At 40.0% G+C, this 144,179-nt stretch overlaps 1 protein-coding gene across 2 annotated transcripts; it reads left to right on the top strand.

The window, feature by feature from the left end:
* Positions 1-23,912: 23,912 nt before the first annotated feature.
* On the top strand, positions 23,913-143,938 carry FSHR (follicle stimulating hormone receptor). 2 transcript variants are annotated; one of them, XM_036435267.1, is made up of 10 exons: positions 23,913-24,154; positions 78,103-78,174; positions 106,900-106,974; positions 109,443-109,517; positions 125,213-125,284; positions 126,443-126,520; positions 129,622-129,690; positions 129,802-129,876; positions 137,580-137,765; positions 142,141-143,938. In XM_036435267.1, exons 1-10 carry the CDS (start codon positions 24,003-24,005, stop codon positions 143,372-143,374), a joined length of 2,088 nt encoding a protein of 695 aa, XP_036291160.1. In that variant the 5' UTR covers positions 23,913-24,002; the 3' UTR covers positions 143,375-143,938. The 2 variants fall into 2 exon arrangements, with proteins under 2 accessions (XP_036291160.1, XP_036291161.1); XM_036435268.1 differs by lacking the exon at positions 126,443-126,520.
* Positions 143,939-144,179: the final 241 nt, after the last annotated feature.

Raw genomic sequence — 144,179 nt, 5'->3', positions numbered from 1 at the left:
GCCCTGCCTCTGCGTTCATGGACTAGGAAAAGTGTGAGCTGCCCTTTGTCTCTCCTGCCTCGGTGGGTATCATTGCCTGTAGCAGGAGAAAATGAAATGGAGACAATTAGAACTGAGAGACGGATATGCAAGGGAAAAAGCATGTCACTGTCAACTCCTTATTTGTTCTCGATTGACTCAGAGCTGCCCTTGGGCCCTTAGCTGTCTGCGTATTTCTGTGAACCTATTCACTTAAATAGGATAGGAAGACCCTTATAGTATAAGCCAGCTTGTGTTCAGTTTCTGTATATATAGAGAGAAATTACTAAAATACAAACAAACAAATAAAACAAAACAAACAAACAAAAAAACCACACAGAAGTTAGTCATTAGAACTGGAGCATTACAAATATTAGGCCCCGGAATTCAGAACTACTTGATTTTAGGTAGAGTGTGGTTGATAAGATTGCTTTCATCTGCCCTAGAAAACAGAATTATTATTATATAATCTCATAGCAAATGGTTAAGTGATCTCTCATAAGCTCTTGGGTCACAGACCAATTGTACATACCAAGGGGGCCTTTAGGGACTAGGAGGAGTAATGTGGTGAGAGTGGAGGGTGCTGGCTTCCTCTTATGGTTACCAAGGGGTTCTATTAAAGAGTAATGCCTTAGTACCAGTAACATGACTAAAACTATAAAAGGACTCAGGTTTGGTGTTTAATTTTTTTTTTCAATAAACCCTTTTCATCTGTTATCAGCATCCTTTTTGATCCTGTCCAAGCCTCATCTCCTGCACATAACTCAGAATCCTAAATCTATGGCAGGTCAATGAAGGAGCTCTGGCCATGTGATTTTCCCACAAAAGAAACCACAAAAAGCAAGATATACATTCAGAACAGTAAGTGAGTGCCCACTATGTGAATTTGACATGCCTTTGGGGAGTAAAGATTGTTTGACCACATTGAGATCACGGTAGATCACCAGGAAAACCAGCCACTGGGTTTCCTTTTATAGGAATCATATTTTCACTCTTTTCTGAAATCAAATCAGGCCAAAGGAAACTATGATGAATTGTGAACTCTTGGACATATACCAAAGTTACAAAATCACCTTGTGACCAGGGTGAAACCTTTTTAATTGTTGAATCAAGTTCCTTTGGGGGTTAATATTCAAATCTCCCTATTACACATTTTCTATTTCTTTGTGTTCTTAGAATAGCATTACTGCAATTCAACTCTAATTATCAAATGAATCTCTAAATTTACTGTTTCATTCATCTATTCATTTGTTCATCTGTTAGTTGACCAAATATTAATTGAATTCATGCTATGCAGCAAGTGGCGGGTCAGGTAATACCAGAGCAGAATACATCTGAGATTGAGAAAATGATTACAGATTGTGTGTTGTAACCAAGTGACTATGTGATCCTGGGTCAGTCATGAAAATGTTCAACATCTCAAGTTCTTTATATGGAAAATGGGATTAAAAAACGCATCTCACAATTACAAGATTGTCCACGCGCATAAAATGAAATCAATATGTACAAGTCTATGTTAACATAAATGAAGGATTACACAAATAAATTAAGGGAAATGAGCAAATCAGAAAAATTCCAAAAATAAATGTAGAAGAAATTAGAAAAATAAAAGTGTCACTGGATAGATAAATGCTACAGGCAAGAACCACAGAAAATTGCAAACAAAAGACAAACAAACAAACAAAAAACAGTGGGTAAAACTTTGAGGAACAAGATATTTTCATAGCCTCAAAATATCTTCCTAAAATATATACAAGTATGGCAATGTAGCCATAGCCAGGGCTTCTGTTGGCACCTCCTACCGGTGAAGTCAAAGTGCTAACACATCATCATAAAAGTGCTGGGCTCCAGCTGGCCTCCCACTTTGTGTCTCCACAGCACCCTGTTCCAGCTTTTCTCTCCTTCCAGACAGACAAGTTCCTGCCTCGGGTCAGCAAGAACCATCCCAGAAAACTCCCCAGGGGTGGCCAAGGAATTAGCCTATAATTGGTCCTAGACAAATAATCCCTCTCAGGTGACTGACATAAACCATAAACAAATTAAAAACTGCTCCAGTAGGAAGTATCCTCAATTCACATCACACAGGATTTCTACAGAAAACTACCCTCTAAAATGGGCTCAAATTTCCATCGAATAAATATTACTAATCTACCATGAATGATCAGCAAAAGTAGCAGAATCCAATCATCTCAAAACTTTAAATAACTGAGTTATCAAATATATACTAAAAATAAGAATTTTCAAATAATTATAGGAATACAATAAAAAACAAAAATGTGAGAAAAGAGTAAGGCAAATTTGAATAAAATCTGAATTAAATAAAAGTTGAAATGCAATGATAAAAATTAAAATTGCCCCAACATAAGAAATTTTTACAATTTCTCTGCTAAGTTCAATATCTAATTATAATATTATTTGCCTTAGTGTTACATCTCTTTTATCTGCTATCTCTATGGTCTTCAAAGTTGTAAAATATTTTACTACCTTTGATTAGGAACACTGGAACTCATCTTCCTTGCTCTGGAAACTTGGGAGCCTCCCAGGTGAAATTCTGTATAAGGACAGTGAGGAGGGACCAAAGAAAGAGGCAGCCACTGCGGACTGACAGGTGGCAGACCAAAGACACAAGGGGACTTACTGACGAGGCTTGTCTTGGGTGTTTACAAGACCTGTAGACCTCTGCCCCTACCTGCCAGAATCTTGAAAGTTTATGTAGATGCCTTAAATGGGCTCAGTCAAGTGTATGTCCAGATGGTCTCAACAACGCATTGTTCCCTCAAGACCGTGCCCCTGAAAGAGCTCTTAGCATATGAATGGCAGGTGAAACATACATGGACAAGGGAGGAGATGAGTGGCCTTCAAGTGCCTGGATCCAGCTCACAGGTCAACCAGGGGTCATGTCCTTTCAGAGAGCTCAGTAAATAAATCAGAGTGCAGTTTTCTAATGCCGTGTTAATAGCTAGCCTAAGGTAAAGTGTCTTTGTTTGTTTTTCTTGGCAGGTGTTTTCTAATGATTCTAGCTTTACCTTGAATACCTGCTGTTGAAGATAAGTCTCCAACAACAGAGACGGGGTTTGTGGCTTCAACAGTTGCCTCCATCCATGGACATATGTTCCAAGGAATCTCTGGCCACTTTTTCTAGTCTATGGGCTGTTTTCATTAGTGATAAATAGCCAGATTGATCGTGATGACCTTCTGGTCAGTATTGGCCTCATCCTAATCACCTCATCAAGCTGGACCCAAGACTGAAAGGATGTGATGACCAGTGGTGACCTGAGGAAGTGCTTACTCAAAACCCCACAACTCCATGAAATCTTCTAATAGTAAGAAAGCAAGAGGACAAAAAAGATAAACTTTAGAATAGCTATTTATGGAGCAATAAAATTTGGATTTTGCAACTACCTTTGGATGCTCTTGGTGCTCTCCTTGCCGCAGGGACTCAGCCACACACAGGTGAGTTGCAACGAAGTAGCAAACACAGCTTAACCTGGGGAGAGAAAGCAATCATCTCTGTTGATTTCCCAGAGCATTTGGCTGCTGTACCATTATAGTAGAGTAAGGTCTCATAAATCAATAAAAGTTGTAAGGGTCATCACTTAGTAACTCTGGGTGCTACATCCCACCCCAGGCAGAGGATTTTTTCCTCCAGCTCTGGGACTCTGTCTCTTCTGTACCTTCATTCGCTGCTCTTTTCACTTGTACAGATCCCAGTCAATCTCAACTCCTGCACAGTGCACAGAGCTGGAGGAAAAGATCCTAAAACATGTTGGTTACAAAAATCTAAAAATGCTAGCCATTATAGTTTCAAAGGCCTTTTATAAATTAATGAGTAAAGCAAGAGTAAAGTAAATAGATTCCTCTAAGTTCAGAAGAAATGGGAATAGGAGTCTGGGAAAATAAGCCAGCACTGTAGCTGTCACATACCCAAGGCATGTCTAGGGATCCATTTGGGCTGGAATATTGTCAAGATGAAAGGGAAGAATAACTAAGCTTGTGCATACCCCAGGCAGCACCCTGGGCCTTCACAATCTCCCTGCACAAAGAAGGGCTCAAGAGCAGGTATGTATGGTAGATCACAAAAAAAATAAAAATAAAATCCCTCAGTAGAGACAAAAAATAAGGATGTATCATGCTCTTTGCTCTAGATCTTCTGAGATATATCTGGGTTTGGATCTGAATTTATACTTTCTTTTTTCAACCTGAGAATTTAATTTAAAGTATGCATGGGGCCCTGGCCTATTTGGCTCAGTGGATAGAGCAACTGGCCTGTAGACCAAAGGGTCCCGGTTTCCATTCCTATCAAGGACACGTGCCTCAGTTCCAGGCTCCTCCCTGCCCTGGTTAGGGCGTTTGCAGGAAGCAACCCAAGGATGTGGTTCTCTCACATCAATGTTTCTCTTTGTCTTTCCCTCTCTCTTCCACTCTCTCTAAAAATCAATGGAAAAATATCGTCAGGGGAAGATTTTAAAAAATAATTAAAAAAATAAAGTAAAATAAACATGGTTCTGTAGTACTGCCCATGGATGCCTGAGGAATCAAAGGGCATCCCTCAGGAGATACACATCTCAGCATGGGCCACTTACACTCTTAAAGAAATACAAATAAAAGAAACCACACACACACACACACACACACACACACACACACACACACAGATTTCATTTACAAAATGAAAATAGGAAAATTGCAGGAGACTACCCAAAATGAACAAACTGGTTTGATAAAGGTTCAGATAAAACTTTTAGAATTGAAAAATATGATCAGTGTATGTGTGTGTGTGTGGGGGGGGGGGGGGGAAATGCAATAGAAGGTTTAAACATCTGAAGAGACACATTTATAGTATAGAGGGACCAAGTAACTGGAAGATAGACAATGGATGAAACTGTACAGAATAAAGGAAAAAGACAGATTGAAACTAGGAAAGAGAGGTTAGGAACATGGGGAGTGGAGCAACAAACATCTAAGTACTGTGGCAGAAGGAAATAAAAGAGAAAATGGGGAGTGGATAATATTCAGAGAGATAATGCCCTAGGGTTTCTCGGAATCTATGAAAAACATTTATCAGACCCAGGAAGTCGTTAAACCCCAAGAAGAGTAATATTAAAAAATGCCATTCTAAGGTACAGTGCAATCACATTATACCAAAGATAAAGAGAAACTCTTAAGTAAAAATAGAGAAATGGTAAACTATAGATAGACAAAGAGTAATATTTAGATTAACTTCTAATTTTTTGATGTAGAGAAAAAAAAGCAGAACGTTAAGAAATACTACCTTCAAAAACATTCAAATTTGTATCCTATTAAGAAGTATATCTGGAGAACAAGAATGAAATAAAAATATATTCCTGTAAACAAAAAATGAAAGTCTGCCACCTAAAGACCTATACCAAAGCTTATAAAGGATATTATTAAAGACAAAAGAAAAAGGACCCTAAGGATGAAAAGAGAGTAAAGAAAATGCTAGGCAAGTGGATTAAACTGAACAAACAACTCCTGTACAAAATTAGAATAATTAATAATATAAATATTATTTTTAAGTAATAAAAGTAATTCGTGAGATTAAAAACAAATAGGATATTAAAAAGCTAAGAATATCATGGAAATTTGGAGCTTGTTGTTCACAATTAAAACATTCATCCACTTGACAATGTTTGGTGAGCATTTACTATAAACAGGAACTATTTGATCCACTATCTTTATTAAAGTGAGCAAAATAAAAAAAAAATTTTTTCCTGTAATATTTGCATGTTAGTATAGAAAATCAGGCAATGAGCAAAATAAATAAATAAATGAATTCTATGGATAAAATAGAAGGAGAATGAAAGATAGAGTGCTGAATGGCCTTTCTATCCTCATATCTACCATTACAGTCCACATATTCTTTCTGTATTCTTTCTTATGATAAATAAAAAATTATTCTAGGGTTTTTATATTTTTAAAGGAGAGTAAAACTCTATTAAATATAAACAAGTGTGTGAAGTATGAAGGTTAAAATTTCAAAACTAAAAAATAGAAATAATGTACTTATATATCTTCCAAATATATATGAGGAGGGGTGATAATAAAATGAGGGACAAAAAACTCAAACAATTCAAAAGAAACCAAAAAAGGAGAAAAATCTGAAATACAGAAATGCAGTAAGATAAATAAAAGCTTAAAAATAAGATTAAAATGTTTCAGATTTTATAGTAAATGAAAATTAACTGAACTCTATGCGTAAATTGCATGAATTGCCAGGTTGAATTACAAAAATCAAACAATATATGCCCTTTAGGTGTAACAAGCCTCAGCCATAAAGACAGAAAAATATAGAGGATAAAATGATAAAATAAACATATTAGGCATATATTAGTCAAAGATTTCTAGTATCTAATGTATCTATGTCATACTAATCAAAATAGGCTTTCCCACAAATATATATATATTACATATATAAATATATAGTATATTTTATATAAACATTTATGTGTATGTATAAATATATTCACATATGTGTATATGTACAACATATATATATATATATTATATATGTATATGTATTTGTACTTATATATTAAGAGACTAATATTTATAAAACCAGAGTTGAAGATCACACCATAATGGAAAAATGTTTTCGTTTTCCTGGGTGATGTAATAATTCTCAGTTTGTATTGCCCTAAATATACCCCAAAATATGTAGAACCAAAAGGAAAATAAGTATTTCAGTTCAACATGAAACCAATATAAAATGTTAGCTAAAGATTTTACATTTTTGTACTGAATCTTTAAAACCTAGTGTAAGTTTTATACTTCTGGCATATATCAATTAGACTGCTCAGAGACTGGAACACTATGCAGCAATAAAAATGAAGGAAAAGCAGCCACACACAATTAAAATGAATCTCAGAAGCAAATGCTGAATGACAAAAACAACTTTCACAGGAATATATGCAGTATAATATCACTTTCATACAACTCAAGAGGAAGCAAAAGTAAACATTATGTTTAGGGATACATACACATGTGGTAACTGTTAGGGTCGCTGAAGGAGGAACACACAAGGCCAAAAGGGGTAAATAATTAGCAAAAGGGAGTGTTGGTTGTGAAGTTGTCTAAAGGTCAGTTCCCAGGAGAGGGGATATCAGTTCAATTGTTTGATCAGACCTAACAGTAACATTATGGAGAAAATAAAGACAAAGACAGTGGTTACCTCTGAGGGAAAATAGAAAAATGAAATCAGGAAAATTCAGAGAAGCTTTAAGGATTTATAGGTAATATTTCATTCTTCGTGGTGTTTTCATGGGTGATTATGTTAGTATTCTGATTTATAGCACATATTTATTATATTGTATGTATTAAATTATTCGTATTAAAATGAGAAAACAATAAAGAGGTTGTTTTGGAAAACACCAGATCGCTTTGCCTATGGCCATTTCCCTCTTTCCCTTCACAAGCTTGCAACATGGCTCTGTAGCTATGGAAAAGGAGAGAATGGCCAGATTTAACACATACAAGTTGCAGTTAAAAAATAAATATGTATCAAGTGTCAAGCACTGCACTAAATACTTTATAGTACCCAATATCTCATTTAATCGTTACAAAAACAACTATGTTGGCAATTGTCTGGTCTCCATTGCACACAGGAGGAAATAAGAAAGATTACAGATGAAATAATCTGCCCAAGATCGTATGGTTAAGTGGCCAAGCTAGGATTAGACCTCAAGTCTGATGAATATCAGAGCTGAGCTCTAATACCTGATGTTAGGAAAGCCTGCAACAGCTGAAGTCAGGAGCAAGGAGGACATTAACCTAGACTCTAGGTCACAAATAAACACCTGCCAATTAAGAAATAATTAATTACGTACTAATTTGGAGCGTTCTCTATATTGGGTGCTGCCTTTGCTTCATGTCTTATTTTTATCATGCAGCTGGATAGTTATTCTCTTTTGCAAATGGAGGAACTAGAAGATGGCAGTGCTGGAATGCAAATTTAAATTGAGGGTGCTTCCCAAGTCTTTATAAATGCTAAAGGGATGCAGGTAGATGGTCCATATCTTGTCAATAGCATATGCAGCTGGGCTGACACTACTGGTGAGATATTACCTTTCCACTTGGGATCATGAAGGCCTTTAAATGTAAATGATGACATTTACATGGATCCCAAGTATGTGTGTAAACCACATCCTTGAGTGGTGCATGCCTGAGGCAAAAACAGGATGATCTCCTGTTCCTTTATTGAGGTGGGAGAGATGGGAAGGGAAATCAAATCAACAAGATGGCCAGGAAGGAAGGTGGGCAATGATTCTAGAGATGCTGTCCACTTAATGAAAATGAAGGCAGAGGCAACGCATTGGGTGTTTTAGGCAGTTTCACTTTCTTAAAAGTATACTTTGAAGCCTGATGCTATATATAGTGAATTATTCATGTTCTCTAGGATCACAGAAAGGCTTTGAGATGTTCTAGGAAAAAGAAGAAGGGGTGGGGTGGGGGGAAGCTGTCCAGAGGGGTTTGGGAAGAAAGGAGTGTGTGTACTACATGTTAATGCAACTCTAACCAGGTGTCTGGATCAGCAAATCTCTCTGCAAATCACGTGACAAGGAATCAGACAGGCTTGCTGTGGGAGTTCAACCAGCTTTGCAAATGGTTTTTTAAAAATGATCACACAGTGAACATTCTGTGTGGTCTGCAAGGCTGAAACAGCCTGCCTTTTTTCTTCTCCTCCATTATCCTGACAGGTTTTTATCTCCTTTCTCTCCAGTTCAGCATTACCCACTGGTGTCCAACCCCTGCCCCCCATGGAGGGGCAGTAGTTTGAGATATCTGAGCCAAATCTGAAAAACTTGTGATCCAACAACTACAGGGGGGAAGCTACAGTTGAGGAAACCCCACTGCACAATCTGATCAGGATTTCTGTTAGTTCTTTGACTCATAGAGATATTTCAACAAACCTGCAGGCACAAAAGGGAGAGAACAAGAAAGATCATTTACAGTAGAAAATCCTCTCACCAGCCCACTCCTTCTATTATCTTAATTTGCTAGTTAAAATTAATAAAGGAAGGTGAGCAAAGGGAGGCCAGACATCATAAGCATGGTCTATCTGGGCAGCTTCCCCAGGGAGCTACAACTTCACACACCCCAGGGAATCACCCATTCACTCCCTGCAGATCACTGAGGGAAAGGATTGAACAGAGGAGGAGATGGGCACATGCTCAATGCAGTTGGGTGATGGGGGAAAGATGCTTGTCTATCAGCCTAGCCTAGGAAACAATGGATTGGCTAGGGGGTGGACCCCATCAGAGGCATGCAAGATCTTGGAAAGTTAAAAACCCCAGACTAAGAGTTCCCTCTCTCTAGCACCTGTTTGCTCTTCTGCTCTCTTGCACTTGTCCTCTTGTTCTGTCTGACTTTGTGACCAGCACAAACCTGTGTACTCACCTGTTTTCTCTCCATGGCTATGTGGCTTTAAGCAGCCACATGGCCAATGGCCTTGCAGTCCCCATACCCAATGGACTGCTGCTGGGAACACAAGCCAAGGTAGTCGGATGCTGAACTGGATTGTGCTTTAATATGGAGCAGGAACTATGGTCAGTGGCCTTTATTCTAGCCCTGATGAAGACAACATTGGACTTCTTCCATGACAAGAGGACAGGGATGAGACTTTGAGGGGAACCGCCTTAATTTTACATCATCAATAAAGCTTTCCACAAACCCCAATCCTCCCAGGAAATCTTTTCATCACGCACCTCAAGAATTCCACTTCCACCTGTAACACTTCAACAGGTTTCTCATATGGGGAGCAAGAGAAACCCACAGTGGTCCCAGGCAACACAATAGATAAGGCTGGAATGTCCCTTGAATGGTCACAATAGACATAATCTAAGAAAAATCAAAAGCCAATATCAGAAAAACTAAAAACATCTCAGTCAGATGCAAGGTGTGACTGAGAACACAAGTCAGGCAGCCTTGCTGTGCAAGTCAAGAAGGTTCTAGAAGCAATGTTCAGACAACAGGAACTGCTATAGGGTGGCTAGAGGGATGGAACCTCTCACCAGATTGACAGCCTTGGCTACTTCCAGAGATGGTGGTAATACCTGGCTACTATTTTAGTGAAACTTCCCTCGGGGAGATCCTGAGGCTTTTCTAGCCCAGCCATCCTTAAAAGATGGTGCTCCCAGCACCAGCAATGACTCCCAGTGCTGCCCCTACAGCAACTCGGATCTCCTTGATAGACCCTACCATCTCTTGAGTTCTTTGAACTATAGGTTTGTTTGTTTTTTAAATAATGATCATGATCATGATAATGCTGATGATCATATTAATGATGGTAGTGATGATGGCAATAATGGTTTTTACTAAGCATTTACTATGTTCCAGATACCATATACTAAGAAGCTATTATTTCTTTTTTTTTAAGTAGCTTCATTCCTTTTTTAAAAAAATATATTTTTATTGATTTTTTACAGAGAGGAGGAGAGAGGGATAGAGAGCTAGAAATGTTGATGAGAGAGAAACATTGAACAGCTGCCTCTTGCACACCCCCTACTGGGGATGTGCCTGCAACCAATTTACATGCCCTTGACCGGAATCGAACCTGGGACCTTTCAGTCCACAGACCGACGCTCTACCACTGAGCCAAACCAGTTTCAGCAGAAGCCATTATTTCATTTATTCCTCATAATAACACCACAATGAAAGTATTATAATCACAGCCCTTTTAGCAAATCAGGAAAATAAAGCATACTTTGCTTAAATAACATGCTCTAGTTTATATTTTTTAAATCCCAGAGCTCATATTTGAACTTGGAGTTTCTCTGATTTTGAACTCTAAGCTCTCAATCCTGTAAAACAAACAATGTCTTCCAAATTTGAGTGATGCACAAACTTCTTTAAAGGAAAAAATAATCTTGTGAACCTCACCTCCAGTATTTACTTAAATCACTTTTATTATAATGTTATAAAGTGCAAAAAAAATAAAACTAGCTATAAACTCCTCCTAAAATTATGAAACTGAAATCAAACATATATTAAAAACATTTACTAACTACAGCATAAGACCAATAAAATTAGAATCAAAACACAAGATGAAGGATGTTATTCTGCTGAAGTAGATTGTCAGTGTGGGTTTTACTAAGAGAAAAATGAAACTGACGTAGGTTCTGTATTTAGTAATTTTTTGAAATACATTTTGGCTTCAGTAATTCAGATATTGCCTGTTAGCATAAGTATGTTATTAATTATTTCAAAGCTTTGCTTGCTGGTTCACAATAAATAGACTTCGCATGTTTCCAGAATGCTGCCAACAAACAATCTTCAAGTGTCAATTTTAATTGTCATTTGATAATTGTGTAATGCTGTCTTGTTTACTTGAAAAGCAGGTTATGATTGCGGCATTATTAAATTTTTCATTAAATAACCCTGATTGCCAGAGGCAGCTCTCATTTCATATGCTTGGCCATGCCTGCCGTGAATAAGGAGTGACTGGCTTGTTCAAAGACGGGTTCTACGTTGTCGGTGCAATTTGGGAGTGCCTGGCGGGGAGCATATTGTTTTGAGTCTGATATGCATACAGGCTACGGGCCCTTTCGCCCTCTGATTGCTCAGGTCTCCCATTATGTTTCTTCCTCTAATACTTTCATTAATGCATTGCTCCCTGAAGTCATTTGATCTTCCCTTAGTAAAATTAAATTTATAAAAACAAGTGCAAATGTCCACATGTTCTTAGGACGACAACCTCAAAATGATTCAGAACATGCCTGTTGATTTATCAAATTACACTGCAATGCAATGCAAACTTAAAAATCCTTTTATGAGACATTTGGGCTGTTGAAAATTTGCCCATGGGATTCAATTTGGGAAATAGGAGCCATGGCTACTGATTTCCCAATGCCTAGCATGTAGGGAGTGAACAGCTCTTTCAAGGATTCTCTGCTATTAGAAAAACTAGGTCCTAGAGTCATCTGTCAAATACATGCAGAGGCCAAAACAGGTTTGGCTTAGTGGATAGAGCATTGGTCTGCAGACTGAAGGATCCCAGGTTCGATTCCGGTTAAGGGCATGTACCTTGGTTGCGGGCACATCCCTGGTGGGGAGCGTTCAGGAGGCAGCTGGTTGATGTTTCTCTCTCATAGATATTTCTAGCTCTCTACCCCTCTCCCTTCCTCTCTGTAAAAAATCAATAAAATATATTTAAAAAAAAATACATGCGGAGGCTTCAGGCTCAGGCTCCTTCTACTGGACCTTAACCCATGCTGCACATTCCAGTTTCTTCTTCTTTTTGTTAATCCTAACCCAAGATTATTTTTCCACTGCTTTTAGATAGAGTGGAAGGGATCTGGGGGAGAGAGAGAGGAAAAGAGAGAGAAACATTGATGTAAGAGAGACACATGGATCAAGCCTGCAACCAATTGAACCCAAGACCCTTCAGTGCGCAGGCCAATGCTCTACACACTGAGCCAAAGGGGCCAGGGCTCCAGTCCCTATATGCCCTGCCCACACACAGAGAGACTGCTGTTTCCACCACTGATGTAAGGAAAGTATCAGCCCTGAGTCCTAGATAGACTTTTTCATTTTACCTTATAAGAAGACAATCTTGATCACTCTTTTTGAATGGATGAGGAAATTATAGCATTAAAAACTGACTTGTCCAATAACACTCAGAGAAGGAGTTATAGATCCAGAATGTGAACCCCATGCTTCCTGGCTCCTGGTTCATCCTGTTCTCATTAAAACACACTGCATCATCTGAGAACCAGATCTACCCACTTAGTAGCTGCAGGGGTTTCTATGTTATTACTATGACTGGAGAGGAAGTAAAGAGTATGAGAACAAAGGGAAAATTCAAGCAAGAGCCCTTTTGCACATAATACTAGAACCTCTTATTCAGTGAACAGAACTCCAACAACAATACTGATGATGATGCTAAATTTTAGATTTACTTCTCTGGCCATTGCCATGTATCCTATATGCCATTCGTTTGAAAAGCAACCATTAAGGACTTTTTTTTTTTTAAGTCACAGGACTCTAAAATTCATTTGTTAATTTAAAAAATACTTATGTAATAATATATCAATGAAGACAAACTTTAAATGTTTTGATTTTATTTTAATGAAAAAATAGCTATTTGGGAATTGCTAGATAATTTAGAAATAGACTTTCTTGGTTTGGGAGATATTGACAACTCTCAGAAAATACTGATTTCCTCACATATGTGAATGCAGATGGTGCAGGCTGAAGTTCACATATTTTTAGCTGGCTAAATTGGGTCCATTCATTGTAAGCCACACTGGGCCCTTAAAGATTTAGATAACTGGCCTAAAGTAGGATTAATAATTAATGCTCCTCAAATGGCATTATTTAAATTAGAATACTCCAAAGTTGGGGAAATATATTGCTGACTATTTCAAATGCCTTTTCTAGAGTTCCCTTGAAACCCTTGAAACCGATGGGTGTTTGCATTTGAGAGGGGATAAAACCTGCTCCAGACTCAGGAACTAGAGCCTGAGGGGAAGGGGGGAGTCCTAGGAGTGACCACTACTTATGATCCTGCATATTAAACTTGGGGCTGTCCCTACATTAGTCCACCAGCATTCTGTAATGAGCCTGCCTTAGCAGTGCTTTTAAAGACCTAATGGAGGAGAGTCATTCTTAACAGAGGAGCCAGAATCCAGGAGAAGTAAATCAGAAGGTAACTCGGTGATGTGGCATTTGGGGACAGCAATGATTTGGAACTGAATTGGTGGGCAAAGTAACAAGTAACTACCAAGATTCATTTGAGGAACGTGTAAGCATTTATTGGGGACTGACCCTCTTGGAAAATAAACTTGGGAGAAAGATTGGCTTTCCTAACACTTGGGTCATGAAACAATTAGGATTTTGAACTCCACAGCTGTATTTATCATTTGTATCAGGCACAATACCTGGAATTGAAGATACAAAGGCCAACAGAAGATGGCCTCTGCCTTCCAAATTCTAGTGGGTGGTCATTCTAGTGGGTGTGTATGTTGTGAGGATGAGGGGATGATAAGCAAGTTGGGAAAATTGCCTTTTAACAGTAGGGGGTTCAAGTATGAGTAGCCATTTTCAGGTTTATAACTTGTCATAAGAAGAAAACACTTGGTGCTTCAAAATGTTCCTCCTCTGTAACCAGCCATTAGCTAACTTAGATCAAAGGACAATGACTCAGCAGAAGCCACTTAGTCACAGGCCTCTGGGAGGTCAGATTGCTCCCTGGGAACTGTGGTTAAGCCCAGTCTTTATAAAGTAAATGAATGACTATAACAAGAGAGAAATAAATTAACACATGTTAAAACATCCGAAGAGTGCAAATGAAAAAATGAATCTCTGTGAACTGAATGCCAAAAAGGAGCAGAGAGAGTATCTCATAACCAACTTCATCTCCTACTAAGGAAGAGGAAGGCTGTACTCTGAATTTCAGCCACTGTGTTCTTTCCCATCTACATGGCAAGGCAGCTTTAGCTTCTTCCTTGAGTCCCCGGGCCGATGGCTGCAGCCAGGATTTCTACACAGAGATTGATGGAAAGCCACTCAATGCATTATGTCTCATGAAGAAAGATGACAGTTCACTCAGACAGTTTTCAAATCGAAAAACGTGATTTCTGACTGAAGAGGCAAAACCCAAGCAAGTGTCAGATTTGGAAAAAGCTATTTCTCTTCCACCTCTCTCTTGACATTGTCCAAGTATTGACAAGTTATTGAAAGGTTTAAAATGACTCACCGCATGTAACAGTCAGAACTGACTTCTCTTGAGGTGGCTTCTGAGACCTTGATCAGCACACTTTCTCTTACGTTTGAATGGTCTCTGTGAATAGGAGAAATTTGCTGATCTCTCAGGCTAAGACTGCTTGCTTCCCTTAACTGTAGAAGTTCAACATATACACAATACAATTTTCTGAGGAGTTTGGTGTGCAGCAGAATTTCATTAATTAGTTTGTGTGTGTCATGAAATGAAAAAGGTTGAAAATCAATGATTCCCAAAATAATGAACTCCTCCCAGCTGCCAGCTGCTGTGGGCTAGTTTTATTCCCTCATTCTCAAACAGGAGGCTGTGGTATTAGGCCAGCAGTGATGTGAAACTGCACAATAAAAGAGTAATTTCTTTGCATATACTCTTATTAAAGATATTTTATAAAACTTGCCAGTAAATCAAACAGCAATATTGTAAAAATATCAAAATACAAATTTTGCATGGATTTATAATATAAAATAAGACACTCCAAAGTAATGTTTTTACTGGGGATCTCTCTGGAAAATCCCCTCTCTCCGCCCCTGCTCCCCTCCCACCACCCACCATCTGCCCAGTAAATGTAGTTTGATAGAAATCATTGAGGAACAATTGGCCTCAGAGAAAGAATCACTTTTCTTTATTTTTTATATATATATATTTTATTGATTTTTTTACAGAGAGGAAGGGAGAGAGATAGAGAGCCAGAAACGTCGATGAGAGAGAAACATAGACCAGCTGCTTCTTGCACACCCTCCACCGGGGATGTGCCCGCAACCAAGGTACATGCCCTTGACCTTGACCGGAATCGAACCCGGGACCCTTCTGTCCGCAGACCGACGCTCTACCACTGAGCCAAACCGGTTTCGGCCATCACTTTTCATTTTTGGCATTCATGATGAACATCACTCATGTTTTAAACAAAGGGAATCTTTCTCTCATCGTTGGGAAGACTTAGGCCTTAGAAGCCACTATCTAAACTGATACTGTCAAGTTAATCCAAGAAGCATTTTTATGTTTCTATATTTCTAGACATAAAACAAAACATCGTGTCATTTGATCAATGATGCTGTCATGAATGAACATCCATGTGTCAGCACAAAGACAAAGGGATTGAAAAGAGGAGTGGCCCGGGTTGGAAGTCCAGTGTCACACTGGAAGGTGTTCCTGGATCTTTTGGCTTCAAGGCATCTAGACTGTGCTCCCTCTCTTCCTTCCTCCTTTCTCCCTCCACCCCCACCTTCTTCCCCACTCCTCATCTATTCTTTTGGAGCCTCAGACTCGCTATATGTGATATTTTTTAGATTACTGCAATGCCTTTGGTTAAATTACCTTAAATTAAAAGAAACTCCAATGTTTTCTATTATGGGCCAATTTATAAATTTGAGGTAAAAGTGTTAAAAGATCTTCAAGAATAAGTTCTCTACTTCTTATAAGTTAGGACAGTCCAAATCCACTAACTTTGGCAATAAGCAAGAGGTTTCCACATAACAATGTCAGTCTGACTTGGGAAATCAGAAGTGCCTTGGCTCCTTATGGGGATGAATTCAGGTTGGGGTACTGAGCTGCCCAAATGCACACCCCAAATCAGATAGGAGCTAACCTTTGCTGCAGAGGATGACATTCATTTCCACTTGGCTTCTCCCTGTCCTGCAGATGTTCTCATCTTATTTCCATGTTAAAGATATCCCTTCATTCCACATTGGTAGGGTGGTCATAAGACTCTGATGCCCAGGACAGTGCTGGCATAATTACTAACAGAGTCTCCTTTTATTCATAAGTATCCTAATTTACCTGATACATTACATGTTTTCTTTTAAAACTTACTGCAAAAACTAACATTAAAGCTAAACTATTTCCAGCTAAGTCAGAGCCACAAAAATTAAGAAGACCTAAAGCACATGGAGGCAGGCTCTTTGGCCACAGTAAGATTGGGGTGACTCAGCAGGACCATTCAGCAGAAACAAATAAGGAACCATCACCTCCGGGGTCACAGAGACAACAGAGGGAGGGACTCTCTCTCCTCAGGCGGCCACTTCCTGTGGGTCCCCTCTCCTGGCTGCCCAGTGTTCCATGGCAGAGCTGCTCCTGCATAAAGGGGTGCTGGCTTTGGAGCCCTGGCACTTGTATTTTAATACTGGGCTTATCAGCTATGTGACCTGGGCTGATTCACTCAGCCTCTCTAAGCCTCCGTTTTTCCATCCACAAAAGGAGGATAATCAGAGTTGCCTTGCAGCATTGGTATAGGGATCAGAGATTAGGTAAGTAAAGCACTTAAGTTGGGCTCTAGTAAAAAGTGAGCACAAGATAGATGGAAGCTGTTTTCTTAGCCTGAATTGGAATTAGGGACAATATAGGAGATGGCTCTCCATATCTTATGCAGGGGCCTCTCTTTGGATAGACCTTCCTCCCGTGAATCCTAGGTGCCAGCAAATTCCTTGAGGACAGTCTTCATTTTATACCTCAGTTTGCCCACAGCAACCAGTATTTCAGTGCAGGGCACAAAGCTGTCCTTCAATTCATTGCTGAGCAGTTAATCAAATGCCCCCCAAGCCCAGTGCACACTGCTGGCTGGGCCTGTGGCTCATCCCCTGGCCCTACAAGGCATCAAGGCACCAGGGTTACCCCAGCATCCACAGGGAAGGGGACGCCTTGTGAGGCAAAGGCACGAGGCCCTACATGGAGTCAAAATAAATTTTTCTTTGAAAGCTTTGAAATTTCACTGCTTCTCTTTTCTTTAACTATTTCATAAATAATGGAATGTTGGCATTACTTTTCCTCATTCCAGAGGAAAATAGAAAATAGACCTTGCATTTTCAGTTTCCAGTGCTGCATTGCTGGCAACTGAAACTCATGCTTTTCATAAACAGATACCCCACCCCAAGGTGCTATTTGTTTTGAATATGTGTATATACTGCATCTGTATACATATTTTACATATATATACATATTTAAAGTATGTATACTGTTGAGAGGTATAGTGGGTGTAAGAACCAGATAAGCCAGAAAAATGCCAAATCTACTTTAATTTTACTGCTATGGAGACTTGGCTTAAAGCAAATGTTTCCTCAAGAAGAACTATAGCATATATAGCTTGTAATTAACTATAATGCAATAAATTAATTCTCACTTATATTCCTATGAGGTAAAGAATGTCATATGCAGTAGTTATGTTCTTATAACGAAATATTTAAGCTCCTCAAGGCAAGGGGCAGTTTCCTAGACTTTGGTACTCACCAACTCCTGGAGCTAAACGTTTTGTTTGATATCAGGTATTGGTTCATATAATACTAGCTTTACTATAAGGAATCCTGAGAACATTCATTCGCCTTGAATTTCTATAAAACTTCCCAGGATCAAACCACCACCCCACTTCCCCCAGCCCCTGCCTTCATATCAGTGCATTCCAGGGGCTGGGGGAAGTGGGGTGGTGGGGTTGGGGCTGGTGGAAGTGGGGTTTGATCCGTCTCAATCTCCTTATTCTGAAACCTGGAAATGTTGGGCAACAACAGGGACCCAGTGACTCAGATGTGATTTGGACTCTTTTGTTTTTAAAGAGCTTGAGACTTTCTGTGTCTCTCTCTGAGAAATTTCATTAGTGTGAGAATTTCAAAAGCCACTTTTATTTGCTCAGAAGCATCACCCAATTGCCCATCAAGCTTACAAAAATGCCTTCTCTTCACCTAACATTCTTCAAAGTAACATTTTTGTTGATATAATTTGGCTGTGGACTTCATAAAGCGGTCAAGGACAAGGCAGGGAGGGTATATCATGTCTCTGCCCATACGGGTCAGCCTTGAACTTCACAAGTCCTGAGTGGGAGAAAGGGTCTAAGAGGAAAGATAGGGTCAGTGAATGGACCGGTGACCAATGGTTTATGGTAACTGGCTCAGGCATGGCCAGTGGCAGGCAGTTTTGAACAATCATGTCCACATATCAGTTCACCACATAAACAAATTGGAAAACTGTCATTAAAATGAGTCACTCTTCTGGGGATGAGCAGTTTACTTTTTCCTTTCACAAGACCAATGAGAAGGATATCACGTTTGTACCAGTCTCTCATGTGCTTTCACACGTGCATCTTATTCTGACTTCACAAGAGCCTTGTAAGCTAACTGCGTGAATTCACATTTTAGAGAAGCAGAAACTGACATTCAGATGATTAAAAATCTCCTGAGCTGCCACAGTAGTGACAAAGCTATGACTAGAGCCCAGGTCTCCCAATCCCAGCATACCTCTCCTTCCTTTGCTGGCCTGCGGAATAGGTAATGCAGACCATCAGCTGGGTGGTGTCTTGAAGGACGCTCCTCTGAACCACGTCCCAATCACTCTGGATACCATCATGTGCTCTCAACCTCCACTGCCAGTGCCCAATAAACTTACACTAATTCTCACTTATATTCCTATTAAGTGAGAATTAATGTAATTAATTCTCATCGGGTCAAGCACTCACCACTGGCTTCCAACCTGAGTGCTAGTGCAGGGTCACCTGGTGGAGGTGTTTAGCTCGTACACATCCCAGCCCAAGAGGGTTCATTAATATTATGGCCAAAATGACTCTCCTGTCTCAATATGCAAAGAGTGTGCTATAGCCCTAACCGGTTTGGTTCAGTGGATAGAGCACTGGCCTGCAGACTGAAAGGTCCCAGGTTTGATTCCCGTCAAAGGCATGTACCTTGGTTGCAGGCACATCTCCAGTAGGAGGTGTGCAGGAGGCAGCTGATTGATGTTTCTCTCTCATCGATGTTTCCAACTCTGTATACCTCGCCTTTCCTCTCTGTAAAAATCAATAAAATATATATTTTTAAAAAGTGTGCTATGGTCCATCAGGCCACATATAACAGGTTGTGGAGCTGGTGTGCTAGGCTCAAACGTAATGCCCCATCTAAGTTCCCCCTAGTAATTATATGATAGGACAACAAAATATCAATAAATAAAGCCTACCATAAAAGTAAACATAACAGGAACTATAATAAGTATTATAATTAGTATTTTATGAGTGCTTGACCACGTGAGGGTAAGTTTATTGGGCACTGGCAGTGGAAGCTAAGAGCACATGACAGCACTCAGAGTGATAGGGACGTTTTCCAAAGGAGCATCCTTCAAGACACCACCCAGCTGATGGTCTGCATTACCTATTCCTCAGGCCAGCAAAGGAAGGAATTGAGAGGATTCCAGAATGCTATTTGAAATGAAAAATTATCATATTTTACTAAAAAATTCAGAAGCTAGATTTTTATGCTCTTTTCATACCATAAGGAATTTTTATTCCTGCCATAAGTCTTACAGTATACTACATTAAGGTCTATAATATTTTAGCAAGGGTACATTAGATTCACATGAACAGCTGAAATTACATCATGATAATGTATAAAGAGAGAAAAAGAATGTGTTTTTAAAAATAAATATAAGGGTACAAAATATGAATTTATGAATGGAGAATATATATCTTTGGCCATTTTATAACATCACTAGAGGCCTGATGCACAAAATTCATGCAAGGGGCTCAGCTCTCATAGGCTCGGTGGCTTGCCTTGGCCCCCACACCCCTGGCTTTGTCCAGAAGGTCATTTGGCTGTCTGGTCTAATTAGCATATTATGCTTTTATGATTATAGATAGTTTTAAAAAGACCAGCCTACACTGCTTTTCCTCCTAGGTTAGCAACATGCTCAGTTAATAATGGAACACACTACTAAAGGCCGAAAATGAATCTTTAGCATTATCATTGTCAGCATCTCTATTAGTTGGCCTAACTTGTACTTTGGAAAACAACAAGAAAAACAGGATTAAAAATACCTAGCAATGACAATGATGTCCTCTCTAAATGCTTATGCACCTGTAGTAAATGTTGGAAAAGTGGCTGCAATAATTTAGACCTATGTGAGCACACCTCATAGCCATGTGCTATTGAGTTCCTCTCATCAAGAGAGGAACTCTTGATGCTATAGCAAGTAGCCACATCTATATTTTAAAAATCTTTAATAATAAAATCCTACAAGCAGTGTCTGTGTCCCCAGCCCTTGAGTCTGATCCAGACTTGTGACTTGGTGTGACCAACAGATTCCAATAGAAGTTATAGTGTACCAATTCTCAGCCTCTTGGAAGGCCACCATGTGAACAACACCAAACTAGCCTCCTGAGGGATGAGTGATTATGTGGCACAGATCTAGCTCATCCCAGCTGAAGCCATCTCAGACCAGCACATTCCAACTGACCCAATAACTGACCAACTACTCAACTGAACCTAGATCTAACTGCTAACCCTGACAATCCTGAATAAAATAACTGGTTGTTTTAAGACTAACATTCTGGGTTGGTTATAAAGTGTCAGAACCTAACTGACTCAACATATGAGAGGAACAATCATCTTCTAGTCTTTAAACTTAGTTTCCTTTTGTCAAAAGAGTCTCCAATACAATGTTTCTACCTCACTCCATTTTACAGTCCTGCTTGTAGGATTTTATAAATAACTAGATTTTTTACTAGAGGCCCAATGCATGTAACTCACACAAGAGTAGGCCTTCCTTCTTCCAGCTGCCGGCACCAGCTTCCCTCTGGCACCTGGGACCTGGGCTTCCCTGTAGCTCCAGCTTCATCTGGAAGGACATCTGGTCTAATTGGCATATTATACTTTTATTATTAAAGATTTTTAAAATATAGATGTGGCTACTTGCTATAGCATTAGGAAAGCTTTTTGACCAGCCAACAAACACAAGGGTGTCTTTCCCACTGACCCCAGGGGCCCTATTTTTACATGACTGCCCTAAAAGGAAAATTAGCTTGCAAAATAATTTTTCACATTTATTTATAAGCGATTTCAAGTATCTGACCTGTGACAAGTCTTCCATAATGAAGAGCTGTACACAGTCGTGTGAGACCGTCAGAGTCCCTGAGATAAAAGTTTCCTGAAGAAACTGCACTCACCCTCCAGGGCTGCAAATACATGCTCCTACCCTGTCTTGAGGTCTGAGAAACAAACTTTAACTTATGAAATCAGGAAGATAAAAGGGAACTTGAACTCCTAAAATATATGTTCCCAAGAAAATTTCTAAGTCAGCAATCATACTAAGCATCACATGGTATTTGCATTATTCTTTTTTATTAATCTCTAGGAAATCTACAGGGAAGTCTGAGCAATGGCCTCATAAGAAAGCTCTTCATGAAATAGAATGAAGAAAAAAAGGTAAAGGAAGCTAGCAACAGGATCAAAAGGATGATGCTCAGGTGGAAGATACACAGAGGATAAAACAGATCTGTAGTCACACAATTTTTCAGGACTGAACACTCAGCAGTAAGGTGTCTAATTCAGGTTTATCACCACGAATCTCGTGGAAAGTAGTTAAAGTCTCATTTTCCACACCTGATTCCCTTTTATATCAGAGAAAGGTTTTTCCCTTCTGTATCCAATCCCAGTGCCAAACAGTTGCCACAATTGGTCTGCCCAATTCTCTGATTATGGTGTGAGTAGCCATTTCTCTGCCCTGCAGAAGTTTGCAACTCCAGATAACTGCTTCTGAGAGCACCCATATATGTTTACAGCCCATGCAGTGTCTGTCTGGCCAGACTCTCACAAAGCTCCTAGAACTCATAGTGGAATGAAACAACCCACAATGACATTTCAGGCTTCAGCCCTTGAGCTAAAGAAGCCCATGTTGGAGATTGTTCTAAAGTGAAGCTCCAGATAAACTGGAGAACTTGAAAAGCTCTATCAGATAGGAAATAGTGGAAGGAGTTGGACATTACCAAATGAGATGATGATTCAAGAGGTACAAATCAGCCAGTGGTTGGTCCAGCTCCTACCAACTCCCAAGTGCAGACTGGTAAATGTGTAGGAATTTTACAAGCTGGTTGACATTTTACAAGCATGGGTAGTTTGGTATATACTATGACAGGAGAATGTACGCCATGGAAATGGAAAAATGCTACAAATAACAACTTTTTCTGGAAAGATGATTATTAAACCTTTATCAGCATATTACAGACAATAGCTATCCTCAATTATTTTAAGGATTAACTTTAGAGAGATTATATTGGGTCATCAGCAATGCTTTGCAAAGCTTTCCAACAGAGTTCACAAAGGCAACTTTACCCTAAAATTTACTTTCTCCTGTTTTCCCTTTATTGATAATTTAATTAATTCATGATATGTCATTATTCCTGGGTAAGGTAGGGGAGAGGGAAAGAGAAGAATTGATATATGCATAGATAGCAGTTTCTTATAGCTCAATTTTATGCAACTAATTACCTAAGTATAATGCTGAAATTTATTTTAGCAAGTAACAGATTATAGGCAGGGTCTTAGAGAATATTCTGCCTTTCAATCTTCATAGATTCTGGAGTTGAAAGTAACAAGCCATTTTCCTGAGTGTTGCCAAACATTCCTCAGATCTTTCATTGTCAAGGAGATCGTGAATACCAACAAAAGATCTGGGATTGTCATCCACAGGGAACATTTAAAACTAAGTTAAAAGCACAGATTAAGTAAATTCATTTGTGTCAACCCTTCCAGAAGGCAGTGTGTAAAGATGTCAGAAAGAATATGCAATAGGTGTGGACTGCCAGCATTTACCAAATCTCCACTAAAAACAGCCCATTCCTTAGGTCCCTTAGTCAACTACCTCTGGGGATAACCCTCTCAAAAGTGCCTCCCACCTAGTGAGATTGGATTGGGCACACTAGCAGCTTGTCTTCTGAGCAGCGCCATCTAGGCTCATTATTTACAGCAGGAAAGAGGACCAGTGACTACCACAGAAGTTCTGGTGTTATATCAAGTGGGTTGGAGTAAGACATCCATGCCAAGACTAGAACAAGCCCCCAATGTTCACTGACTGACACTCTTAATGCATTGTAGGTTTGTCTCTTTGTGGAGAAAGTCATCATGTCACTCGGTTGAGAAAAGAAGGGTGACCAGCAGGGAGGGATACTTCTACAGTGAAATACTGAAGACTATGCCAGACATGCACCAAAGTTCTACTTCTTATATTCTTTGGATCAGGGTATAAGAAACCCAATTAAAAAGAATGAGGGAGTAGCTTATTTTGCTCCCAAAACACTGGGGCACACAGGACTTTTGCTATTCTCCTCGAGTGACAAAAAAAAAAAAAAAAAAAAAAAAAAAAAAAAAAAAAAAAAAAAAAAAAAGCATCCCTTGGGTCATGTGACTCTGGAGGAAGATCTCATAAGGGCGCTGAGTGGAGCCTCTGAAATCTGTGGAGATTTTTCTCTGCAAAAGCAGGAGGAAAGCAGGTGGATGGATAAATAAGCATGGCCTTGCTCCGTGTCTACTTGCTGGCCTTCCTAAGCTTGGGCTCAGGATGTCATCATCGGATCTGTCACTGCTCTAACAGGGTTTTTCTCTGCCAAGACAGCGAGGTGACAGAGATTCCCTCCGACCTCCCCAGGAATGCCATTGAACTGTGAGTATCAGAGACTGCGGGGAATGCCACTGCAGGCATTTGTGTACTGGGTGCTGGTGTTATTTTTACATTAGGCTGATAACTGTTGAGCTGAAATATTTCTGAATGCTTGAATAAAACAAACTCCCCCATCTCAACACTCGTGCCCTGTGTCTCTCCCAAGGATTTTGGTGAGCGTTGGTCATGATGTTTGTCTGGGAAGTGTCATGCAGAAACCTGAATGTCTTTTCAATGTATTTGCTCTTGAGTTACACATTCTCTTTGGTGAAAAAGTAAAAGTAAGAAAAAGTAGAAACTTAGAAGACCTAGGAATTAGAGGCAGAAAGACAGCTTTGATTTAAGTGGTATGTACAATGTGAGTCTCCTGAGGACACTGAATTCAAGAATACAGGGTCATTGTTGCTTTGGAAGCAGGAGCAAATAATTCTCCAACTGAGATTGTGCTTCCTGGGAAGAGAGAGGGATGGAGAAGACAAGGGAAGGGGTGTGAAGAAAGGAGGAGAGAAGAGAAAAATGAATTGGGAGAGGGAAAGAGAAAGACAGGATAATCTTTCATACAGGTGAAAATATATGATTCTCAACTTTGGATTTTTACTGAACTATTTTAAAAGAAAGTAGACAGACAACATTGGACAAGAACTTCAATATAATGTAACTCTATCTCTTTATTTTGCAAATGAGATAGATATCTGGGGTCTGAAGAGTCAAGAGAAATGTTCAAACTCTCACAATGAGTTGAGGCAGAGCCAAAACTAGACATCAAGCTTTTTGATTCACATTCTATTGCTGTTTTCTCCCCCAAAATCTTATGTCTGTCTATATTAGAAAAAGATTACTACTTCCTCTAAGAATTGGCAACTTGTCTCAGAGATTATAGCTATCCTTGTTGTTTTTAGTGCAAGGATTTTAAACAGAAGCCACTATTCTGGAAGCCTGTTTCAAATCTGGTCCCCTTTAAAGCTATGGATGACTCTTGCTTTATTGCAGAAGGTGGTCATCTCTTCAGTTCACTCAAATGCATCGCTGTTGTATTTCAGAGTTTCACTCAGTGACAAATGGTTGCAGACTTGGTTGGTCCTGCAGCTACTTTTTCCCTTGACAGCCCAAGTCCTCAGTTCCTATCCAGAGAAAGTGGCAGCACAGAGAAAATAGCTGGTCTGCTCTGTGTTTTGGCTACACTGCTTCAGATGAGACAGTTATTCCTGATTATGGCAAAGTCAGTCTGGTTTGTTAGGTAATTATAAACGTGGGAGGTGGCCCATGTAAGAAGTCACTTGCTTCTATGACTTTGAACAATTAGTTAACCCCCTTTGAGCCTTGGTTTGTCACTTCTAAATCCAACCTGCTTGATTGGATTGTTGTAAGCACTAAAAATTAACACCCCCCTCCCCCACACACACACACAAATACATATCCATTTCCATGCCTGTCTCTTCTCCACTTCTTCCTTTTTTTTCTCTCTGTAGGTCAAATAGTGACAACCAGTTTATAGAGCAGAGAGCCCCTAATGAGGTTTAATTTGGAGTGCTGCTTCTCTATCCAAAACTCCTTTTTTCACTACACTATCTGCTTTCTGATATCTATTTACAAGAAGAAAATAATTAAAAATAGGGATAAAAAAGAGAAAACAAAAATAACAAAAATAAAAAATAAAACAAAACAAAGAGAATAACTTTTTTTTAAAATTCTACATTAAAAACAGAAAGGTAAGAATGCAGGGTAGGAGGAAAAGGAAAGAACAAAATTCATCCCCAAACACCAAATCTCAGGGAGTGTGTGTGTATGAGTTAGTGTGAGAGGAGCAGAGAAAAGATCTTTTTAAAAAGTCATACTAAGATATAAATGAGTAACTAACTACATGTCTCTGTCCAAGAGCTTGTAACTGAGGAAAGAGATTGTAAAAGAGGATGTGTCCAACAGAACAGCAGAAACAAATTTCACACTCTTGACAAAGGCTAACCCATGGTCAACCCCTTACTTAGGGGTACATAACAGTGCCCAAAGTTGCTAAAACTAGGAAGGTGAAGAGAGTGCTTGCCTGTTATTGTCATTTTCCCCACCTGAGTGATGAGTGTGGTTGTTTGAAAGCTTTGAGGACTAAAGTGGTTCTCCCAGATACCACATCTTGAGAAGATTCTTTCCTCTGCACATTCATTAGTAGAGCATGAGTTGAACCATTCTGGAGTTCAGATTTGCAATCTTCTCAGCAAGATGTATTGAGGAATAGAAGATAAATGATACTTTGGGAGTTAGACACACAAAAAAAGAAAGAAAATTATTTGGGGGTATTTTTCAGATCAGTTTGTTAATCTGATAAAGAGCATATCAAATGCCAAGTGAACTAAAACTCAGATGTTGTGTTAAAATGAAAGAGCAATTATTTTTGCTTCCTTAAAAGGACTAGATCAGGGTTATCTGAAACATTGCTAGAAGGAAGATGAAGTGGCTTGCTCAACTAAGTATTTCTAATTCACCTTGCAGTCTTCCAGGTTTGAGTATTGACTTTTATGATGATCACATCAGGTAAAGGTTGGTGGGATTCCACCATGGCAATTGCTTGATCCATCAACATGTCAAAGCTTGATTGTAAGTCAGGTTTACTGGGGAAAACCCCTCTTAATTTTACCACGTATATTTTCATCCTATCAGATCCATCCACCTTGCAGTGGTGTCATGTTATATACCTGCCAGGTATTGCTAAAGATTTCTAATACACTACACTACAATCTACACATACTGATATCAACAGCAAAAGCACACAAAAGTACCATCAACAGGCAGATGGATTCATTTACTGAGGGGCCCTTACTGTTTGCTTCCTGCTTTACACATACTATTTCATTAAAACTTTGTAATAGAATGGCAAGTTTGGTATTATTGCTCCATTATTCTTTTGAATTTTGACCAGAAGTCTACAATTTTTTTTTCCCCATAAAAAGTCAGAGAGTCAGATAAATATTTTAGATTTTATGAGCCAGTCTCTGGCACAACTACTCAGCTCTTCCATAGTTGTAGGCAAGCTGCCTCAGACAAAATGTAAATGAATTAGCATGGCCATGCTGCAACAAAACCTTATTTATAGACATTGAAATTTGAATTTTGTATGATTTTCACAAGTCACGAAGTATCATTATTTTTTTATTTATTTCAATCATGTGAAAAACATCCTTAGCTGATGAGCCTTAGAAAAGCAGGGAGCAGGCTATATTTGGCCCGAGGCTGATTTGGACCATATGTGAGAGTGGTTAAATATGACTAGCTTAAGTAGGGTTTCAGCAGCCTGAGATAACATGGCACCACAAAGAAAGTACTAACCTAGATGAGCAGCATTAGTAATAGAGGGAGTCCTAAGGTGATATTCACAGGTGGGCCTTTTATTGGTTCTGACAAGTCAGAGATGATAGAGTGTAGCATCTAGAATCCCTTAGAAAGAGTTCACACCCAGGCTATGCTATTTTTTGCTCTATCAAGTGGGCTCTTGGCTCTACAATGGAAATTATGTCTTCCAACAGAGTTGCTATGGGGATTAAGTGAAACCATATATGTACACATGTAATACCTTAATCAATAAAAAATAAAAAAATAAATTTTAAAAAAGAAACCAGGTAAAATGCCTAGCACAATGCCTCTCAGGTGGTGGTGGTGGTGGTGGTGGTGGTGGTGGCTGCTGTTGTCAACTGTAAAATAAGTAGGAAAAAAACACCACAGAGAGTATTCATGATAGAATGAGTCAATAGATATGGAAATGCTTTGAAAAATTTATGTAAAGATCTTCATAACTCCGAGATAGTTTATAGTCTTCCACTTTACTTAAAAATACCCTTATTCTTCTCCTAGTGGTTGGAACACTTATTTTGTGTGCATTTCTTTCTAAGAAATGTTTTCCTTCAGGCTTTCAATAGCTTTCAAAAATTCAGGGAGCAGGTTTCATTCTGACCATAGTCAAAGGAATTTTGATGTCTGACTTATTCGAGAAACTTCACCTGGAGGCAGTCAATGAACCTAGAAAGGACCCTTTGATCTTGCTTTATTCTTCCTAGAGGTAGAATTCCTAAGAATGTGAAAACCTATTCAAAATCTGAAATTTTAACTCTAAGTGACACTGTGGATACAGCTAACCTTCTATTTATCAGGGTTCAATGACCACAATACTAAGAGGACAAAAGGGTCCACTGATGGTCATTCTTGGCATAGGGAAACCTGAATTGAGGTTATATTGTAAACTGTCTGTATTGACAGCTCTCTTCACAGCGAATTCCTATCTCACTACAATCTCAACTGACCAGCACTTCTAATTACCTCAATTATATTTTGCCACTTCTATTTTCTTCCAATTCCCTAGTCCTTATCTTGGGGTCTTGATTTAGATCATTCTTAATAGCCTGTTACCACAGAGTATTGTTTAGTGAGGAGCGTTAAAGTGTGCCTAGTTTATCCTGGCTGGTGTGGCTCAGTGATTGAGCATATACCTATGAACCAGGAGGTCATAGTGGGATTCCTGGTCAGGGAACATACCTGGGTTGTGGGCTTAATCCTCAGTAGTGAGTATACAGGAGGCACCTGATCAGTGATTCTCTCTCATCATTCAAGTTTTTACCTCTCTCTCCCTCTCTCTTCCTCTGAAATTATATATATATATATATATATATATATATATATATATATATATATATATTTAACAGTGTGCCTAGTTTCATCTTTCTGTAGTAGGTCCTTAGTTCTTTAGGATGTATTAGTGTTGTGTACCTACTAGGAAGCCTTTTCTATGCCAATAAATTCTGTGATGTCCAAGAGGGAAAAAGAATTTTTGATGCTTGTTTCATTGCGGAATCCTTTTCTCTAAAAGCATCTTTACCTAAGGATGAATATTCTGCAGAACATACTTTAGGAAAGGCTGATTCATTTGGGATCTATTCAACCCCAGCCACTGGAGCAAACTCCCTGCAAATTCAGAATTGTAGCCACGCCTCCTAGCTCCTAAGTCAGTGCTCAGTAGCAGAGAGTGATGGACTCTTGGCTGGGTTTTATTGTTTTGTGCTGGAGTAGTAGCTGTGCTCTGCTCTCCTGAAGGAGCTAGCTCTGAAATACAGATAACCATGATGGAACTAGGTGTTCTGAGTTGATGAAAGGGATGATAAGACAATGGATTACAAACCTGCTAAAACCACCCTAACAATCTCATTTGTTGACTAGTGATGGCTTAAATCTCATTATGCAGTTTCACTTTCCTGATTGCCCATATTGAATCACTTTTACAAACTCCCTTCATATTTCTAGGTATGATTCATTACCACCATCTTTTCTGGGATCCTGGACATCTAAAGCCTTGATTGTATGATAACTTCCTGTTTTATCTTCTTTCTTCCTAACTATCTCTTCTCAAACCCACCTGCTCACCGTCATCCATCTCTCTCCATAAAATACCACTGATGCCATGTTATGATTCTGAAGCTCAAAATCTTTCAATGGCTCACCTTTTTTACTTTACCTCTCACCATTCTCACAGGAGCCAACTATTCTGCGAGACTGATACATACTTGTTCTCAAGCCCACTTTTGCATTTCTCCTCCCTATGTCTTTATGTATGCCTGCTACTTACACTATCCTTGATTTCTTCTTTTCCTCTTGAAATTCAACCTACTTACTAGCATCATAGTCTTACTCAAAGGTTTCCTCTTTCATGAAGTCTTCCCTGACCACTTCCATCTTTATTTAATCTGTGTTGTTCATTGCACAATCTTGCTTTGCACATAACTTTTCATGTGTGTCTTGTTTTCTCAACAGCAGTAAACATTTCCTTTGTACTCCTTATGGTGCCTGGTTCAATGCAGTGTATTCTTCGTGGCCCTCAATTACATGTAGAACAAATGATATAATAAATAAGGGGAAATTACATCTGTTTATTTGCTCTGCTCCTCAGTACTGATGAAAACAATATTATAAGAGACTAAAGGCCTGGTGCACAAATTTGTGCACCAGCGGGGTCCCTCAGCTTGATCTGCACCCTCTTGCAATCCAAGACTCCTTGGGGGGGGGTTGTGTTGGATTGCTGGTTTTGGCATGATCCCCACAGGCCAGGCCAAGGGACCCCACCAGTGCATGAATCCATGCACCAGGCCTTTAGTACGCATATAAGATCTTTGGTTAAACTCTTCCCATCCTCCTACCTCCTCCCTTCCCTCTGATATTCATCAGTCTGTTCCATGTTTCCATGCCTGTGCGTTAGTGTCTGTCCTCTGGTGGTCAGTGTGCACCAAAGCTGCCAGTCGAACAGTTGAATGGCCACTTAGGCTTTCATATATATAGAAGATGATTATTGCTCTCCCTGTGATACACTACTATAGGATTTGATAGTTGCCTTGCTTTTTTGTGTGTTTGTCTTAAGAAAGTGACTAATATGTTGATGATCCATTATTTATTTAGAAAGAGAGATACATAGACTTGAAACAAGGTTCCTAATTTAAAAAGTTGAATATTCTATATTCTAGGCATATCACTCAGTTATCTCGACTTCATAGTATCTGCCCCTACCTACTTACAAAGAATATTAAAAGGACAGATGAAATTGCCAAAATGAAGTCACCGTAAACCAGGCAGAAATTTTCAAAGAAATATAATTTTTTTTTCAATTAAGGTCAGATTCCAGACCCTGGATGTTAGTTTTCCTGCGCTCCCTATATGTGCTTTGAATATTGTAATTCTGTTTGGATATCAAAAACAAACACCTCATTGTGCAGGTTGCCCTGGATGCCTGTGTCTGGAGACTCCCACTGCCTTGTTTAGATATGTCTCTGAAAGAAACAAATAGCACTGTTTTCATGTTAATGCTGAAATAAGCCTTCCTCTCAAAACAAAACCCTGCATCTACTTTTGTGAGAAATTATATGTCTATGTCCAACATTTTGAAGCTAATTTGGCTGGGGGTACGGGAGGCTTATATTCACTATAGAGGAATCAGAAAACTGACTCAAGTAATAGCTCAAGGATGCAGTACCTTGAAATGGAAAGGGAGAAATTATATTTCAGGGACAGAATGCTTTAAAAGAGAAGGTGAACTTTTACCCTGAAAATTGGCTAAGAGCTATAATTTACAGAGTCATTATCAGAAATTGAAGAGTAGGGACTTGATAGCTCAGAAGGGCACTTGCTTGGTGATGATAAAATCCCCTGGTTTACCTAAAGGTGAGTGCTGTCTTTCCTCACCCCAGTCCTCTACCAAAGAAGCCTAAGCTTCAAAAGCAGGACATCTTGGCCACAAGTGGAAACTTATTTAATTTTTTAAAAACATATTGCAGTGACAATGGTTAATAAAATTATATAGCTTTCAGGAGTACAATTCCACAATACATCATCTGTATACTGTGTTGTGTGTTCATCACCCCAAGTTAAGTCTCCTTTCATCACCATCTATCCCCCCTTTACCCTCTTTTACCTCCCCTCATGCCCATTTCCCTCTGGTAATCACCATACTGTTATATGTGTCTATAAGTTCTGTTTTGTGTTTTGCTTAATCCCTTCACTTTTTTCAGCTCCCCAAACTCCTTCCTCTTTGACAGTTGCCAGTCTGTTCTCTGCATCTATGAATCTGTTTCTAATTTGTTTGTTAGTTTATTTTGTTCATTAGTTTCCACATATGAATGGTATCATATGGTACTTGTCTTTCTCTGACTGATTTATTTCACTTAGCATAACTGATTATCCTTCTCCAAAGTCACTGTGTTATCTAGTCACTGTGGATGATTGGATTTAACTTTTTTTTAAGCTGCTAGACTTAGATTCTCCAGTTTAGCTTTATTTAGACTAGATTCTAGCTTATACATCCTACAAGGTCAGTTAGGAAGAAGAGTACATAATTATTTTTAATTGCTTAGGATCTAATTATAAAGAGATTTGGATGTTTGTTCTGAATCTGACCTCTCCCTGAAGTATCTTAGAGAATGTTTTGTGTCTCTGACCTGAACATGCCATTTCCTTGTTCTTTCATATGGAATATGTCAACTGCTCCAAAAATTTTCAAGGGGTGTACAAAAAATATTTGAATAAAGCAACCAGACTCTTGCCATAAACTTGAACTCAGTTATATTTTTAGTCTTAGAAGAGACTTGAATCCACCTTTTCTTATTCCTTCTCCCAGACCTGCTTCAGCAAGAGCCAACATAGCCATCACAGATTCCTGTGTCAGAAATAGTGGAAAATGAACCAATTATTTGTATCTCCTTAATGCCAGGCTTGATGGAAACCTCTAAGAAACATGGACCCAAAAAGTTCAGCTAAATTTCAACGAAACAAAAAGATCAATTGAGGACATGAAACAGAAAATCCATCAGAAGATAGGTGAAAAGTTGACGTACAATGATGCTCAGTTCTCCTTCAATTCTACAATGCTTTGATTTCACAAACATCTTTAGGCACCAAACTTCTCAGAATTAATAGGCTTTTCTAAACCGCAGAGTCCTGGAATTGGGGGTGGGGGTATGTAATGCCTAAACTACTGTGAATTCAGATGTGAGTTTTGGCAAAGGGGGCTGGTGAGAAGGGTTCTCTTCTTCTTAATAGACAGTTCTGTTAAGTAAAGGGTTTTAGAATTTGACTTTGAAACTAAATAAACAAAAGCTGATGGGAGCCCATGGCGTGTTGCATTCAAAATCCTCCTGGAATAAGAAGGGAATAAAAAAGAAAGGCCTCTTATATGGAAGGACCACAGCCTTGAGCACTAGCTTTTTAGCTGTGGCTCCAATTTAAAATATTCTGTTCCTTCTAAGAAAGTCTACTAACTCATCCATCAGAAGATAGGATTAAATCCCTAGAAGATAGGATTGCCTCCACTTATGCTCTCTTCATCATCTCATGGTAACAGTTCCCAATTGGTTTCTGTCCATTCTTCCCACCCCCTCCCTCTTAGCCTGTTTCCCCTCTCCCCAGCTCCTTCTCTGAGCTCTTGTCTAATTGCTCTGTGGGCTCCATTGCCCAGATTTAGGACAAAGGTTCCAGATTTGGCATTAAGGTTCTCTACATTTTGGCCTCAAATGAACTCTCCTGTCCTCTCTCATCTCCCATTCTTTCAACCCTTTGCTCTATGCACAATTTTCTATTCCCCAGCTCCCTGATATATCTTATATCCCCCTACCCCAATACTATTATTTTCTCCAACCTGAAATGCATTCTCTCACTCCCAACATTGTTGTTTTTTGAGGCCAGATTAAAGCCACTCATTTTTATGATGTTTCTTTCAACAGCAAATATTTATTGATTATATTTGTACAAGGCACTATACTGGGCATTTGGGAGAGAAGAATCAATAGGAGAGTCACAGTGCCTGCTCTCACAAAGTTGCAAAAAAAATAATAATAATAACATCACACAGGTAATGATGACAATATTTTTCCTCACCGTTACCCACAAGAATCAAAATCCTGCCTCAGAACCTAGAAAAGTTGTTATTAGTACCACTCATTTGATAAGCAATTGCAAGTTGCTTTGTGCATTCTGAAATCATAGTCTGAGCATTGAAAGACATGTATGCCTAGTGAAAGAAGACGCAGGCCTGCTTGATGCCAGAAGAAAGCTCATGAGAAGACAGGTGTCCTACCAAGATCTGACCTTATGCCAACGATTGATTTCAGGAGCTGCATAGGGGCACTTCGAGAAGACCCCACTCTTTTAAAGGTCAGGAAATCCCTGCTTTATTTTTTTTTAATGAGAACTCCAAGCTGAAATAAAACAGAATGATGAGTGAACATCAGCAAATTTAAAAAAGTTCTAAACTGCCAGGTGTCCAAGTATTTAAGTTTGACTAGGAATTTTCAAACTATAATAATACAGACTGGTGGAAGCACCAAAGAAGGAAACTTCGGCTGTTGCTGTTGCTTAGCCAGTCTCATAATTTTTCCTAAAGTCCTTGTGCTCATGAATATTATGATGTGGATTTTGCAGAGGGAGAGCAAAGGGTGTTTACATGTCAATGGATTGTGTATGCCAGTTTCCCCCCAGAGCAGCTGAGGTCATCCCTGGCATCTGGTAATCACATCATTAGCCTTAAAAAACCTAAATATCTCTTCTGAAGAGGACATGGTTTAACATGTCTACTTTGACATAAAGAAGACACTAATAAGGAAATTAGTGCATGCTCTTGAACTCCTCAGTAATTTTCCTCTCTTACAAATTTCAAACTATTGTATTTTTGTATGGCTATGTTTATAATTTAAAAATGAATTGAGTGCAAATGAATGGTCACTCTCCATCATCAGATCTCAGCCTGAGCAAGTATCAACAGACAGACCCTAAGTCTCGCCATATTCCCACCAAGACTAATTTCTGTTCAGGACACAAAAGGAAGAAATCTTCATTTCATTGGTATTTGTTTTGTGGGCAAGCAGTGTAACATTTCAAAAAGTATATATACAGGGCTAGAGGAAGATGGGGGTGGGGCAGGGGGGAGGGGCAGCAGAAAATGCAATCAAAACACTCTTTAAATTAAAAATTAAAAATTTTAAAGGCAAGGGGAGGAAGTATAAGAATTATGGGGAGCAACAAAGAGGTCATCTGGAACCCTGCATATAAGAGCAAAATTGCTTATCAGGGCCCTGATTGTGAAAATCTGAGTTCCTTCAATAAGCACAGACAGTCTTGGATTGGCATCTGATTCCCCCAAACAAATACTAGACAAAAGAGGAAAGAGAACAAACAGTTATACTAACAAGATAGGATAATTACAAAGTAGCTCAGGTAAAATTCAAGAGAAAGAAAAACAAAAACAGCAACAGAAAGAAATGGCCTGGCCTTAGAATTGGGGAATTGCTCTATCTGTGCATAGATCTTCCCTCTGGGCTGGTCAAATTCCCTGGAAAAAGATTCTTCCAAACTCCTACCATATATGGAGGGAATGCTTAACTGCCAGCATTCTGGTGAGTGGGATAAAGAGGTGGGGGGAGGTCTCAGCACACAGCAGTCATAAGTGGTCCCTGGCACCCTCTAGTCTGAAAACTCTCTATTCCGCTTTCTTTAAATAAGAAACATTTGGTGTTTTGCTCAGGTGAAGAGGAGCATGTGCCTGACTGCTCTGAATGGGATTTATGTCTGCTTTTCCTTCTTTTTTTTTTTTTTAATATAGTTTTATTTATTTCAGAGAGGAAGGGAGGAGAGAGATAGAAACATAATGATGAGAGAATCATTGATTGGCTGCCTCCTGCACACCCCCTCTGTCCCCTCCATGATAGTAGCATTTCCACTGCTCCAACCTAAGACCCTTTTCTCCCTTAAACTTACAGCAATTTGAGCATTTTTATGTTGTTTTCCTATTTATTTCCCCTGCTAAAAGCTAGAATTGAAGTTTTATGACAGCATGGATTCTAGTGTGTAAAATAGTCCCTTACACAAAGTAAATTGCTCAATACATACATGAATTGAATGAATGAATGAATGAAAGGAAGAGCCTTTCAAGCAAATAGGAACTAGAAGATTGAATGTAACAAATATCTGTTAAATCCTACTATATCACCATGCTTTATGCTTCTCACAGTATTTTGCCCAATTGTCTTACACTGTAGCTATTATTTTTCCAATTTTAAGAAATAAGAAAAATGAAATCCAAAGAACTAGCCCACACAGTATCAGAATTGAAACTGAATTCCCTGATGTGCCTGATTAAAAAATCCTAGTATTATGAGGGGCATCGCTTTCTAAGTTATATAAATGTCTAACCACTATGCTGCATACCTGAAACGAATATAATATTAAATGCCAACTGTAATTAAAAATTAAGGAAAACCATTTTAAAAGCCTAATGTGGTTTGTTTGTTTGTTTGTTTTTTGTTTGTTTGTTTTATTAACTGTGAAAAAAAGGAAAGAGAATCTCCCTGTCCTCTGAACTCCTAAAGATCTAAGCTCTTTATGTGAGATTAAATATTCACAATGCTACAGTCACCCACAGTACAAAACATACATGATCTTGTCTCTCAGATACAGTAGTCTTTCTGAGGGGTAGCACTGCTCAGCAGGATTGGGCACCCAATAACTACTCAACAAGGAGGACAGAGACAGACCGAAAGATAGAAAATGTGTGAGTGGGATCATGAATAAATAGAAGGAGGGCTGAAAAGTGTCAACGGCCACTTCCAATGCTAAACTGAAAATAACCAGGTGCTGCCTAATAATCCAAAAGGGAATTTGAGTGATAAGTGCGCCTGTGGAGGAGGCAGTTGGAAGGGCTGGTTCCAACTTTCTGTTGTCCTTCACATTTCCGATGACGATGGTTCCCCAGTCATACTTCGCTCTCAGGATGCTGAGTAGTGGATCTTCTGCAGGTGCAGAGGCTTAGCAGCAGTGACTACCATGAGAACATGGAGCACTTGATGGAGGCATGAGATCTCTGTAGATCCTCCCTAAATGACTGTCATACAATTAGATGAACCCTGATGACGTTTCAAAAGCTCAACAGAGTTTTGTGTTCTTTTAAATTGACCTAATATGAACTCACAGCCTCTTTGCCAAGATTTCTTTCTAGATTTGGGGAGTTGTACCTTTGTTTTCTCATTTTGTATATGATTTAAAGTCTGGACCAAGGCTACTCTAACTAGTTCACAACTTCCTATGTGATATGATTGGGCCCTTTGCCCCCAAATATGGCCCCTGTTATTTGTCACAATAGCACCACTAATAAATTAAACCATGAAGCTTTAAAGATTTCCCTTATTTCAAGACTTTTTAGTTGCAACATGTATAAAACCCTCTTGGAGGATAAATATCTTAAGCTCTTGAAGTCTAGTCCTTTGACATTTTTAAAAGTGTATTCCTTACAACCTTAGTTTCATAAGACCCTCAGGGAAAAGTAAATGTTTAAAAGATCCTCCATGGTCAAATAGGTTTGGAAAATGCTGCATGTTATACCGCTGTTCTAGAGATTCACAATATCATAACATATTCAAGGCTCTCCGAGGCATTCCAATTTTATAGAACCCATAAGTGTTCCACAGAACACACTAGGAAACTGTGATTTAGTGAGATGTAGTTAACCAAAAAATATGTTTTCACAAATGGGTCTATATATATATATGGGTATATATATATATCCATAGGAACTAAAGGGTTGAGAAAGGTATTATATACAACCCCAAATATGTTGTAGACATAAATTTTATAATTCTTTGTGGGTCATGTCTTCACCTGTGTGAACCTGCTTTGTTCTTTAAATCAAAGAATTGTTTGCTGGATGAACTTGGGTGAGCATACATTTCCTCCCTAACCTTACTTATTTTAGGACTAAGAAATGAGTTCCAGGAAAGTGATTTGTCTAAAGTCATGTGAATAATTGAAAGTATTGTCTATCATCTATTTCCAAAGCCAAACATTTTAAATCCTCAATTTCCAAGCTTCTATGGCAATCATAGTAATAAAACATATCTCTCAACTCCAACAAAGCACAGGCAATGGCTCACCACCCTCAACCAGCACCACCTCTAACTTTTATTCCAAGGCGGAAGCATTGCACATGGTCCAGATAAAGCCTGTAAAATCATTTGGTCTGGTCCTGCCAAGGCATTAAAGGTGAGTTAATTAAATGTTTGACCAAATATAGCAGGTTAATTTTTATGTTGATAATTTTGGATGGCCCACAAATAATATTATAAATATCCTAATAGCCCTTGGCAGAAAAAGTTTCTCCATCTCTCTCTGTTTTTTTGCGATATATATATATTGATTTACGAGAAGAAGGGAGAGAGAGAAACATCAATGATGAGAGAGAATCATTGATTGGCTGTCTTCTGTACAGCTCCTACTGGGGATTGAGCCTGCGATTCAGGCATGTGCCCTTGGCTAGAATGGAACCTGGGACTCTGGTCTGCAGGCCAAGGCTTTATCCACTAAGCCAAAGCAGCAAGGGCTCCATTTCTGTTTTACCCCCTTACTTTCTGAGGCTCTCTCCATTTCTCTTCTATCCTTTGACTTGCATAATCTCTATTAATTCAGTTTTAACTTTACTAATTTTTTCTTCTGCAAGATCAAATCTACTATGGAGATATTCTAGTGATTTTTTTTTTAATTTTAACTAGAGGCCCAGTGCACAAAATTCAGGGGCAGGAGGGTGGGAAGAGGTTGCCCCTCAGCCCAACCTTCACCCTCTCTAATCTGGGACCCTTAGAGAGATGTCCAACTACCCTAAATGGGCAGTCAGACATCCCTATCACAATCCAGGACTGTTGGCTTCCAATTGCTCACCTGCCTGCCTTCCTGATTGCCCCTAATCACTTCGGCCTGCCAACCTGATCACCCCCTAACAACTCCCCTGCCAGCCTTATTGATACCTATCTTCTCCCCTGCCAGCCTGATTGCCCCTAACTACCCTCCCTTGAAGGCCTGGTCACCCCTAACTGCCTTCCCTGCAGGCATGGTCATCCCTAACTGCCTCCTCTGCAGGATTAATTGCCCCCAACTGTCCTCCCTTGCAGGCCTGGTCCCTCCCAACTGCCCTCCTCTGCTGGCCATCTTGTGGTGGCAATCTTGTGTCCACATGGGGGCAGCCATCTTGTATATTGGAATAATGGTCAATTTGCATATTACTATTTTATTAGATAGTATTATTATATTCTTCAACTCCAAAATTTCCAATTGGTTTTCAAATATAATTTTTATTTCTTTATCAATATTCTCTATTTGATGTAATATTATCAGTATACTTTATTTTTTAATCATGCTTTCCTTTACTTCTCTAAACATATTTATAATGACTACTTTGAAAGAGTTTTCTGTTAGATCTGGCATTTGGTCACTCTCACAGGCAGTTTCTGCTGTCTGCTTTATTTTTTAGTGTATGGGCCATATTTTCCTATTTCCTTGCATGTCTCGATCTTTTGCTAGAAATGGTTTAGATAATATAGTACAGCATTCTGGGTACTGGTTCCCCCTCATGACTTATTAGTGTTACTTGTTTTAGTGGCTAAATGAATAATATTAGTGAAAGCCTCTGATGTTGATGTCCCCTCTCCCAGAGGCACAGCCTGGGAAATATCCAGTCACTCTGGGAGAACAGTACTAGTAAGGCTTTTTCATTCTTTTCCTGATCACACCCGCATATTAATCTTCACTTAGACAGAAGATGCTATTATTTCCAACATCCCCCAGGGGCATAAATCCTTCTACAAACAAATCCAATCAAATTGTAGCTCCTTTGAGGAGGTTATTTCTGAGGTCAGTACTTGATGTTTATTCTGACACTGGAGGGTGGTTGGAGGGGGGCTTCCAGCTAGTTTATTTTCCCAGTTCTCTCCTGCAAACCAGCTGGCCTACATTAGATGTTCATTAGGTCTACACCTCTATTGCTCTTTTCTACCCCACAGTCATGTTTTAGTCTTTTTTTTTTAATCTGGAAGTATTACATATCTCCCCCTTTTCCCCTCATTGGCCTCTTATAGCCCACCACCACCCCCTGCCCCAGGCCTTCACCATCCTATTGTCTGTGTCCATGGATTATGCATACATGCATAGATGTTCTTGGGTACTGCTCTAAGAGTGCTCTTATGCTTAAACATCCCCATGCCCTGTTGCAAATAGAGTGAGTTCCTTTGGGAAGTGAATAAATGTGTATAGTCTGCTTCTCTCCTTGGGCAAGATCTCAACCAGGCTCTGGAGGCAGGAGTGGATTCATTAACAAGCTACTCTCTAAGTCCCCTATTCTCAGAGCTAAGTACTTGGTGGAGGTTAGGGTAACAGCCTAAAATCCTCTATGCTTGATTCTTCTAGAATTAAACTACTACCTCATACATTCAGGCAAGAGCTATTGGGGCCAAGTATTCTCAAGAGGGTGCATCCCATAAGACCTTTATGCACACAAATATGGCTTGGTAAGAAAGCACTTGCCCAGGGACTAGCCACAGCAACAGGCAGCTGGAGGCAGAATGAGAAATGTTCAAGTCCTGCTCCTCCTAGGAGAAAGCCCTCTGGCTGGAACCTAAAAGGAAAGGAATCCCTGTTCTTAGCTGTTGCTGTCTAGAGTGGGGTGTGATGAGAGAGGTGGGCCATGGTCTTGGTTTAAATTACTAAAAACTCTTGCCTTTTTTATGGATTTTCATAGCTTTTTTTTTTTCTTCTTTTTAATAGCTCGTTCCTCTTTTGCTTTTCCAGAGGATTTGAATATTATTTATTTGGCTTTGTATGTATAATTTTCACCAGTCTCACTACAGAACAGGTCAGCATAGCTCCTCTCAAAGTCATGCTGAAAGTCAATCCCAAGGCCATGGTTTTGACCAGGCCAAAAAAGGGGGGAAGGGGAAGGGAAAAGGGGCAGTGGGAACGCTGAAAGCAGCAAAGCAGTCTGGTACTTAGAGTTATCATATCTGAAGTTCTGGGTGTGCCCTTGAACACAAGAGAATAGTTGGGCAAGCAAAGAGGAAATAAATGTTATTACAATCATGTTTTTATCCCATTTTTACTTTACTAACATTCTTCATGTGCATTGTTAGCTTTAAATAATTCAGTATGCATGTCCTAAATATTGGTCTTGTGACTGGTAATAGCTTTATCACCTACCAAATAAGGCACTAACTGCTCTTCTTGGCAGACATAACAGTTTCTTAAACGTTGTGATACAATGAGTAAAACGGAGGGAAATAGAATTACCATGGAAAGGGTGCTTTCCAGTGCTGCTTTGGTTTGTTAGATCAAAGGACAGATTTATTTTCTCCTGAGCAGGATAGAGACAGGATGACCTTCTCCCTGTGTGTTTACAGCCCTGACCATTCAATGGAAGGGATTTCATCAACAGAGAGCATGTACTTGTACCCAATGGAAATAAGCCAAAAGTAACGTCAAAGTCCTGAGTTCAGCATCTTCACAGAAAAATCATTGAGACGCTAAACAGAGCAGCACATCAGCCACAAGCTACTACAGGCAACACACCTTTGTCAAATGCTTACCCTGTGTACAGCCATTGCTGAGATGTTAGGACACAGCCCAGACACATAGACTATTTTAACCAGTTAACTACCAAGATATTTTGAATTTAATTAAAAGAGGTCCACTGCTTGAGTCTACAGACACTTATGGCGTAAAGTGGTTAATGTAGTGGAATAGAATGGATACAAATACACAGACACAGAAAAGAGAATAAGGCTTTTCAAGACATCATGTGAGAACATGAGAAGGGTAGGATGTGCAGGCCAAAATGTGAGTACTGTAGAAGTTCTCTAAAAGGAGAAGTACCTACTAGACTTGAGGATAAATGTAGGGCACTTTCTTGAAAAGGTATGACACATGCTGGATAGAAAATATATATATATTTAAACACATGGTAATGAGGGAGATGCATAGTAGTTAGAAGACTTGGAGAACCAAATAGCAGTAAATCAAAGAAATCATTTTCTGTCCTAAAGAAAATATTATTGTTTCTGGATTATCAATTTCATTTTTACAAATGTGCCAAGAATAGCATTTGGGTGAGAGTTTAAGAAATTATAACATTTTGCCCTAACAGGTTTGACTCAGTGGATAGAGTGTCGGCCTGCGGACTCAAGGGTCCCAGATTCGATTCTGGTCAAGGGCATGTACCTTGTCTGCGGGCACATCCCCGGTGGGGGGTGTGCAAGAGGCAGCTGATCGATGTTACTAACTCTCTATCCCTCTCTCTTCCTCTCTGTAAAAAATCAATAAAATACATATTTTTTTTAAAAAAAAGAAATCATAATATTTTTATACCAGATCTTCAAATTCAAGAAAGTTTATCTAGCGGGAGGGGGGGGGGGGAGGAAGGGGGGGGAGTGGTTCTCATTTAGTGTGATTCAGAGAAAATTAGTGGGATGCAATACAGAGCTTTGAACATTTCTATGACTGAATGTAGAACAAACTAAACCCAGCCTTAGTTTGCAGTGAAGAAATACAAATTACTTAAGTCACTCTAAGTCTTTCCAAATAGAATTATTTTTATTCCCTTATTTGTTTTAATTGCGTGGACCAGGGGCCAGCTGAGATCATATTACGCCTAGAAGATCTAAAGCTACATGTTTCTGAAATAATTCCTTCAGAGAAAGTTCCTTAAACGTTGGGTTTGTTTCCTCTTTGATACAGTAAGCAAACAGACTCCATTACATCTAGATAACTTTTCCTAGAATTAACCTGCACTTACTATTTTTTGTTTGTTGATTCCCTAACGCACATTGCTTTTCAAAAGAAAGGAGTAAAAAAAAAATTTTTTTTTAATGGTATATGTACAGAGATAATAATTTAATTTTAAAAATATTGCATTAAAAAATGAACGAATGAGTATAAAACAATAAATATCAAGACATTTTTCAAATATCCTGCCTCCCCATTGATTATATTTCTCTAACTCTGCCTTCGAGGCGAGAGCAGTCAAGATCAACGACTGATCTGCAGCCCATCTAATTTTGTTTTCTGTATTACTCTGTTTTCTCCAGTCCAATAATCATTATGGTGTAAGTGACACTCCAGGGGAAATCAATTTCTTCGGACTAAACAGAACAGCCCAGTCTACCTCCCTCTAATCATAATTGGGGCTTTGTTTATTTTGCTATTGTTTGGGCTGGCCACCCTCTTGTTTTCACCTGAGTGGGATATTGTCTGCTGCAGCCTCTGGGAAGATTAAACCGGCCTTCAGGAACCGCCCCCTTGAGCAGGGAATAATTAGAACCACTTAGACATCAGAATTGCATTTTCCAGCGGCCGCCTAGATGTTGTTTTCCTCAAGATTGTTTAAAGGAAAAGTCCTTTAAACCCCTAAGAGGATAGAGTCTTTCTTATATTCTCTCCACTTAGGGGGGGAAAAAAAATAAGTGAAGCTACAGAAAGCATTCAGATTTGTTAAGAGTCTCAGAAACAAAGATCCCCCATACCTCCTTTCTGTATTTTGTCTGCTAAGCATTATTCATGTCTAGGACCTCAGGAGATGTTTGTGAACAAATGAAATGAATGACTTGCACTAAACAGAATAGATGAGTTCAATTGAATTGGATTGGACTGAACTGGACTGAACTGAACTGAACTGAGCTTCTCTGGACTGACAGTAGCTATCATGAAACCAGAGGGAAGAGCAGAGTGTTGCATTTCCCAGCCAATCAAGGCCAGAACTTGGAATGATCAGGAAGTTCAGGCCTGCCTGGCAGTTGAGGAGGAAACAGAGGTTACGCGGTTCCCCAAGGCCAGATAGCAAAATGGAAGCAGAGCAGACTCTAGACACAGAAGCAATACAGACAAAAAAATGGCTGGGCTTGCCTGGACTGAGTGCACACCACGTGTCAGGGCCAGCTCTAAGTGCACTGCTGTATCTGCTCACTTACTCCTCAGGGCAACCCCTCAGGGCAGGCCCCACTGTTACCCTCGCCTTCAGATAAGCACCTCTGCATAACACAATTAAGTACCTTGCCCCTGTGGCACATCCAGGATTTGGACCCAGGAAGCAAGACCCAAGATATTGCTCTTAACCATTTCCAGACATCATGGGCAGTGGAAGAAGAGATAACATACCTTAAGTGAGAATTTTTTAAAAGGAGAATAAATATTAGGGAAATGGGGAATCAGAAGAAAAGAATCCCCCCTCCCCCAACCTTTCTCTTGAATATTTGAAATTTAAAAAAACAAAACTGTTCCAGTTTCCTTGACTTAAAGATTTCTAAATATCCATATGTCGTATATCTTGGTTTCCTAAACTTAGGCCTTGGTAAGGTCTGCCAGACTATATTGTTCAGAGCTTTATGTGGGTGTAGGGGTTCTAATACCTGGGACTTACATGCTTTGTAAAAAACACATAACTCATACTAACTATGAGTTAATATATTAACCTACCCTTACTTGCAGAATGACCAGAAATCTTGATGGTATTATCTCTCAGTCTTTTCCCCACTAGACAGAAGGAATAGTTGAGCCCTGGTAACAAACTGTGACTGAAATCATTCAACCATTGAATAATTGACACAGTATCATGTCTAGTCACTGCCCTTTCCAGCCTACCACTTCCAGAAACCCTTTACAGCTTTGTCAATTGTGACAGGAATCTCACATGTGCAGTGAAAATCCTACATTTATTTGCCAGCCTCTTTCTTTTGACTTGTCATGATTAAGTGGCAGCAGGAACAAGTGGAAGAACTCATTGTCTTTTTATTGACAGTTTGCCCTCAAGATCCAGCCCCAGGAGAGGAAGAGCAGAGGTTAACAAGCTCACCACCCTCTGCAGTTTCCTAGCTTTTACGTCTGTTAGCAACTGACACTCCATCTGCACAGCTAGTGGCAAGACTGGGGAGTAAGGGCCACGCCAAATAAATGTGTATGATCATTCCTGGCTTTCCTTTTCCAACTCCAATATTTAATTTAAATCAACAATTCTACAAATCTGAGGCACAAGATGGATTTAAAATTCCTCAAGAAATCGAATGGTATTTTCTAGGAAAGAAGGAGGCAATGATTGCTGAGCACCAATTCATTCATTCATTTGTTCATTCATTTGACAAATACGTATTGATTGCCTACTGTGTGCCAGAGACAGCTCTATGTGCTAGAAATACAGCAGAGAATAAAACAGACTGCACAAAAATATGATAAGTTCTTATAGAGCTTATATTCTATATCAGATGACCAATAATGAACATAAAACATAAATAGATATATAATATGCTAGATCAGCAGTTCCCAATGTAGGGCAAACACCCACAATGGGGCAATTTGATTTTTAAGGAGGGCAAGTCGAGAATGAGTTACTAACAGTGAATTTTTTTGCATTTCTTATGGTTCCTGGGGCCTCATATACAGTATATAAATATATATTGTGATATATTTATGCATTTCAGTTCTCTACTATGTTTTGAAGCTTTATTTGCTATTTTTCATATCACTTCATTTTATTATTATTATTTAACTATTTTTTAGCGATTTCTTCCTTAGTAGTTTCACTGTCCTCTTGTTCTTTTATTTTTCTCTTTCATGGATGTCATGGTCTTTGGAAGCTTGTTTAGACCAAGTTAATGCCTTTTAGATTTCCTCCACGTGAATAGGAGTTCACTTTTTGAATAATAAGAATTATATGTCACAGGGGAGGGGGCCCATCAGGATTTTAGAGATACTTAGGTGGGGCAATGCCAAAATAAGATTGGGAGCCACTGTGCTATAAGGTAATATACGCTACCAAAAAAAATACAATAAAATAAAACATGGAAAAGGAAATATCAGAGATGGTAAACATTTCAGCCAGGAAACCTTTCTGAAAAGGAACCAATTGAGTGAAGTCCTAAAGATGGGAGAGGAAATGACAAGAGCAAGTGCTCTGAGGCAGGAACAGGTCTGCACCCACAAGGAACAGCAAAGAAGTCAGAGTGACCGAATGCATGAGGAGAAAGGGCAGAGTATAAAATAAGCTCAGAGAGTCTCAGTGACGTGTGCAAGTGATGAACAGCCAGTACCCCTGTAAGGACCCTGGCTTCTGTTCAGGGTGAGATGGGAAGCCAAGGGAGGTACGTCATCTGATTTAAGCTTTAACAGAATTACTGTTGAGACTAGAGAAGCAGGAAGATTAATTAGGAAGCTCTCACAATAATTCCATTTGAAAGATTATGGCTCATATGAAGGTAATAACAAGAGGAGACGGTGCAAAGGGGTCATATTCTGGGCATATTTGGAAGGTGGAGTCACAAGATTGCTGACACACTGAATTTGGGGTGTGAGGGGAAATTGTGTCAAAGATGCTAAGAGGGTTACAGCCTGAACAAAAGTGGAGTTACCTTTCCCAGGATAAGGAAGAATGCATGAGAAAAACAGCAGGGTACCAGGGGGAGGTAAAAAATTACAAGACAGATTACATAATGTAAAGAACTCAGATCTTTATCCTCTTAAAAAGTAATTCTATTGCCTAAAGATTGTGATTTGGATGTTTGATTACATTCTTGTTTTCCGATGCCACCCAGCCTCAACTTTTGCCTAGACCTAATCCTTGCCATTAAAATGGCGCACTAAAAACTTAACACTTAAAAAAAAAAAAAACTCAAGAGCTTCTGAAGAGTTACATTATAATTTAGGATTAGCTTTTGAAAAAATGCCTTCTGCTCAGGTGGCTCAGTGGGTTGGAGCATCGTCCCATGCACCGAAAAGGTTGTGGGTTCCATTCCTTGTCAGGGGGCATAATTAGGTTGTGGGTTTGATCCCTGGTCAGGGTGCACACAAGAGGCAAATGATCAGTGTTTCTCTCTCACATCAATATATCTTTTTCTCCTTCCCACTTTCTCTCTCTCTAAAGATCAATAAAAACATATCCTCAGCTGAAACCAGTTTGGCTCAGTGGATAGAGCTTTGGCCTGTGGAATAAAAAAAGGTCCTGGGTTCAATTCAGGTCAAGGGCATGTACCTTGGTTGTGGGCACATCCCCAGTAGGGGGTGTGCAAGAGGCAGCTTATTGATGTTTCTCTCTCATCGATGTTTCTAACTTTCTATCCCTCTCTGTTCCTCTCTGTAAAAAAATCAATAAAATATATTTTAAAAATAAAAAAAAAAACAGCCGGGACCGGTTTGGCTCAATGGATAGAGCGTCGGCTTGGGGACTGAAGGGTCCCAGGTTCGATTCCGGTCAAGGGCATGTACCTTGGTTGCGGGCATATCCCCAGTAGGGGGTGTGCAAGAGGCAGCTGACCGATGACTCTCTCTCATCAATGTTTCTAACTCTCTATCTCTCTCCTTTCCTCTCTGTACAAAAATCAATAAAATATATTAATATATATATATATAGATAGATAGATAGATAGATAGATAGATAGATATAGATATAGATATAGATATTTAAAAAAAGTTGCTTAAAAAAATAAAAAAAACATATCCTCAGATGAGGAATAAATAAATATTTCTTAAATGTAGGAAGTAACATTTATTTTAAAATGCCTTCTAATAGTTAAACATGTTCCCTCCATGTCTACTACCTCGACCCTGCAGTAGTAGAATGACAGAGAAATTCATATGGCACCAGTTCATTTCAGTGCAAGCCAAAAACATGCCCATGTGGCCTGTCAGTCTGTCTTCGGTTCTTTCTGTCTTGAGGGTACCCAGAAAAATGCTCAGAGTGTGCTTTAAGCAAAGCATATTTCATCTCAAAGCTGAGAAAGTAAAGAGCTCAACTTTCCTGCCAGGATTTTGAAAACACCATGAAGTGTAGAAAAGAAAATAAGCTACTGCAAGGGCTGTTTCTCTAATTAAGGGCAATTTGCAGTGGCATGTGTATGGCCTGAATGAGCAGGCATCATGGAGAGGAAACACAAAAGGAGGTTTAATCAAAGTGCTTTAGATGACAATTTTCCTAAATAAATAAATAAATAACTGGAAAGGCATCGTGTTCAAGATGAATAATGTGGTGGGGGTTGTTTGTTTGTTTTTCTCCTGAAGACACAGATCATGAAAGATTAGGCAGAGAAGAGACATTACCTTATGGATATATTCTTTTTTAAGAAAATAAAATCTTTGTAGTTAAAATATGAAAGACTTGGGGATTTTGATATGGTGGTCCCCAACCTACCTATGGTGGACTTCAAAGCTGGAGCTTAGGTTACTATGTATGTAGCTCTGCCTCTGAGCTTTAGTCACATGCATGGAGGTGTTCCAAATGGTAACTCAAAGGTTAAATTATGTAGGACCCCCAGGCAGGTATACAGAAGCCTTCACAGAATGTCTAGAACACATGTGTCAAGCACAAGGCCCGCGGGCCAAATCCGTCCCACCAGGCCTTGCAATGTGGCCCGCACCGCGCTGTCATCACTGCACTCCGCTGCGTTTCCATCACAATGACAGTTTATGACTGTTCAGTAAACAATTCGGCCCGCGATTTAGGCTGGATTTTAGATTTTGGCCCCTTCTCTGATTGAGTTCGACACCCCTAGTCTAGAATGTACTTGAGAGCCAAAAAGTGATGAGTCCTCTTCCTGCACTGCTCTCAGCTAGAGCAATGCACACAGGGGGCGGGGATTTTAGAGATATCAAAACAGGCCCAATTTCCATTCCTGACAGCTCTTTTAACTCAGAGCAATAGCCAACATTTACAACGTACTCTGCAGCTTTCAAAACACTTTGACAGGCATTTGGTTCTTATAATGTGTAAGTGTCTTATTCCTTTTGGACTGCTATACCAGAATACCATAGTCAGGTGATTTAGAGACAATAGAAACTTATTTCTAACAGTCTGGAGTCTGGGAAGCTCAAGATCAAGTCACTCATAGATTTGGTGTCTGATGAGAGCCTGCTTTCTGGTTCACAGACAGACCCTTCTCACTGTCTCCCCATGGGGGAGATGGTGGGCAGCTCTTTGGGGCCTCTTTTTTTAGAGCATTATCCCTATTCATGAGGGCTCCACTTTCATGACTTAGTCATTTCCCCAAGATTCCACTTCCAAATACCATCATTTAGGCATTAGGATTTCAATATATGAAATTTAAAAAGATACAAACACTCACATCATAGCAGTAAGGTAAAGGGTATTATTCTGCACTGTACTGATGAGAACTAATAATAATTATTATCATTATTCTGTAGCGATGAAAAAATGGAAGATCAGGTGATTTGTCCTTTTTGTACTTCTGTTCATTCATTCTATGTTGAAAATTGCCCCTTACAATCATCAACTGAAAAGGGAGTGTGTTCAAGGGTGTTGCGATTTCAGTGACAATCTATATAAATGTTTGTTTAATATTTGCGCAAGAGTCCTGTAAGGTAATTTAGAACTAATCCATTTGATCAAACAAAGCAAAACAAGCCAGTGATTTAAAATTTGCCTTGGCTAAAAAAGGAATTGAATTGTACAGGTGTGAGGTAAATTAAATTGATGGGTTTGACAGGGAAATCAAAGAAAAAAATTTAGGTGCATGGAACCTCCTGCAGAAGAGATTATTGAATGACAAAAAAGGAAAAAGAAAAAAAAGAGGGTTTATCTTGTCTGAATGTTTGCCCAAACTATGCAATATTTGCTTATGGAACTATTGGCATAAAAATATCCAAAACTGTAGAGAATTTTTATAAGAATTTATTTGAGCTCAAACTGATGACAATGCTGAGAGGCAAGATTTCAAATGTTCCCAAGAATGAGTTTTGCAGTTTCCTCTAGACATTTTGTTGTGGTTTTTTGTTGTTGTTGTTGTTGTTGTTTTTTAATATATTTTATTGATTTTTTTACAGAGAGGAAGAGAGAGGGATAGAGAGTTAGAAACATCAATGAGAGAGAAACATCGATCAGCTGCCTCTTGCACACCCCCCACTGGGGATGTGCCCGCAACCTAGGTACATGCCCTTGACCAGAATCAAACTCGAGACCTTTCAGTCCTCAGGCTGATGCTCTATCCACTGAGCCAAACCGGTTTCGGCCTCCTCTAGACATTTTTAATTAAAGAAGGAACTAAGGAAGATTACAAGGAGGTGGGAGAAAGCAAAGTATGAGATAGTTAACAAAATTTTGTGCTCCTTTAAGGGGTCTGTAAAGATGATTACTTCTGGCATTATAAAAGTAGCTAATCTAGATGTACAAAAACAATGGACGGGGTGTGACTACCCAGTTAGGAATTTATGATCAGATCACCCTGTGAGGTTACTTTCAATTAGATTTATTACAGCACCCCTTTTCATTCATAGAACAATTTTTAACGTATGTAGCCTAAATTTCCTCAAAGTCCACCAGCAGAGTAGAAACAAAGCACATTGTAATGACAGTAAAGTATAAAAAGTCTCTGGCTTCTTGCCCTATTCCTTCTTGCTACACCTCCCAATAATGTCACTTTTCACTTTGCCCTTAAAGGGTTTCCAAGTTACACTGGCAGTTCCTGGAAGTGTTATAGAACTTACCAGATGACTGAAAAATACACAGGAGTATCTGGAGATACAGGAAAAACCCATTTATTTCCAGATGCACCAGTACCGTGACTCAGGGGAGCCTGTTTCCAAATGCTGAGCAAAACAATATGGAGAAAGCTTTCTCTTTATACCCTTTTGTTTCTTTGTCCCCCAAGTAAGGATCAGACTTCCAGACCTTTTCTGGGCTTTGCAAAAAGCCCTGTGTGTTAGGATGGGGGCCGTGAGACCTGGCTTGGCACCAGTGCTAATAACCCCTCCTGGGGTTGTGTATGGTTCATGGTTTATGACCTCTATAAAATGTATTTAGGTAAACAGTTCTTGCAAGACCAGATAATTAAGGAAGGGGCAGTAACTTGATTATAGGCTAACAAGAATGTGCATTAAGGACACTGATTAACTAGATACAGAGTTAGATTGCTAGCCTCCTCTCAAAAATGTATTTTTATGTTCCCCCTCTGAAGTGGATCTCATGTGTCCAGAAACAAAATTATTCTACTCTGAGCTTCCTCACCAAAGTCCACTGCCCATGAAGTCAATTCATGTGATGCCTCTCCAGTCCCTCCTATGCCACAATGAGGGCCGTTGGGATAATGAGCCACCGTCTCTTATGGGGCAACTAGTACTACCCTCCCTAGTGGACTGGAGTCATCAGTTGGTCCCATTCAGCCAGCCATTCACCAGATCCCCTGCACTGGCTGTTTTCCTGACACGCCCCAAGCTCCCAGCCATGTTTCCCTAACCTTATAATTCCCCTGCACTACTAACCCCCCTCACACTCCAAAGAGCTCCCTCAACTTTTACTTCTGCCTGAGGCCCTCCTTGTAGGGCACTCAGACACAGTCCTCAGCCTTGGGAGGTTAGACATTCTGGGTTTTCCCTGTGCCAACTTTGCTGCCAGGCCCTCCACACACACCTTTGCATCTCTCCTGTGCCATCATTGGCAGTGAGGGGACTTCTCTACTGAATGAGACATCCAGCTAACATCTTCCATCTGATAGGGCTTACTCGGGCTCTCCTGAGAATCTGCTCCATAATGGTTAATGGGAGACAGAGAGGAAGCAAAGGAAAACTGGTTTATATCTGATTAATTATTTTACCCTTTCCTCTCTGTGGAATTCAATCTGACTAGCAGCTGCTCTATTTACCTGAGCTGAGGACTAATCAGGATTCTAAAGAGTAGGGTTTTATTACTCTTACTAGAAGCACTGAACAGTGCAGCTGAAGAGGAAGAAAAAGAAAGGCTCAGTAATATCAAGAGCCCAATATATGTTAAAGTGAGTTGGGCGGAGTATAGCACCAGGGAGACATCTTTTAACCTTCTCACCTCTGTCTATTTCTCAGATTTCTTTCTATGTGTGCCTCTAGCTCCATCTTCATTGTTTATGTCTCTGACCATTCTTGAAAGTGAATTATTTTACTCCAACTTTTCCACCTGATCTCATGTTATCATTTTTGTTTACTTCCATGGGTTCTATTTTCAGCACAGTGATGCTCACACATAATAGCAAAGAGGTAGGGAACCCAGTGAAAGGATTTATGGGATTATCTTAGGGAAATTATGGAACCAAATTTGGAGATGGAATCAAATTTAATCATTTAGAAAATTTTGCTGCACATTGGACTAGGAACTAGGGTGAGGTAAAGACGTATGGGGTGCAGATAACTTTAACACATATAGATTTAGAAGTGTTTGGGCCTAGCTGATAAGGTGGGGAGGGAGGGGGTTGCTTTGGTTTGGAAGGCACATCCTGGAAGCCTAGGAGGATCAGTATTAAACACAGAAGCTGCATATTCCATAGTTTCCATCAGTATTTTTTTTTAAATCTGAAACAGAAGGAGATCTCTCTCTCGAACCTTTTCCTTCGTCTACTTTAGGGTTATTGGCCCCAAATCTCTGACCAAGCCAATGGCTACAATCCTAGCTAACAATGGTTGGATGCTCAATAAATTCCAGGTCATGCTTTACATAGTCATAGATGAAGAAGGAAAAGAAGCCTTCCCCTCTTCCAAGCTCCTCTTTCTCACACATTTTCCTTCCTCTTAGAGCTGGTTGCACTAAAATGTTTCCACCATTATCAAAGTCTCAGGAAGAAGCAGTATAGGGCAGGAGAATGCTCCCTTGTTTGCGTTTTGGCATCTAATTAAAGTCAACAAAGCAGATACGGAAGAAGGAGGCTGGAATCTTGAACTAAGAGCATTGCTCTAAGAAGTATGGTAGCAAAATGTGGGTGCAGAAAAGGCTATTGCTGACATAGTGGGAGGTTATGAAAAAGTCTAGCATTTTCACCTGTCATGTACCAAGTACTTAACTATGTGTTATATATTACATTAAGGACTGTCCATGCATCTACATTACCTCATTTAAACCATATTGGGGAATTTGGGCTTTGTTCCCAAGGAAAGTAGGGAGCCCTGAGAGATTTTGAGCAGAAGGATAAAATGAATAACATCCTTATTCAGAAGTCTTATTTTTATCCTCATTGTACAGAGAGGAAAACTGACATTCAGTTTTGGCTTATGCGTAGAATATCAGGCTGAGATCCTAATCTGTCTAACACTAAAATCATACCCTTAACCTCACCATGTTTGTAGAACCTTTGAACTCATCATCTTGCCTCAGTCTCATCCCTCCCACCCATCTCCACATAGCCGCAGAAGAAATGTCTGAAGCATCAATTTGTTCATTTCACTTCCCTACTGAAAACCGCTCAGGGCTCCCCACTTTTCTTGAGGACAAAGCCCAAATTCCCCGATATGGCTTAAGAGCCCTCCTGACTTGAATTTTGCTCACATACAGATGAAGCTCTTATAAAGTCCTCATCCTTCTGTCCTACCCATGATGATTTTGCTACAATTCCTGGAAAATGACAACTTTCCTCTTATTTGTGGCTTTGGTACAAGATGCTACCACACCCAAAGTGAGCCTGGATACGTGTTTTATTCTGATACAAACACATCTCCAAGGTTTACCTCATCTCAGAAATCTCTAGGGGCCCAAAGGCTATCCTCTTTTCAGGGGTCCTATAGCCATCCCTGTCTCTGCGTCATGGAACATCTCACACCAAATCAGTTTTCTCATAGCCCTACAGGCGTCTTCAAACTATGGCCCGCGGGCCACATACGGCCCGCAGAGGAGTCTGATCCGGCCCGCCAGGTTTTTTGGGCAGTGAGCGCAGCCGAGGTGTTACAGTAGGAATTAGTAGTTCATATAGTCCGGCCCTCCAGCTCTCTGAGGGACCGTGATCTGGCCCCCACTTTAAAAAGTTTGAGGACCCCTGCCTAGACCAAGTCCTGAGAGCAGCCATTGTTAAGTATTCTGTTTCCACCCCAGAACCTGGCACCAGGAGTGACATAACCTTAGCCGCTCCATAAATCAGTCAAGTGTGTGAAGAAACCTTGGCAGCAAATGCTGACTCTTACTAATATTGCTGTAAAGGCAGCTCATGAGAGCAGTTTCTTTACCCTTTCCATAAGATAATTTATGAGTTGAGTTCAGGGACTGTGTCTCTAGCAGCATGTCCTACTGGAATGCATGTGGTCCCCTAGGTTCAAATCTCAGTTCCGTTACTAATGATTCCCTAAGACCTGACATCTCCATGAGAAGCTTTTCCTTGTCATTATTTTCAATTTCTCAGAAACAGCCCCATGTTTGTTTACAGCCGAACACTTAACCCAAATTACAATGATCACTCCACTAGATTGCATAGTCTTTATGTATCAAGACCATGACAATCTGTTCTCTCTATTCCCACAAAGCTAGAATCATGTCTGGCACATAGAAGGTGCTCAACACATATGCTCTTTGTCTTTGGTGTGAGATAATAATAAATATCACAGGGATTGTCATGCCCCACATGTATGAAGGGCAGGGTCTAGAGAGGTCCATCCAACTGTAATGATCTCTCTCTGCTTGCATCCCTCCAGATGTTCTGGTTGGATCCTGTGTAGGGTCATGCTGTGGCCAAGTCTTTCTATCTTCCTTCTTCCTATAATGCAGGGTTCCTCCACTCACAGCTTCGGGGTTTCAGGGAGCCAGCTGCTCTCCTTGTACATCCTGTGCCCTAGAACTTGTCTTAGGATCATTCTCTAAAGACAGGAATGAGGCCAAATGAATTTTTCAACCAAATGACTTAAACCAAACTCTAGTTCTTTGTATTTTAGCATTAGGCAATAATACTTTTTTCTGTACCTTTTTGCCTTTCAAAGGTAAGGTAGCTTGTATCTTCTCATGTCACATTGTCTTTACCACACTCAAAGACTTGAATCATCATTGCAACAGTAGTCAGCACTGAACTGAACCTAATATGTTATTAACTAGGGGAAGGAGAAGCCATGAGGGGCAATTGGGGCTGGCACCAGGTGCTGGCAGCAGATGCAAGAGACGGCTCCAGAGCCAGCATCTGGTGCAAGCTGGGCTGGAGCCAGCAGTAGGTGTAAACACCAGGCATGACTGTGGTGCATGGGAGCAAAGAATTTTTAGTAACCACCAGAGGCTTGCCCCGATGACAGCAACAAGCACTGCACATTGGTCTGGCACCCCTGCTCCACTATCCCACTGCAGCCGACACCTGCCATGTTCTACATGTGCCCCCTGGTGGTCAGCACACATCATAGCGACTGGTTGTTCAGTTGTTTGGTTGTTCCACCCTTCGGTCTATTTACATATTAGGGATATATCTATACATTTCCTCCACCTACAATTTCTGCTTTTATTTGAATTCAGGTTGCCTCAGTCTCCCCAAGGCAGAGTGAGAGAGAAACCATCTAAACTTCTTACTTCTCTAATAATATAAAAGTACTGTGATTGTTCCCATTATCTTGATGATATTTTCCAAGATATTTTCACATATACTACCCATTTTGAGTACCATGGTAGGCCTATGGGCTTCTTACTTCCATTATTTTTCTTAGTTGTGGCAACAGAGACTCAGAAGCAGTAACTCATTCACCCAAGGTCACATAGCTGTTAAATATTTCAGCCACAGAATGAACGGGGGACTCCAAGTTAATGTGTAGACCTTCTCATTGTGCTCCCCCAAAGGCAAGACTGTAGTTTATGCAGAAAGGAAAATCTAGCCCGCTGGCTGACACATTATATCAAAGCGATGCATTAAGAGAATATTGTCTTGGTCAAGAATAAACATATGAGTCCATAGGGGCTCCCCAGGATACAGAACTAATTGTTCCCTAATCGCCTTATTTAACATTCAGATAACACTGAGGTCTGTGATCTGAGACACAGCAAAGCTTAGGTGCAGGTGGCTATATAGCAATGGGATGGTGCTGGGGCTCCAAAGTTATTCATCCACACAGTGGTCTCTGTGTCACCCTCTGGTCACCAGGGAGGGAAGGAGAAGGATGAGTTTGCTGGAGAGCAGGCCTGTAGCCAGAGAGATACGGGAGCATAACGGTCCTGCTGAGGGGACAGCAGTGTGTGACCTGGATCTTGGGAAATGTGCTTTGACTGACTCTGCCTTTCTCTCTCTAAGCCTTAACTATTCCAATTTCTGAGTTGGGAGTAATAAGTTCCTTTAAAACAACTCACAGGTCACTTGAGTATGATGGGAGATAATGGGTGAGAGGTAATTAGGGTTCTTTATACGTAACCAAGGCAAAGGTAGAATTTGCTGCCAACAAGTCTGCCATCTCTGTCGGAGCCGGTGTACCTGGGCTCCAAGCCTCCCTCAGTGCATTCTGGGGTCCCTTTCTGCTCAGTTTTAGTTCAGAAACCACCTCCACAAAATGTCACTGTGGCAATAGGAAACCAGAAGCCATGTCTCTAATGGAACAATTCAATTCCACTAAAGCTAGTTTTATTCTGGGGGTGGGGGTAGATAAACAAACTCACATTCTCACAGGCTCTCCTTAGTTATCCTTGACTTAAAGAGGGAAAATACATTTGGGCCAAAGGGCTGGGGGGTGGGGGAGAAGCCTTGAATGTTTTTTTATTTAATTCTTCTCTCCTAATCTGCTGAGCTAACATCAGCTCTCTCCCTGTCTGGGTAAATCCACAGCTTCCCAGAACATAAGGTGGAGATGCTGCTGGATGAACTGTTTTCATACATAATCATCCTTTTAAAACCCAGTGCCGAGGAGACAAGAACTCGTAGGAGCTGAGAATATAGCTTTCTTGGGCTTAGCCTCTCACCCCAGCACCAGCCAGATTTGTAGAGCCACATTAAGGCCATCTGCACACTTTCCCAACCCGTGTTTTGCCAGCAGGATAAGCAATGTGTTACAATGGCTTAGCCTGTCAGGCAGAACTGGCTCTGGGAGCTACAAGCCTCACACATCTGGAGGCACTGGCATCTCCCCAAGGTCACCGGTAGTTAAGGCTGGTGCTCTTCCCACAGCATATCCGTTTTCACGCTTTAGGTCACAGCTCCCAGCGCGCTGTCCTGTCTCCCTGGTTTACCAGCTGACCCTTTCCTTTCCTTTTCACAGTCCTGGGGGCTTTTCTTCTTCCTCTTCCTCCGACCCAACCCACCCCAAACGCTTTCTCCCAAAAAGACATTTGGGATTTGTCTCCGGAATAAACGTTTTCAAGACTGGATCTCATTTTGCCTTAATGCATCATTCAATATACAGCATGACCAGCTCATCTAAATATCACCCAATGATCTCTTGTATATGTCACCCAGTAGTCTGCTACTTCTTATTGAAGATTTCTCCATCTATCAGTGTATCCTCAATAGTATATGCCTAGAATTTTATTATAAGATTTTTAAAAATATTCAGAAATGTGCAAAAAGTAACATAATGACCTCAAGTGTTTCAAGACTCAGCGTCAACCATTATCAATAAATATTCAATCTTGTTTCATCTATGGCCACCACCTTCTCAAAAACCTCCTCTACTGTATTATTTTAAAGAAAATCTAAGACATAATTATCTTATCCAGAAATACATTCAAATGAATTTTACCAGGAAAAAAAAAGTGACATTTCTCTTAGGCAATTTCATCTTCTTATCACAATACATGTACATTATCCTGAAGCATATTGGTCATATCTATTTAAAGTTTTGTGAGCAGAAATATAATTATGAGAATGGGATTTTTCTCTTTGCTGAACTTGAGGACTCTAATTACAAGAAGCTCACACACATAACCAAGGTCTTAATCTTGCTTCCCCTGGGAAGTGACATTTTAGGTGAAAAGAATGTTCTAGTTGCTACCCTGTCCCTTGGAAGCTGCGTATTCTTGAGTAAATTGTCTTTCCTCGGTTTTCTCTTCTATAGTTTAGGGGGGAAGTTGCCTGCCCCCACTTGTTTCACCAAGATGTTGGGAGAATCCCATGGGCTGATCCATGTGGAATCATTTTGTAAAGAGGACATTTTACACTGTTCCAGTGTAAAAAATAATTACAAAGTAGAAAAAAATAGATGCATTGCAGAAGCAGAGCTCAGCAGGAGTGCAAAAGGAATATGAGGATTTGCCTGCCAACTCTCCTGTGGTGCTTCCTGGCGCCCCCTGTGAAAGCTCCTTATGGGCACCTGCCGGGGAGGCCAGGAGAGCAGCAGCTGCAGTGTGTCTGTGGGAGAGGCCTCCTCACACATGATCCCAATCAATAAACCCACCATCCTGGGCAATGACAGCTGCCTCCACCACTGTCGGGGTGCTCAGACACAAAAGCCACCAGAAAATGATAGTTTCACCTTCTTTTGAGACCTGAACAGAGGGACAAATCACTGTCTCTTTCCCCTCAGAGAGAAAATAAATCGTCTAATAATACTTTCCCCAGCTGACCAGAGAAACAGAGTAACCTGCTGAGCTGCACGCTGATGATTATTCTTTCAGCAGAAACTATGATCGGTCTGCATTCAAAGACCAAAGGCAAAAACACCTGAGAAGAAGAATGGACAGTGGATTAAAACAAAAGGTGCCCTCACCAATTTTCCTCACAGGACCAGCCGATAAAGAATAGGAGGCAGAGCAGGCACTGGGAAGGAAGGAAATGACAGTTGGTTATACAATGGCCCTGTGTCTGTCAGAGACGGTTCTGGGGCTACCATCTCTCCTACATTCAGAACATGGGCTCTCCCGAGCATCCTGATGGTTCAATGAGGACAAGTTGGCGACAACGAATTAGGACAAAGACACGTCCCAGAGGGGGTCTGCCCATAGTCAAGTTACATAGCCAAAGGCATGTGTGAAGCAAAACTCAGGACTCCCACCCCCCTCTTTTTTATTATTTATTTAAAGGAATCACTGTGTATCCATAATCATTGTGTGTTCCTAAAGCTAAGTGCTATGGTAAGCAACCTTGATAAATCACAAAGGCGTACATGAAAAAAATTTGTATCTCCTTCCAGCCAAGTCCCTGGCTGGGTAGCTAGTCTACTGATTCCATAGCCAGAATTCCAAAAGCCCACCATGGTGCAAGGGGGCTGGAAAAGTTGTCTCTGGCTGGACAGCAATCTCCAGCCCAAATGTCCACACGGTGGGAGGGTAGCACAAGAAGCAACTCAGACAGAACTTAGTATGGTTGGAAACTGTACGAATTTGTTACAAGTGAGGGGGTGGGATTGACCGATAGGCATTTGTGATCACCTGCTCTATGCAAAGTTCTATACCACTTGTTATAAGGATGACAGAGAAAATAGAACCCCCTCCATAAGAGGCTTAAAACCTAATGACGGTGCCAAAGTTGCAATCAACTAAAAATTAACTATATATTGAACCTCTGCCCATTCCATTTTTCTTGAATTGTGTCAGCTAATTTACTTTTATGGAATATTAGTGAAAGTCATATATCTACCTAGAAATAAATGATTTACAAGACAAGTACTCTTCACAGAAGAGTTCTATTGGAGGAATTTAATGAGCAGAGACAATATATTAAGTGGTAAGAATCAGCATTAGGGCCTGATGGCTTATGTTCAAATCTTGAGTCTGTCACTTCCGGAAATATATCTGCTCTGTGCCTCAGTTTTCTCACCTGTGAAATGAGGATGGAAACTGTTCCTACACTACAGTTATTGAAAGAATAAGCTGAGTTGTAAAGGTAAAGTACATAGAACCATGCTTGGCAGGGAGTGAGCATTAAGTTACTGTTGGCTATTATTACTGGGCAATGATATATTAAATATAAAGGGTGCAGACCACATGTAAATCTGAAGTCTTGAATGACTCAGTATGCAAACCATCAGCACCCAAATCTTGCTCCCAAATGTACCTTCCTGGCCTCTGCTTGTTCTGACCTCTGGCACTTCTCCTGGGCCAGCCACCTCAATAGCCCTGCTCCCCTAGACTGTTTCTTTTTCTTACTCCTCAACTCTGGCCCCACCTAAACAGCCTTGTCTTAATTTCCTAGAAGAAGTAGAAAAATTTTAATGTTCTTTATTGAAGGACTAGAGGCCCGGTGTATGAAAGTCATGCATGTGTAGAGTTCCTAGGCCTAGCAGGTGATCAGGGCTGATCTATTGGGTGAACAGCAGGGTGATTGGGGGACAGGAAGGGGTGTACTGGTACCTGTCTTGGCCAAGATGGAGCTGCCCACTTGCTGGTCCTGCCCGCTCACTGGCCACCCCCACTTCCTCAATCACCCTGCCACTGCCACTCATCACTTCCCTCAGGGGGGTGACCAGCAGGGCAATCAAAGGGGGTAGGGGACTGTTGCACCTTCCTTGGCTGAGGGTCCTGAAGGCAGCTCCTGTATTTAGCATCTGTCCCCCTGGTGGTCAGTGCGTGTCATAGCGACCATCATTCCACTGGTCATTCTGCAGTTCAGTTGATTTGCATATTAGGCTTTTATTACATAGAATTATATAGGATATCATATCCTTTTCCTAACTTGAAATTTCATTTTCCTAATGTGGCAGAGTTGCTTTCCATATTCCCTTCGTGTGGAGAGAAAGCAATTTCTGAGGGATTACAGAAGGCTGCTTCGAAGTGACATTGAGCTGTACCAGGTTGTGACTGGAGCAGGATGCTTTCCATGGCAGGTAGTTTTCTCTTTATTTGACCAGCTCTCATACCCAAAACTACAGTTGCCCTATTTCCCCTCCATTTCCCAACTTTTCTAACTATCCATTTGTTCCACTCCTGGCACATATTAGGTTATAAATATTTATGGAATGGATGTATGAATGACCCTTCAATGCTCCATATATAGTTAGCTATCTAAACTTTTGACCCTTTTAACTGTCTCTGGAGTATATCCCCTCATCACAGTAACCTTCACCTTCAGAACACAACTTGCCCTTCCATTCCAGCCTACTCTCAATGTTCTCAAAAGCACACCCAAACTACTCTGCACTATGCCTCACTCTGTTTTGCTTTCATTTCTGAAACCTTCCATGCTCAGCTGTTATATGATAAATTCTTGGCATAGAATTCTAGATGGGACATAGTCAACACTTAATGAGCCTCTCAGGCCCTCTGCCTACTTTATAACTAGATCTCAAGATACCAACATTCTAAGCTAGGTTTGGTTGACACATATAGACCAAAGCAAGGGCTGAGGAGACAAAAGGTATGTGAGAGTTGGAAGATAAAAACACTCAAATATTGATATGTACTGATGTGTCCAAGTGAGGAATATGTACTCAACACATATTTAAGTATGTGTTTCAAAGCCATGAGAGAAAAGAAAGGCCTCCATTTTTGTATTCAGAAATGCTTTTCTGAAACTCATCTCTTCTGCTGAATAATTGTATAAATTTGGGAAAGTCACCTAGCCTCTCTCAACCCCAATTTCAACAGTGGATAGCTATTTTTGCTGTGTGGGGTTATTAAGAGAACTACAAAGTAGGTATATAAAGTCCCACGACCCCCATATTATTCTTGCCACTTAGTACATTTCCAATAAAAGACAGTGATTGTTAAGAATTTTTTGATTAACCATTGTCAATCAAGTTTCTCTTGTATAATCATAGATAGATCAATTATTGTTCATATGTACTTTACAGAAGAGAAAACGGAGGTCTGGGTGGATTAACTGATTTGCTTAAGGTAATTTAGTTCACTTTTGAGGTAAGGTCTAGTTTTTCTGAATGACAGAAGGAGGGGTTATCCTCAGCTTGCCACAAACCTCTTCTAAGACACCATTCAACTCTCATTTCCACTTGGAAGATCCTACCAGCCCCACAATGTAAATCAAGGTCAGTACATCCAGACGCATCTCCTAGTAGAACTTTGTTTATCTGACTAGTGACCTTGAGTCCTACAGCTCCCAGCTGGATGGCAAGGGAGGACAGCTTACAAAGACAGAGGTGCTTTGTTCTGAAAGACTAAATGTATCAGTGTTGAGATTGAGATGGGACATTTGGGGAGTGAGAACCAACAGGCACGTTGATGAGAGTTACTTTGCAGAGCCTGATCTTTCTGAGGAAGCAGAAACTTCAATTGTTTTTCTCATTTAAATATTTTCCACTTACTTTTTCTTCTCAGCTTCCTGACTTTTGGAATGTAATTGCCAACGTCTGCTTTTAAGCACAGAAGGGGAGGTATTTGGCCTTCTAATGCATGAAGTGACCTTAAGTAAGCTTTCTTGGGACCATAGCCCTTTCACTGAACTTAGAAAAGAGGGCATCGAGTCTCAGGAGTAACTGGGGTAGTGGGTAAACCTAAGGAGGGAGTTTACCAACACAACACAATTGAGACATATAAATACCAACAGCACTCCCCTCAAGCTCACCCCCATCGCTGACCCCATACACACATACACCACACCACCACCACCACCACCAAGGAAATTACCCTTGCTCTTTCAGTGCAGGCTGACTTTTTTTTTTCTCTTTAAGACCATTCCGAATATTCAGATAAACCAAATTACCTTTGTTAAACTACACTCAATCTTTAAGCAGTGTGTTATGTTTGAGAAGCATCAAATATGACTGGCCCCAAATCTTCATCTCCTGCAATTACCCTGTCCAGGATTGATGGCTTGGACCCTTTCCCCCAAAGTCTTAGTATCTATTAATTTTTTTTACTCAAAACAAATATTTCTATTTGTTACCTGGATTCACTGAACTTTTCTTCTGGAGTCTCCACTGACAAATCCTTTTCACCCTCCACATGCCCCAAGTAGTTTTGGAGATCTGTTCTCCTATCTCCTCCATCTTCCTCGCTCCCCCTGCCACATACCCGGAGGAGCTTCAGGCCTCTCAGGGCCAAGCAGGGCTGGACCAGCTAGATTGCCTGGGTGGGTGAGGTGACTGTACCCTTCTCTGTCTGCCCTATTCCTTCCAAAAAGAAAGACCTATGCAAAGCAACTAAGTTTTCACATTCATGGCCTCCTCCAGTCTCTTATCATACCATCCCACAGGTCCTCGGGAACAAAATATATCTTTCTAAAAACCATTTTCCCTTATTAACTCTGTAAATCAACTTGCTTCTATCAAAGTTACAAATTGACTAGAATGCAAAGAACAGAAACATTCCTCTTTCTCAACATTCCTTTTTCTTCTATGTAACAGAAAAATCTTGATGGATATGAAAGAGGATGGAAGCAGAATGGCTCTCAGAGCAACTTTCCATGGTGAATCATTATAAACTCTGGCCAAACAAAAGCACCGCCATGTTTCTACCCTTACCCTCCTTCACAAAGAATTCTGACTCCAGGGGCCTCTCCGTAACACCACCGGTTCCTACTCAATACAAAGCAAGCCTCTGTCTGAACTGCAGGGAAATGGCAACAGCTGACCAGAAGGTCAAGGTGTGCCTGTTAGTCTGATCAGCCTTCTGGGATGCTGGTAAAAAGCAATTTGCCAGCTTCAAGGACCACCCCTTTTTCTCTGAGGGGTCACTGGGGTCCAGGTCAGCATTTTGCAAAGATTAAATCTACTTTAATCTTCCTCCATGTGAGGGTTTGCTACATAATGACCTTTTCTATTGTCAAAAGAAAACTCAGTCAGCCTTATTGATATTAATATTTTATTAAGCAAGAAACAAACTGTTCACACACAAGGATAATTCAAACCTGAGAATGGCATGACTCTCAGAGGGAGAACGCTACAGGATGGCTTATAAAGTGAAAATGAGGATGCTGTTTAACCTTTACAATGATTAGTTATTACAATGAGGGTTTCCAGATAGCAAGGGATTGGTTAAAACTGATTATCTTATATCATTTTCAGAAGGTGACTTCAATTTCACTTATGATTATCAGAAGCACTTACAAGACATAACCTAAATTAAGTTTCTTTTACATTCATGAAATGTGCTAGATTAAGTTTCACTTATGTGGCTTAACTGTTTTGTGTGTTTTTTCTGTTAAAGAGATCATCAAGCCTAGTCTCATTTTATTTTAACACTAGAGGCTTGGTGTACAACATTCATACACGAGGGGTGAAGGGGGGGTCCCCTCAGCCTGGCCTGTGCCCTTTTGCACTCTGGGACCTCTCAGAGGATGTCTGACTGCTGGCTTAAGGAGAGGACTATGCTGGCAGTCAAACCTCCCCCAAGAGGTGCTTAGCACCCTCGATGTGCTCACCAGCCATTAGCCTAGCTTCTGACTGAGTGGTGCTCCCCCTATGGGAGTGCACTGACCTCCAAGGGGCAGCTCCTGTGTTGAGTGTCTGTCCCCTGGTGGTCAGTACACATCATAGCGACCCCGTGTTCTGCCTTTTGGTCAATTTGCAGATTAGCCTTTTATTATATAGGACTATAAATGTTTCATGGGAGTAGCAAGAGGGGAATATTAGGGGACAAATTATCTGTCAAGAAGCCTCCTTAATGTTTTCTACATTCATTAATATAATCTTATTTTTCATCTTTAGTCTTTTAATTAGTCTTTGGATAATATTGTTTAATTTTTTTTAATTTTATTTACAAAGATTTTTTAAGATTGATGGAGAGAGAGATGTGAGAGCAAAACATGGATGGACTGCCTCTTGCAAGCCCTTTTGCCCCCTACCAGGGAATGAACCTGAAATCTGGACCCTGATCAGGAACCAAATTAGCTACCATTTGCTGCATAGGACAACACTCAACCAACTGAGTCACACTAGCCAGGACTGCATTATTTTAATATAAAATATTAAAGCAGTCTTGCATTATTGGGATAAACACCACTTGCTCATTGTATGTATTTCTTATTATATGTTGCTGGGTTTGATTTGTAGTGTGTTATTAAAGATTTTTATGTCTATGCATGAGGGATATTAGTCCACAGCTTTCTTCTTTCGTCCATATCTAGTTTTTGCTATATGAATTTTAAGATCAGCTTGTCAGGATGCAAGATCAACAAGTAAAAATTATTTTTACTTCAAATTAACACTGAACAATGAGAAAGCAGAAATAAAATCCAATACTGTTTGCAATGGCTCAAAAAGTTTTAAAATACTTAGGTATAAATCCATAAAATACATACAAAATTTATATCCTTTAAGTTACAAATGCTGATGAAAGAAATCAGGAGAAGTCTTAAATAAATGGTGAGATATACTATATTGTATTTATAATTGGAAAATGTAATATTTAAAATGTCAATTCTCCCCAAATTGTTCTATAAATTAACATAATTCCAATCAAAATCCCAGCAGGATTTTTTTTGTAGTTACAGATTAGACTAGCTTGTTCTGACATTTACATGAAAAGGCAAAGAAATTAAAATAACCAAAATAAGTTTGTAAAAGAACAAAATCAGAGAATTTACATTAACCAGTTTTAAGATTTACTATACAGCTATAGTGATCAAGAAAATATGGCATTGGCAAAAAGATACATAGATTAATGAAATAGAATAAAGAGTCCAGAAATAGATCCACACAACTATGGCTAACTGATTTTTTACCAAAGTGCAAAAGCAACTCAATGGAAAATAATAACCTTTAAACAAATAGTGTTGGCACATATGCAAAAATGAAAGAGAGAGAGAGAAAGAACCTTGACCTAAACCTCACACTTTTATTTTTAAAAAATTAACCCAAATCCAATATGGATCATAAATCTAAATGTGCAACATAAAATTATTAGAAGAAATCACTGGAGAAAATTTCTATAACCTGGAGTTAGGCAGTGTTTTTAGAAATGGCATTAACAGCATTATCCATGAAAGAAACAATTGATAAATTGGACTTTATCAAAATTAAAAACTTTGCTCTGTGTAAAATACTGTTAAGAGAGTAAAGACAAACTACAAATTGGGAGAAAATGTTTTTAAGCTACATATCTACGAAAGATATGTATCCAGAGCTCTCCGAATTCAACAGAAAGAAAGCAAGGGTAAAGACTTAGACACTTCACCAAAGAAGATAGAAGAATGACAAATAAGCACATGAAGATATGCTCAACATCAGTAGACATTAAGAAGATAATTAAAACCTCAATGTGATAAAACTGTACACCTATTAGGATAGCCAAAAACAACAAAAAACAAAACTGATACTTCCAAGTGCTGACAAGGATGCAGTGCACTTGAATTTTCATATACAGTTAATGAGAATGCAAAATGGTAAAGCTGCTCTGGAAAACAATTGGCAAATACTTATGACTCTCTAATTTCACTACTTATCCTTAAAAAAAATGAAAACACACATTCACACAAAAACCTGCGTATCAATTTTTATTCTAGCCCTATTCAAAATTACCTCAAAATGAAAACAGTTCAAATGTCTTACTATGGGTGAATGAATGAGTAACAGTAGTGTATTCTATACAATAAAGTACTACTCAGCAACAGGAAAGAACAAGCTATTGGCCTACACAACAAAATAGATAAATCTCAAGTGAACTGTACTGACTGGGGGGAAAAAAAAAGCCAGTCTCAAAAGTTATATTTTGCATAATACCATTTATATAATATTTTGGAAAGGCAGAATTACGGCAACAGAACACAAGTCAGTGGTTACCAGGGCTTAAAAGTGGGCGGGTCAGTGTGATTTCAACATTGAACCACAGGGAATTTTATGGTGATGACACTGTTCTGTATTCCAATTGTGGTGGTAGGGATTACATGAATCTATGACTCATAGAGCTGTATACACACATTGTATGTTAGTTCTTTTTTTTTTTTAATATATTGTATTGATTTTTTACAGACAGGAAGGGAGAGTGAGGGATAGAGAGTTAGAAACATAGATCAGCTGCCTTCTGCACACCTCCTATTAAGGATGTGCCCGCAACCAAGGTACAGGCCCTTGACTGGAATCGAATCTGGGACCCTTGAGTCCGCAGGCCGATGCTTTATCCACTGAGCCAAACTAGTTAGGGCTTTATGTTAGTTCTAAAAGACATACTTACTTTGTTACACTGCAGTTAAGAACTAAAAGTGAGATTGAGTAATAAGCAACTTTGAACTATAACTGTACATAACAGGTCTTCAATAAATGTTAGTTCATTTCCCCCACTTTTTCTTCCTCTTAGCTAAGGTGAAGCCCCAGTCCAGTGACCAGTGCCCTTACTAGCTAGAATCTGTATGTTTTGCATAGTTCAGAGCTAGAAAAGCCTGGCCAAGACTGTGCAAATCTGTACCCAACCCCTGCGACTCAGCTCCTCACCACCACGTTTTAGTCTAAAATTAGTGTAAAAGCCCCATTTAAGATGAGCATCTATTGCTTAGACCAATAGGTGTTTTCAAAACAGGAAATGTCAAAAGTCAAGATACAGATTTTATTCTGTAACATGAAATGTATCCCCATGTTCTGGAAATTGGAGGCATTTCCTCTGTTAAATGCAAGGTATCAATGCTATTCTGTCACTCCTGCAAAGCTGTTGCTTTGCCACATACTGTTACTCTAGAGATTATCACTTATAAATGTCAGCATCTGTAATGAAGGATCCCTGTATTTCTATTTACCATTTCTATTTACCATTCTATTTATTTCTACCAACTAAATATTATAGACAACTGTTTTGTTTCTATTATAACATGAACTATTTATTCAGAATCTGTTCTAGGTTAAAAGTTAGTATCTAGAGAAGCATAATGTGAGCTTAATTTTATTTTATGTTCTTTTGATACAAAGCATAGGTATTTATCTTGATTTCTGGTGAAATCTAGTCTAGTTCTTATTAGGATAAAGCACACAATCCTGAATAATGCTTTCTTTTCATCCCCACAGAAGAAATAAAAATTTTTTAGGGATTTTTCCCTCTGTCAAAATACATGTTGCTCTTAAAGATTAGGTATAGATATTATCAGGTTATTGCCTTGAAGATTAAATAATTCATCCTTCAAAACCCCATAATATTTAACATACTTATTATCTTGGGAGTGAATTTAGATATAGGGTTGCATTCTGAGCACCGTCCTGTTCCCTTTTCTCTGAATTTATTTTAAATAGTTCTATGCATTTGTTCTTGTCTCTAACAGGGTTCATTTGAACATTCAACATTTGCATTTTACACAGTCAGTAAAAGATAATTATTCAAGGCATATGCTTTCTGATTAAACGAGTGGAGCTTCTAAACAGAAAACGGACATTAGTTTTAAGTGCATTACGAAATACTTAAATTTATCTTTGGTGCCTGGAGCAGTGATCAGCTTTTCCTTGGTGTTCCTGTGTTTCATTTTTGGTGATTGTCATAGTCAGCCAGAGCCCATAGATTCCAGAAGGAAGTGTATCTCTGGTTAATCCTCTCAGATCTTAGCAAAAGCAGCTCTAAACTGACCTTTATGTGACAGTCGCCTTTTATTATTGCATCTTGAGCTAAATGTTGTCAATAAAAATCACAGTGAAATCAGGTTGACATTAATTGAGGGGACCAAAAGAACTGCTTCAGAGGCAAAATATGTTTGCCATTTTATCAGATGCTGTCTGAGACCCTGGTGAATCATTAAAGTGGAATCCTGTTTATTCACTCTGACAGAGTAAGGGCAGCCCTCCTTCCATCACCATCCATCCCCCCTACACTCTCGTTACCTCCCCACCCCCTTTTGCTCTGTAATCACCATACTGTTGTCTGTCTATGGAGATTTTGGTTTCTGTTTTGTTTAATCCCTTCACCTTTTTCATGCAGCCCCCTACCTCCTCCCCTGACAGCTGTCAGTCTGTTCTCTGTATCTTTTGAGTCTGCTTCTTTATGTTTGTTAGTTTATTTTATTTTTTATATGAAGGAGATTTGGCTTGGCCTGGTGCCTCTCGCTTGCTGGCCCTGCACCCCACTGCCCAAGTCGGTCACCTCCCTCTGTGGGGTGACCAGTGGGACAATTGGGGTCCCCAGCTTGCACAGCCTTGGCTGGCCTAGTGCTGCCCTCCTCCTCCCCCCCCCCCCCCACCTCAGATTGGGGCCTGTGATCTGGAGACAGCTCCTGCACTGAGTGTCTGACCCCTGGTGGTCAGTGCATGTCAAAGCAAGCAGTCATTCCAAGGGTTGTTTTGCTGTTCAGTCGATTTGCATATTAGGGTTTTATATAAATAGATTCCATATACTAAGAAGATAGTACATAGACTTGTAGAATTTTAGTACATACTAATACAAGCCAATTATTTAATGGTTATGGCTTGGCTAGTTTGAATTTATACACAGGAAGTAATAGATCATTTCACTGAAAAGGAAGTGTTGATAGATTATGGGGTGCCTCAAAGGGAAGACAAATGAGTTAAGACTTCTAAAGGCAATGATGATCAATGGAAGAGGCATATTTACGGCTTTTTTTTTTTTTTTTTTTTTTTTTTTTTTTGCCTTGTCTTACTTTTGAGTAGGAGAGTGTCAAGGCAAGCAGTGCTAGGAGGAGCACTCTGATCATGGTATATGAGACAGACTGGACAATAGAGATCAGAAGAGGAGGATCTGTTAGTAAGTCATAGCCAAGCCTGCAGACGAGGGAATGAGATCCGGCCTAGGTGGTGGCAGAGGGATGGGAAGGAAAGGGTAGGCTTAAGTGGTTTTGACCTTTACTAGAGAAAAGAAGGGCTAACATTATTCAATAATCCCTTCAGGTGGGTTTCATTCTGTATTGAGCACTTAACATAAACTTACTGCTTTTGCTTTAAAAAGAATATGACTGAAATGGGAGTGCACTTGAAGAGGATTCTACCATATAACACATTGTAAAGTTTATCTGATAGGAACTTAGAGATCATCTGGCCCAACCTCTTCACTCCACTGATGGGGCTTGACTTTTCTCAATCACTTACATACCTAGTTATCAGAGCCCAGATTTCTAATTTTTTTACCCTAGTGATCTTTCCTCTTCACTGTGTTGCTTCTTCATGCTGAGCTTTTATATAAATGGGTTATAAATCAGGTATCAGGTTCAGGTAAGAAGATGAGCATGAACAGGTGATAAAACGAATGTGAACAAGTGATAAAAATGTGGTGTAGAGAGAACCACTCAATGCAAACAAGGAACAGGGGAGTCGGGAATGAAAGTCTCCACAACCTTGATATAAAGGTTACACAAAGAAAGAGATAAAGTCAGCAGTGATATACAGTTAGCAGTAGTGCCTACATTGCTTTCATCAGCCCAGTACAGATATTGAGATAAGGGGAACATAAATGGAAATAAAAGGAAAGCAGATTCAAAACACCTATTAGAAAGCCCTGTTCCCTGGAAGATGATAAAAGTGAGGAATTGCCACTCTGGGAAGGTTGTGGAGGGGGTCATGGAGGCTCAGGGCACAGTGAGGTGTCATTGCAGCTGGGCTCTGAGTAGTGCCTGACTCATGAGTTTCTCTCCTAAATGAAACATCCTGGCATTATAAATTGACACAGTAGTTTGCTCCAGTGTCTACATAGTACAGATTACCCAAAAATTTAGCTGAGTATGTGCTCTAATGAAAACAACATCTACACAACTGGACCACCCCTCTCCAGTCATTTCAGTATCAAGTAGACAATTCATGTGGCTGAGCTCCTGACTGGCAGATGTTTCTGGCAATCCTAAACGGTGCCAAAAGGTAAAGCCAAATTACCCTCCCTGTCTTAAATCCCTCATCAGCCCATGTAATAAGAACTAAATAACAGGGGAGAAAATAAGCATATGAATGTTTTCCATGCCTTTCCTTCCATTCACTCTCCCATGATGTTCATAATACTTTTTTTCTCAGAGACAAAGCATTACAATGGACGACTTGGGGAAGGTTTCCACCAACTCAGAAATCATAACACATTGATCAAGATGAATTTAGTAGGGTACAAACAGAAAATCACTTGCTTTACTACCACTGCCAGGCAAACCTGCTCTGTTGACGCATTATCCCCCAACCCGGATGAACTATGGGGCAGGCATAACTGTTCCAGACTCATAAATGTAATGAAAGGCCACTGTTATTATTAAATGTCCACTTTCATCTGATTTAAAACTGCCCTATTGCACTGCTTGGGCCTGCTTCAGACTCAGAAATCTACAACTGGTAAGGAACAATTTCTTCTCTCGTTCTTATTCCATCTCCTTCCCCCATTGCTGCTGACTCTGGCCTCACCTGGGTCGGGCACAGAAAGGAGGGAGCCTAGAGCTAAAGGCACTGGAGCTAATGCTGCTGATACAGTGGCCCTCTGCCTTCAGGACCCTCTGGTGTGGCACATGGGCTCCTTGGGATTCCTCACACTGGAGACCTCTACCTGTACTTCCCAGAGATTGATTCCCCTGCCCCGGGCTTCCAGCAGTCCACTCCCTGCAAGGTCTCTTTGGGGTCAGTTCATTATCAAAATAAGTCCATTCCCCTCAGGCTAAGCCGTCCAACTCTCTTCTGCAGGGTCCAGATTTGGCTCATGGGAAACCCACACCCTTGTCTATGGACAACCAGCTCTCTCCCAAAGCAGCTGGCCACTTCTGACCTTTGGAGGTCAACCTTGTCCTGTTTCAGCCTCTATATCTCCCCTTTAATTTGTTCTACTAATACCTCCCACATTTGGCTTATGGTGAGGGACAAGGGCCCATTCCAGACCACGGAAGAGGGGAGACAAAGAACATGGACACGTCTGTCCCTCAAGAGAGACTTCGCAACCACCAATGCATCCTTGGCATTTGTGTGTACATCCTGTGTGTTAAGGGCTAATGCTAACTGAACCCACATTCAGGTGAGGCACACCTGAATCTATTCAATTGTTCTAAACAGTTAAGGCTCGGGCCAAAATGTGGAAAACTTCTGTTTTTAAGTAAAATTTCAAGTCAAATTGTATATAGGAGTCACCTCTTCCTACCTTGGTACCTCTTTCCTGCTATTCCCTGCCCCACAGTCTTCAAGACCCATGTATAACAACAAGAAAAATGCAAACAATTGGATGTCCAAATGATTTTGACTGTAGGGTAGTCATCTGCTGGGTCATGGTAAATAGCCAAATCAAGTTATTTAAAATCTTTTTTTTTTCCTGGATGATTTACTTATTTAGTTCAATCCACCCATTTGTATACCATAGTTTTCATACACACATTTTCAGGAAGTTGATTAGGATGAGTTTGACCTAAAAGTGTGAAGCACAAAAACTCTTGGCATTTTGAGGTCAGGAAGATGATCAATTTCTTTTTCGCATATCTTTTGCCAAGCTGTTCTCACTCTAATTTTTAAACTTGTGTGAAATTCAAAGACCACAGAGCCCAGTGTCATTTACACTTGGGCCATCATAAAAAGGCAGCTTTCTCAAAAAGAATATTGGCTGTTTTCCAGATGGCCAGAAGCTTTTTATGAGATTTTAAAAACTATTCTCCTTTCAGCCAAAAGGGAAATTGAATTTGGCCAAGGGTGAATAGACTCTTCTAAAAGACATATTCACGGGATCCTGAAGTTTCCCAATTTCAGGAAAGAAAACAGTAAATCCCACCCACCTCATTTATCAGGGAAGAGATATTAAGTAACTTGCAATAGTAAAGAAAACATTTATTTTCACAATGGGGCTTGATAAGTTGTAAATTTATTTACAGAAATCACCCAGGCACTTTATTCCACCTTGCAGAGTGGAATAAAGGTGCCATCTGACAAGAAGGGTATGATGCCACTTCTAAATCTCTCTCTCTCTCTAAGTTTAAAAAAAAACACAAATAGCCGGGACCGGTTTGGCTCAATGGATAGAGCGTCGGCTTGGGGACTGAAGGGACCCGGGTTCGATTCCAGTCAAGGGCATGTACCTTGGTTGCGGGCAAATCCTCAGTGGGGGGTGTGCAAGAGGCAACTGATCGATGACTCTCTCTCATCGATGTTTCTAACTCTCTATCTCTATCCCTTCCTCTCTGTACAAAATCAATAAAATATATTAAAAAAATAAAATAAAATAAAAAAATAAAACAATAAAAAAAACAAATAAATAAGTGATGCTTGGGATATGGCCTGGTGAGAATTTCAATCTTGAGTAATTAATTATGAAATATTTCAAGCACAAAGTATATAGTATATAATAAAAAGTAGAAAATACTATAGATGTGGTTGTTTACCTCTCTTTTTCCTCCTGGCACAGAGGTGAGCACTATGATAATTTTGGTGTTGATCAATCTCAGAATTTTCCTTTCCATAAATAGATATGCATTACTACACGTTTTAATATATAAGTTTTATTATTATTATGCAGTCACAGTGAGGCCAACAGATCAGAAGGCTAATGCCATTGAAAGATAGTTTGTCACACTCACAGATCCTAAGAGAAGAGTGCATGCCACACCAAGGAAGGGTACACGGGGAAACACCAGAGTCAGTCAGGAAGCAGAGGGAGCCACAGGAAAATGTGGCAAGAGTCACTATTTTGGCTTCCATTTAAATGAATAGAAAAGAGAGGGCAAACAAGTTTAGAATTGGCTAGTATGAATAATTTCAGCAGACTATGGGGTGTATGGACTCTCCAGTAGGAGTGATTGGGACAGAGGAATAATGGCCCAGAGAGTAAGGGCTCTAGAAGGTAGGCGGTGGGGCACACAGAGTTCAGATTGGCTGTTTTGCAGATGAAAGGCACACTCACAGGCCAATTGTGAGCCAACTCTAGGAATTAGTCCTGAGAGGAGGAGTTCCTCCAAAGTCACAAAGTCACAAGATATCAAAACATCAAAAATACAGGATAAAAAGATGACTCGTGCAAAACAATATACAATTTTATATGGCAGGTTGTTAACCTTTATAAAAATCTAGAGGCCCAGTGCACAGATTCATGCACTGGTGGGATCCCTCAGCCTGGCCTATGCCCTCTCACAATCCAGGACCTCTCGGGGGATGTCAGACTGCTGGTTTCAGCCCAAACCCATGTGGTAGGAAGTGGAAGACAGGCTGAAATTAGCAGTCCCCATTCTTGTCTTGTGAGCTCATTTGTGCCTGGCTGGTCCCCATTCCTCTCTCCCCAATGTTGAATGGCTGAGCTATTATTATATGATGGCATGAGGGTGTGATGACCATTTGCATATTAGCTCTTTATTATATAGGATTGCCAACCAGCTATTCAGAGTACTTGTAGCAGTTTACCCTTCCATCAAGAGTATAGAAAATGTCCCATTATTCCACTACATCTGCAGTATTGTTATTCTGAAGTTTTCCTTTTAATGTTTGCCAGTGAGATGGCATGTAATGGTATCTAATTAATGTTTAAATTTATATTCTCCAGTTACTAGTGAATTTGAACATTTTTTCATGTGTTTATTGGACATTTGCATTTTCTCTTATGTAAACTCATTGATCACATCTTTTGCCAATTTTCTACTGGGTTGCATGTATATTTTTGTTGTTACGTTATAAAGGTCAGATTGCTAACACTTTTTTAGTTGTATGTGTTGTAAATGTCTTTCCCAAGTCTATATCTCATCTTATCAATTACTTCATGTATCTTTGATTTACAGAAAATTTAAGTTAAATATAGTCAAGTGTATTAGAAATTTTCTTTCCAATTTTGGTCTGTGGTTTTTTGTGTCTTTTTAAAGAAAGTCTTCTAAACAGAATATTGTATTTTATTTAAAAGTTTTAATGTTTTGCTTTTTCCAATTTAGATCTTTCGTAAACCTAGAAGTGAGATTTTTTAGTATGATAATAAGGAAGGATTTTTTGTTATTTTTCCACTAGGATAAACAATAGTATCCCATATTTTTCTCCATTGATTTCTAATACTACCTGGCCATTTGTCATTTCCTATTTTTATAGTCTACTGTATTTTTGTGTTCTTAATTCTCTTCCATTAATCTATTTCTTAATCTCTGTCAATACCACAGCATTTTAATCACTGTAACTTCATAAAAATCATATTGCCTTTCCTATAATTTCCCTGATCTTGTTTTACTACTTCAAAATTGGTTTGGCTATTTTTCCATATAAATATTCATCAGTCAATCAATTTCTATGCAAACATATCAAAACACAAACAATATTGTGCATTAGATGGTCTTGCATGTAATTTATGTGTTAATGTTGATTAAAATAGATATCTTCACAATATTGAGACTTCCCATTTAGAATGTGCTATTTTTGTTTGTTCAGGGCTTTTCTTAATGCCTTTAAATTAAATATTTGATTATGCTTGCTTCATAAATTGCTGTCTTGTTTTCTTAATGTCTTATTGTATAAGTTTTGTGGTCATTGTAATTTATATATTTTAAAATATTAAAAGAATGCAAATTATTTTGTGTACTAATTATAAAGCCAGATACCTTACTAGACTTTCTTATTAGTTCTAATAATAATCTGATTATTTTAAGAATAAAGTGTCTTTGTTGTATAGGCAATCATGTTATCTATAAGTAATGGCAGTTTTAAAATAAAAAATCCTGACATATATTTTTCTTCTCTTACTGTGTAGACAAGATATCTATTGAATAGTACAAGATTAAAGAAATATGTAATGGCAGAAATCCTTGCCTCATTCCTAATTTTAATGGAATATGTCTAATATTTTACCATTGATAGACTTAATGGTTGATAGACTTAATTCTTTAACATATTAAGAATATTCCCCCTTTTCCTTGTTTGTCAAAAGTTGTGTGTGTGTTTTTTATCATAAATGGGTTTTTGTTTTTATCAAATACATTTTCTATGACTCTTGAGAAAATAATGTGGCTTTTCTCTCTTAATTCCTGCTATGTGGAAATTTTCTTTAAGTTTTCTGATATTTAACAACCCTTGAATTCTCAAACAAACCCAAACTGATAATGATGTATTATTTGTTTACATTCTATTGGATATATATTGGCACTATATTATTTCAGATTACTCTATTTGCAGTAATAAGTGAGATTGACTTAAATCTTTTCATTATTTTATTGCCTGTCTGGCTTTGTTACTAATGTTACACCAGCCACATAAAATGGGCTGGAGAGTATTCTCTTTACTAGTCTCTGGAATAGTTTGTATCAAATTGAGATTTTCTATTATTTTAAAGAGATATAATTTATTTTTTAAATCAGATGATGCTGACCTTGTTTTATGATGGGTAACTTTTAAGCTACCAATCCAATTTGTTAATGTTTATAGATCTATTAAATTTTTCTAATCTTCTTGAGTCACTTTTGGTTAAATATGTATTTCTAAAAAAATTACCCATATTGTCTGACTTTTCAAACCTAATGTTATAAAATTATTCTTAGTTTTCTCTCATTTAAAACCCAATATACTGGTGGTTAAATGCCACCTTTCATGTTTTTCATTGTTTTATTGTTTTTATTTTCTTGCTTAAAGTTAACATATTTTTAGTCTATTAATCTTTCTAAATAATTAGCTTTTGATTTTATTGTTTCATTGTTTTTAATTAATTTCTATTTTTATCTTGATTATTTTTCCTCTCCACTTTCTTTAGATTTATTCTCTCAAGGAGTACTTAAACTTTGCACTGTGCTTTAAGTTAATCTGTTAGACTCATTTACTTTATTTCTAAAATGAAAATTCACTAAGAATAAAGTTCCTTTTCCTTTTGCCTTTACTAATGCTCCCTATTTAAAAGAAATTTGCACACACATTTTATTTTAATTAATTACAGTTAAATCAATAAAAACATAACAAATTAATTACCAAAAAGTTTCTGGTTAAAGCCTGGCATGATAGGTTGGTTTTGCAACTTTAAGTTATAAACAGTTTTCTTTAAGAAACATTCAAATAATGTTACCTTTCTATAACAATCATTTTTAGTGTTAGATTTCTAAATCAACAATTCTTGAAACTATTGTAATATATTTTTCAATATTACAAGAAAGTTATTTTTACCCTTCTTAGCAATAAATTTATATAGAAACTTAACCTTATAATTGTGAAATACTACATTTAGTATAGATGGAACTTAAACTCTATGTATCAAATTAATTTTAGCTGAGTGTTTATCTTCTCAAAACATTTTTATCACAGTTCCTCATTTCATAAATTTTCTTGTTAAACTGCTTTTGAGTTACCCCCTTAAGTTCTGGCCACAAATAGAATAAATAAATATTGGATTTATAATTTTCTGTTTCCAGGATTCTGCTATTCTTTCACTAGTTTCCTATGCTGGAAGTGTAGCTCATTAGTTTTCCATCTTTTTACTTTTTCTGGTATAATAAAACTTCTAACTTATCTATAAGTAACTAGCTACAACCCATAAGTTTTATATGTTATATTTTAATTAAATTCCAAATAATTCCTAATTTTTATTGTAATTTCTTCTTTGACCCATATCATTTAAAAGGATGTTTATTTTGTTTGGGTTTAGGCTTTCCTGTTGGGTATGCATGTTTTGGGATGGAGTGGAGTTAATTATATTTCCTTGTTGATTTCAAAGTGATTTAATTGCATCATTGCCAAAGAAAATGATTTGTTTGATATCAATTTGTTTGTGACTTAGTTCTTAGTCAATATCCTGTTAGTATTTCTTATTAAGTGGGTAAGCTTTCCAATGATTATGAAAACCCACCTATTCAATAAGGAGCACTAATTTCTTTGTTCAGCATTCCTTCTTGCTTTTTGTTCTTCCCCACTGAATTAAATTTTCTTACAGATATTAATAAAGGAATTCTTTTGCTAAAACTCTGTGGTTAGTGGATAATTAAATTTGTCTAAATGTGTCTTTAGCATCACATTTGAAAATAAACGTTTTGTGATATAGTACTCTAAATTGGCAATTTTTTATTTTCTCTAATAATTCTGAAGATATGTTTACAAGTTTTCTAATTTTTAATTTGATGATAATATATTTTTTCCTCTCTGTTTGCACTTAAAATATTTTTATTGTCTACAGTTTTAACTAATTGATATTTGGCAGTAGAGTTATTTTTGTTCTTATCCAGCTTTGTTGAGATTTCTGAGTCTGAGGATTTATGTCTTTTATAAATTATAAAATATTTTCAGATTATATTTCATTGAAAATTGACACCCATTTTCTGTACCTTTCTTTCTAAAATGCATAAGAGAGAGAATGCACAGAGGGAAGAAAAGGATCTTTGCATCTCTCTTTCATGTTTCATCTTATGTACTAGTTTTCCATCAAAACACAAATCCTTTGGCTAAAAAGTCCAGGAAAACTGCCTTTCCCCACACTTTGGCTCAGTTTACCCTCTTAGTATTCTGGTTTGCATTCATTACTCGGGTTTTCAGTTGGACCCCTGAAGGTTCCTCATATATTCTTGCAAGCTCAGCAATGTATTTAGAAAAATATTTTTTATATGTTATATAAGAAATCTATGCTATTTTTAGTGGAAATATCTTCAAGTTACCTAGTTTATAGCCTGTCAGGAAATGGAAATCAAGACTCTTCATCTTCAGAAAGGATATAATTATAGTAAGTTTTAAATACTTGCCAAAGCCGGTTTGGCTCAGTGGATAGAGCTTCAGCCTGCAGACTGGAAGATCCCAGTAGTGGGTGTGCAGCAGGAGGCTGGTCGGTGTTTCTCTCTCATCGATGTTTCTAGCTCTCTATTCCTCTCCCTTCCTCTCTGTGAAAAATCAATATATATTTTAAACACTTAATACAGGTACAGGCAATGAACATTCTTAAAATATGCCTTCTACTATTGGGTTCATTGTCTCTTTGAAAGGTCAGCTACAAATGACAAAAAAAGGGAAGAGGTATTCAGGGTTGGAGTAGAGGAAGGGCTACAGTAGGCAAAATGGTGACAAGCAAGGTTCATATTCGGCTCTACCATGAGCTGTGTGACCCTGGGCAACATTTTTAACCTCCTAAACCTGTTTCCTTTTATACAAAATGGTGCCTGGCTGCCTCACTGCTTCACTGCTTTGTGGTGAAAATGAAGAGAGACCATGTAAAAGCAATTTCAACCATCATTAAATGGCAAAGACTTAGCTGGTTTGCTGTTAGCTGATAATAATGCATTAGGCACTTATTTATGAATGGATCGGCTGTCATATTTTTATGTCCATTCTCATTTCAGGAGGTTTGTCCTCACCAAGCTTCGAGTCATCCCAAAAGGAGCATTTTCTGGATTTGGGGACCTGGAGAAAATGTATGTACCTGACAATATCGTGTGTGAAGGCCTCAGTCGGGCTATGGGCAGCAGCCTCAGATCACATCTAGCGGGATACCCTCTGCTTAGAAGCCAGAAAACTCTCCATACTGGCTCCCATTTTATTTCTGCATCACAGTTCCCAGACAGTAATGTGGAATCTTTCAGAGTGGGGCACTGAGATGAACACAAGCAATCCAAGAATTCTCATTGCTCTCTTCTATTGATATAAGGTGTTGTTTCCAAAGTACTCATGAGTGGAATTTTTACAAACAAAAGCCTGTTTTCTCTGCTGACATCATTCTTCTTCAGGGAAACCTTCTATCATTTCTGACTAATATTTAATTGACAGCAGCACCTAACATTTATGCTTTAGAGCTAGGCTTCCTGTTCCCAAGCCACGCTGACAAGTGGTAATTGATACATAAACATTTAAAAGTATTGGGAAAGTTTACAGCACTGAGGGAGGTTTCCTTTGAAAAGAGAAAACTCCTTCATTAACGCAAACATTCACTTCTTATTGGGTTAGTGTACGTAGGGACTGTACCAAATAGGATTTTCTCAAAATGGCGAGCAGCAATAAAAAGCAGAACAAATTCTCCCATATTTTAGGTAGCCTACTCTCCCTTTGAAGGCTCTTAATTCCATCTCCAAGGCCTTTTGGGCTGGGGGGAAAAATGTATTCTTCACTGCAGTGGCAGCCAGATTTCAGGACTTAAGTGCCAATAAACACAGCAACAAATAAACAGATCACACAGAGAATGAAAGCTACCCTCCAGGTTACATGTGTTTTGCCTTCTTGAAGCCATTCAATTTTTCCTCTTGGTTCTTTCTCTCACCCTGTCATCCCTTTAAGAAGAATATTTACTGGGTTTGAGGAAAAGAGAAAGATGCCCATGAATGAAAGAAACACAAAGCAGGTAGTTATTCTTAAACCACCTGCATAGAGGGGAGTGGTCAGAATCCTGGGATTGGGTGTTAGTTTTAACACAAACTCACTGTGTAACCGCAATTAAGTCACTGTATCTGTCAGGGCCTTGATTTCCTCACCTGGGGGCTAAAGGAGGCATTCTAAAGGGGGCAGGTGGTTTATGTGTTCTCCAATTTCTCAGTGCAAGCAACCTCCAGGTGGATGCGAGCCCCTCGGATTTACCTTCTTGAAGACATTCAACACTCACAGGAATTGGAAGGTGAGGCACTCATCTGAGCAGAACTCACCAAGGTTAACAGGGAAGCAATAGATTTGGAGAGCTTTTGGCTCAAGGTGTGCTCCTGATGGATTATCTATTCCTCTGCCTGAAATTAACATAGACCAGATGATTTTGATGCCCCATAATTGCATCAAAATTATACTAAAATGCAGGAATATCAGATATCACAAATAATCCACCTTAATAAAATCCAATCAGCAATGTGACTGACCGCTAATTGGACGTGCAGCCTCAGACGAGACCTCTCTGGGGTGATCTAAATGGTTGAGCTGAGCTGACATAGCAATGATTTCAGAGTCAGGGCAGCTAGAAACTCCTCACCCTCCTCAGATGAAGCTTGTCCATCTGTGCCTCATGTCTTTATTAATCAGCCTGCGCTAGCACAGTGAGTACACAAAAATTAAAATTATAGTGATCTTATTTTTTCCAACACCCTTTATGTCTTAAGGCTTCAAAAACACTACCTGGTAGAGAGACGAGTACTGAATTGAACTCTGAACAGACTGTTTGTGCCTTTCCATCTCTGCTCACCTTCATTCATTGTCTCCCCTTCTCTATGAGTTCTCATCTCCTTTCCAGAGCTCTCCCCTGCGTTTTTCTTTTTCCTTCAGTTTTTAACCAGTTTCCTGAACTTAATAAATATTGGCTTCCTCTCCAATATCGCCTTCTCCAGAAATCATAAAATTCCTTTCATTGATTTTCAGCGTGTATCCAAGGTACACCTATCCTTATTTAAAAGAAGTGAGGGTTGGGGGAGGAGCTTTCTGTATAAATTCTGCCTTCCTTCCCTGCTACCTTCCCCTCTCCTCCCATCACTACCACTCTTTAGAAAAAGCACCTGTATTCACTGTCTCCCTCTTCTTTCCTTTTAATCACTCCATAGGCTGCCCACAGGCATGGTGGCCACCGATTACCTAACTCTATTATTCCAGTAAAGTCCCTAACAATACCATAACTGACTGATCTAATTACTTCTTCTTTGTCTTCCTGGTACTTAACTTACATGTTCTGAAATAGATTTTACTGACCATTCATGACATTATTAATGCTCTTCTTCCTTTTAATTTCAGTGATGTCACACCCTTCTGCCTGCCCTCTTACCTTCCCAGACAGCTCCATAAGCCATTTCTCTATATTTCATGTTCCTCAAAGTTCAGATATTCTGGGGATCCATTTTTGGCCAGTTTTCTTTTTTTATAGTCATATCTCTAAATCATTATTCATCAAAGAGTGTCATACTATCATGGCACCTTAACCTTCATCTTTAACCCCCACCTCTCTTCTGAGACTGTAATTTTGGTTTTTAAATGGAAAGTCTCCAAAGTATCCACACCTAATTAAATTGCAAGTGCCTCAAATTCAATGTGTGCACATTATCTCTATCCTTAAATTTCTCATCTTCCCATGCAGCACAGAGAATAACATCACCATCTGCCCAGACTCCTAAGCAAGGAAATTCTGTCTCCTTGACTCAGGACCCTCTGTCCCTCATATCCAGGTGCTACAGGAGTACTATTAACACCCCCACAAAATCATTTCCAGAATGCCCTCCTCTCACTCCTGCTGCCATTAGATCCAAAGTCTCATTAACTTGCATAGCCTCCTGCATGAGGCTGCCATGCCTGTCCCAGCTTAAATCTCCCCACCACTCTGCTGCCAGACCTACATGGCTCAAACTCACTTGCAGAAGAAACTGGAAGGGGCCCTTATTGCTATGGATTTAGTTATAAGCCCTGGCACATGCATTGTATCACACACTTTCACCAGGTAGGAAAATGTGCCATTTTCCAAACATTTTCATTACCAGAAATAATATTATCTATTTAGAATGTGATGGCTGGTTCTTTGGACAATGCCTAGCAAGTAGAGAGATTAAAAAAAAATAGTATCAGGTGGAGGAAGGGAGGGAGGGAAGGAGGAAATATACTTTCACATTGGGCTTATGTAGATGCTGTCCCTCTGCCTAAAATTCCACTTAAAATTGAAACAGAAATCTTGCTTATCCTCCAGGCTCCAGTTCAAATATTTCTCTTTTGTCCTGTCTTTCCAGAACTCTTCAGTGTTTCCAAATCACAATCTCATGTTCAGAGTATTAATAACATATTTATTGGATTTTGCTGGCTACCATTTTAGCAATTTTATACATATTTAGGTGATAATTTAATTAATTTCTAACTCCCCTATTAGACTAAAGAGTCCATGAGCACAAGGACATTTTTGCTTTCACTTGATAGTGGATCAATGGTGCCTCACACAGATTAAATACAATAAATAAATGATAGATGCATGAATAAAAATGAATGAATAAACAAATATAATTAGTTGGAGAGACAAGGTATCCAGATATAAAAAGAAAACACTAAATAGTATGAATAGTAATGATAAATAATGTACAAATTTAGAGGCATTTGAACACTGGCTGAGAATCTACTATTCTAGACATTTACATAGCTAGAGTTTAAATATAACCCAGGCCAAAAAAATGTGCAAGCTCATATGTGCAAAATCAGTGGCACAAACTGCATTTGTTATAATTCCTTTTGTTGTGAAGGGAGAAAGAAAATAAACCTCAAACAGGCTTAAGGGAGAAAAAATGGAATTTAATGGCTCATTTAACTTGACAATCAGAGAGAAAAAATGGCTTCAGAAACATCCCTACGCAGGTTCAGTGTCCTTAGGACTTGAGCTCTTTTCCTCTCTCAGGTCTCCTTCCATTATGTTCATTTCAGTCACCAGCCCCACCACTAGTGGCAGTATAGGCAGTCCCAGTCCTGCCTTCCCATCTTGGGATCTATTCAGAAAGGCAGAGCTGACCTTTTCTTGATCTATCCCAAAAAATCTGTAGATTGGTATGACTTGCTTAGATCACATAACCATCCCTGGACCAAACACAGCAGCTAAGGAAATGTGATGCTCCAATTGGCCGTAGCTAGGGTAAACAGGCTTTATTCTTAGAATTGAATGCATCTACCCCAACCATATGGACCTGGAGTCAGGGAGGGAGACCCACAGACAAAAACTGATGTTGTTGCTGGAGAAATAGTGGAGACTACGTGCCAGTAATTGGGCAAATAACTAAGGTCTAAAGAAAACTAGTCCTGTTCTCATCCAGAAGAGAAAGGTCTCTATGGGCAGGGTGGATGGGGATTTGATAAAATTGATTCTTCCCTCTTCCTCCTGTTAGAATAGTTGAAAGAATCCAATGATTCTGCCCAAGCCCATGCTGATGATTCTCCTTCTTTCATTAACCCAGCTTAACCCACTCCCCTCTGCCTGAATTCAAAGGGAAAGTCTTCTTGGTAGAACTGGGGCAGAAGTGTCACCATCAGAAATGAAATGATCACTGTTCACACCTTAGCTTTCATCAGCATCACCGTCTCAACCCTCCTCCCTGCTTTGGGGCCAGCTGGGGAAAAAGGAAAGCATTAAACTCTGCAGCGTGAAGTGGCTTTGCAAAGTGCATCGTAAACTGTTTACATTGACTTTAATTACTTTGGAGCCTTATGTCAGCTTGGTATAACGTGTGAAGATTACACTGAATAGGGTGGGGGGGCTAGGTGACAATGTGGTGATTTATTGTAACCAGGAAAATTATGTATGGAAATGAGAGCAATTTAAAAACATATCTTCCATGCCATTATAACACTGGAGAGGGAAGAAAAGCCAGTATATAACAAAATATCTTTGAAAATAGGAGCATGATGAATATGTAAATGAGACCAATCAACATCAGCTGAGATACGTATATGCAGATGAGACCGCAATGAGCCAAAATGTGAAATAGCTCCCAAACCATAAATATGAACCATATAAAATTCATTTGAAATATTCATGATAACATAAGGACAAAAAATATAATCAAGTGATTTACTTGCATATAAAAATGAGAATACTAGTCTGACACTCCACCCTCTACTCCTAAATCACAGGGGGTGAAAAAGTTAACAGAGGGACTTATAAAGAAAGATTTATTGGGTGAGAACGGTTGCAAGCACACTAAAAACGTTGAGGATCCTCCAAATTCTCAGTCCGTGGAACTCATTCAGCACAGATAAAAGGAAAGGAAATAAACCAAGTAACTATAGCCATTATGGTGCCATTGCTAGAAAATGTGGGTTCCAATCCACTTTTCCTCCTTGAGCACCTCCTGTTAGATAATGTAGGTGTAAATACATTTCTACCCTGGCCTTCTATGACTCTGAGAATTAATGGGGAGAGAAACTTTGAGTCCTACTTCCTGGAATAACCAAGCAAGAGGGAGTGTAAAAAACTATGGGCCAGTGTTGGGACAGTTAGATTCTGAATGGGACGAGGGGATTTAAGTCCTTGGGCATCAAAAGGATAGCAAGGCTCAGTGGTTCTCACTTCAGGTTGCACTTTAAAATCCCGTAGGTAGCTTTGAAAATAAACCACAGGCCTACCTTTTCCAGAAATTTTTAAATTCCGTTTGTCTAGGGTGGGGCCAAATATTGTTCATTTTTTAAAGCTGCCTCGATGATTCTAACATACATCCTTAGTTAAAGCTACTGAAATGGATGTGTAAGTCTGAATCCAATTCACAGAAAGAACATTCATGAACATGTGCAGTGTCCGTCTGAATCCAACTCACAGAAAGAACATTCATGAACATGTGCAGTGTCCCTATACGATGTGGTTGGAGAATTAAAAAGGGGGAGGGTGGTAGGAGATGAGGCCAGAGAAGAAGCTGGGGTGGGGTCATGGAGCACATGGCCATGGGGCATGCTCCAATATCATCGTGAATGATAGAAATTAAATGGGTTATTTCGAACAACCACGTGAATGATCTGATTTACATTTTTGCTTTCAAGTTCCAGTGTGCCAGCTCATTTCTGGGTAAAGCTTGGGATCAGACTGGCTTTAGTCCAAGGGTTTGCAAACTGAGATGCCTGTTTTAAGTTGCAAATTAACTTAGTCAGCAGTTGGGAAATGTTAGAATTTGGCCAACTAAGTTGTCGTTATTGACCCAGGCCAAACAAACATGAGTTAGTATCTAGAAGTGAAAGTCCTTACCTCATTTTTGTTCTCCATAAATATTCTGAAAATAAGTCGTTTTATTGTATTTATTGCTTCACCAAAAACACAAGAAGCTGTTTTCTTGTCACATTTTGGATTGATGTGGTTTTAGTGTATCCATTAAGTCTCCTATTTTCAACTGTTTCTATGTGGGTCCTTAAAATAAACTTTGCAATATCTAATAGCTACCCTGCTCAAAAAGAGAATAACGTATTAGGTGTGTATTTTTATGCTTAGGTTTTTGCTTGTTTGTTTCTTCTTTGATTTATTTCTGTTGATGGGTAGGGGAGGGTGAGTCTGATAGGGAAAACAGATTCTTGAATTCTAGTGATGTTACAATGCTTCCAACACTCTATTCCTTATAACTCTCCACATCTCAATCCCTTATGCTTTATCCATAAAGATAATGCCAGATTTCCTTTGCTAGACAGGATTACAGGAAAAATACATGTAAGAGCTCCAATGTGTTAGTCTGCTCCAGCTGCTATACTGAAATACTAGACTGGGTGGCTCACATAGTAGACACATTTTACATTTCTGGAGACTATAAGTCCAAGACCAGAATGCCAGCACACCATGGCTTATAGACAATTGCCTTCTTGCTATATCCCCACATGGATGAGAGAGAGCTCTGGTCTCTTTATCCCCTTATATGGGCACCAATCTCATTATGACAGTTCTACTCCCATGTCCTCATCCTATTACTTCCCAAAGTCCCCACCTCCAAACATCACCACATTAAAAATTAGGGCTTAAACCAGTGTTTCCCAACCTTCTCTCATGATGAGAATCACCTGGTGGAGTTGTTAAAACACAGATTCCCGGATCCCAACTAAGAAGTGCTAAACTAGAATTTTTGAGAACATATAGGTAAAATTGCATACCTAACTTAGTGCTCTGTATATAAAATCTGTCTTATAGCACTAGTTAACTTAGTGCTCTGTATATAAAATCTGTCTTAGAGCACTAGTTAAGTATACAATTTTACCTATATGTTCCCAAAAATTCTAGTTTAGCACTTCTTAGTTGGGATCCGGGAATCTGTGGTTTAACAACTCCACCAGGTGATTCTCATCATGAGAGAAGGTTGGGAAACACTGGCTTAAACATATAAATAGGAGCGGGGAAGCAAATATTGAGTCCATGGCACGCACTGTGAACTAGCAAGCTTATGCAATAAAAATGTACACATTGTAGACGATCACTTGATGAGGAAAGCATAGATCCACCCTCATTTACATGTTCCATCTGTAAGACCCTTTATGATACTTTCTTGGCCACTTGACACTCCAAGGCATTCATGGTCCTGGTGATCTCTGCTTAGTGCCTTTCATTCAGCAGCAAAGGCTTCCAGGAGACAAGACCTGACAGAGTACTCAGACAAGGCTTTTCTGGATTGCCATCAAATACAATCTTCCGTTTTCTAATCAATAGCCACGCAACAGCTCCTTTTAAGACTTCTGCTTCAGCCATGCTTACCCTTCCGACCTTTCTTGACAAGACAGGCTGTGGGAGAGACCTTCAGATGTTTGTTGGGGCTCACAGATATACCAGAATATGAACTGGTTTTTTTCCCCTCTGCCAGCAACTAAATGTTTTTGTCTACTCAGAGAAGATACAATTAAGAAGATACAATTAAGGCAGTATAATAGTCAAGTTAAAAATAGCTTTCTGGCTCTGCCTGGAGACATGTGTGTGTGTGTGTGTGTGTGTGTGTGTGTGTGTGTGTGTGTGTGTGTGGTGTGCGTGTGTTTTAATAGAATGGTATTAAAATAAAAAAAGCTGCAATCTAAAAGCAAGCTTCAATCGATGCACAAACTATTCATTTTTATTTCCTCATTTAGCCAATGCCCATCATGACCACATCCATCTGGGTCGTTTATGACTTAATAAGATGCTTTAAAGAGTAAAAGACACAAGTAGTATATGGACTCACTTGCCTGCCCAGCCCCTAACAAATAAACTACCTGAATCTTACACTTCATAAACTTCTCTTATAGTGCTCAGATCCACCCTGGTCAGCTTGCGTGGAAATCAAATGATCAGAGATGTGTTTTTATAGTGCAGACCATTCCAGAAGTTAAACAGGCAGAGAGGAAAAGCATAAGAGTGAGGGACCAATGCCAGAGAAGCCTAAATGGATAAAGTGGAAGTTAACAACCCCAGTGGGCCTGAGATTCTGAAATAATCTGGGCACAGAGATAGCAATTGTTGATGCCAAGTGCTTCATAAACATGTAATTTGTACTTGGATGTGAGCGCGCTTCAAAAAAGTTAAAAGTGCATATAAAAACAAGGTATGAATATAAAAAGAGCACATTTGCACTGCTTCCCCTTATGGTGTCTCAGCTCAACTGCACACTGACTACTGCCCTTGCCTTCCTCTCTCCTCATGTCCCTGAGAAGCACCACACAGAGCTGAGTACAGTGGAAGAGGGATGGTGGGCAGAGTTCATCGGTCTGTCAGTGCTGGTCCTTTCCCAACCATTCAGAACTCTTCCTCAAATCAGACTCTCAACATTTAAAAGAATCTTCTTCATTCTTCTCCCAGTAAAAATACCAGCATCTGAAGAATGTGTTGACATTAAATTCTAAGGAGTTCATGAACTGCCTTTTCCGATACAATTTGCCTTTAGAAAAAGACACAAAGTGGGGAATGACAATTTCAAAGGACTGAATCGCTTCTGGAGGGATTTCAGTTAATGTGGCACCATGTGCTTAAGGAGATTCGCTTTAGTGCATGAAAAACCATATCTGGATTGGACTTGTTTGGCCTGCAAAGTCCATCTGTACACAAACTAAAATTAGAGGAAGACAATCTCCCCATAATCACACTGACATCAATGCCTTTGAGTTCCCATCTACTGAGAACTAGCTCCCTCTCCGTCTGACTGACCAGGTGGAAAACTCGGGCTTTTTTCCCCCTCAATGTTAAAAATTGAGATGTCAGTCTTCATGTGCTTATTTAAAATATGCCCCTTTACACCTTCCTTTATATTTTACCTTCCCTGCTTGTCTTTATAGGTACATAAAACTTCTCAGTCCAATCAAGTAAGACACTTAAGATGTGACTTTGCATTTAGTAAAGCAGACATTTGCTTTTGGGGGGAAAAGGATGGTTGGCTTAGGTTAGCACCAAATTCCATAACAAAGCAAAAAAAAAAAAAAAATCCTCCAGAGAGAAGTTCCACACTAACTTCAAGAAAACGAGGCCAAATCAGAGATTGCCTGTTGGGGCTTTTTAAAGGGAGTGGATTTATAGACTTCAGTCAAGTGCTCAAGACAAGTGCAGTCTGATGGATGACATGGGCGAATCCATCAAATGATTTATCAGGGTTCACAGAGTAAGTGATTGTGACTTCCATCACTCCCTGAGCACCTGTGAGGATGAGGCTTATAGAGTTAATGAGCTTTCTCAAGCCACGGACACCTCCTTCTTACGGGTGTATGTGCTGTTGTGTTTGTTCTGTTCTATTTGTGAGCAACTCCAAGACACACCAAGCAAACTCAGAGCACAGAATCCATCCATCAGTCAATAATTCCACAAATTCTTTTTGAGCCGCAAAATATCGGTTAATTAGGTAAGGGAATGATTTGAGGAAGCGTATGTGCCTACAACATTACCACTAGATATTCTGGGCAATAAAGATAAAGATACACAGTCCTGCTCTAAAGGAGTCCCCATCTTGGTGAATAATAACAATCACAGCTGTCATTTATTGAGTGATTATTTGCCAGAAACTGAGATAAGCCACTTTACATGCTTTACCTTATTTAATTATCATAATCTTATCATCCTGATTTTATGGTGAGGGCATTGAAACCATTCAAATTGTATGACTTGCCCAACATCACGTACCTAATAAGTGATGAAGCCAGGATTTAAACCCAGGCATTCTGACTCCAATGTGCACACAGTAATCTATTATTCTGTAATAACTCTGAATGTAGCATGCAGGTCTAGATAATATATAACATAGGAAGGTGCTAATATTGCTCTCTAATGGAAGGAAGAAGGACATACAGAAATACAAATTTACAAAGTTATCATCCATTTTATTTGTAGTAGTAACAGTAGTATGGATATATTTGTATTGGTTTCCTATTTTATGATTTCAAAATACCTCTTTTACCTAGTAGCTCACCAACCCTTCAGTGGCAGCTGGGGCAGGTAGCTGTGCTCATCTCACAGATAAGGACATGAAGTTCAGAGAAGCTGGGAAAGTGGTCAAGATCAAGATCTAGGAAGTCATAGAGGTGGAATTCCTCTGATGCCACATCCTGTACATATTCTCCATATAGGGCTTTGCTTTTTGCCGTACAGCCACTTACTTATTAAAGAGAAGTTACACCTTCAAAGTCTTACAGTTGTATCAGTACAGATAGTCACAAACTATCCAAATCAGAAGGAAAAGCAACAAATTATTTCCAACAAGTATATAACTTCACATGCAGATGTTTTTGCTCAGCATTTCTCATACTTTCTACTAAATTCTGATGTCCTAGAAGTGGATGAATGTCTGATCCAAGCAGTGAAAATCCAAAACTGGCCTTTTCCATCTCTAAGAGGAAATGCTCTGAAAGGGTGTGTCTATTACTAAAAATTGGTCCAAACTATCTTATCAAAACATCATTTTTAATAGAAATTTTCTTTCTAAATCTACCATATTTATTGGCTTATTTTCATGTTTTTGCCTACTTCTCTCTGTCTCCCCTTGGAATTAATATTCGAGTAACACGTAGATTCATCCAGAACTTCTCAGTCAAGACACAGAATTTCATCTTTGCAAGAGAGAATTTTTCTTTTGGTTAAATGCAATGAGCACTTTATGAATTCCTGCTAACTGTCTCCTCCATCATGGCATCTCAAATCTTCATGTGCATATAAGCCATGTGGGCAGTTAACTAATAAAGAGACTCTGACTGAAGAAATCTGAGTGGAAACTGAGATTCTGCAATACTAACCAGTTCCCAGGTGCAACCAACACTGCGGGTCCATGGTCCACAAGGAGTGATAAAATCTAAAAAACACTGCTCCTGTGTAAGCGACTATGTAGTGAAGGATCTGAGATAAATGGCTCACACTCCCTGTTCCAAAGTAGTTGTTAACAAAATACACTTGAAACAACTAGAGAAAAGCACAGGACAAATGCATAAACTGGTGCCCCATTGTTACAACCACATGATATTGGGAAAAGGTGTCTCACGCTATTTCTCATTGTCAGGTCACATTCTATTGTTAAAATAGTCCTCAGTTTTTAGTATAATTAGTCACTATGAAAGTATTGTTTCAGATCCTGGAAGCCCCTTTCTTGGTACTCTGGAAATACAGTCAGACATAGAAAATGCCATTCACATGCAACTATTTCAAGAGCTAACCCAGTGTATGGTTCATCTGGGTAAATTGAGCCTGAGCACTCCTTGTGCCAGGATTTCTGTATCAAAGGCAAAATGTGGAGACTACATGTGTGCATTTATGACCTGGCAGTTTGAGGTGGGCAAAGGTCAGAGAGAAGCACATAAGGTTTTATCCAGATCAATCACAGCTAGATTTGTGAGTTAGGTGGGTTGGGGGAAGTGGGAATTCTGGAAACAGAAAGACATTCTTGGCTCCTTCCTCTTCCAGCCAAGATCCAGAAACATTCCTGGCACACCCAGTGAAGCTCACTGGAAACCTAGAGCAGAACGAAAGCTATGCTGCTCTGCATGAGCTCCAGAGGAGGAATGCCACAGAGCTAATCACTGTACTGAGATTGCCGGTTAATGCCCTTCCTCCCCAAGCCATCCATCAAGTTTATAGCAGCAACAAGAGTTCATTACCGAGTTCCTGTTTTGCACATTCTTGAACAAGGTTATGCCTCCAATTTTAAGTGTGGTGTATAAAATGAATGAGGGAAGGTAGGAGGGTGAGAGGGTTCCTGGAGGGAATGGTAATAAACAGAATAGGTGCTCCTCACCAACTAGAAGTGTGAATCTCCCTCAAGGCTTACACCTCGATAATCAGAAAGAACAACACATCACAAGCTCTCAGGTTCATTCTTATGAGAAGTTCATTAGCTGCTTTTATTGATCTATCATTCATCTTTTGGTCTTGCATATTAGGAGCTGAAAGAAAATATGGGATTGGGATATAACCCCCAAGAAGTTTGTAATGTAGTTATAGAAATAAGAGGAATTTGTGTGAAACAGAGAACACAAATCAGAACATAGGAAACCTCTAAATATTGCTGTCCAGACCTCGGGGTGTGGAAAGCAGCTCAAAGAGGTGGGAGTTTGATCAGTGTGGAGCACAGAAGGTTTTGCCAAAAGGAGAGGGGAAAGTGTTCTGAGTGGCAGTTATTAATGAAACAGAAGCAAAGTCATAATGAGAATCTGAGGTCTTCCTCAGGCTCCCACAGCCCTATCCTTCCATCATATTACATAGCCCTTGTCCTTCCATCACATTATGCACCTGGGGCTTCCACTACGCTCTGAAAGATCAAATGACAGTAGAAAGAAAAGCTCCATGCCCTAGGATAACTACCTGAATTCACCTGGGTATTGACTCATTTAATGCCCCACCCATGATTCTATAGGTAAGATACTAAGAGCTAGTCCATCAATGTCCTGATAGTATACTGGCCTGTGCACATAGGCAGAATCAAATTACATTTAAAATGGCTTAGTGTCATTGATTTGGGAGAACTCCTGTTTAGGAGGTCAGTTTTCTCCATGGAATAGATATCCCTTTGACTGGGCTTCTGAAGAACCAAAGGAAATGGGAGATTTACATATGTCCACTTACCTCAACCTAATTATACAGTCAAATCAGGGCACTGCAAAATTCATTTCAGGGCCCAAACTGCCAAATTTCTCTGCTTTCATAGACTTAATTCACTGAGTAAATAATAAACATATGCTATGACCACATTGAGTCAGAAACACAGTAAAAATGGTGGACCCCGCCTGGGATAGGCTGGTGTGACCAGATCTCTTGTATAGGTAGTGTTTTACCTTCTTGAGCACAATAAAATTCCTCAGTGTTTCCACAAACCCAGGTAGGGCTGAAGTCATGACAGGACAGATTCTTCTCCCAATGAACAACAATAGCGTTTTCCTGACCTCTAGAGAAAGTCAAGTGAATGCTTAGTTTTCTCCGTCATAGAAATATGAGGTGTTAGTATGCTTTTTAAAATGCTCTAAGATCTCCTACATGCCACCTTTTTTTTTTTTTAATAAAGTGTTGTCAATGTCAGGATAAAAAAAAATAAGTTAAGTCTTCTCAGTGAGTTTACAGGTGACACAGCACTATAGCTGGCCTCTGTCTCTTGGCAATCCTTAAACAATGCAAATGGCAGGATTTGATTGAACAAAATATTCCACTTCCTTGGTCCTTCCTCATCATCTCCCTCCCTTTGGTCCTAATCCATTTGCGCTCCTGGCTCCTGCCACTGGCGTCTAGGCATGCCAAACAGAGATACATTTGGCTCTTTAGAGCTTAATATGTCACATTGAAAGCCATAAAAAAGGGAAATGCTGTTCCAACATTCACTAATGTATGATTAAAAGCAAAACGATGTCCTTTGAAGGACTTCAAAAGATATACAGTGACAAGCACGTGTGGATTCTGTGCCCATCCTATATAGAGAAGAAAATATTGATGGCAGTGAATTTTTCAGACCTTAATCAAGGCCATTGGTGAATTTCAACTCCCACCCTTGCCAGATTGCCCCTGGCCCCTAGTGAGACAATTCTTTTGTCAGGTTGTGATGTCTCTCCACTATCATTCTACCATCCCGTCTTTGGCATTTAAAAATCTCATTCCCCCATCAACATCAAATCTCACTCCAAAGGATTCTTAAACTCTGAGGTAGATGGTCACCTTTAAGCCAAAGGCTAAATACCCCAGAATTAGGCCACTGGGAAAAATTTGGGAAGGTCAAGTTTCAAAAGCACCAGCTCCAGACTCTAAAGTATAAAATATGATATGAAGAATGTGCACTTGCCTTGCCTATGTCCCTGGAATACTTCCAAAATGAATTGCTATGTATATGGAGGGAGGATGGTGAAAGTCCTGTTAAGCCACTATCACGGCACCATTTCTCCAGCCTTTTCTTCCTCTTCACTTCTTAAATGTCCCATAATGACACAGGAAGGAAGCTCTGCCTGAGGCTGGAAGACCCTATGCCTTCCCTTCAGGCAAGAGTGTCAAGGGAAGGATCTCAGAAAGGTCCTTAGGAAAGATCTCAAGGAAACTCCTCAGACCAGACTCACTATCAAGTCTAGTAAATTGCATCCCAAGGTTTCCCAGCAACCCTATTTTAAATCTTCCATAGCACAAACCAGAAATATATTTTTAATCCTCCAGGGTCAGCAATCAAAGGTAACACGAGGACCAAAATAATTCTTAATAAGAGATATGCACAGTTCTGGAAAGAGAGGGTCTCAGTTCTGCCCACCCTAATTGCAATTCTGTTTGCTCGTATAAGTTAGATTTTCTGCATGGCTGACTGAGCTCTGTGACATGTCACCCTGAGAAGCTGGACTAAGCAAAAAAAGTGTTCTCTCCCTTTTTCAGAAACAGCCAAGGCGTGCTCACTGTAGTATGTAAACATTTTATACTGAGTAAATTCCATTTCTACCCATGCTCATCACAAATGAGCCCCACCACAAAGCTCCAATACATATGCATGGGGGAGGGGGGCTCTCAAATGCACAGTATGAAAGAATTAGAACTAAAGCAGGAGGCACATAGCACAGTTTCATTTAATTAGAATTTCAGAGAAGCCTAAAGAAAAAAGTCTGTATCTCCTTAAATGTTCTGTTTCTGCACGAGTATAGCTATCTTGCATTGTCAGGTGGCTTGAATTTGAAATGATTCCAAAGGCATAGCCTTTAAACCCTGAATGTTTGACTCGGGTAACATTATCACAGACAGACAATGAAAGAAACCATTGCACTCATTTCTATTCCGAATTTTGTATCAGTGTCCACTTTTCTTTTAATCAGGGTGAGAGACTATTTCCCCCTGTATCAATGCTTGAGCCCTGACATGATGCCATTGTTCTCACACATCCCCTGAGTGTGCTCATTCCTTATTTTGATTCTCTCCTGTCTTCTCTTCAAGTCTCTTTATTATCATTTCTCCCCACCTCAACCATCCAACATGGTTTGCTGCTATTCATTTAGAAGGACCCTCCTCATGGGCCCACATCCATGCTCTCCCTTTTCTTGCCTTCTCATTTCTATTCACACTATTCCCATGCCTCTCTCTGTATACACATAATCATGTAACATGCATTTCCTCCCTTGGCATACATTTACTGAGCACCTACTGTACACTAGATACTGGAAAGACAACAGTGACCAAATCCTTGCTCTCATGGATTTTTAGATTCTTAATCTTTTGAAAAAGATCAAGTACCTAATAGAATAAGATGGCAAGTTCTGAGTAGTGATGGGGAGAACAATGAGAGCAGGGCTAAGGGGTCAGGAGAGCCTCTTCCAAGAAGACCTGCTCCCTGGTCTGAGATGCAACAGTCTACAAGACTCTCAAATTCCACTTTGGACAACCATGCCATACCTTCCCCATGCCCACTAGCTGCAGTACTTCCCTGGGCCTATTCCTCAAATAAACCCAACTGCACTTAAATAGGAAACACAAAGCAAACAACTCTGTCTTAAGTAGCTCCCAAACCACGGCGGGTATTGTTTCCCAGGGCCCCGTGTATGGCACAGTACTGTCTGCCTTCCTGTAGCAACCTAGCAGCTCACCCAGACTGTGGAGCCAGGAACACGGTCCCTGATGGAAATGGGTTTGCTTTTGTTTTCGTAATTAAGATAGGAATTTTTATGACTATAAAAGTAATACATGCTTGCTGTAGGAAAAACAAACAATGCAGAAAGCTTTAAAAAAAAAAAGTGATGGTTTTATATAATTCCACAATGAGATATCCGCTGCTAACATTTTGGTGAACAGCCTCTCACGATTCTTTTTCTGCTGATACACGGTTTTAAGAAATCAAAATGAGATTATATTATGCATGCGCTTTGTTTTTATTGTTGGCAGTATTACAGATGTCTCCCAATTTCCCCCCTTTCCCCACCTCCGCCCAACCCTCCCCCTCCCCCCACCCCCAGGTCTTCACCACCCTATCGCTCTTTTGTATTCTCATTATTTCATATAACTGCATGCTGACATGATGTTTTAGAGAAAACTGATAGCTATTGAAGTGTTAAAAGACAAGGGCAAGAATTCCTAATTCAGGAAAATGATAAACATAAGGGATCAGGTATCTTTTGGGAAAAAGAAAAAGTCTACAAAGAACATACCTTCTGTAGTTCAAACTGAAAGCCTTGCAGAGTGCTGAAAAAAATCACTTGGAGACACTTGTCTGACATAAGGAAGGTACACTCTTTGTTAGTCTTGGAAAGCAAGCAAGAGAGTAGAACATCACTTTCCTTTTCGTTGTTCCTCTGAATCCTCCCAGGAGGCTGAATCTGAGAAGCCCTGTGAGACAGGGGCCTCTCTGAAAGGTTCTGTGAATTCGTTATCTTTACTGTCAAAGGGTTTTGAGTATTGTTAGAGGGAAATCAATGTAGAAGACATGTAGTTTCCGGAATGCAAGCCTGGCAACACAAGAAAAACGAGACATGGGGCTCCTTTAAAACTGACCAGGAAACAAAGGTGTAAAAAGTCCCCAGAGGACCTGCAGCCAGCTTTCTCAGAGATAAAGGACCTGCTGGCTGCAGCAGCATGTACACTGTACTTGCTACACCACAATGAGCTGGGGCAATGCCACTCTGGTCTATGCATGTGTTAAAATTTTGCTTTAGACTTATGTTTAGGAAATATACCAGGCCCTTACGGAAATAAACTTGTGATCTGTCAGAAGACATTTGGCACTCAGCACATACACATATAAGTACACACATAAACATGCCATAGTAAAATCTTTCCCATGAATGTTTTAAATGTCACCATTACATTTTCTTTAGTCTCCCTTTCTTCTTCTCTATTCTTCCAGAAGTTACATGTTCTACTCATTTTATAATTACCTAATCGTTTTTTCAATCCATTGAGTATTTAATTATCTTGACCGCAAATTATATCAGTGTTTTCCAAGAATTTATTTATAAATTTGTTCCTTTTCACACTTTTCTGTTTTATCTTATGATTCCTATATCTTCTTTTATCACTTGGAGCATTTGAAAAATATCTCTTATAGTCTTATTTTAACTCCCAGTCATTAAGGTGTAACTATTCTCTCTGGTGTGGTATTTCCTGGTATGATTTGCAACATTTTCCCTCAGCCTATCGTAGGAGTTATGTTCAGTGAGAGTCCCATGCTCTGGGTACAGAAACATCCTAACAGACAGCTTTGCTTCTCGTTTGCTGCTGTGGAACACTTTCATATTCTCCAGTTTAGGGATGACCTTTCCATTAATTTAGTGGCTTGAGGTTACTGTACCCAGTGATGGTGTGAATTCTCAACCAACATCATCATGTGTCACCAGCCCAGTGTTACTGCTATTGCAGGTGGCTGTTCCCACCTGGGGCCTAGGCTGCTTCTTTGAAGTCTCCCTAGTCAATAAGAGGAGCTTTGGAGCTCCCATATCATTAATATGCAGCCTATCCTAACTCCTGACTTCATTCAGGTGATTCAGCTCTAGCTCCTCTCAAACAAATACAGATCTGCAAGTTGGGAGGATCCAAGTGATTTTGAAGCTTCAACCCTGGCCATTAAGTTCATTAGAATTGTTCCTTGGTCCTTCGGCTTCCGTATATACTCATCATTCTGGTCAGGTTGGGGATAGAGTCATTGTCATAGTTTCCAAATAGACTAAGTTTTTTTTTTTAAATGCTTGATCTATTTCATCCAGCATTGGTATGTATATAGAGATAAAGAGGCCAACATATCAGACTTCCATATCAGTCAGAACTCTCAACATCAATGTATGGTTGTCTATGATAGTATACCATCCTCTCCTGACTCTCCTTTGAAAAGAGGATGGCAGAGGGAGGTAACCAATTATGTAAATAGAAAATATACCTTAGATTACCTTCTACCTTGACAAACTGGGCTGCTGGAAGCTACTGAGCATCTCAAGGAAGAAATGATAGAAATGCAGGAAGGAGTTGTAGATACAAGAGACCGAGGACACCAAAAGCAACTTTCCCCAAGTTTCAGCCCTAAAAATGTATAAAATATATATTTATATATAAATTTATATATATATTACTGATAAGCAAGTGGAAAGCTAAAACTGGATGGCAGCTATTGATCTTGTGCACATGGCTATGCTCTAAAGGTATCTCAATGGCCACAGACACTCTGCTAGAGAGAGATTTGGAAATGTCAGCCACAGGGGAGCAGGGCAGCTTTCCTTATCTATTCAGGATCCTGTTAAGGGTTGAGCAATATTCCAAAGCCTGATCTCCCCAATTTTCAGGAGCTCCATCTCTCAGCCTCTTCCCTCTCATATCTGGCCTCCTTCCACTCAGTCACTAGGCAGAGAGTGGCTGGGGAATAGGGAGATTGGGAGCAGGAGTATCAGGCAGAAAGCTAATCATGTGAATGTCAATCATTTGAGCCCTCCAGACTCCAGGTCTTACCTCCTTTACACAAATGCTCCCAGGGAGCACTGCTTTGTGTTTGCTTTCCAGGGTGTTGCATTATGACTGAGAGACACCTACAGTTCAGCTGCTGGAACAATTACTTCATTTTCCTCTTTCTCATGAGTGGGTGAAGAGCTGGAGCCCATTTTTAACCAGCCTGTTATGAAATCATGTGGATCAAAGATGTCATTTAAGGGTCTCCAGAAATATCTAAAGGCTCCAAAAGTACTTTACTATCTATTCCTTTGTGTCCGATATTCATAACAACTCTTTTGTTAAAGCATTGTTCCCTAGTAACATGTAATCCCCCCGCCTCAATCAGATTTAACCAGTTGTCAGACACTCCCACTGGTATGAGTTTTCCTGTCAAGCTGATATCAGTACAGGGAGGGAAGGAAGTGAAAGCCACTGAAAGAAGCTCAGATGATGCAGGATTGTAGGCTAATTAAGCTCCCTATGATACCAGGAGCTACACTCAACTCAACTACTCCCCCTCCAGGCAAATTTGGTTATGGACCATCACATCTCATTTCCTCCAAAATACATTCATTCCCTACTCAAGCTGAAAATATCTCCCCTGAGTTCGACTCATCATTAAATCCCCTTTCAGTGACTATTTAACCTCACTTTTAACTTGGTAATTTTTAAAATATATTTTTATTGATTTCAGAAAGGGAGGGAGGGAGGGAGGGAGGGAGGGAGGGAGGGAGAGAGAGAGAGAGAGAGAGAGAGAGAGAGAGAGAGAGAGAGAGAGAGAGAGAGAGATCAATGATGAGAATCATTGATTGGCTGCCTCCTGCATGCACCCCACTGGGGATCGAGTCCAAAACCCAGGCAAGTGCCCCTGACTGGAATCAAACCCAGGACCTTTCTGTCCACAGGCTGATGCTCTATCCACTGAGCCAAACCAATGAGGGCTAACTTGGTAATTTTTAATCCTTAATTTTATAAAGTGTTTGGGGACTAAAAGAAAGAAAAACCAACCTTAACTGAACATCTCTCAGCCTCCATTCCCAGTTCTTGCTAGCAAGTTATAAACTGTTGCCACTATAATACACCTCTTTAGGTTATACAAGCAGCAAGCAATAAAAGACTCACTCTCAACTCTGGGGAGATATTTTTCCAATAGTTTTCTCATTTCTTCATTGTCTTTGCACCTCCTCAGCACTCTGGAAAGCCTATGGGCTTACACTGTCACTGACCTTGTCTAATCATATTGATTGTCAGTGATTGCAGTCTAATTGGAAAAGCAAGTTGCTATGGTAATTCCTATGTCTTATATCTTACATTTAAAGATACAATAATCTTAAAAGGAGGGAAATTGCTTGCAGTTGGTGACATAGGAAAACATAATTATATATACAAAGTTGTGAAACTAATCTATTTAAATGAATTCTAAAATCTAAATTGGAATTTGATATAATAAATTGATTCCAGAATGTTTATCAGTTGGTCAGAATGTTTTTCTTTTCCTCCAAATACGTACTTTTTTTTGGGGGGGAGGGGGGGAGGGAATAAAGAAAATGTATCATAAACAAGCAGAAAGGAGGTGACTACTCATAACCTAAAGTTAGATATAAGGATCCATAGCATCAGGAGTCTGCATTGTGTGCTTGGAAGAACATCAGCATGGAAGTTGACAGACACAGGTTCTGCTTCTCTACCTTTAACTTGCTGTGTGACTTTAGGTAAATTACCATACCTTTCTGTGCATTATCATTTTCACTGATAATAGCTTTTGCTTCTTTCATTAATTTAGTCAATCAACAATCACGTATTGAACAGGAAGCTTTGAAAATCAGTCTCAATCAAAAAGAGTAAAGAGCAATATCTCATTAGAAGCATCTTGAAGGCAGAAATTGTATTCTGTTGAGTATGACTGAATAAGAGGCCTGAAAAGTAACTTGAGATTTGGTACCAAAAAATAAAGCATTGTTAATACCTCTTCCCTCCAACTCAATAAAATTTAAAGCCTGCATGGTGTGATGTAATGGTTTTGTTCTATTGAGAATTCAACAGTGGCCACTCTACTTGTATGTGTGGCCCTAAGGTAAGGGGCTTAGGACTAGAAGGTAGCATCACTAGCACTCAACTGCTGAGCCACACCAGCCGGGCTGTTTTGCTTCTTTCTAAGTGTTTGTTTAAACAAAGGTTTCCAAAGCACAGAAAAGGCCTGGACAGAAACTGAACTGGTTCCCAACATACTGGGTGGCCTTGACCAGCTGAATCAAAGACTCCTGTTCACAGAGAATCCAGTCTTCTCCTTACTTTCTAGAATGACTGCATTTTTCTTCAGGCATTGGCAAAGTCTCATAAAAATGGGAAGCTTTTTAAAAAAACCATCTTCCTTTTTGCTGACCTAGAGATCTCTTTGCTGTAAAAACAGGGACATTTTCAGGACCAATTGGAAGCAAAAAAGAGCCTGGAGTAGGGCTTTGGATTGCCATTTGGGGTGGGATAGGTAAATGTACTGCCCAGAAAGGAATTATGGAGTCAGTGAAAACAGGCCCCTGAATTTCTAAATTCAAAGGAATTCAGAAAACATAGCAAAGAGCAGAATGGATAACAGCTCTGCATGCAGGGTGCTTATGAGGTTGCTACACTCAAGCATTCCAAGAGGAAAAGAAAACAATCAATGTGACTCAAATTCAGAAATGGCCAAATGTGATTTCCTTGTTGTTCCCTTATTGCAGCCCATAAAGGGGGCACTTTTGTGCCAAGAATAAGAGTTAATGGGGTGGAAAATGAAGGAGCATAAAAGACAGAGTAATTATGTGTTACAGAGTGAAAACAGAGGCTGGGAGGAGGATGAAAGCCAATTGGGGGAGGGTGGGTCATACTACAGGTGTGCCAAGGGTAGCAAAAAGGCACAACAGATCCCAGAGAGATTATTAAAGGAAGATTTTTGGGTGCTGTGGGGTGAAGGAAGTGGACAGGAAAGCCCACAATAACTGCCATGTATACACACATTTGGTCTTTCTTTGGTAAAGAAGTTCAGGATAGATGACAAGGAATAAATCAACACTGGCTTACAGGGAGCTCAATGGAGCCCTCTTTAAGCTGACCATAAAAGCTTCAGGAGAAAAATGACTCAGGCCAGGGGTACTTTTTTACTGTGTCCAGGGCTCAGGGAAAACGGCCCTTGCTGGATACCCTGCTGCTGCTCCTTCGTAGCTCTGCCCACAGAACTGCTCCTAAGGGAACAGGTGCAGTACCTTAAGAAGAATGCTTCCCGGAGCCCCTGCCTTCACCCCAGCTTGTTAGAAGTGAAAGCTGGCTATCATGGAGAGCTGCCAACCATGTGGCTGGCTGTCTTTAAATAACATAATCACAGAAATAATTAAAATCATGAAATTCTAGGGCTAGAAGGAACCCACAAGATTATCTGAATCAACAGTGCTATTTTATATATGAGGAACAAAGGCCAAGCAAAGGTAACTGATTTGACTCAAGGAGAGTGGTTAATTAGTGGCAGAGTTGAGACTAGAACCTACATCTCCGGGCTCCAGGGATGTATTAAAAATAATAGTAATCAGCATAACCTTTGCATAACACTGTGTGCTTTGGTTCCTCCTACATGACATGCATTATTCATATGATGATCAATAATCCTGCCAACTACAGAGGATGGAGTATACAATATACTGAGAGACAGGGTCTTAGCAATATCTCACAGAGGAAATGGATCTTGGAGAGCTTCAGTGATTTGCTAAAGTGATGAAAGACTTCCAACTGCCACTTGGGAGTCCTTGTCTCCTCATGCAGCTCTACATTACTGCAGTGTAGACAGCAGGAGGTTCAAATTCCTTAATATGAACACCTCCCAGGGTCTGCGTGCTAATGGAGTTAGTAGTCCCATGGTTAAAATGTTGTTCTTTCTGGCAGACAACACTGAAGCCAAGGAACCCAATCAATGTCTCTTCCCTTTCTTCTCTACACACAGTGTTCACTCCCTTATGACCTTCCCAGCCCTTTGTCTTCATTACTTAGAACCCAATGAATGAATGTTTAAACAATTTTTGAGATGCAAACACAGAGTAATAAAGGAATTGTCTGCCTTTTCTAACTTCTAACTTTAATACCATTCTACCTTCAGAAAATCTCTCTTTCCTTCCTGCTCTTTCTCCCTCCTTCATTTTTATCCTTCTCTTTTAATTCCATTTGCTTTCCCAAACAACAATCATACTCATGGCACTCAATCCTAAGTACTAGATACACTCCTGTATCCAGACAGATAAACTCTTAGGCCCTCAACTTCTACTCCACCCTTTTCTCCACTAGCCACTCCATTTTTATTTCCTTGCATATTACATACATTACCTTGAATCTACTCCAAATTTTAATTGAATCATCAAAACACTTAATTGTTTGAAAGAAAATGACTCATGGCTCACTCAAACCTCTCCTGAGTCATCAGTTAAGAACTGCTGTTCTAACGGAAATTGCAAAGAGTCATTATTACGATAATGATGGTGGGAAATGAAAAGACATTTGCAAGAAATACTGAAAAAAAGTAATTGAGAGGATTTAGGATATATTCAATTTTAAAGAGTAGTCAGAGATGATCCCAGGACTTAAAGCTTGGATTGAGTCAGAGCCAAGAGGGAGACAGATGGAGCTGTTGGCCACATCTGTGATTAGGGAGGGGAGGAGATGGAAGAGGAAAATAAACCTGCCCTAAACTAGCTGTCCATGAAGGGTTTGCAGAACATGTAGTAGAATATGACTTTGGCAGCTACAGACCTGGGACTCTGGTCTAACAAGGGAACCTCAGGCAGAACTTCAGGCCCCATTCAAGATCTTCCCCCCTGGGAATCTGAATCTGAAAAGGTACTAACAGGACAAACTTGAGAAATATCAAAACAGAGCTTGAGAAATGCTGACATGTAGAGTGGTTTGAGAGGGAAAATATGGCATATGGGTGTTTTGTAAATTCAATGACCTCATCTTGGACCTAGGTAAGTAGAGCTAAAGACATCCAGACACCATTAGTACAGCAGACCAAACACATACATGTGTTCATTGCATGCTGTATTAAATGTAAAAACCACTGAGACAAAAACCTATCTCACAGACAAGCTAGCCTTGCCACCTTTTACCAGACTTGGGCATATTGCCTAGAGAAAAGAGGATAAATAAATACCGAAGACAAACTTCACCTTCTTTGCAGTTTTGTGGGTGCCATTATCAGGATTCAAATATGTACTACTTTTCCTTCATCTATCCATCCATCCATCCATCCACTAAACATTTGTTGAGTACCTATTACATTCCAACCTATCACTAGATGCTGGAAATACAGAAATAGACAGATAAGATACCATCCAGAAACACAAAGTCAGGTTGGGGAGTTAAACAATGCCACCACTACCACTCAAAAAAGCAATGACAACACAATGTGTGAACTGCTTTAACTGAGAAATTAAATAAGTCTTGTGAGAATGGGTTGGGAAACTTGAATGATGAGAGAGTAAGGGAAAGTTTTTCAGAGAGGATGTGAGGTTTTTTAAATCAAGTACTTCATTCCTCTTAAGTTGATTTGGACTCCTCTACCATTCTTTTCACATCTTCTCCTATATCTGTGTTTGGAAGAAAGACCTGGTCGGGTGTTAACTAACCTTTCTTCTAAAGAGCCTTGCAGCCCAATGTGTGATCTCAATAGTAGCATGATCCCCTCACCTGAGGTACTAGAAATGTAGAACCTCAGGCCCCACTCAAGATCTTCCTCCTGGGAATCTGAATTTTAATAAGATCCCCAGGTGATTCGTATGTGCAGGAACACTTGAAAAGCACTGTCACAGAAGATGAGAGCCTCACCTCAGGAAACAAACTTCCCACAGTGAGGGCCCCTCGCCCAAGAAGGGCAGCATTCAGTGTCTACCTTGAAATGAGAGTGAACATTTCTATTTTAGCATTATTATTAAAAAAATGTTTTACCATACTGACCACCGGGCCACTTTGAGATCTATCCAACCCCAGAGCTCTCCTCTCTCATGAACCTTTACCTCTAACTTTTAGGAAACACCATCACACCTTGAAGTTTTGCCAATTGTAATGATTTGTCACAACTGCAAAGAATATTCTTAACAGGATCATTTGAGACAAAGAATGATTTTTTTTCAATTAGGTAAGTTCTTTGGGTGGAAAGATTCCATATCCTCTCTTCAAAGACCAGTTGAGTGATCCCTACAATTGTGTTATCTTAGCCAAGCCAGCTCACCTCTGCTAATCTACCTGGAGATGGTATTGGCTGCACTAACTCTAATTTACACAGGTGCACTGAAAATGAAGGGAAGCTATTCATTAAAAATATATATATTGTTAATTATCAACACTAAGTGTAAGGTGTTACTACATATTTTCACATCTCTTCCTACACATTTTCAGTGTTGTGACTTCTTGTAGAAATTTTTTTACGTATGAAAAAATTAACCTAACTCACATCTGCTCTACTTACTCCTGTCTTCAGGTTCAATCTCCAGGTTTCTCTTGCTTCTGTTTAGTCTTGTTATCTTGTACTACAGGAACTTTGTTTATTTGATTTATTGTCTTAGTAACCATGGAAAAAATGTTCCTTGTCCTGAAGCAAGTTTTAAGACAGAAATCATAGATCTAAGATTTTGGAAATCTAGTCCAGCAGGTCTCAATCCTTCATGCGCATTAGACTCACCATTGCTTGGAGAATTAAAAGGAGAAAAAAAAACACCAAGACAGCCAAAACTGGTTTTGCTCAGTGGTTAGAGCATTGGCCTGAGGACTGAAAGGTACAGGGTTCGATTCCAGTCAAGGGCATGTACCTTGGTTGCGGGCATATCCCCAGTGGGGCGTATGTAGGAGGCAGCTCATCGATGTTTCTAACTCTGTAAAAATCAATAAAATATATATTTTTTAAAAAAACATCAAATAAAACTCCAGACCAAATAAATCCAACTCTCTGGTGTGGACTCAGACTTTGAAATTTGTAAAGGTCCACGAGAAGATTCTAATGTGCAGCCAGAGCTGAGAAACTGATCTAGTCCAACTCAACTTTCCAGATGTGGGATGGGGGGAAAGACAGCCAAGTTGGGAAGGAACCTAACATAAAATCATCAAGATAGAACTAGGATTTAAATCCCTAATTCTGGCCAGACAACTTGACTAAGATTTTTCCATTGTTCTCTTAATTCAATTCTCAAAATGAAACAAACAAAATTGGAGTTTTAGTCTTCTTGCTTAAAAATAAGTCATTTTCAAATAACTTTAAAGTATATTTTATATACAATAAAATATATGTACCCATTTTAAATTTAAAGTTCAATAAGTTAGACACATATACACCCATGTTACTACCTCCCCAACCTTGACATAGAATATTTTCATCACCTCAGAAAGTTCCCATGCTCTGTCCTGTCAGCAACCTCCATCGAGACCTCAGGCAATAATTACCCTGGTTTCCCTCAGTGCAGATTGGTTTTTCCTGTTTTAGAACCACGTAGAAATGGAATTATACAGTATGCATTCTTTTATGTCTGCATTCTTTCACTCAGCATACTTTTTTTAAAGATTCAATGATGTTGTATCAGCAGTTTGTTCCATTTTATCCACGTGCAGTATTCCATCCCATGAATATTCTATAGTTTATCCAATTGGGTTGCTTCCAGTTTAGGGCTATTACAAATAAAGCTGCTAGGGGCATTTGTGTACAAGTCTTTGAAAGTGCATAAATTTTTATTTCTCTTGAGTAAAGATATAGGAGTAGAAATATTGGGCCCAACATGTCCCAGGAGGCAAGGTACATACAAGAAAATGGTTCTCGCCTTAGTTGATTTGGCTCAGTGAATAGACTGAAGACTAAAGGGTCCCAGGTTCAATTCCAGCCTAGGGCACATGCCCGGGTTGTGGGCTCGCTCCCCAGTAGGGGGCATGAAGGAGGCAGCCAATCAATGATTCCCTCTCATCATTGATGTTTCTATCTCTTTCTCCCTAGCCCTTCCTCTCTGAAATATATATATTTAAAGAAAATGGTTCTGCATCCAGGCAGTTCTCTTTATTAACAGAGATCAAAATGCCAACTTCATGGACATGTTAAAGGATGGGAGAGAAAGGATGGCTGGTAAATAGAAGAAACTTAATAAATGATAATAGAAATAACTAGAAACAGAACTGGGCTGGATTGTTCTTAATGAGATACTTTCTCTGTACACTGTTCACCTCCTCCCAATGCTCATCCAGCCAAAGGCTCTACCTCTCCTGTCCTTCAAGGTGAGGCCATAAAATGTGAACTATTCGATACTTTCTGAATTAATTTAGAAGTGTTTCATGGCTTGTTGATTCTATTAATTTTTAGCTATCTTTTAAGGAGAAATGCCTACCTTTAGGACATTATTAGACTCATATATGACCATAAGCGGTGACCAACCTATTGGTAACTGTAAGTGAACCTGAAAATAGCTTTTGGAAAATATGACTTTATTTGCATTTAAACCCCCTCTGTCATCTAGTTCTTCCCCCCATGTCTTATTCTCCACCTGTGCAACTCTTCCACTCCTTCCGTCTGCAGGCCAGAGGATCAAGATAAATGGCCAATGTCTGGTGTGTTCTATTACACACACACACACACACACACACACACACACACACACACACCTTATCTATGTTCAATGGTAAAAGTTGTGAAGACTTCAATTTACCAAATGAATCATAAAAGATGCTTTCCTAGAATAAGAAGCAGTTTTCTCTCATAAAATGTCTTCCTCATGGAGCCTTGTGAGAAGTGACCCTGTGTTCAATGAGGTGACAAGCCCCAGATGTCACCAGCCCCCCTCACTGAGGTGGCTGCTGTTCACAGTTACATTTCCTCTCTCCCACCAGCCAGTCTCCTGTCCTGCCCTCCAGGCTGGTCCCTTGATCAAGGGCCTTTTTTGAGCTCTTCAGCTAAACAGGCCAGCAGACAGGCTTCTTTCTCAGCCAATTTGAATAATGCTGCCTTGAGATTTCCAGAGACACTCAGTTTTGGCTTTGGAACTGCATGCAGGTCTTCCTTGGGAAGCCTAATAGCATGTTTCATCTGTGAACCACTTGATAAAAATTAACTGACTAAGCTACAAACTCTAGGCTTTTGCACGATGGACTTCTTTCTCCACTGCCCTCAAATTACTCCAGGAGGAAAGAAACTGGGGCTAAAGGATCTTTGGGGGATATTTTAGGCAACATCAATGCCAAAGACCTTGAAACAGCAACCCCCACTTGGGTAATGACTTAACCAGGGAAGGATTTAAATCCACATTTATTTAAAAGACACTGAATTGAGGTTCTCATCTCCCACAGCCTAGTCAGCAGACATAAGAGCTTGACTTCATGGTCTAGGGCAGGGTCACTGAGTACAGCCCATGGCACTAAGTGCAAACTGCCACTTGTCTTTATATATAATATTTTATTGGAACACAGTCGTGCTCATTTACATGTTATCTCTGGCTACTTCTGCCCTAAATTATCAGTTGAATAGTTGCAACTTAGACCAAATGTTCTGCTGAACTAAAAAATATTTACTTTCTGGCCTTGTAGAAAAAGTTACCAACTCCCAGTGGAGGGAACTTAAAGTTTGCTCTCAGCCTTCACGTTCCCTAAATATCTTTAAGCAAGTCTTTTTCCCTCTGCAGACTCAGTCTCTACATCTATTGATTGAAAAGCCTGTAAAGTGAGGCATCGCCTTGGGTTTGTTCTCCCATTGTTTTGCAAGTATTAGCATCTAATAAATTTGCTTTATTACAGCTGACTTCATGGAGGGCAGAAAAGTGTTTTGTGAGTCTCATGAATCATCCTAACCACCAGCCTCTATGCTAAGCCCTGAGTCCATTTATGGAGTATAATTGAACTGACTTGAATTATACATCTTTCTTCACAGAGAGATCTCACAGAATGATGTCTTGGAAGTGATAGAGGCGAATGTGTTTTCCAATCTGCCCAAATTACATGAAATGTAAGCAAGAAACTATGGGGTTTGCTCATGATTGTTCTTGACAATCACCTGAAAGTCTGCTTCTATTCCCAGCTCTGCTCTGTCCTCATATCTCTGCAATTTCATTTTAAGATGAAAGTCAGCCCAAAGGGAACTCAGCCTGATATCCAGGCATTAGTCCAGAACCTAGTTGTACCCGATTTCCCCTACTCCCAGAGTTGTTTGCATAATAAACCCAAGAAATTGGTTCTGAGACTGCCAGCAAGTATCTCCACCTCATCCTTTCATTTAAAGTCATTCCATAGTCAAAACCCAAAATTAGTCTCACATGATGTAGTTGAAGATGAGTAGTCCTCGTCTGAATACTTGCCTATGCCATATAATCACAAAAAAACTTTGGCCAAGATACAAAATCATTCTGAGCCTTAGTTTTCTTATCTATAAAATGGGAACAATATAATTGCATGCCTCATAATATCACTGTGATAAATGTAATTAGATCTAACACATCAACTGGCATGAGTGTTTCAATGATTCTTGTTTCTCTTACTCTTCCAATCAAATTTCCTTTCTCTTCCAATCAAATTTCCTTTCTCTTGTTGACATTCTTGGTTACAATATGTCAGTACTCACACAGATCCACTTCTGTTTCATATAATGATTATAAATTACTTCATAGAATCATAGGCTAGCAGACACTTTAGAAATGGTCTAGTTCAGAATTTTCCAAAGTAGGTTGTATATCATTAAATACTCAGGAATTTTTTGTGTTTAAAAAAGAGTGGGAAATTATATGGTCAAATAAGATTGGGAAAATCAATCTAAATTCACTTACTATAGAAAAACTTCTCAAAACCTATGAGGATATACACTTGGAATCTCCAAGAAACATATTATATTAAATGGCTCTCAACTAATGTCACTGCAAAGGTTTCTTCTGTGGCACATACATTAACATCTCACAAAATTTCCACGAAACATTTAAGAGAGCAAATGGATCACTCTTCTAATTTTACAGATGAGTGATGAAAGGCACAGAGAAGTTATAAGGCTTGCCTATCATCACCCAGCAAAATCCACAGCAGTATAAGAACTTGAATATAAATCTCTCAACTCTTGAATCTTTTTAAAACTTAAAGCGTATCAAGTATTTGCCAAGTATCAGTAGGGAATAGACATATAGATATATAGATATATAGATATATATGGTCTCTAATGACCAGCTTGTAATACACAAACAACATACACACACACACACACACACACACACACACACACACACGCACTCACACACACACTTTGTTTAGGAAATACAGACATTCAGTCTGTCCATTTTGGCAGACTCTCCCTCCCTTTTCCTTCCTACCACCCACCCAGTCCCCCACCCTCTTTCTCCCCCATTGTCATTAATCCTCTGCAACTGTGCCTTCCTTTGCTCTTCCCATTTCTCTCCTGCTCCATCCTTTCTCCTCTCTCTGCTTGGCCTCTCCTTCCCCTACTGGGAAAAGGAGACATGACCAGAGTCTTAGAACCCACAGGAAATGAAGAAATGAACCCCAGAGCAGCCAGCCCTCTGAGCAGAGTCAAGCAGACGTCCCCCTATGCAATGGGCAGTAGAGCTAATGAGACACCTTTCCTGCATGGAGAGGTGCTCACCCCATGTAGTACTGACTGTACTTAAAATGATCAATTACCTGGTACTTGGATCTGGATAGCTACATGTTACTACAATATAAAAACTAATGAAACAGGGAGGAAGTCATTAACACAGAGCATCTCTGCAAATATGTATTGATTCATCAAGATAAGGAAATGGCAGCTTCTCTGTTGGAATACAAATGAGAACATGCTCACCTTCAAACTATTGATCAGGACATGGCGCAGGCCAACCTGGAGAAGTCACCACCTCCCACCAACCACAAGGGAGCAGCCGCAGTCTATAGTAGGAAGAGAATCACTGGCATATCCGCAGCTACTGTCTGTTGGGGCTTCAGGGTTAAAGCCAGAGATGCCTACTGTTTGCCCCAACCTTTGTCTTCCTTTGACTCTTCACTCTTTTGTTCTCCACCCTGTCTCGTTGTTTTCCATCCCCTTATCTTTTGTTGGCTGACCATACAAAAGCTCTATTCCCCATATATTGGTCTCATCCCTATCTTCTTACCATCCTCACACCCTGGGAGATCCTTACTAGTAAAAGACTCAGCGGTGCTCAGGGTGAAAACGACCCGCCCAGCCAGGACTTTGTTTGCCTCTGACAGACAGACCAAGGAAGACTTTGGTGATGAGAGTTAAACAGGACAGAGTTCATATTTAGTTTGTGTGGGTTAGCATGGTAAAAGGCACTGCATGCATGCTCAATTTTTATTGAAACAATAGATGGATAAATGGATGGATGGATGGATGGATGGATGACATTGGTATATTCTGCATAATGTGAAAAATACTATAGTATTCCTTACTGTTGAGATTATGTTCGTTTTCTTTTACAGAAGAATTGAAAAGGCCAACAATCTGCTGTACATCGACCCTGATGCCTTCCAGAACCTGCCCAACCTCCGATATTTGTAAGAATTCCTGTATTCTGGTGCCCCCTCAAAGTGTGTGTAATCCTATTTTAGCAAAATGTCCACTTCCTACTCTGGGAAGCAGTTGCTTTTTATCATAGATGTGAGGCAGAAGTGGAGAGACACTGGCTGGTGAACTTTAGCTGAGTTTAATGAGTGAATTTCACTAATATAATTGCATTTTGTTTTCATTTACTAAAGCAGACATCACAAGGAATGCCATTTGAATTCATGGGACTGTCACACAGACCTCTTGCAGAACTCAGTCTTAATTTCGTGTTAATGCAATGCAGCCAAAAATTCTGCTAGCATTTTGTTTGCAACCTTGACCTCAAAGACATCATCTCCTCTGTTCTGCATATATGCTTTTTTTTTTCTTTGACAGGTTACAGTGTTTGATTTTGTAAGTTTTGGTTAATAATAGACATGATATTGATCAGCAGAGAGATTCCTGATGTTTGAGCTCCATCCCCTGGGCTTGCCCCCATCAGCAAAAATACTATTTCTTCTACTTACTAAGTGGCTTTTAAATTAGCTAATTTTCTTAAGGTTTTAACATCATAAATATTTTTACACTTGAAAATGTCAAATTTCATGCCAAAACAAGAGCATTTGAGGGAAGTTTTAATTCATTACTTTATTGGGAAGAAAAGTGCTCCTGAAAGTTATTGTATACTTTGAGAAGCTTATGGTGAATATGTTCGATTTAAAGATACTTATGAATGCTGGTTTAAACACTTTAAAAGTTATTATTTCAATGTGAAAGATAAAGAACATCCAGGTCAACTAAAAAAGTTTGAAAACTAACAATTACAAGCATTATTGTATGAAGATGCATATCAAACTGAAAAACAATTTGCAGAAAGATTAAACGTTGCTCAGCAAACAATTTCTGATCATGTACAAGCAAAGGGAAAGATTTTAAAGGAAGGAAATGGGTGCCACATCAACTGAACAAAAGACAAATGGAAAACCAAGAAATCATCAGTAAAATGTTGCTTCAATGACATGAAAGAAAGTTTTTTGCATAAAATTGTGACTGGAGATGAAAAGTTGATTTATTTGGGAATCCCAGATGCACAAAATCATGGGTTGATCCAGGTCAACCATCAACATCAACTGCAAGGCCAAATTGCTTCTGAAAGAAGATAATGGTCTGCATTTGGTGAGATCAGGAAGGTGTGGTGTATTATGAACTTCTAAAACCAGGTGAACCATTAATACGGATCACTACCAACAACAAATAATCAATTTAAACCACACTTTGGTCGTAAAACCACCAGAATGGGCCAGAAGACACAGCAAAGTAATTTTGCTTCATGATAACTTCAAAACCAGTTAAAGACACATTAAAAGATTTTGCCTGGGAAGTATTAACCCACCCACCATATTCACCAGACTTTGCTTCTTCAGATTATGTTCTGATCAATGGCACATGCACTTTCTAAGCAGCACTTCAAAATGTACTAAGAAGTGGAAAATTGGGTCTCTGAATGGTCTGCCTCAAAACAAGAAAAGTTCTATTGGGACAGTATCCACAAATTACCTGAAAGATGGAGAAATGTGTAGCTATCATTGGACATTACTTTGAATAAAGCACTTTTGATGTTTCTCTTGAAATTATCATGTTTTCTTTGATTACAAAATCCTCATTTTTAACCGGTAAAGGGTCAATTCACATTTTTAACCGATACCGGTTAAAATAGCATGAATAACAATAAAAATGGTAGAGTGGGAGCAGATGAATAAAGAGATGAAGAATCACTGCAGTCTTGGCCAGGTGGCTCACTTTATTGGAGTGTCTTCCCATCCACAAAAGGCTGTGGGTTCAGTTCCTGGTCAGGTCACATACCTAGTTGCAGGTTCAATCCCCAATCAAGGTGTCTATAGGAAGCCTGATCTCTCTCTCTCTCTCTCTCTCTCTCTCTCTCTCTTTCTCTCTCTCTCTCTCTCTCTCTCTCTCTCTCTCTTCTCTTCTCTTCTCTTCTCTTCTCTTTTTCTCTCTCTTTCTCCCCACCTCAATAAAAAACATATTCTTAGGTGAGGAATAAAAAAAAATTAAAAAAGAATCATTGCAAAATAAAATTTTTAAAAAGATTCATTGATGCAGAATTTGGCTCCACATTGGCTCCCACTTGTGGTCAGCACCATTCATTCTTATTAACAAGGACCCTGGGCCTTTACTCTAGGGGCTGGGGTTTGGGGAGGAACTAGGGAGATGTAGGCATAGAAGAAAAGGAAACTGGCAGAACTCAGAGGACAAAGGTATGACTTTGACTCTGAAAGAGGCTGAAATCTGTGTCATCTGTCATCACGTCCAGCTTCTCCTTGGTGTCCTTTTCTCACCTTGAGGTGTTGAGTAGTTCCCATTCCCATCTGGCTCCCTATCACGTTCAGACAAAGCTGGAGGTGACCGACTCCAGCTCCATCCTTGCCTGAGAGGAGAATATTGTTCACAGAGCATTTAAAATGTTCTGGGAAGAGAAAAGAGTTAGTAAGCAGTTTGGAGTTCTGTCATTGTCAAAGGATCTTCCATGACTGCTCTGGAAAAAAATATCCTTACATAATTCTACAGAGTCCAAATCCACTTCCATGCAAATCTGCATCAGGAAGCTGAGACAAAGGATTGTTCATCTTAAACCTTTTTCACTTATTGCCCCTGGGCCTTTCCCACCTGCACGCTCCTCCCCAGGATGTGGCATCCAGTGACCTTAAGAATTCAAAGACATTTCCATTAGTAATATATCTATTCAAGATTCAGAAATATTTTCCCAACCATAATGAGGAATCACCTAAATTCATGTTTGGTCCTCTAATCTGAAAGCTTATATCATGGAAACAAAGCCCATTTAAGCTTCCTTCCACACTTAGTATCTGAGCAGAAGTCATAAACAACATTACCATCCAGCAACCAGGCAGAGGTAGACAGCAACGATTTCAGATATTCTTTTGGATGATGAACTACTTGCTAAAGAAAAGGAAAAACACACACAAAATGGATGAAGAAATCAGAGGGACCCATAGGATTGAGTAGTTGTTTATTGCCTTAAGCCAGGATGAATGTTTATAATCACAGCCACCAAAGCAGGAAATTAGAAGGGGTAAGGGTGAGTTGTCATTTGACTTGAGCATCCTAATTGCTGTGCGCACACACACACTGAGAAATATTTTTCTTCCATTTGATGTTGATTATTTTATGGCGCAGCATTTAAGACAACCAGAAATCAGTATTCTTCATCTCTGCCTTCATATTTCACTGAGGAACCCAAAGTGGTTAGGGAAAACATTCATGAATAAAGAAATGTACTTTGACTAAAAGAATATACATCAAAGAATTCACCTGGGTGAATTTTTTTTTATATCAATATTGTACTTGCAGGCAATGTTTCTCTCTTATCACTCCACCTTCCTGGAGCTGACCTTTTGTTTATGAAATATTACCTGTTGATCTATAAACAAGGTTCACACAATATTCTCTTGCCTTTGCATCCTGTCAATGTAATTCTCAGGCAGCTGGATGTTGCTTTTTGCTACTCAATAAACTATAATCCCATTTTAGCAAACCCTTCACACACACTGGTAGGCCCCATCTAACTGATGACCACTTTCCACTCACATGTGGGCCTGTCAGACCTCCTTAGGATATCTGCTAAGGACAATCACGCCCTCTGCTTTCTCCAGTTTGGGATAATTCCTGGAGATTCTTTCACTGGGATTCGCCTCAGCAACTCAGGCTATTTCTTTCCTACCCCTAAATTCCTGTCTTTCCTTCATTCCTCTCTTTCATTTGATTTGTGGGGATAATGAAAGTAGCTTTTAGGCCTAGCCAGTTTGGCTTAGTGGATAGAGTGTAGGCCTGTGGACTGAGGGTCCTGGGTTCAATACTGACCAAGGGCAAATGCCTGGGTTGGGAGCTCGATCCCCAGTAGGGGGTGTGCAGGAGGCAGCCAATTAGTGATTTTCTCTCTTCGTTGATGTTTCTATCTCTCTATCCCTCTCCCTTCCTCTCTAAAGTCAATAAAAATATATTTAAAAAAACAAAACGTAGCTTTTCTTGTTATAAAAGCATTTGTTGGACATTGCATGGCAAAGGCACAAAGGGCAGGGACTGGGGAGGTGGTATACAGTAGCAAGGAAGCACACAGGTTTCACTGCCACTTGTCTGGGCCAGGTTTCAGCTTCTGCCCTTGCTAGTTGTGTGACTTAACTTCTCTAAGTCTCAGTCTTACTTTCTTTAACTTGGAAATAGTGTTATCTGCTTCCATGGATTGCATTAAGTGAAATACTTGGAAGAATGACCGACATTTAGAAAATTCTCAGTAAATGTTAGCAATTCTTATTCAATTCCTGGTACTGTGATTTATTAGCTAAAGGAGCCCCTATAAGGAACTTCATCTCTGTACCTTAGTTCCCTCCTCTTCTTAAAGGAATAATACCTACCTTTTGAGACTGATGTAAGGCTTAATTCAATAACTATAATCATGGTGATGGTGGTAGTATCTCCTTCCCTTTCCAATATTTATTGAAGGCCTCTTCAACTGTTTCTTTTGGATAGAATACACTGATCAGCATTCAAACATGGAAATACATAATTTGTATTTTTCTAAGGACAAAGGCATCCTCCTTACTGAACTCCTGAGATATCCATAAAAATCCTTCCAACAAACAATAGTACATTATCCTGCAGAGTTCTAATGGAGGGCTCCTAACTTCCCAGTACTGTTATTTCCAACCATGTGATCATAATCTCTCTTACTATCTCCATCAAAATAAAGTTCAGTTCTTCACACTGCCAGCTGGTTGGCTAATGCTTCCCATGTTTATGTTGATTTACAACTTAATGCTTTTTTTTAAAATCATACTTCATTGCATTTGAACCTCACAGCAATCCAAAGAGTAAGCATCACAGTAAGAGAATATATGCATTTTATAGAAGTAAGCTTGCCTTGCCTGTGGTCCCTGGTTAGTGGGCTCTTCTGAAAGGAATGCGCAGTGCCCCTTTAGACTGTATTACTCTCAAACATTAGATAGTCAGCAACACTTTCTATGGTGGCTTGGAAAGGATATATACTGGAGTTCAATTTTAGATGTTATGGCAGCCACACACAGTGGAAAGGTTGCTGCCTTCCCATTTCTCCATCATTTTGAGTGTGAATTGGCCAATGAATGCAAACTCATTTGTTCAGTCAACATTCATTTATTGAAGTCATAGTACTTTCGGGGCTTTGTTGTGGATGTTGGGTGTACAAAAGATGACAAGGCAAATGAACCCCTACCCATATGGAGCTTATTGTTTGAGGAGATAAACAATGCTTGATAATGTCATGTGGTAAAAGTGGTATAATGAAAAATAAAGCAAAGAAAGTGGAGAGTGATTCCTCAGAAAGGGTGGTTGAGAAAGGATGGAAGGCCTTGTGAGAGATACAGCAGACATCTGTAGATAGCTCTAGCTCACCTCAAGGAGCTCAGTCTTCTGGGGGGGGGGGGGGGGACTATTAACCATTAACCCCTGAAAATAATAACACATCTGTAGAGCTGTGTGGCACTGGTAATAGACAAGAGTACTGACCCAGGGCCTTGGGCTTGACTCATCAGGGAAAATTTCTTGGGAATAAAGTGAACTTAGCTGCAATTTGAAGGATAGGCAAAATTTAAAGAGACAGTAAAGGAAAAACTTCCTGTGCAAAAAGTAGTTCAATAAAAACAAAAATGTGAAAGAACCATTATGGAATAGGCAGAGGATGGGGAGAAACTGGGTCCCATCTGAAAAGGTATGCATATATGCATAACTCAGGGACAGAGACAATAGGGTGGTGAAGGCCTGGGCTGGGGACAGGCTGGAGGGGATAAAAATGAAATATATGTAGTGCTTTCAACAATAAATATTTTTTAAAGGTGTGCACTGGAGAGAAAGACGATTGGGTTTGGTAAGACTGGAAAAAGATTAAGGCAGAGGAGTTAGGTCTAATGCAGTAGGAAAGAGTAAGCCATAGAGATTCTCGAGTAGAAGAGTGGCAAGATGACAATGTCTTGGGCTGTGGATTGACTATTGGAAGGGTATATACACACTCAAAGGAGTCCTGCTAAGGGAAAGTGGCCATAATCCAGGAGTACATTAATGGTGGCATCTGGAGAAATAGAAAAGTAATGGGGGACACAACTACTACTGGTGTATAATTCACCTCTATGTCAGACATGGACCAAGTGACTGCAGTGATTTTTGCCCACTCATATCTCATAAATCCCAGTGCTTTCCACACAAAATCATTCTGCAGAGAGCACTCAGTCTTGGCCAGAAGTCATCTTACACAGGGACTGTGATTATTGGGAAGAAATTATTAGCCATCTCCCTGGTTGTCAATATTATAACTAACTAAACATGTTGTCATGACTACGAGGATGTTAGGGCACAATGGAAATTACACAATTGCTTCTTTTATCAGGAATCTATCTAGCACAGCCAACTTTGCCTGCCATTGTCAACTCCAGGAAAATACAGCCAGATTTTCCTTCTGGAACACTAAAGTTCAGGATGAGATTTTAGCCTGAGCATGTCAGTTCAAGGAGGGTAGGACCTCCTCTTGTCGGAGGGCCTGATCTGAAAGAAGGTGACATTTTTATGCCAGTAACCTCTCCTCCTTGTTCTTCTAATCTGCCCCGTGTGCCATCTCCTGCAAGAAGACCAGGTCCTATTCATCTACAAGATAATTATTTGATCCATTAACTCACATCAATATGTTTAGGACTCGATATTCTTTCAGGAGATTTTGTATTTTTTAAAAAGAAGCTTGGAAAAGGCAATGCTAAGCCCAAGAAATGATCATGATAGACTCCCAGGCAAGGGGGCTCAGAGAGAGAAAAGTCCCTACAGGAGCCACTTACATAGGGTACTGGTAACCACCTACTCCACCCACCTGCAGAGTCTCCAAATTATATTTTCCCAGGATACACCTTCTTATGAGGTAGGTGTATCCTCAGTTCAATTATTTTAAAGTAAGATCTGTCTCTGTCATCAACAGAACAAGTCCAGAGAAGGCTTAGAGGGAAAGGAGTCTTGGATTAGGACAAGTCTAGAGAAGGCTCAGAGGGAAAGGAATCTCGGATTAGCTATGTAAAATCAGCCCAATTTCTTCCTCATTACTAGTATCACCCCCAGACAATGATGAAATAATCCCTTTCAGTCTCAGTTTCTTTATCTGCAAAAAGGAAATAACAGAATATGTTTCATGAGGTTAGTCAGATGAGGAAATGAACTCTACATCCTCAATGATCTCTTTAAGCCTTGGTGTCTAATTGTCCTCTTCATCAACCTGGGACTCGCAGTGTCATTGTCTGTCCAGCATATTCAGACTCAGTATGGAAGGAGAAAGCCCTTCCATGAGACAGGAGGATCCAGCATCTTGTAGATCACTATTTCCCAGATCAGCTCATCTCCAGGACTGAGATCCTATGGGCACATTAAACCACCTATCAATTATTCTCCAAAGCTCAACTCCTAGAGCTAAAGGAATGGTAGGATGAACCCCTGCCACTTCCAGCACAGCCAGCCCCAGCAGGGCCTGAGAGGCCAGCATGTGGAGGTGAGGCTTAGGAGGCAGACAGCCCACGTTGGCATTGCAGAGGCAAATCACAAGTCCTGGGCGCCTGCCTCAGGTACAGGCAGGAGGGAAGACAGCTTAATGAACAGGATCTGAAGGGGCATCAGGAGAATCACAGCCCCCATGTTGCTTCTTCCACCTCTGCAGCCTCCATGTTGGGAGTTTTATGTGGCATTATTGTCCTTACAGGCCCTTTTAGATTTGCAGTTATCCCTGGGAGAGGCCACACACTAAGATTTAGAGTGAATACAGGAACTATCAGCCACATCTCTGTACGGATGAAGGCAGACCCTGAAGCAGAGATGGGCCAGAGGAGGCTGGGAAGTACAGTGGGCAGCAGGGGTAGGCTGGTCAATGAGAGGGGGGAGGGTGTCAACTGCAATTACCAGATTTTTGCCACACCAGGGTCATGACCAGGTTTTCTTCATCTCTATATCCCCAGTGCCAGACACACACACACACACACACACACACACACACAAAATATTCATTTTTTTTCTTCCAGAGAATTCTGGCTGTGATCTATCGATAGATCTCTGCCACACTTTTTGAGGGACTCATTATTTTCCTCTTTGTCTGCATTCATCTCATCGGCTTTACCCTTCATAATGGGTGTGAACACAAGTGTATTCTGGCCGGATACTCCCAAAGTCAGTTTGTCCATCTGGGAAGATGTGTTCTGTCTTCTCCATGGCCCTGCTGCAGGAGGAATGCAGTCCAGCTGGCTCAGGACTGGGGGCAATGAAGTGACAGATGTCAACACCTGATTCCACTGACCTCTAATCTAGAGCAAAGGCCATGTCAGAGTACAGGGTCTGCCACAGGTGAGCCCCCACACAGAGGGCCCTCAATGGAAATGTGTCGGAGTGGAACCTTTCTGTTTGGGTGGTGGAGGGTAGCAGCTGCTGTTTTTAGAGAAATATCTTGGGGCGTTACAGCGTGTGAACAATGCAGCGACAAATGCTCCAAGGAAGAGAATTTTCCTCTCCAGCAGATATTGTGCAATCTGCTGCCGTTTAATCATGAGCTCAAACACCCCACAAATAATGTCTAGTTCTAGAGGCCATGAGTTTGGGATTCAAAAATAGTAGTGGTAGGAAGAGGGAGCAGGATGTTTGGGAGACATGGGAAGAAATTAGGCAGCAGCCTCTCTCACAAAGCTCACCCAGCACAGTTTTCCTAGACAAGAGCCAAACCATAGCAGCCATCAGAACACAGATTCACTGAGCAGGACATCAGGAGAAGCTCTTCTCCTTATAGGAGAGCCACACACTCAGGTCCCAGTCCTGCCCCTATCTGTGAGAACTTATAAGCAAGGAACCAAGCTTGAGTGGAGAGAAAAAGAATGACCCTATGTCCTTCAAGCCAATGTAAGAAAGGGAGGAGATGAGTCAGAGTGGGAGAACTTTAAAAATTCAAGACAGCAAATGAGTGCAAGCCCTGCTAATCACTCTAGGTCATTGCTGGGTGATGTAGGGCTGGGGAACAGAATCATAATTTAGGAAGTACTTTCACTTTGTATTAACTTATGTAGACTTCTCAAAGCCCTGGGAAATATTTATGGATGGTTCCATTTTACAGATGGGAAACTTGAGGTTTAGAGATGACTGAATTGCCCAAACTCTCAGAATGGGCTTAAGAAATGATCTTGGGGCAGAAGGGCAGGGGAAAATGGTACTTGCTGATCATCTACTTACTATAGGGCAGACCCTACACTAGGTATCTCATTCACACAATTCATCTCATCTTCCAGTCTTCCAAAACTGTGAGGCCTGTATTTTCCCTGACTCACAAATGAGGATTGTTTGAAACTCAGAGATTATGTAGTTGATAGAACCGAGAACTGAAGGCAGGAATGTCTGACCCCCACCCAGTTCGTCCTGCTCTCGGCACCACATAGCTGGAGAGGAGTAGTGTGTGGATGACACATACGCAAGGAGACCCAGTGTTCTGAGCACAGTGTTGACCCTTTATTCACATTTGCCATTTGGTACCTGTGAGCACCTACACAGGCCAAATTGAAATATACCTAAGAAGTAGCTTTCTAAATAATTAATGTTAGAAATGAGTTTGGGGAAGGGTGTGCAAACTGTTTAAAATATTAACTCTTCTGCAACTCCCCTATGTAATTTAAAAGTAAACTGCTTACCACGAATTAATAGTTTGATTAAAGTTATTCTTACATCAGCGTCCAGAAAGTTCTCAAAAGAGTACCACTTGCTGAAACCAGTTTGGCTCAGTGGATAGAGCGTCAGCCTGCGGTCTGAAAGGTCCCGGATTCAGTTTCGGTCAAGGGCATGTACCATGGTTGCAGGCACATCCTCAGTAGGAGATATGCAGGAGGCAGCTGATCGATGACTCTCTCTCCTTGATGTTTCTAACTCTCTATCCCTCTCTCTTCCTCTCTGTAAAAAATCGATAAAATACATATTCAAAAAATTGTGCAACCAGATGCCAGAAACCTGGAATGTAGCACCTCTTATAAATAGTATTAGGACTTTAACATCCTGATACACTGAGATCTGCTCTAGCCCAAAGGGATCCTGTAGGATGCTCCAAACTGAAAGAACAAATAACCAATAGTGAGAGCTGCAAAATAGCCCATCACAAACTTCCTTTTGTACATTAAAATACACACCTTTTACCAAAGGTTTATCTTCAGTTTAGTTTTCTTTTGATTTGGTTGGCCATTAAAGAACATGGTTTCTTTTTACCCAGACACGGTATGTGTAGAGGTTAATGGTTGGGCTAGGAGTAGGGATCTCATCCTGTGACTAATGTATTCTGTACAACTATAGAAGTTTTTCAGAGCCTCTGACCTTACCTCTCCAGGTTGTAATCTAAAGGGGGCCATCCAAAAATACCTGACCTCATTCAGCTGGGCCCTCTCCGCTCTGATAGGAGGATGGTAATGATACCTGTCTCCTAAGGTAGAGGGGAGGATTAAATAAAATAATCAATGTTAAGTGCATGGTGTGGTGCCTGGTGCAGAGGAAGTGTTCAATAAATGTTGGCCATTGTTATTATTAATCCTACTTTCCAGAGCTGCACAGCACAAATCTATTACCATTTCCTCCTGGCAGCCCTTCAGAATCTCAGGCTTATCTTCCCAAGCAAAACATCCTATGCACTGGACAATATAGTCCTCTTGATTTCTCACTCCATCAGCAAAAAAAAAAAAAAAGAAAAAAGAAAAAAAGAAAGAAAGAAAGAAAGAAAGAAAGAAGAAGAAAGAAAAGAAAAAAAGAAAGAAAAGAAAAAAAAATTTCCCAAAATAACTATTTTTTATAAGGCAGATGCAATTCCATTATAAATGTGTGCATTACAAAATGTGCACAAAATAATACTGTAAAGCATGAAATACAAATGAATTAAATACAATAATATGCTTTTACATTTACATCTTGCCTCATATGCCATTTTATATGGCACAAAAAGCCTATTTTACTTTCACTACATTTGTTATAATAACAACACTTCAAAGAAAGAATGTCATAGGATGAGTTTCATTATTTTTTAACTAGAGGCCCAGTGTACATATTTTGTGCACTCGGTGTGGGGGGAGGGGTGCACCTCAACCCTAGTTGTAAAAGGGTGCAGACCAGGCCAAGGGACCTACTGGTGCACGACCAGGGCTGGGGAGGGATGCAGGAGGGTGGCCAGCTGGGAAAGAACTGTGGGAGGGCTCCAGGGCATGTCCAGCCCATCTCACTCAGTCCCAATTGGCTGGACCTCAGCAGCAAGCTAACCTACTAGTCGGAGCATCTGCCCCCTGGTAGTCAGTGCACATCATAGCGAGTGGTTGAGCAGCCTTAGCATATCATTAGCATATTATGCTTGATCAAGGGCATATCATTAGCATATTATGCTTGATCAAGACAACCAGACAACTGGACACATAAAATACTAGTCTTTTATGATATAGGATCCTTTGTTTAATACTGAGAAAAGCAATTCACAGATTATATCAATATTAAATTTAAATGGCTGTCAAAGCTGAGAACAAATTTTCACTGAAATAAGTAGATCCAATAGAATGCAAGCCTATAGCCACATCCTTGACTCATGCTTAGTGTTCAACTCCTAAACATTTCTGCAAATATTCTTATGAAAGTTAGCTAGTATTTCCTAATGTCTATCAGATGTTCTTACCAACAACCCACAAGATGTACACTTTTATAATTCTCATGAAAGTATGCAAAATCTAATAAAAATTTAAATAGGTAAAAAGTTGTATTTCCTTGTTTTTAAAAATATGCAAAAGTGTTCTAAATGATGACAATAATTATTTTCAGCAACAAATTAACCATTTCCATGAATTTTTTGAAATGCTTTCTAAATTTCTTTCAAATGCTATTTTATTCCTTCTCATTGATACATCACCTTTCACTTAAAGATACAAATAAAATATGTCTAAATTGAAAATATCTCTTTTAACACTATTTGACAGCCATTTGTCATCACAGGAAAAGTCAATCAATTTGTATCACTTGTATGTTTTGTTTTTGTTTTTTTAAATGTGTAAATCACTTTCAATTTTGTCAAGTCTTCGCGGTAATCGCCCTTGAGATGCCAACAAACCTCTAGGTGATGATCTGATCAGGACCCAGAGACTAAATAGAATTAGACAGAAAAAAGGTGGCTCCAGGCAGGTTTAACAGAAGAAAAAGGAAGAAATTAGAGGAAAGATGCAGGAAGAATCTTGGAGACTTGGTTGTGGCTTCCAGTGGTTTTAAGAAGACACAAGGAGCATCAGGCAGCAAATAACAAGCCAGAGCACTCAGGCATCGTGGAAGCCCCACTGAGACAATGAAGAACCAGATCTAGAAATCACATTGCAGTACCCAAGAGAACTAAGAAAAAGCAAGACATGCTCCTAGGGGAAAATGGATATCAGACAGGTCTCAGTTATGGCAAATGGAATATAAGGCTGAAGCATGACCTTGGATGTGGTGCTAAGTTCTCCTGTAAGATAAATTTATCATTCTCCTAGATACAAGGTGAAGGAGCTAAAGTCTTCAGGTATCCCCTTAAGGCCGTACATCTTAAAAAGTGGTATAGCTAGGACTTGAACCCAGATCCTCTAAGCACCAGAACTGCTAGCTTTGAGGCTCTGCTACTTACCCTGAGAATAGGACCAGGGCCCAGTTATTAAACCAGAATACTAGGTCAAAACAGAATATGCATCCAGGCTAATAGGGATGAACTCTTTAAAATCCTGCCCTTGGGCTCATTAAATTCCCCTTGATTGCTAAAGTGCCTGGTTTCCATGGAGACAGAGCCAAGTTTGAGCTGAGTATAAGTTAAATGGGCCCAGTTATGAAAGTGTGAGACTGAGGAGGCAGGAAACCAGGCAGGATGTGAAACAGGTCACAGAGGTGTCTAACTTGATATCACTCAGTCCACAACCTTTCCAGTCCAGAGATATTAGATGGCTTGTGTCCAGTCTATGCCAGAGTTGGCATGTTGGTTCTCCTGATCCCTGACCTCCAAACCTCCCTGCCTGCTTAAGATTAATTACTCCAAGTAGCAGTGATACCTGACAAGTATGTTAACTAGGGTTTTGATACATTCTTGGTGAAAAAAAAAAGCAAGAAACATCTTTGAAACATCAACCAATTAACTCAATATTTTGTGAACACATAATGCATTCCAAATCTGCACACAAACTTAATAGATTGTCAGAAAATATTAAATATGATCCTTGTTTTGATGTTTCATTAAGGGAATGTTGCATAGACACATGAGAAGAGATCTAAAAATAAAAGGCTGCTATGATTAAAGAACAACTGTGGAGTAGGACTGTGCCAAGCTAGAAGGTACTTAGTTATGGCAATGTTTCTGTTAGGAATGAGAAGAATCACACAGGTTATAGAGAGCAACCATGAAAGCTAATTGTTCTTCAAACTCCAAAGGTTAACAGAAGCTATTTCTCAGTAGTGAAACTAGAGATTATTTTTACTTTCTTCTGTAGATGTTCCCATATTTTTCATAAGTCTCACAATAAATAGATATTATTTTTATATTCAAAGAAGATAGGTTTTTTAAATAACCAAAATATATAGAACAACTACAACTCTCATACATTGCTGGTGGGAAAGCAAAATGGTATAGCCACTTTGGAGAGCAGTTTGGCAGTTTCTAACAAAGTTAAGCATTCACTTACCATCCTAGCCAGAAATCCCACTCACAGTTATTTACCCAATAAAAATGTTTTCCTTCCCTCCCCTCCCTCTTCCCACAGTATACAAATGTTTAAAAAAGCTTTTTTCCCCCTATAATCACAAAAAGTGGAAACAACCTATGTGCCCTTTATAATGAAGGTGAATGGATAATCTATGGTATATCAATGCAATAGACTTCTACTCAACAATAAAATGCAATGTACTGATACACACCATGACATGGAAGAATCTCAAGTGCATTATAATATGTGAAAGAAGCCATATTCAAAAATTTCACAATATTTGATTGCACTGACATGACATTTTAGAAAAGGCAAAATTTCAGCAACATAAATAAATTTGCTGTTACTAGGTATAGCATATTAACAATCCCTTTCCTCAAATAAAAAGCATTGGAAGATCATCTCAAGGGCGGCTGAAGTACATAATCAAAAGTAGAATTGACCAAGATGTGTTCTACATAGATAATTGGGAACAAAATATTTAAGAACCATCACAGGGAGCCCATAGGAAGAATTCCCTGATTCTTTATATACAGAGAACAAGACACCAACATCTGCTCTAAAACCATAAATCCCAGAAGACACAATCCTTCGCAATGTTGAGAGTACCAGTGAAGGTTCTTTAGACTGAAGCAATCACAGCCAATTCTGGCTTAGGGACCCACACACAGGAAAGGTAAATGGGAGCGGGGAGGTATTGGAAGGATTCTGAGTAGCTCACAAGAGTGAGGGAAACGCTGAGGAAGAATGTGTCAGACAATTCTCAGATGCCATTTGAAAACCTTCTTCACCAATGCTGTGGCACCCAGATCCACCAAAATGTCAACCAGCTTAATGCAGGTACAAGTGAACAGCACTCAGTGGCCTTGCATACCATTCTATCCTGGGAATTCTTTCAACCACTCTAAGATACCCAGTAGGAACTCACTGGGCACTCACGGAGTGCAAGGCAGAAGCAGAGAGTTAATACCAGCAGGACATACTGGACCAAGAGGAAATAGTAGTCTATAGATAAATGCTTTCCTTTGTCCTTTATTCAGAGCAATAGTTCTGAGATCCTTTTTGAAAACCTCTAAATCAAGTCCTTGGCATTAAGTACCAGTCACCAATTGTGGTAGCCAATTCAATACCTTATCCTTGTCTTACTTATCTTTCCTCCCTCCCTGTTTCATTCTCCCATCCCAAACTTTCTGAACTCATATTATCAAATATAAACTAGCTCTGCAATTTCAAATGTAGAAATTCATGGACTGCCTCTCAATGGACTCTAACGAGACTCCAATCTTCTCCCAGGAGACAGCTGTGAAGAGGCATGGAACTCATGGTCTAATCTCAACCAAGTAATTTGGAATGGAGAAGAGACAGTTCTCCAAAAATACGAGGAGATTAGAAACAAAGAACGATTTGGGAAAATTTTGTTACCTAGTTGAAAATCACATGCTTTTGTTGTTTGATTTTAAACATTATTGTTCAAAGTATTACAGATGTCTCCTTTTTTTTCCCATGGACTGCTTGTGGCTCATACTTGCCCCCAATCCCGGGCTTTCACCATACTATTGTCTGTGTCCATTGGTTATGCATATTGGCAAATACATTCTTTGGTTAATCTTTTGGATCATACTGACTTCTTAATCTTTAAAAAAAAAAAAAAAAAAGTCTTCATTGTGGCATACTAGACCCTGTGTGCTTAAGGTGCACGTTTCTCTCCTCTAAGGAATCAATAGCTCACTAGACCTAGTTAAAGCCTTAAAATAGAAAATGTAAGCATGTTTCATATATATTATGGGATTTTCTGGTACCTTTTTCTAATAGCTCAAAATGAATATTTTAAACATAAAAAAGCTTATACTTTAGCAATTGGTAAAATAGCCAGTTTTATTTTACCTCATTCTCATTTTCTCTCTTTTTAGGTTAATATCCAACACAGGTATTAAGCATTTTCCAACTGTTCACAAGATTCAGTCTCTCCAGAAAGTTCTACTGTAAGTTTCTCCTTGAACCGTTACCAACACTTTACTCTGGTACTGTCTTGCCCAACAGCCTCGGGCCTGTAATATGCATTGTTTAGTCTGCATCTTCCAAATATGTTGCTTTGGCTGAGCAGAGATAGGAAAGCAAACAGTGAGTGGCCTTGGTTTTACCTAAGGGCCTCTAATCTCAGTCTGGTGGAAGTCAGCAGGCTCCTCATAAGACAGGTGTCAACAGAGCCGGCTTATAGCAAATCAAGCAGTCTCTCCAGTCTTCGCTATTTAGTGCCTGGTATACAGTTCCCCTGAAACGTCCCTGTCTTCCACCATCCTTTCTTCCCCCCTCACACCCCACCCCCCACCCCCAGAATTCCCATGCCGTCCTAGGACTAAAGAAACCACCTGACAAACAAATTCAAACTATATTAGTGACATAATGTATTTGCCTTTTCTCAAGGCACCTGATTTTGAAAGAGGAGGAGAAAGGCAATGTATAATGGCAAGTGAAGTTGTAAGACTCTGAACGGACACAGAAGGAAATTGGGGGGGGGGGAGGAACATAAGCAGCTAAAAGAGGAAGGAGAGGGGAAAGGGAGACTGGGAGGGACAAAAAAAAAAAAAGAAAATATTCCAAAATTTCTCATATTATTCTGAGCAATTTACTATTTCTACATTTATATGTTAGATCAGACTCCACTGAGAATCTTAATGAGAGGACAGAAAAATGAGACTTTCTCTAGCCTTTTATTCAGGAGAGAAAAATCAATGATAACATTTTCCTGTGTCCCCAGAACAGAAGACAGGAAACTGGCATAAGAAGGGGATGGAAAAGTTTGGGGTAGAGATGAAAGGCCAGTTTAGGTGTTTTTGTCATATTTGAGCAGACACCAACTGTGGAGATAAGGACAATAAATGTTAGGACCTTACCACAGTGAAATTAGCTGGGAAAACTTTCAAAGAGAATATATTACATGTATATAATTTCCCTGTTAAAAACTAACATACTAAAGATAAATTAGATGCCATTTGCTTCCCAAACTTTGAACTTATCATTCTTCAGACAATAATGATTGAAACATTACCTCAGCTAAACACTACATTATGCCAAGCAACTAAAAGTGGGAAGGTCACATGAGCTAACTAAACATCTAATCCATCTGTAATTTCTTCTAGAGATGTTCAAGACAATATACACATCCACACAGTGGAAAGAAATTCTTTCATGGGACTGAGTTCTGAAAGCCTGATTCTGTAAGTAGAGAAAAACAAAATCCAGTGGAGGACCGTTTGGTTTTTTCATTTAATCATCTCTCTCATAATAGGATACTCCTTTTCCGTCTGGGTAACTTCGGCGTCTCACCATTTAAATTTCTCCCTGGTTCTGTGTTTTTCTCTCATGGCCCATCTTTGCATTTCAGAATCACAACATGGAATCCTGTTAATAATGTATGAAGCTGTGGTGTGATTCAAGTATTTAAAATTGCTCTTTGAATGATGGTCTCCTGTGATGCAACATCTGTTCCAAAGGACAGAATATCTCACGCATCAATAAAGCTAGTTATTGCCTGGCAAGGCTTTTGTTGCCCAAAGAAAAAGACAGGAAGGAGGCTGAATCCAGGAAGATATGAATCTTCCCTGAGAACTATGCGAAGCAGCTCCATTCAGCCCCATGCTGAGCATAAGAAGACTTCTCATTTTCTTGGAACAATCACGTTTTTTTAATGAGCTTGAGTTACTCCCTCTGACTTCTGGGAAAGTTCTTAATGCATTTTGTGTCATTAATGAACTACCTTCTAATATTCTGTGCCAGGAGCCTGAGTGGGAGTGTAACCACTTCCCAAGATGGCCAAGAAATAGGGCACTAGGGGCTCCCCAAGTGTTTGTGAGATCCTTGGAAGTCAGATGAACAGAGGACTTTTAGGGAATCAGTAGCTGCAATTACATCTGTAAGGAAAGCATTTTATCTTTCCATTTCACATATTGTTGTATTATTTTAAAATATATACGTGTGTTTTTAATATGCCAATGAGTACAAAAGGTAAGTTTCAGTCTGGGAAGAATTTTCATCCTTTTCAAAACAATAATATGACAGGCTGGGAAGAAAGGGAGATGGTGAGGCTGAGGCTGAGAGAGAGGGAGAGGAATAGGGAGAGAAGAAAGAGATAGAGAAATAGTAGAGATAAGGACATACTAAAGAATAAAGCTAAGCACAGTATTTGATATAAATTAATTAGAGAATAAATGAAAAGGTTTGAAAGAGACTAGCAGAGGAACTGGATGTGAGAAGGAAAAAAATAAAATCAAAGGCATATATTCAAAGTACACAGTATTAGGATAAAAATTATAGATGAATAATACTTAATCCTTTCACTTAATATGTTTTTGGTAATTGGAATTTGTGTGTGTGTGTGTGTGTGTGTGTGTGTGTGTGTGTGTTGGAATGAGTTGATGAAGGTGTGGCAAGTATGAGAAATGGGAAAGCAAAAGAAATGAACTAAAATACAAACAAAATAAAAGACATGCAAAGTAAAAGCAACTATTCTAAGAATAAAGAAGGAAAATTTTATTCTGATTGGCCTGTGATGTGAAGGTTGAAGGAAAAGTTAAAATGAGAAAAAGAAGGTTGAGAAAGGAGGTTGTGTCCCGTTGGGCTTTAAAAGATGAGTGTGGTTAGGCAGAGCAAAGGGCAAGCAGAGGAAACAGAATCATCAAGTCCATTTGTAGGACACATATGTTCAAAAAATAATATCTATTCTACAGAAAAACAGATGGAGCCCTTGCAGATTTACACAGCCCTGACATAGATTAAAGGCCAGCCAACCATGGCCCATGAGCTAAGGCTAGTTTCTACCTTTTGATGACAGAAACAGTTACATCTAACCTAAATTAAGCAAAATGCTATTCCCCTGGGGGAAAAAAAATTATTATTTTTAATGGTATTCCCATCTAACCCCCAAATGTACTCAATTGTTACTATTATATTTTAAATTTGGTCAAAAATTTTGTGGAAATTATTTTATAAGTAAATATTATAATGTATCTCTGTAGTAATCTCCATTTTGCCTCTTGGCCCACAAACCCTAAAGTTTACTAACTGGCCCTTGGCATAAAACGTTTGCTGACTCCTGTGTGTGCTCCAGGTAGGGGCAGCTGCTCCCTCAACTCTCACTACCTGGGAGTGGCTGACAAGGAAGTCGGGAGGCTGGATGTGCCTGGGCCAGGCTTTTTCCTGGGTAGGGGATGGGCTGGCAGGATGTGGGGGGAGGTGCATTGCTACTCCTAAGACATCAGAAGCCACCAATTAAATGCTAATGTTTTAAAAGATTTATCTTGCTCAGGTCTGTACTTTTTTTTTTTTATTTTTTTATTTTTTTTTTTTAGCTAAACTGGCTTCCAAGAGGAAGACAAAAACCATAATTGTTCTGTGATTTTCAGCACCTTCTTGAAGTCTAAAAGCTAGAGTCCCCAATATGCAGGAGCTTCACTAGACCAGCTTGTGAACAGTTATTTGTAAACCCACCAAGTCCCACACGGAAAAGAACCTGGCAGCACATCAAAAGCAGGTGGTCAGAGGCTCTTACGGCTCCAGATCCACCCAGGAACACAGCAATGACGAGCTGATGGCCCAAGGGTCCTTGGGCTCCCTGTCCAGGCAAACCTGCTCACTTCTTTGCACAGTCAGGATGCCTGTTCACATCCAGCCTCCTCCATGCTCACTCATACCACCTCCCCCCACCACGACCCACAGTCTCTATAATTGATTTATCTTCCTTTCTGACTTAACCCAGAATCACCTCCACAAACCTCCAATAACCAGGTCCCTATGGGTGACAGGAGATGTTCAGGTTGTGTGACAGCTTACCTAATTAGATCACATTTTGATGACAGCCAGGCCTGCTGCTATGGATGAGAGTATGGGTGAGAGGCTTAAGGCCTTAGAGAAAGGTGATATAAAATGTTTGCTGTCTTATAAACAGTTGTTCAATCGTCGTTTTGATTTCTGTCCTTCAGGAGGAGGATTACCATCAGCTCCCCCATGGCATCGACCCTGCAACAAATGATGTGTGCAAAGACCTTGCAGGATTCAGGCTGCTATGCCTACGTGTGCCTTTTCAAAATCAAATTTCATTTATTTCTCTGAATAGGTAAAACATGCACATAATGTGAATGTCAAACATTTCAAAAGGTTATGCAGTGATAAATCAGTCTCCCATCCACCCCGAGCCTTAGGGTGGCATTGTATTTATGGCACTAACCTGCACTGTCTGACCTTGCCCCAGTGCTTCCAATTATGAAACCTTGTATTGTTTGCATCTGACATTATTGGTTTTTTAATGGGCCTTTTATTTCAGATGGCTGAGTAAGAATGGGATTGAAGAAATCCAGAGCTGTGCATTCAATGGAACCCAACTAGATGAGCTGTAAGTAGCCCTGACTATTCTTCCAGGCCATTGAGAGGGAAATGGCTCTTAGAACAGTGATGTTTATGTGGCTTTGTGTTTCCCTTCTTCTTTCCTCAACTCCGTCCCCAGGAATCTAAGTGATAACAATAATTTGGAAGAATTGCCTAATGATGTTTTCCAGGGAGCCTCTGGACCAGTCGTTCTGTGAGTAGCTTGTCCCATTGCCACGCACAAGAGATCAGCATGTAAAAATAAGTTGGAAGTCAACTTTCTCCAATTCATAAAAGCTTCAAGATAGGGCTGGAATCAAGGTCATGTTGGTCTGTCATCTGCAAACTATAGCGACAATTTAGGGCTGTCCACATTCTAACTTTTAATGAAATAACAACATTTAAGGAGCATTTACCAAGCCCCAGACAGTGTTTTAAAGGTTTAAGATGCCTTTTCTAATTTAATCCTTAAAATAAACTTTGCAATATAAGCTACTGGTTTCATGTTAGAGAAGGAAAACTGGCTTCCCTGGAGGGGTTAACTAACTCATCCACAGTCATGCAAATTTTAAAGCAGGACTTTAACACCAAACTGATCTGACTCAGTACTAACTCTTAACCACTCTGCCAGGTCCCTCTTCCCTGGAAGGGAGAACACGTTCCTTCCTTACCTTCAATGCACAGAAGTTTTCCTCACCCAGTGAGATACACACACACATCAATTTTTGAATCCTCGCTACCTGGATTCCAGGTCTCCTGGGATTCATTCAGTGCCTCATAGTCCTGCATCAGCATTTCTGTCTCTATTGTTGCTTTCAGATCTTGTCTCTCCCTCCAGGAGTGACTTTCCCTTATTCTCATCTGCCTTTGCCTTTCCACAGGGTCATTCTAATTCCCATCTCTTCCCTCAGTCAACAGTGAATTCTTCCTTCTGTGACTCCCACTGCCTTTATGGCTGAAAGGACCAAAATCGGCAAGAGCTTTTAGAAAATGTGTTTTTTTCAGGGCTCTAAGCAAGACATACTACACCTACTGATGAATTTACTATAGGAAGAAAGAGGGAACCCAGAAGGAAGGAGTAAGATGCAAGAAGAAATAATGAGTAAAAAAACCAAAAACAGAAAACTCATGAATAATTCTAAAGGTTTTCTAGATGATCCTATCGATAGATAGCTGTCTAAGGTCAGTGAGCATCTGGGAGCCACTCATCTATACCTCTTATTCGCCAATCAGTATAACATACTATGTGTGGTTTCCTACCTATCACCTATCAACATCACTTTCATTTTTACCAAAAAGCTTATATTCTTCTTTTGGCTGGAACTTATGTATTTCCTAGGTTCTTTTTCTTATTGGGCTTAGTGGGTTTACAAATAACACGAGACCCTATAGGGTGAAGCAGAAATTCATAAAATAGTTGGTATTGATGATAAAGGACATGTTGTAACCAATACATGAGACTCTGTCTCTTTGAAGAAAAAAAACAGTTCAAAGAAATATAAGCAAAAGGAAGAAGTGTGAGCACTTAAAGGGGAAGTGCCAGACAGACTACCTGGGTTTAAAGCCAATTCCCTCCTTGCTGCAAGCCATGGTTTCCTCACCAAAAGGAAGTGGCAAAAACTATATAATACCTAATTCCTAATACTATTGGAGGCTTAATAATATTATAAATGTACGTAAATGTGTGTATGTGTATATTTATAGATTCACTCATTGAACAGATGGATGTTAAGAACCAGCCCTGTGCCATGCACTATATATAGGACAGGAGACAAAAGAAAGTTCCTCCTCACAGAAAGCTTATTCTCATAATGGGCAGTCAGACCCTAACTAAACATATAACAATATATCAGACCATGATGCATGCTTTTAACACCAAATAGGAAATGGCATAACAAATAAAGAGTGCCAGGCATAGTCAGTCCATGGGCCCAATTACACAAAGTACTTAGAACTTGTAATGCTTAATTAATGGTTCCTATTCTTAGCGTACTCGAAGATAAATAAACTTAGAGAAAGTGCTTTGGATGTCTTTGACCACCAGAATAGCAGTTTGTCAATTGCACATAACTAAAATTCCTAAGGGGCTTGAATGTTCCTAAACAGGTACCTCCCTCTGTTATGGCCAACAATACTCGGATAGGAAGAAGAGGTTTTATAAGTCACCTATATCGGGTGCATTATTAAGTCATAGCACCTTCACCGCTGACTGCTACTGAGAACATTCAAGTTGGACAGAATCCCATTATCCTGGAAAGTGATGTGCTAGAGATCACACTGCCACCGTAAGCCACAGAGCTTGGACCAGAAACTAGGTTTTCTGCCTCACGTGCCCATGTATTCCCACAATCTCATGTTGCCTCAAGTCCAGAAATATGTCTAATTAGATTAGGTCCCTGCCATTGGCTGTGAACTAAAACAGAGGAGGAAATAATTATAAAAACCAGGCTCCCATTGCAAGAACATACACACAGCACAGAAGATTGCCTTCTATGGTTGTGCAAGCAGGTCCCAGGCTGAGGCATATGTGTGCAGGGTGTGCCCTCGGAGGGTCTGATGGAGAACACACAGAGCCCACCAGCTGCCTAACCATATGGCCAGCAAGAAGAGGGATGTCACCACCACAGGCAGCTATGAATGGTCCTCAAGTTACAGGTCCATTTTCACCCCTTTACCACAGGAATACACCTGGCCAAAGAGAAGTAAATGAAATTTACAGAAAATCCAAAGGAACTATGAGCCCTCGCCATGACTTAAAAGGGTAGAGAGTAATACTGCATTCCTCCACCTTTCAATCTCAATGCACGAGAATATATATGCAACACCCTTGACAAGAATCCTGCCTATCCTGTAGTAATTGCTAGTGTTCTTCTCCTCCCTTTAGAGTAGGGGTGTCGAACTCAATCAGAGAAGGGGCCAAAATCTAAAATCCAGCCTAAATCGCGGGCCGAATGGTTTACTGAACAGTCATAAACTGTCATTGTGATGGAAACGCAGCGGAGTGCAGTGATGACAGCGCAGTGCGGGCCACATTGCAAGGCCTGGCGGGACGGATTTGGCCCGCGGGCCTTGTGTTTGACACATGTGCTTTAGAGGGAAGAAGACTGATCACCTTAACATCAAGGCTCCTATTCTGGGGCTTTTAGGTTAGTCCACAGATATCTTTCCAGCCTCTCTGCTTGCTGACCTGGGATTATGGCCTTTCCCATCTTCCACTTCTGCAACCTGATGTGCCAACCCAAGCTACTAAACCCTAGTGTGTGAGCTGCTTGGTAAGGAATGTGCAGAAGACCTGCCCACTCCAGGTGCTGTGGGTTGATGGGTAGGAGAAGGAGTGTGTACAGACTGCTCAGCCCACAGGAGATGCCACTCAGGCTAGTGCTGCAACTGTGCCTTGGGTCAGATTGCTGTCCCTGGGTAGGAGCCAAATCTTGGGTAAGTCAAACAGGGGCAATTCCCAAAGGAGAGCTCAGCTATGAGCCATCTCAGCAGTGAGATGGTGCACAACTGCCCTCAAGCAGTGGTTCTAAATTTGACCATACATCAAAGTCACCTGGCATGCTGGTGAAAGCCTCGAGAGCCCATCCCCACACCCAGAGTTTTTGATTCAGCAAGTTGGGGGTGGAGGAGAAGGATAATTTGAAAAACTGCAGCTCTGAGAACTTCCCGGCTGATATTGCCGGTCCTCCCAGCCCAGAATCACTGCCTTCTCACCAATGCTGGGGCTTGAGAAGCCTCGCCCTGTTCTCTACACATTATCCTCTGTGAGCCAGCTGTGTGAATCTTCCTCCCCAACAGCAAGCATGTGCAAGGAATCCTGAGGGAATTCAGAGAACACCCAAACCAATAACTCCTTTCCTGAAGGCAAAAATGTTAGTTGAGTGTAAAACAGGGAGCCTCTGGGCCCCCGAGGGTACAGGGGTGAGATGTTCCATTGCAAAGAGAAATAGATTCAGAGAAAGCCAGGGGCACACAGACAAGCTGCATTGGATTTCGGAGAAGCAGCCTAGCATCCTGATTTCCCCCTCATGAGTCCTGACCTTGAATGCCAGTGGCCATCTGAGTTTTCACCTGATATTCTGAACTCACTCAAGTTTGTTTTTTTAAGCTATCAAGCAATTGCTGTTTCTTTAGGAACCAGTTTCCTGTGGGAAAAATTTTAATGCATTGCCTTTGCAAGCTGGAGCCAGTACAATCATATTCCGATAGTTTATCAAATTGATTTGGCTATAGTTCAGATTCATTTGATAGTTGAGATTCAAACACTGAGTTATTTGTATAAGAATGATTCTCTTCCATTACCAGTGTACCCACAGTCCTATAGACAGTAAATTGCCTTTTTATTCCGCCTGGGATCATGAAAGAGAGGTCTTCTAACCATCTGTCAGTGTACTACACACCAGAAATGTGCTGGCACTTATGGAAATGATTGACCTATAATAACATCTTTGCTGGTAAAAATAGAAATTGTTCAAATCAAATTTGTGGCACTGGCTATAACACACTTTATTAAACGGGGCACAGAGCACAATTTAACTCCTGCCTCTCCTGACACAGCGTCTTATTACTGACTGCTTTCTCCCTCTCCACTTCACATCGCAAAATCAAGAATCCTAACAATGTTGAAACAGTTAGGATTACTAAATCTCTTCAGCGCCAGCCATCTTCCATGAAGACTCCCATTGGTACATGTCAGGATTTAAATTGTCAAAACCAGTCACTGCCAAAACGTAGCATGTGCTGAGTTGTTATCCAGAGTGACGTTTTAAGACTGCAGCCATTAAACCAACCAGGAAGACAAGGATTAAAAACACCAGCCCACCCAAGACTACCCTGTCCCCTTGTCCAGCCCCCCCATCCCTATAAATGTCAGCAATAAATCAAACATTCTCAGCTATTCATTGAGCATAGTAGGTCTTACAGGTGATACATGTAGTAGATGTTGATTGAGTAACGACTACGTGTCTGATACTATGTTAGGTGTAGGGGATAGAGGAACTTAAAAATAAATAGTACCTAAAATATCCTACAGAGGGACAAATGCCACTGCCCAGACAATAAGCTCTGCAGAAATTGTCACAGGAGGTTATAGTAACATAGCAGGTGTCCAATAAATCTCTGGCATGTGATACAGTGACATTCAATTGATGAAGTGACATTGTGTGAGAAGGAGAGCTCCTAGCTTATGCCTAAATTTCTGCATCAGCCTTCATCTCCTTCCTATCTTCAATCCTTTCGCCTTCTGACTCGTTTAACAAGTATTTATGAACACCTACTATGTGCCAGGCTCAAGGTTCTCAAGATTAATCTTATAAAAACACATCTTTCAATAAGCCATTCTTCTGCTTATGTAAATTTTAAACTCTGATACCTGGCTTTCAAGGTTCAAATCCTGTGGATCCCCTCCTCCCCGCTCACTTTAGTCCTCAAAATCTAGTTGCTCAGAATAATCCTTCTAAAAACCTCTCACTGTCACCCTTTGTGTTCTGGGGGTCTCTCAAAAAGCCTACCTTATCCTATAATCATATTAACCTACTTCATTAGATATGAATAACTGATAATGTCTTATTTTGCTACTTCCCCAGGGATAGTTGCATCCTAAGAGTGGAAAGTGCTTCTACAAAGGAATTAAAAACTAATATTAGATTTTCAGGCCACATGGAAGGATCGCAGCCAGGGAATGGACTGTGTATCTGTGTGCCCGTGTGTTTGTGTGTGTGTGTGGATAGTATCTGTTAAGTGTCAAATCACACGGAACAGTATCCTCTTATCTGTATCACTGCTTACATAATTGCTATGAACTTTTCTTACTCCGTGGGGAAACCAGAGAAATATTTCTCTGCCAGCTCAAAATGTAAACGTCTTGAAAGGTTCCATGCCTGCTAACTTCAGCAAGTATCCAGTAACCATTAGGCAAACACATCTACAATCACTTTTATTTTCCAACCACCCAGGAACCACTTTTACTAAAATGTTTGCTTTATCAAACCCTAAGTGTCTATCAACCATTCCCTCCTTTCAACACCAATCAGGAGAAGATCTGGGTACCAGGACTTTGACAAGATGCCTTACTCTCAAGGCAGCAAAGCCACCTGGTGCAAATGATAGCAGCTCATGGATTTTGTAGCTGAGAAAAGGAGGAATCAGCTGACTCCAGAACACTGAGCAGACAGAAAGGCACCAAAGCTTCCCTAACAAGTTCCCAATCACACACCAAGGCATTGGATTGCATTCATGTCAACCCACCCAACACATTATCCTCCTTATTCTATCTCCTTGTAAACTTTGCACAAGGCTGCTCCTTTCCTGGTGGCTTTGATGCTGTCAGTCACATAGAACTGCCTGCTGCAGAAACACCCTTTTGCTGAGCTTCCTGTAAATTCAGATTTTTCTCTCTCAGTCTATGTGGCATTTTTTTTTTTTAATTGCTCCCCTGTAAGATTTGCTCCTGCCTCTTGTTGTTATTATGCTGCTGAGGCATCTCTGCTCATCAGACAAGTATCTAGTGAGTAGATTTCATGAGCACAAACATGTGCCAGATATGATGCAGAACACAAAAATATCTTAATAATCCCTGCTCTTAGAGCATCTGAAATCTGGCCGAGGAGACAAAACAAATATACATGAAAAGTCAAACAATATGAAACCATAGAAAAGATAATACAAGGTACAAGATTCTTTGTAATTGCTAGAGGTTAGAAGACATCACAGTTGGCTGGGGTGATCTATTTATTCCCCAATCCTTCAGTGTTACTCCCCAGACTATCTTCAAACAAAACCACCTTTTCCTGGGTGCCTGCAATGTGAAAGGCACTGTTTAGAATGCAAGGAGCCCTCTGCCCTGTAGGAGAGATAAAATGCAAATACAAAGAGCTACTTTATAAAGCAAAAGATAGTAAGTGGTGAGAGAGGCAGAAAGCATACAAACATAATGCTATTGTGCTCCGCATGGCTTTCAAGGAAAAATACTTCTACAACTGGTAAAAATGAGAGAGACGATGGAATCACAGAGACTTCACTGGGAGTGTGCTTTGGTTTGGCACTGCTGCATAAAAACTACCCTAAATCTTAGTAGCTTAAATCATTCCACTTTGCTCACAATTTTGTGTTTCAGAAATCTTGCTATTTTGTCTCTGATCATGTGATGTATGAGAGAGAAGGAGAGATTAATTAATTAATTTATTTATTTATGGATAATAGCTGCCAGCTTTTGCCCCGGAAGTTCTTTGTGTATTTTATTTAACTCATTTAATTCTCACAACAACCTTTTGTGGTGGATATGATTATTATCATTCCTATGTTATAGCTCAGGAAATTAATCAAGGCCATAAATCTGAGAGGTAGAGGGGCAGGGTACATATGCAGGCAAGTCTGGCTATGGATGCCATGTTCATAACTACTACTCTATATTGCTATTTTGACTTTGTGCTGAGGATGCCCCTACTACCCACCAGACTCTTCTTCCCCTTACAGTGTATTCTCTTCTCACCCTTTTCTGATATTTGGCCATAGATTCCACCCCAGTTCATCAGAACTATTTTAAGCTGGTTTTAAAATGGGAAGGAGATGATCAGAGTCCCTCACTCCTATGCAAATTTGTTGGTCTATTCTATACACTGTAGGAAGGGAGATGGAGGCTACAGTTAAGCCCCAGATCAGCCAGGATGCAAGTATATTCAGAATTCAATGTATCCTGTTATCTAAGTCTCCTACCACAAACACAAGGGTTAGGACTTCTACTGAACCAAATTTCCTGTTAGCAGAATATTGGTCTGACCAAGGTATGTTTAATGAATTGGAGTTTCCCTTCTCATCCATGTAAGAGTATCACTACTGTGTCTGCTATTTTGCCTGCTAATGGAGCAGAATATTTTAGACCCATGGTAATCGGGTTATGTTTACTTTTTCTCTTTTTAGAGATATTTCAAGAACCAGGATCCATTCCCTGCCTAGCTATGGCTTAGAAAATCTTAAGAAGCTACGGGCCAGGTCGACTTACAACTTAAAAAAGCTTCCCAGTCTAGAAAAGCTTGTTGCACTCACAGAGGCCACCCTCACCTACCCCAGCCATTGCTGTGCCTTTGCAAACTGGAGACAGCAAATGTGAGTCTTCTCCTGTCCACCTCTTGACCCTTGCTTGGAAGCTCTCCAATGCAGAAGTTGGTCTACAACTTCTATGTACCTGTGGCATTAAGAGAATCCACTGGATGCAAGATCTTCTTGATGAAAGCCCGTAGACATATGCTAGATCAAAGCCTCGGTATTATGAAGAGTTTCTAGTCTCTTTGAAATGGGCTCATGGGAGAAGGCTACCCACATGGTAGACTACCTACCAAATATTAAATGAGAAAACATGAAAAACACCAAGTATAGTGCCTAACGCATGGCTGATACTATTATAAATTTATATTTCTTCCCGTTTGCCTCTAAATAATGGATTTATCCTTCAGGTCCCAACTCTGCACCCCATAAATGTCCCAGGAACCACCAATGTCAACTTTGGAGGGAAGAAGCATAAACACCACACCAGAGACTGATGCACACACATCCATGGCACATCCCAGCCACACTAAGCCTCTCTAATCTATCTTTGGATTTTAGCACCTCACAGGGAGGACAAAGTCTGGGACATCTGTTCATTTGGCTTTCAAGGTTGGTCAGGTTAAAGATGGTGATCCCAATAGAGCCATATCCCAGAGATAACTGAACCAAAAAAATTTGAGATAATCATTGCCAGGATTTGGAGAGGGAATATTGTGGAGCTTGCACATGTTCCAGACATTCAAAGGATCCATTGGAGATAGAATTATAGGATACCAGGAGTTCTCTGGGCTCTCACCCACCCTGAATTGATACAAATCACACCATACAGTACACTCAATCTTGTGGTGCCTTGTCACCACTCCTATATGGTAGCCCAGCACTGATATAGCTTTCTGGTGCCATCATTTCGCTGTTTAATGGTGTCTCCTCTATTGTGCAACTTTTAACATGCATTGACCTGCTCATGTAGACATATCTCCTGCTCAAAAGCAAAAACAAACAAACAAACAAATAAAAAAAAAACCTACAAGCAAAACATTTTAAAGTGGTTTTGAAGTAACTAGAGGTTCACCCTCAGACCCATCTAAAAGATTTTCAAGAAAGGGATCACTTTTCAGAATTTGCATGCAAATTCACTGGGAAACAATCCAGTACTGGACACTCCTCACCGATTAGCTCAAGGGCCAGAGAATTTCTTCCTAACGACTAAAATTCTTCAGGACTTGGGCTGAGGCAGGAGGCTTGCCTCTTTTATATTACACACAAGAGTTGTTCTAGCCAGGGCAAGAAATATACCAGCTCACTGCCAAAACCCTGGAACTGAATACCTCTCAGGAGAAATCTCAAAGGATATTAAGACCACTGCAAACACAGCACATGGTATGCTGTTTTTGCCAACGTGCCCCAGGAATATATATAATCTTACTGTGTTGCTCCTACTCCTCTGTCTTGCCACATGCTATAGTGTAGATGTAACCTCAGGGCTCTCCCAACCAGAAATCTCCAGGGTTGCCTTGTACTGTGCCATGACTTGGAGCCTTCCCTGGTCCCTCCAGACCACCCAGCTCTTTCCTTCTCTAGGTCCCTATGGTAACTTGCCGTCAGGGCCCATGCCTCTTCTTTTTTTAAAAAATGCCCAAACAAAGGAAAATAGCAGTGGGTGTTTAGTCTTTAATTGATACATTTACACACACAAACACAAAACAAAGCAGTTATGCAATTCGGAAGATAACCACAGGATATTTTTAAGGGTGTCATTTCATTGTATACCATATTAGGTGTAGTCTGGTAATGAGATTCGAATTCAAAGTTGTAGGATGAAATTGTTCTTCCAGTCCTCATTTGGAAATGCCCAAAGTGTAAGTAGTAGGTCCTCATGACTGTGAGGTTTTGGTCATTGGCCCTTCTGGCCTCTCACCCAAAGACTTTGTTAACCACACCCCTTATTTGTCACTGAACCAGTTAGTTAATTCCTTTTCATAGTTATACTTAGCTTGCACTGTTGTTTTGTTCATTTTGTTATTCATTTCTCTCGTATCTAGACCTTTTCTTCACAGCTAGCTTTTAAACTGATGCACAGTGACATATACCTCTGAACGCCCACACAGGGCCTAGACCACAACAGGATAGTAGCCACCATCATCTGTCTTCTTACTGCTGCTACCTCCTGAGGGTTCATGGCCAGGCACTGTAATGCTTTGTATCTTTATCTCATTTAATTCTCACAAAGGTAACAGTGCTATTTCTATTCCCTTCACACAGAGACTGAAACTGGGGCTCAGAGACAGTAAATAACTTGACCAGCACCAACCAAACTCAGATGCAAACCCTCTGGTCTATGTGTCTCCAAATCTCAGGCTCTGGGCCACCCCACCATGCACTTCCCAAATATCTGTTCATTGATTTATCACGGTCTGAGAGTACCATTTTCTTAACTGACCCTAAACTGAATTCCCAACTCTCTGATTCTTAGAATTTGCAAAGGGACTGCAGGGGCAAGATGTTGTTTTCCTTGTTTCCATCTTTGTACTCTTTTCTCAGAGGCATGCATTGTTTACCTTTTCTGCACTCAGGTTGTTGGGTCACTTCTATTTTGGGAAATGAAAGCATCAATAGTTAAAATATATTGGTAGTGGTATCAACTGTAAGAATCTTCTCAGAATCCAACATCAGCCCCGGGAAGTGAAGGCTCTCTCTAGATGGTTAAGCCAGATTTGTCCCCATAACAGATTAGAGTCTGCAGGCACCAGATTACTTGCTTTCTGTTTGTAGATTGTGTTGTCACTGATCCAATGACAGCTGTGACAGTGTTTGGGAGTTGGAAGTTAGAATAAAGACCACAGAGTATTCTTTTGTCCCTGCTATGCCTATCTCTGAGCTTGCCTCGCCTTTCTTGTAAGATCTCTGACTAAAACAAAAGATTTCTGTGCATTTTCAATTACATGTAGGTTAACTGTGTAGCCCCCTTTCTGCAATCCATGACTGATGTCAGAAGACCTATTCCTCTTTAAAACAAAAGATGGCACAGTCTCTAACAACAACCAAAAAAGGGAGAGTCCTTTGGGCCAAAAGAAAATGATTTCCTGGCAAACCATCTCACTTCTCAGAGAAAGAAAAGAGAGGAAAGGATTCTCCCTAACAACGCTGCTCCTAGACATTGTGGGGGGAGTTCAGTCTGTGCAGGTTGGAGACACTTTGGCTGTACTTAGTCTTGACTGTCAAATGGTATCTCTACTTTCTTCACTGCCTCAGCCAATCTCTCCTGTTTATGAGGGTCTTTGAAGAATTTTAACACTCGCTTCCCACTCACATGAAACTATGTTAAGGTTTTAGAAAAATGCAGTCATTTACATTAATGTGAGCTTGTCCCTCAGGGAAGGAGGGAGTTAGGGAACTGCGTAGTGCTGGTGATTCTGATTACCAGCTAATACAAACTCACAGTCCCCCAGTTCCATCCCAAAGGAGACCCAGTGTGAAATATCCCATTCCTTTGAAGCCTTCACTTTAAAACAGAACTGTTACCCTCTCTATCTCCTCTACCTGTGCAATTCACCTGTCTGGGTAGAATATTTATGATCTGGCTGTCATTCACATCCCTTCTGAAAGTACCCCTATTCTATTGACAAGGCCTCTTGTACATTTGGGTATAAAAGGAAAACTGAGACTGAAAAGTGAGCCCAAGAAGAGCCAGCTCCCAGGAGATGACTTACAAACTTGGGACAAATAAGGGCCCCTTGCAACCTGCATTTGCTCTTTGGGGCATTCACTAGGGAATGATTTAATATGAGAGAGCTGTGGACAAATGCATGTCTGAAGCCTACTGTGGCCCCTAGAGAGTGAGATAATAATAGGGCTGTTGGTAACATTTCAAGAAAATTAGGAGATCTCCCAATACCCTAAGTATCAAGGAGCCAGGGACAGGGCCTGGCTGGGAACTAACTACAGACACATCCTCCAATTTATATAGATAAAAGAAGCAAGTATGTTCTCATTTGAGTTAGAAAACTGTCCAGATCTCCCAGCAACCTGAGTACAGAGTACAGGGATGGGACTAGACACTACTTGGACATATTAAAACATAGCTTAATGGAGAAGAGGAGGGAAGAAGTAGAGTTGATATGAGATCTGTAAATTATTTGCACTTAACAGCAAAGGCTTAGCTAGTCCCAGGCGCCTTCCTCCCCACATTCAGGTTGTGGCCAGATGGTTTCCCCAGTGGGCCATCTAACTCTAGGAATATATACATGAGTTGTTCTGCTCATTTACAGGAAGCAGCATTAACCCTTGATCTCAGCCTCAAGGGCAGATAGACTTGGTAGAAAAGGGAGAAATCTTAGAAAGAAACCCCATCATTCCTACTCTATGCAAGGACAGTGATATATTTGTCATTCTGGATCCAGGATGTTGATTCTATTCCTTTTGTGTATTTTTCTAGTTCTGAGCATCATCCAATTTGCAACAAATCTATTTTAAGGCAAGAAGTTGATGATATGACTCAGGCTAGAGGTCAGAGAATCTCTTTGGCAGAAGACGATGAGTCCAGTTATGCCAAAGGAATTGACATGATGTACAGTGAATTTGACTATGGCTTATGCAGTGAAGTGGTTGATGTGACTTGCTCACCTAAGCCAGATGCATTCAATCCTTGTGAAGATATCATGGGGTATGATATTCTCAGAATCTTGATATGGTTTATTAGTATCCTGGCCATCACTGGGAACATTGTGGTGTTGGTGATTCTGATTACCAGCCAATACAAACTCACAGTCCCCCGGTTCCTAATGTGCAACCTGGCCTTTGCCGATCTCTGCATTGGAATCTACCTGCTGCTCATAGCATCTGTTGATATCCACACCAAAAGCCAGTACCACAACTATGCCATTGACTGGCAAACTGGAGCCGGCTGTGATGCTGCCGGCTTTTTCACTGTCTTTGCCAGTGAGCTCTCAGTCTACACGCTAATAGCCATCACTCTGGAAAGATGGCATACCATCACCCATGCCATGCGGCTGGAATGTAGGGTGCAGCTCCGCCATGCTGCCAGTGTCATGCTGGGAGGCTGGATCTTTGCTTTTGCAGTCGCCCTCTTTCCCATCTTTGGCATTAGCAGCTACATGAAGGTGAGCATCTGCCTGCCCATGGATATTGACAGTCCCTTGTCACAGCTGTATGTTATGTCCCTCCTTGTGCTCAATGTCCTGGCCTTTGTGGTGATCTGTGGCTGCTACACTCACATCTACCTGACAGTGAGAAACCCCAACATCGTGTCCTCCTCCAGTGATACCAAAATTGCCAAGCGCATGGCCGTGCTCATCTTCACAGACTTCCTCTGCATGGCACCCATCTCCTTCTTTGCCATCTCTGCCTCCGTCAAAGTGCCCCTCATCACTGTGTCCAAGTCAAAGATCCTCCTGGTCCTATTCTACCCCATCAACTCCTGTGCAAACCCTTTCCTCTATGCCATCTTCACCAAGAACTTCCGCAGGGATTTCTTCATTCTGCTGAGCAAGTTCGGCTGCTATGAAATGCAAGCCCAGATTTACAGGACAGAAAACTTATCCAGTGCCCACAACTCCCATCCAAGGAATGGCCACTGCCCTACAATTCCCAGGGTCACCAATGGCTCCAATTACACCCTTGTCCCTCTAAGCCATTTAGCCCAGAAATAAAACAATGTGTAAATATAACCAAGTGTGGAATAATTGTTTTGCCTTGGAAAACTATACCATGGAATAGCTGACAGAGTGTTTCTTTTCCTTGCTTACTTATCAGGTAAATTAGTTGGGAAGTGTTAACTCCATGTGGAATATTAGAAAGCTGAGGTATTAATCAGAACATTAATAATTAAAATAATACAATACTACAAAATCACATTTCTTTTGCACTTTATAATGTTCACAGTGCTTTTGCTCAGACCACCTCAACTGATCCTTATAAAGATCCTATTAAATAGGCAGAACATGGGTTATTCTTTGGAGTTTTTCAGATGAGGAAATCAAGGGGTTAAGTAATTCAAAGGGTTAAGTGACTTGTTCAAAACTGCTTGGCTTGTAAGAGGTAAAGCCAGAAATAGGTGTTCTGAAACCAGAAAAATTCCAAAATCAGCAGCATAATATTCATTCATTCATTCATTCACTCACTCAACAAATATTTATTGAGAACCCACATCATGGCTTTGCAATATGTCAAATTGGATAGGCTAACCTACATTTCCCGAATTCCCTGCCTTACGTTTCCTACTAAGGTGGGCCACAGGGAGGATTCTTGGAAAAACAGGAGAACAGCAAGGATGATGTAGTCATTTGGTCATTCATACAGCTTATTGATGATCTGCTAATTCAGCTCATGGCTATGCAGCAGTAGCTGGGCCAGCAATTGCTCCACCTTACCCTGGATCCTCCTTCAAGTTCTCTGACTCCTGGACTAAGATTCTATCTACTACCAATTAGAGTTCAACTAAAGAAACACAGCCAG

Source organism: Pipistrellus kuhlii, unplaced genomic scaffold, assembly GCF_014108245.1.
Source record: "Pipistrellus kuhlii isolate mPipKuh1 unplaced genomic scaffold, mPipKuh1.p scaffold_m20_p_13, whole genome shotgun sequence".
Lineage (NCBI taxonomy): Eukaryota > Metazoa > Chordata > Mammalia > Chiroptera > Vespertilionidae > Pipistrellus > Pipistrellus kuhlii.
The sequence above is the reverse complement of the archived record's forward strand: the minus strand, read 5'-3'. Positions and strand labels throughout refer to the sequence as shown.

Coding starts and splice junctions, on each gene's coding strand:
- FSHR (XM_036435267.1), top strand. CDS start 24,003: ATGGCCTTGCTCCGTGTCTACTTGCTGGCCTTCCTAAGCTTGGGCTCA. Junction 129,877..137,579: donor GCCTCTGGACCAGTCGTTCT/GTGAGTAGCTTG, acceptor TTCTCTTTTTAG/AGATATTTCAAGAACCAGGA. Junction 137,766..142,140: donor GCAAACTGGAGACAGCAAAT/GTGAGTCTTCTC, acceptor GTATTTTTCTAG/TTCTGAGCATCATCCAATTT.